This window comes from Akebia trifoliata, chromosome 5 (assembly GCF_017979445.1).
Source record: "Akebia trifoliata isolate Shusen 1 chromosome 5, ASM1797944v1, whole genome shotgun sequence".
NCBI lineage: Eukaryota > Viridiplantae > Streptophyta > Magnoliopsida > Ranunculales > Lardizabalaceae > Akebia > Akebia trifoliata.
The window spans coordinates 30,433,161-30,549,355 of record NC_141379.1 but is presented as its reverse complement, the minus strand read 5'-3'; the positions used below and the strand labels follow the sequence as shown (position 1 = coordinate 30,549,355).

Below are 116,195 nucleotides of genomic sequence, written 5' to 3'. Positions count from 1 at the left end.
CTCTCACAATTAGTCCATCTCCTACACCTAATCTAAAATGTAAATTCTCTTGTGGATTATTTATTTACTTATTATTATGTATAATCAAGTTCTTTTGAACTCAATTTTGTTTATTTATTATTATGTATAATCAAACACATCCTTACTTGAAAATCTATATTCTTAAGACGCCATTATTTTTTCATGATATTATTAGCAATCATTTGCAACCCGTATTTATGTTGGAAATCAAAGTGTTAGTTGGAAATATGTCACAAGCACTTTGATCATGCAACCTAGTAAATCATTTTCTACCCTTTGTTCAAGTACCTTTTCTTTGCAAATTTATCCAAGACAGAGGCTTACGTTTTATTCAATCCAATCATAGATGTTGGAACCATTCATACGTGTGCTTTTTTTTTTCCTCTCTTAACCATGATTTGGCAAATAATTGTAAGTTTCCAATGAAATCTTTCAATAATATCTTATGAGCACTTTGATCATGCAACATGGTAGAACGCTTTGACCATATTGATACTACCTACAATGCTATAAATTTATTTTATAAATATATGAATTTTTGAAAAAAATAAAAAATAGCCAAATGGTCTAGTCCTCGAGAATCCCTTCAAAGTTCCTATTTTCCACAAATTATCGTAACCTTAGGGCACTTTGACCATATAGATACTACCTGCAATACAATGAATTTATTTTATAAATAAATTAATTTTCTTTATTATTATTATTATTATTATTATTAAATAGATATATGGTCTAATTCAATGTTACAGGATTCATGGGTTTGTTCAGTTTGAATTTAGATTCATGATTCGTGGTTCGCCAATCAAGAATGAATTCAATTCTTAGGGGTAGACTGAAATAAGGATATTTGAAGGTTGAAGTGAGAAATGGAGTACAAAAAAGTTGAAGATGTCGAATTTTGGAAAGAAAAATAAAATGTTTTTCTATTTGCAAGTTGAAAAAGAGAGTATTTAGTCAATTTTCACCAATTTATTCATAAAGAACAAGGTCAAAAGGGCTTACTATTAATTAGAAAATTAAGAGGAATATCTCAATTTTATCAACATGCGAAGGGTGTGTAAAACAATTAAGGTAAAATGATGCAAAATTCGTTTGGCTCACTACACTTCACCACAAAGCAAACCATACTACAAATTAATTCGGTTAGAATCGATTCATGGTTTGGTACCTTAATAACTAATTAAGTGAGTCTGACTTTGCTGCGAGCAATCCGTTTCAAAATTTTGGTAGAACCCTTTTCGTAACTTGAAACGTGATTTTTTTTGTATTTATTTCACATCCATACCTTTTTTTATCAATATCTAGAATGGTTCTTTAGATATGCCACGTGTAATCCAAAAGAGAAGGTTCTATCGAAATTTAATTTTGAAGAGACGGTCTCCTTCAAAGTTTTTTTTTTTTTGAATTTAAGTAACCTAGGTCTAGTCTTTGAGACTCGAGAGTCACTTCAAACTTCCTATTTTTTTCTTGAATTATATCGGTTTGTGGTATCCTCACATTTTGGGGAAAAGAATTTTTGCTAACGTGAGCCAAGGGCAAAGTGACCTAATTGAAACGGAAGATGCCCTGCCCCTACGTGTAATGATCAACGTTGTTGGACGATATTACGTCAAACGAGTAATGATATTGTGACACATGGTAGGGAGAGGTGATGCGAGCTTCACGTCATGGAATCGATAGGAAAGTTCTAGAAGAATTGAACTTCGTCTTTCTTTCTTTATTAGGGTTGGATACTTTTTGTGAGTCCAATGGACGCACGAGAGTATTGTAACGTGCAGTCACGTGGCCAGTCTCCACGCAATCTTCAATCCACTTTTTCAACTTTTTATTTTATTTTTATTATATGAGCAATGATTACGTGCATCTGCACCTTGAGAGTAAATCATACGAACGACCTAAAGTCAAAGAATCAAATCAAACCTTGACTGATTGATTGGATTGATGAACTGCTGACTGAAGATATATATGATTGATTGCAGAAAACGTTAGGATTTTCATACCTTGACCAACAAATCATTTGCGTCAGCAAATATTTTCTTTTCCTGGTGGAGAAATTGTTTTTTTGTGAAAAAACGATAATATAGGAAAATATGTCTAAAAAAACCAAAAAAAGATAAAAAATTTGGTCAAAAATATTTTTCAAACTACCTAGGTTGAAAACAAGTGCATTGGTTGTAACTAAAAAAAGTTTCCAAAAGAAATTTGATTTTTAATATAATTTGAAATTTTAACTCAAATGATAGAAATAACAATTTTAATTAAATTAAAATTTATTTTTTTAAATAATAAAATTAAACACTTCGTCGCAGTAAACATTATTTATATTTGATATTATATAGAGGTTAGTGTGGTTAATATTACTTAACTAAATGGGTAAATTTTCAAATAATTATAAAAATTTTTGATATATCAAAAATGTTGTTAATGTCGACAAAATCATCATATAATGTTGATAATTTAATAATATTTTGTCAACATTACGTAGTAGTTGTGTCAATACATGTAATACATTCGGTATTTTTGAAAATTTCAATTATTATTTAAGAATGTACCCTAACTAAATTAGTATGACTATTTTTTTTATATAATAATATTGTTGTTGCATCTTATCTTCTAAGAGCCCGTTTGGATACAAAATAAAAAGTAATTAGGAAGAAAATAACTTTTAGAAAATAGAAATATATATATATATATATATATGGGAAATGTTCAGCAACAAACATTTTAACAAACATTTTTGAAAATATGGGTTACAGGTTTTGGAATGGGCTGATTTTTGGTGAGGATGATCTCTACAGGGAATAGATCATCATCACCAAAAATCAGCCCATTCCAAAACTTCTAACCCATCAAAAATGGTTTACAAAAAATGGACGGTTCACAATTTTTCAACCTGTTAACATGGGGCTAGAAGTTTTGGAATGGGCTGATTTTTGATGAGGATGATCTCCTCACCGTAGAGATCATCCTCACCAAAAATCAGCCCATTCCAAAACCTATAACCCATGTTTTGAAAAATATTTTGCCAAAATATTTGTCAAAATGTTTGTTGCTGAAAGGGACCCTATATATATATATATATGGGAAATGTTTAGCACCCTAAGTTTTACCACACACTTTAACAAACGTTTTTTGTCCTACATGGGTTAGAAGTTTTGGAATGAGCTGATTTTTGGTGAGGATGATCTCTATGATTAGAAGATCATCCTCCCCAAAAATCAGCCCATTTCGAAATGTTTAGCCCCATGTTTACACGTTGAAAAATCGTGGATCGTCCATTTTTTGTAAATCAATTTTGATGGGGTTAGAAGTTTTGGAATGAGCTGATTTTTGGTGAGGATGATCTCCTCACCATAGAGATCATCCTCACCAAAAATCAGCTCATTCCGAAACTTCTAACCCATGTAAGACAAAACGTGTTTGTTAAAGTGTGTGGTAAAACTTAGGGTGCCGAACGGGACCCTATATATATATATATATATTCAAATAGACTATAAATGTGAAGTTAAAGGTACATCTATTTCAATTTACTAATTTTAACTTTTATTTTCATTCAATCCACTCTTTTCTCATCGACAATTACGATTATTATTGTAAATTTAACAAATCATTGGGTTGACAACAAGCTAATAAAATTCACACGAATTTTCTTAGTAAAAATTACATAAATGATAAAATGACACTAATGTTACGTCATGGATCTTATTGTTAAATAATATTAAATTTCACCGGTTCATTAAACAGATAATTGAAAGTAGTTTATCTAAGAACCATTTCCAATGAAAAAACTCTCCCTTTCACGTGACGTGTGATCATTTATGTTTTGTTAAATATTTGAGATACTCATATTTTCAAACTGGTAACAGGCCTCTTAACCTCAGAAAATGACTCAAAACCCTTGATTTTCGTTCAAAAACCCGTCGTCTTCAATTTTTTGAATAAGATGATGAGGATTGAAGTCATTCTTTTTGATTAATTTACAAGAGAAGACTGAAATCAAGGGGTATGTCATAAATTTGAAAACATGGTGTTGTAGCTTTTGAACAATCGGTTCATCCACAATTTTGAGGCGAAAGCGATAAGTATCCTAATGTAGGGAATTTGCCAACACCATCAAAACCTTATGAAGTTGAGGTACATCCACATAATAGCTATTTGAGAGTCCAAGACCACATGAAAAGTGGGCCACAAATGTGGTGTTTATTGTTCACTTATGTAGGACAGTTGAAAAGTGGGTTAAAATATCTCAGGATTGACTAATACATCCAATAATAAATCAAAAGTGGGAACATTTAATTGACATTAAATTTCCAGCTAATAGTAACTGATTTTTTTTAACCTCCTCAATAAAGGCAGTTAAATGGAAAACCGCATAGACAACGGTTTGACATGTTAAGAACCAACTTTGAGGTCGTGGGTTCAAGTCCGGCTTGACTTTCAAAAATCAAAATAAAATAGAAGGGGGCATGCGGGTTTTTGTGCCCCTAGAAACCATGTAAGTTTAAAACTCAATGGTTCCACTTTGATTCAAATTACTTAGAGCTAGGGGTGCACATGGTTCGGATTGGTTTGGATTTTGGCAAAATTAGAATCGAACCAAATATGATCGGTTCTACAAATTCAATTATCCTATGGAACCGAATCAATCCAAACCAACCTTGGCACAGATCGATTCTCAGTTCTCATACTTTCAAAATAGAAAAATTAATTTTTTTTTTTTTTTTAAGAGAAACCCTTTGGATTGGATCATAAATAATACCTATTTTTAAAATGAAAATAATTTTATGATTAAATTTTGACTGAAATCTATATAACTTAAAATTAAAGGAAGTTCAATGAGACTAAAAAAAATTACAATTTTAAAATTGGTATTTTGGATGGATTGGTGAGGAAACTAATCCATAATGGTAGATTAATGAATCCAAGTCTAAGTTCGTATAGTATATTTCATCTAACAAACACGACATAAAGGTTCTCATAAAAAAAATAAGGAATCAAACTCTTTGAGAAAGTTTTTCCATAAATAAGTTAATCCATTTGAGAGTTGAGAGAGATTTGTATACAATTTTTTATGAATTTTTTTTTTTTTTTTTTTAAAATAGAGGAGATGAAGTTGAAAACTTCGATGAGTTACCTCTTTATAACATATTAACACAATTGAGAGAGAGACGGGTTACCACTTCATTTTTCGACGAGGTGGCGAGGTGAGGAAGATGAATTACGGTTAGATTTTCTTCAAACTTGAAGAAGAGAAATAGATAATAGAAGAACGAAACTAAGAAAGGATTTTATTTATATATATTATAATAGATACTTCAGATTAGTTCGGTTCTCAGATTTGTTCAATTTTATTATACCCTAATCAGGAACCGAACCAAAGCAATTGGATTTTTTTTTTACAACTCCCACCCGAACCAAACCATGCTCAATTCGAACCAATCCAATCCAAAAGACTTCGGATTAATTCAATTCTCAAATTAACCCAATCCAATGTGCACCCCTACTCAGAACCCATGATTTTAATTACCAAAATCATTCATCTTCAACATCTTTAGATAAGATGAAGAGGATAATGGACAACTGACATAGCAGAAGCTTGTGAATTAATACAGATAGTTGATAAACAAGCAATAACTTGAAAAAGATAAAATAAAGAACTAGAAATTAACTAAATGAGAATTGAATTGATATGAATTGTGTTTTTGAAACTCATATAAATAATTTCCTTGTAACAACTTAGAATCCTCTTAAAATATTAAAAAATAATTTTCCTAATTTATTTATACCATAATAACTTTTTAAATCTATTATAAACTCAATTTAGTCACTTCTAAGAACTTCTAGTTATAACCTAAAGAATAAAAATAAATTTACAAAAAAAAATAACTAACAAAGAATAGTACTCCTAAAGTAACTATGAAATAAAAATCCTATGAGAACTAGAAAATATAAATAAATTTTACTAAAATATAAGTTATTTAAGACTATCTAACAAGAATTGTAGATGTCCTACATCAACAAGGATGCTATTATTTTGTGGTGAAAGAGCTCTTGGAGGAACCACTTTCTCCATTTGCTGAGGGCGATTTGAAGATGTTTACTTTTGAAAATGATTCAGCCAGTGTGGCGCTCTCAACCATAGGCTTTGGCTGCATGTTGGAGGGCAGATTTCTGGTGGGACCATCTCGAGAGAATGATTCTTCAGCTTCCTTCATTGGTTGGAGAGTTCTTTGAACATCAATTAGCTTCCTTTGTAATGTAACGGTTTCTTTCTCCTGATTCAAGGAATAGTCCAAAATGTCGGAATGAGAATGCCAAGATACGTTTGAGATATGTCAGATATGTATCATATTAACCCTTATAGAACCCAAAAACAAAACACCATAAAAACTTGACCTGTGAACAGTGAGACAATGATTTTAAAAGGAAAATTAAGATGAAATAAAGAAAAAGACGATAATAATAGTTTCACCTTCTCAACCAAAGGCTGCTCAAGCCATTGTATTCGATCCATCAAGAAGAGAACATCAGCTTCTGATTCAGGTCCAGCCGCTCTATAAACTCGAGAATCATCACGTAGATGCCCTACATCACTAACTGGCTCATATTCTTGATTATCCATGTCAAGAGCCCAATCAGTCTGATCATGTCTCTCTTCAATTTGTCCATTCTTTCCTCTACAAAATTAATGTTTAAGCTTAAATACATACCAACTGTTCCCACCAAGTAGCATAAAATTAAAATAAGGCTCAATATCATTACCTGCTCGATAATGTTTGGTTTTGGTAGATAGGCGAAGAAACCCCTTTGTAGGGGTCATTCGTTACAACTGACAGGACCGAATCTATAGAACATGTTGAAGAGCTGTCATCCATTACAGACATGTTCTTCTCTGCCCCGCTTGCATCTTTGTGTTCCAAACCAAGATGAAACCTTTCAACAATGTTATCTCCCGTAAATGACCCATCCGACACATATTCCGGAGCATCAGGCTTATCAAGCACGTAAAGTGCCTTATTCATTGCGGAGTCCTCCATGGTCCTCTCATCAGGAGTGCTCTCATGTTGTTGCTTGTTTTGTACAGCCACATCAAACTTCTCCTCACTTCTCTTATCTTTTCTTAAGCAGTTATTCCACCACTTCTTATTCTGGAGAAGAATTTAGCAAAAGTTATGGGGAGTAAGAGTTCAAAAGAAAGGTGAACTGAAGATCTCTTGTTTAACAATGAAGCTAAAGAATATTTAGCTCATTTCCCGGATAAAAAAAATTTATAGTCGGCTATAGATCAGCAAACAAGCAAAACACATGAACACAAACAAAATAGAAATAATATTGTATTAATATGTGATGGTCAAGATGACCATCAAAAAGTACATGAAATTAGTTCCCCAAGTTAGAAGCTACGCCCCATTGGAAAAGGTCTTCAAAGAAGGCACCCTTACACACTTCGAACATATTATGCCAAATATATAACATATAAAAAAAATCCAAATATGCTAATGATAATCTCTCGGCCTGATTGCTCCTTCCCTACGAGTTTTTCTATTTCCAATTCCAAAAGCCTCAATGTACGGCAAAAGGTAGTAAATGCCATAGATTCTTTGGTCTATTTGGGAAGGCCTGGCCACATGCCAACTGTCTAACATTGACAAGATCTAGGGTTTAGATCCACATCTCAGTTGGTTTGACAAATTGCAAAATAACTTTGAGGTTGTGGGTTCAAGTCCAGCTTATCCATAAAAAATAAAAAACATTGAGAAGATCTATAATAAAAAACATCTCAAAATTTGGAATAATGACATGAAATGGGATCATACAATATATGCAATGGACTAGAATGTGATCAAATGACTCACTAGAAGATTTGCACATAGAACAAGAACTAACCGAAATAAAGTCCAGACACATAACAATATCAAATTTTAAGATTTATTCTGAACTGCAGCCCAAATAAAAAAAATAAACTTTTGATGGGATTTTTTTTACTCCAAATAGCAGCTACTGGGAATTTTGGATGATCTGACACTTGAACTAAGGACTCGTAAAAAGATTTGCCCGAAAATACCTTATCCCTAATGTACAAAGTGTCAAGCACAAAGATCACGCCTGCAAGTCGATATGCTGAAATGTCATCATCATCATCATTTTTGTCAAAGCCTTAACCCCACAATTAGGGGTTGCAGCACAAATCCTGTTACTCCACTCAATTATACCTAAAGACATGTCTTGTACTATTGCAAGTGTGTCCATCCTCTCTCACTGCCTCAAATTCACCATCTTTGGAATCTTCTCATCAATCTGTTAGAACCATTAATTTACATGTTCTTTTGAACTGGGGTTGTAACCGCCCTTGTTACACATAACCAAACCATCTCAATCGACTTCCTCTTAATTTATCGCCTATTAAGGTTACTCCTATATTTTCACAAATGTGATCATTTCTAATTTTGTCTTTTTTAGTCTTTCCAATCATCCATCTCAGCATGAACATCTTTGCCATGCTCAATCTATTAACAGGTTGTTTCTTGATTGCCCAACATTCAGCTCAAAGCATGGTGAGTCCTATTGCGATCATATAAAAGTTTGTTTTAGTTATGATAGGGAGACATCGATCACATAGCCCTCCAGAAGCACACCTCCATTTTAACCATCCAACACTAATTCTATAAGCATGTCCTCCTCAATCTCCAATTCCTCGGATATAATAAAACCGAGATTACAATAATGGCCATCTCTGAGTATATTCCTTGACCATTATTTTTTACAGACCATTCCTCTCCATGGGCACCATCACTAAAGTTGCACTCTACACTGTCTTAGTTATATTTATTTTAAATCCCTTGGACTCTAAAATGGTTCTCCAAAGTTCCATTATTTTGTAGACTACCTCTCTAGTATCATCACTAATCCAGCATAGAATATGAAAACAATAAAGGATCCACAAAAGACAGAACTAATAGGCACAATTAATTAAAATATTAAACCTGCTTTTTCTTAGTTCGTTTTAACTTTTCAGTTGTTCCCAGTCTTGTTTTTTGCTCACTTTCAGCTTGCTTTGCTGCCTCTTCTTCCCATATGAACTCTTCTTGCAAATTCAAACAGTACGCAACTTCAATCTTATGGCTACCACATGAAAGTGACAAGTTAGAGTAGTTAGAAAAAAGAACATGAAAAAACAACCTAAGAAAATATATTGAGAATCACCTTCTTATATATTAAATAGAAGACTGAAATACTACAAATGATACAATTATCACATAATTTCACTAAAAACCTATCCAATTATAAAAGGATTCATGATTGTTTTATCCTTTTAATTTCAATGAGATGAATAAAATTGTAAGTAACATGCAATGTTTACGATGACGAACAATCAAATTCAAAGGTAAAAATAAAAATAATTGCCCCATAATTCAGGGTTGTAAAGTGCCTCCTTGTAGTCAGAGCTTGATGCAGGACAAATGATAACTCTGAGATCTGGCTAAATTACCAAGAATAAGGAAAACCATAAAATAAGCTAATTTCACCTTAAATTTAAGAGAAAATCTAATAAATGACTAAGAAAGGGTTCTATGCTAAGTACGGTCCTACAAGGCTAACCCCTAAAATACAAAATTAAGAGTTGAAAGAATATTTTGTAATTCTACTAGCCTAGGGTTTCAGTTCAATGGCCAATTTGGATTTTATAGATCCCTTCAAGGATTTCAGAGAATAATTAGGCTCAAAGGTGTTTTTTTATTATTGGTATTGTGAATGATTCAACAATCCCAATTGGCTATATGTTGAAAGGTAAAATGCAAAGTTTTGAAATTAGGGATAAATTGTGAACATTCAACCAAAGAAAATGACTCAGCAGTAATAAATGTGATTATTCATAAGGGGAATTGGTTGGCTTAGTGTGAAGGATTTAGGATATCATATACATGCATAAATGCACACATATAGGAAATTTGACAGATCTAATTCTCAATGCCTGGAAAGGCAAGTCATGTTGTTTCACATCACATTGCCTCTAAGCAATTAGATCAAGAAGGTTTTGTCTGTTAGAACACAATTCCTTTTCTTGAGTATGGTGCCCTCCATGGGTAGGAGACAAAGCAATCATCGTAATCACTTCTATCCTGCCAACATCTCCAGGACGTGAAAATCACCAACACAGGTAGAAAATTTTCGACAAATGTGATCATACTAATATATTCCATACCCAAAAATTTACAGAATTTGTACTCATCAATTTTTTTTATAGAATTTGCAGTTCCACAAGCAAGTAACAATATTTAGTTTAGGAGGTAGAAACACATCCGACAAGTCAATTACCTAAAAATATGAGCAAGGGAAAAAATTTATAGAGTCCTACAACCCAACTCTGTAAGCCATCTCTCATCGTGTTCGGTGGAATCCATGTTGAAGTCTTCTCCAGAACTTCTATCCTATATTTGAAAAGAAGAAGTTGTAGAACCACACAAGGAGGATAAGGTGATATATTTTAAAATATAAAATCTAAAGGAAACTTGTATTGTAGAGTCAACAAAAGTATATATACGAAAAACCTTAGTTATCGGAAAAAACAGCATAAGCATTTTGTTTTACAATCAACAACACGTGAATGCGCACAATGCATGGAAGCTCCATAAAAGCTTCATAGTAAGAAAAAAATGAAAGAAAGGAGAAAAAAGAGTGTAATAACCTTCATCTACATCAACATAGTAATTCATTGGGACTTGCACAAAATAGGCAAGTAATAGGAATTGCCTCAGCTTACAGAAGTTTGACAATTTATAATAGAATATAAATATTTACAATTTAGCTATTAAGCTAATATAAGCATATTATAAACAAATTGCAAAGGGCATCCATAAAAACTATCCAATTCCATTCTAAAGTAAGAAAAACTATAGAATCATCAAACAAAAGTAACAACATTTTCTTTTCTAAAAAAGAACCCGGAGATCTTAAGATGAGAAATAGAAACAAATACTGAGCAACCAATAACAAAAATATATATAACGGAAGTGTCACGTGTTCAAAATTTTCAGAGGTTACTGTGCTGACACTTTGGCTTTTAATTCATGTCACTTATCCAAGTAATATTGCAGCTCCCATAAGTCCTAACTTAGGACCAAAAAAAAGGTACTCAGGATCCAATACGGTGTCCCATTCTTATAAAACAGGAATGGTGTCTGTGTGGAACGGATTACTTATCCAAGTAATCAAGCTGTGCGCAGCCCAATCTATTTTTTCACCAATCTAAATGTGCCACGTTTGTTCCTATGTATAGGAACGAGACACTGTACTGGATCGTGACTCAAAAAAAGAAGCAAGGATGCAGTCCTAGCGCAGGATAGAAAATCACCCTTATGCACACCCAGCAATCATTCAGAAAATAGTAGCTCAATATAGGATACAATTTAAAGTAGGAATATATTTATTCACGTACACAAGAATGCAGAAACATAAGATGGATGAAAACTACTCAACCATCAAATAGATATCATACATGACATAACCAACACTAACTAGGATAAAGTAGCAATATAGAAGACAGACTGCTGTAGGATCACCTAGGAGCTCATACTAGCCAGATTGGTCCATATCTTCAATACACATAAGGACAAGTATAACAATCAGAAGGTCTTGAATATCTCTTACAATGGTACTGGTGCTTACCTTTGTACTACTCTGAGGACCCTTCTCACCCTTTGGAGGAAATGGTTCGAGAGAAGCCCTCTCAACAAGTAGTAAACAATCTTCAACCAATACAAACATGCCATTCTCAACACAAACAATAGGAGTCGAGGTTTCCTCAGTGTCCAATAGTTTTGCTCTCCCTTTCTCGCTTTTACTCTGGCATTCAATAGCCTTCAGACCACTGCACAAAGACTCCATTATAAAAGTAGATGTGACCTCCTTCTCTATAAAAAGTTGTTTCATAACTGTTTTCAAGATCACATCTGTTCTCTCCCTGGACATGCAATGCCTAGCTGGTTGGTCAACTCTTGACCAAAAAGCACAGAAGCTGCAACCATGATAAGTAACAATTAGTTATAAAATATAAAAAAAATTACTGACCAACGAGAAAAAAATAAGTTGGATTGGGTAACTAGTGGTATTATCAAACAATAAGCAATAACATAAAGATGTACTATTTGGTAGGTCAGAAGCTATCAAGTTAAACAATCTACAAAGATACTCGGACCCATCAAAACCCCACATCTAAGCGAATCCATTTCCAAGAATTCTCCACATATGACAACATGTCATATGGAGGTGTCAGATACAAGCCGACTTAATGTTTCCATATATCTTGTTTATAATTATTACTTGTTTATCATTTAAATGATTTCAATGTACATCAGCATATTTAAATAATTAGTTCAATGTTATATACTCAACATGAACAAAAGTATATTTAAGTGACATGTGATAAACTTATCGGACATGTCAATGCATCGGGTGGGTGGGATCAATATGTCTGACACTCCGTGCCAGTGTCATACATAAACAAGCATGCTTGTGTCTTTGCTACAAAGCTCCATCAATTAGCACCATATATTGGCATGGCATAACAGAGGTATATGTAGGGGATCCATGTAACAAAGGACAAGCACTACAAGAATTTTTTTTATAATTAAATTTATAAGAATATTTTATATTGATGCAATATTTAAAAGAAGTTAGCAGTAAACAAAGGCAAAAAAATAATTTTTTAGAAGGAAAGAAAATAATGTGATACAGTGCAAAAAAATTATAAATATAGCCATGACCTAGAGCCTAAGATATAGGCTTGAGCAATACTTGGGCTCATATGATGACTAACACTCGTACCCATAATCAGATAACTTAAATGACTTGTCAGTTCCCAAATATAGATCCCACAATCCCTGTGTCAATATCATGTTGATAGAGATGCTCTTTGTTATTGTTCAAGTTAACATTGTGCAAACGATGAGGAATAAGTGACCCATAACCATGAAACCGTATGTTGCAAGAACACTTAATCTGGAAGCTACAAGAGGACTTCCATAAATACCATAAAATCTGGTCGGATTAGAAATTTATATATTATAATAATGTACAAGGTGAAACAGACTACCTTGACCACCTAACTTTGTCCTCAATCAACTTCCCAAGCTCGGCTCTTCTCTCATCAACAAAACGCTGGAAAATGTGTTCTACATTTGTTAAATATACACGAACTAGTTCTGTCTTATACTGGCAATCAAAGCAACGAAAAGGATGGTGCAATTTCTCTCTTAAATACTGGAAAAAAAAAAAAAAAAAAGAGTAGTTAATGACAAATTTCCTAAGAAAAACCAAACAGGAAAATAGTAACAGTAAATCTACTGAATCATAGAATTAGAATTGACAGTCCAAGTATTCTCAATCATGCTAGCAATTTGCATATGTGAATCAGCAATCAAGATGGAGCTAATGTAAGATTGAAGTCAATATATTCTATATAACCCCAATCAGAAATTCTCTAATCAGTGGCCAAAAGAATAAGTCTATATAACTGGATCAACACAAAATCCAATTTATCAGCCTGAAAATTATAATGGAATGTATACTATTAAAAACAAATGAAAACCTACCAGTACGTACGATAGTTTCTTTCTAAAAGAAAGGTTATTTGAGACCTCCCATTTGCTGACTGTTGGGGGTTATTAAAAGAAAGAAATGGTCTTCGATGGGAAAGAAGAGTTATGCAAGCTATAGTTTTATGAATAGAGGCTCTTTTATTCAAATGTTCCTTTAGTTTTAGAAACTCTAGGTGTGGAAGATTTCTGTATTATTTTGACCACCATGCAGTGTACATTTAATGCAGGACGCGGATCAAGCCAATAGCAACAGGTTCCAACAGAAAATTTTTATCCCTTTTTATTTTATTGGGATTAGTGTTAGATTAGATTATATTTTGAAATCATTCAATTATTTTTAGAAAGAAATGGTCTTCCTTTCCTTGTTTGGTATAGCAGGTTGTTTTCCTCATACAGTTTGGTCGTTGTTTGGATCGTGGCTTTACTGGAGCATTTTTTTGGCCAAGCAAAGCGGATTTTGTAGAGTTTAACCTCATTTGTAATATGTTGGGGCATCTGGAAAGAACGTAACAGACGTATTTTTGAAGAGAAGGAGCTGCTCTTTTCAGACATTGTGATTTCTATTCTTAATTTTTTGTTCTATTGAGATAACTTGTTCAAGGTGTTTAGGGGGGGTCTTTTTATGAAAGAATTTTTTGGATAATTCCGCACCTTAGCTTTTGACGCAATTGAAGACGGGATAAAAAGGAGATAGAGGAATGCAGCATTGCTTGCTAATATTCTCGCTTACTTACTTGCAACAATCCAACAAATAATTGAAAGAATTACCAAGTTCTAAATTACATCCTCAAATAAAACATCAGAAGTTTAGAATAATAGAAATAACATAAGATCAAAGCGAATTCTTAGAGAGTAATATTAAACTTTTGAGGCCAAAAAATGAGGTAAGATAAGTAGCAGAAAAACATCGACAATGAAAATGAAGAAACACCTGATTACTTGAACTTGAACCCTTATGACAAGAGTATCAGCAACAATAAACCCATCTTGCACGTCTAATAGATTAATAAGTTTTTTCCACCCCCAATCATGCTCTTTATTCCAGAACCGATGCAATGCATCTGCAATACTTCCAGACCACAGTACAATCAAAGGATTGAAGAGAAAGAAAAGAACTCCAAAAAACCTCAATAGGGTGGTACCACCCCCCACCCCCTCCCTTTCACACTAAACATTTGGAAAAAAAACAACCCTCCATAAGAGCACCTAAAACTAGATGTAACAAACTAACCAAAATATTTAGATTTCTTTGGATCTTTATTCACCAAAGCCATTGTAAACTGAGCAAGATGGTTCCATCCTGTGAATGTTTGGAAACAAAAGTAAAATTAATGATGTTAATTATACTAAAAAATAAATAGATGTTAATCATGGATAACCAAGAACATTGATCACATTGAGCGATTGAATATCATTAAATTTATAAAACCTGGAAGAAGTTCGTCATGATTAGCAATGCAGAGAAACAAAGATAAGTGGTTGTCGAAATCACATCCTTCGGGGTAGAGTAAAATGCACCTGAAAATCCATTTCAATAAGATTTTAACTAAAGGTAACATGATCGTCAGTTACAATATACACACACACACACACACTAGAGTTCACCTGTGCATCCTCTCTCAGGTTAAGGGCTAAAAGCGAAAAAAATAAAATTGGAATAGGTGGTGGCAATTTGAATACAACTCGAAAACGCCACAAAATTAGTGGGTTTGGGATATTATTGAAAAAATTAAGGTTAAAGGAGGAATAGATGAAAAACAGTAAAGTGAGTTAAAGAGATAAAAGATAAAATATAGTAAAATTACAGGAGGTGAAGTGTAAAAGAAATAAAGTGTTTCCCACAAAACTATAACTTGATGGGAGTGCTAAAGACATAAATGTGAAAAAAAAAAAAGGTTGGAAGGATTTTATTAAAGAATTAGTGGGTCCCACCCAAAGGTTTGTGTATTACAAATGTAACAACTCAATTGTGTTTTATTTTATATATATATTAGGGGGATATTCCTAGAAATTCCAAATAAAAATGAATCATTAAAACATCTATATTGATATATATTTTTTTTAATTTAAAATGATAATTATGCCCTTCATCAAACGAACTGCTAAGAAAGGAGGATACTCATAGAAATTCCTAATAAAAACAAATCTTTCTAAAATCAATACTATCCTCTACGAAATATGTGTATTTCCTCTCATCTCAGTCATAAATGCGATGGAAAGCCTCAAAAAGAAAAATGTTAGCCTCAAACAACAATTGTGGCTCTCTATTAAACAAATGACTTAGATAGAAGAATACTTTAAGGGATTTTCAAGAAAATTAGTATTGACCTCTAAGAAATCAGTACTAATTTCAAGGAAACCTGTGTGTTTCCTCTTGAGGGAGGTGTCGTACTCGTACTCATACCGGTATTTCTCCATTTTCTTCTTCCTCTTCCACTCTTCTAATGCTTTGAGGTTTAAGCCTTGAGGCATGGTGGTTGTGTCTTGAGTTGAGGTGTAAGCCTCACACCTCAAGGCTTAGGCCATTTAATACATTACTTGTACCAATATTTCTTCTTCTTCTAATGCCCTTACCCAACGTTTTGGTGAATATTCGATGGCCCCTTCTCAAATATTTTGGACATATCCCTCCATGTTTAGTGAATATTTGACAAACCCACTATGTTTTAAAACTAATGACATGCCCACTTGATCATGGTCTTCTATGAGAGTGAATCAATAATTACTGAACTACCCCTTTTTAAATTTTGCTTAAACAGGTAACGCCTAGCCATCTGGATGCCCTAAGAGAAGCCTAGGCGCAGCCTTTGCACGTACTATTTTTACGTTGCACATACAACCCCTCTCCTAGAAATAGAAGAGTGAGGACCGGTTTTTTATTGCACATAATTCAACTTATCTTAAAATAAAAGAAGATAAAATACCTAGCACTATAAAATGTGAAATGAGGTAAATAGGTTGAAAATAACCATTGAAGCTATTTATAATTCATCTTATATAGGTTTAACTTGTGTGTAGAAGATACATTATGGTTAAGTTGCACGCAACACCTAGGACAACTCTTTAACGCCTAGCACTTAGCAGCCATCCAGAGGTTAGGCCTAGGCACTTGAGGACCAGACTAGGTGTGGTGACCTCTAAGGCAATGATGCATAGTTAATATTTTAGCTACACATACATGTATACAAGCAATAGGTTAGGCAATGATAGGTGAAACTTTAACTACACTTATTTATAAAAACACAAGCATGCACATACACATATAATACGTACATATTATAATAATAATAATAATAATAATAATAATAATAATAATAATAATAATAATAATAATACCAAGTTGAAGAAGCAAAGGAGATGCATTATAAACTAGATATAGACAGTCCCATACCATTCGCACCCGCCAACCTCAAATACATGGCTTCGAAGTTCTCTTTTGCTAATTTGTGAAAAGTTCTCAATCTTCCATGTATACTTTCCATATAGCCAAGAAGGTTTTGGCCCTGAGTAAAAGAGAAATTAATTTATATAAATAAATAAATAAAAAAAACATTTCAACACAATAGCTTTGATAATTTGATCAAACAACAAGCAAAAAGTCTTTAACCTAGAAGAGTTGAAGACATAGCTCGTAAATGTTTAAGAAGCTTAGTATTTTTTAGTAGCATATTCATTATTAGTTTTGAACGTGCTCCCAGCCAGATTATTTACAAAGTATTACTAAACCCCTTTTTTATGAATAAAGTAAAATTTCATTAATACCCCCAAAAAAATTTAAATAGATGGAGGCAAGTTCAATAGAGGTTGAGATTACCAACCACTGAACAAAGCCCACAAACAACACACACACAAAAAGACTGTCCCCATAGGTGAATGCAAGATGATTACAATGACATAAGCAACCTATTATAAATCCTTCAAAACACCTTAATTCGTCGTGAGCCTTGGACCAAAGAAACGACCTTTGATATCCCAAATTAGAACATAAGTCTCCTTTTCTTTCCCTTAAAAAACTTTGACATTTCTCTCTTTCCAAATGTCCCTACAAATTGGGAATGCCAAGATGCTCCATAAAATTCTACTTTAGCATTAAGAGCATAACATACCAGCTATGACAAAGACCTTCGAACTTCAGTTCGGAACGTGACTACACTAAATGAAACTGTGACGGTACGGAACTAGATATTCAGAACTCATTTCTTTTAGTTGCCCGAAGATGCAGGCATAGTCCAATATATAGAGAAAAACGAGAAAACAAGTGAGTATTTTCGCTTATGGAATGAGAGGAATTGGAGAATCTTTGAGGGCTAGGAACACTTGTTTAATGATGTAATTTGTGCTTTTGTTGGTTTTTCATTTTTGTGGTGCAAACTGTTTAGAGAGTTTAGAGGCCTCTTCTTTGAGGATTTTCCCTTTAGATTATGAGCAGAAATTCTTGTGGGCCAAGTTAACGAGATAATTTTCAGAATGTAATTTTCAAAAGACTACTTAGACCCATATTTGAATCACTTTTTTCTTCATTTGTCTTTCCTTAATTTGTTTTGTTGTATATGTCAAACAAGATAAAACTACAAGCAATAATTTTTTTTAACAATAGTGATAATAATACGTAAAGTGAGAGCATAGATTACCACAATCATCGCGGTCATCATCTTCGGTGTCCCAGAAAGGCTGAGAAGTTGAATGGGTACCATTTGAAATCCCCTTCAACGACCTTCCATACCCATAATCCTCACTCACACTCCAAGCCATTTTCTTCTCCTTCTCCAATTTTCCCTCACCCACTCTTTCACCTGAATACAAACAAGTGTTTCAAAAATCCACGAAGTCCATCAATAAAATCAAACCTAGTAAATTTCTCAAATAAAATCTTCTTAAACTAAATAAAGAGATATAGAGAGAGAGAATTATCAAAACATGCACTGAAAATTGAAAAATTACCAAAATTGTACACTATTTATTTTAATTCCCAAAACAGTAAAATTACTATTTTTACCAAAATGGTAAATTTTTTAAATGAATAGTGAAAAATATTGATAGCTGCTATTAGCACTTAAAATTTACTTATTACATCCCAATTTCTTAAATTATTTATCACACCCCCAATTAAAGATTAAGATGCAATATTCAAACATTTTTATTTTATTTTTTATTTTGATAAAAAAGGGTATCCTAGCCAGGTTGCAGGTATCCTGACTAGTCCCTACGCCCTGCACCTAGGCTATAACTGGTGCTTGCTTGGTCCAAGCTTATCACACCCCCAATTAAGGAATTAAGACGCAATATTCAAATTATATATATATATATATATATATATATTTTATAATAAAAGGTATCTGGGGCGTATAATTGGTGCCTACTTGGTCCAAGCCAGTGCGTGACCACCACAAGAATATAGTTGATGGGATTTGAACTTTAGACCAACTAGAGAGCAAACCTAATGATAGCCAAGTCTACCACTCAACCATCCCACTAAACATTACAAAGGTTTGGCTCAAATTATAATCTTTACATTACAAAACATTATAACACTCATTCAAACAATTTTAGTAGTTGTTTATAATTATGATTAGGGTCATATAAAATCCCAATCCCAATCCCAAAATATGATAGAAATCTTGCAAGAAAAAATGAGAGTTTCTATTGGCACCCCACCTTTTACTTATTCACAATCATTCACTTATTTTATTTATTTTTAATTGGGGTGCGATAACTAAAATTTGGGTTGCCAATAGCAACTCTCAAAAAAAAATCTTATTCGATTGTAAATACTTCCCATATTTTAGTTTTAGTTAGGGGTGTCAATGTATAGCCGAAATTCGAATTCGAAAAATCGGATATTATCCGAAATTTTCGGATATCGGATTCGGATTCGGATGTCAGTTTAACAATCAAATGAGTTTCGGATACTGCGAAATCCGATTCGATAATATCCGCTCCGATAAGAATATATATATATATATATATTTATTGTACTTATGTTTTACAATAAAACTTTTATATATGTATATATATCGTCTTATATATTCGTGTTATACAACCAAATTTTTTTTAAAAGCTTTATCTTCTTCAAACCTTCATACGTGAAGAACCAGACGACCGAATGGTGGTTTCGATTGTCGTAACCACCGTCTTCTCTACCGGCGACCATCTCTCTCTCTCTCTCTCTCTCTCTCTCTCTCTATATATATATATATATATATCTCTCTCTCTCCGATCTGAACCAATAGGAGTGATTTTTGGAAGAAAATGTCGGTATCGACTGTGCGAACTCCGACACGTCTTCTCCGGCCGGCCGGCAAGCATCCAAGTACATTCTCTCTCTCTCTCTCTCTCTCTCTCTCTCTCTCCGATCTGAACCAGTCGTGAAATTTGGGTTTCAATTGTGCAAACTCCAACGGATTGAGGAAGACGGACTTTTATTCAATTTTTTTATCGAATCAGATATTATCGGATATCCGATATATTTTTCGGATTCGAATTCGAATTCGAATTCGGATAGTATTCTTCTTTTTCGGATTCAAATTTGGATATAGCTATATCCAATCAGATATCTATCCGTTGACAGCCCTAGTTTCAGTAAAACAATTTTAAAAAAATCCTATTTAATAACACTTAAAAAAATTTCCTCACATTGACGAAAATATTTTAATTCTGAAAGCAGGTAAATTACTGATTTTAGAATTAAAATGAACAATGTACCATTTGGGTAATTTTTCAATTTTGACTGCATGTTTTGGTAATCACCCAAAAAGAAAAATACTATTTTTGCATAAAAATGAAAATCCAACACTAGTCACGATAAAAAAAACAAATATTTTCAAAGGGAGGTAGAAGAAAACCCACTTGAAAAATACAATTTTCCATGAAACCCACATCGAGTAAGTCTTAAAAATTCGTCAAATCGCATAAATAACTCCATAAACACTAACAAAGACCAATTGAAACGAATTAATAAACAAATAAATAAAAACTAATAAATTAAGATAAAAAAGTAAAGAAGGAGAAGGAGAAGAAGAGAAATGTGGGTGGAGAGTGAGATCAAATGGAGATACCGGTGAAGATGAAAAAAGCTGATTTCGTTCCCTAATAATGGCGAATTGACACTGTTTTCTTCCTCCATTCAAAAGGCACAAAAGACAATATAAGGAGAGTCCAAAAATAAGAATATTAAAATACAATGAGGCATGAAAAAAAATTCAGAACATCACTATTCATGGACTTTTATATCTCTTTCTTTGTAAAAACAAAACAAAATGGTTAAAACCCCTAAAAAATATAGGAGGGAAAATAATAATAATAATTATAATAAAAAGAATCATGATAAATGACTCGTAAGGTGGCATACTCAATCGACTCATTAATGTGGACAAGTTTGGAAATCGTAGATCTTTCCGCCTCAAGATACATGGCTCCCTCAAGAGAGACTTTTTTATGGGAAAGTACAATTGTGTATATTGAGACGTACAGATCTATGATTCCAAACTTGTTACGTCAATGAGTCAATTGAGTATGCCACCTAACGAGTCATTTTATCACAACTCAAAAAAGAATTTGGACATATATATACTGCTAAATTTATTGAGTTGTGATAATATGACTTGCCAATCGCCAGATAGCATACTTAATCAACTCCCTGACATGACAAGTTTGGAATCGTAGATTTGTACGTCTCAGAATACACGATTACACTTTCCCATTAAAAAAATGTATCCTGAGGCATACAGATCTACAGTTCCCAAACTTGTTCACGTTAGGGAGTTGATTGAGTATGCTACCTGACGAGTCAAATTATCAGGACTCAAATTTATTTAGAGAGATTATATTTCTGGGTCAGGTTCCCTCGACTCTTAAGAATGCCTCATAAAAAAAACATATGATCCCAACCCTTTAATTGTAAAATCCAATGGTTAAGATTTATCCTCGGTATAAGTATCTTTGAGATTTGTGTTATTAAGATACTCATAAATCTCAACCATTGGATTTTGTATATAAAGAGTTAGGATCACATGTTTTTTTCAATAGTCATTCTCAGGAGTTGGTGGATCCCAACTCTATATTATTGCTTACTCCAACTTTTGCTCACCCCAATTCATATGTAAATTAGCACACATTTTGGGTGGCCTTAGAAAAGGTAGGTGTGGCAATTGAATTTAAAATTAAAATTCAATGGTGAAAAATAATTTTTTTAAAAAAAATTCAAAGTTCATAAAATTTTATCATCTACAACCTTAAAATATCTGATCATATTTTTGAATGTCGCATGGTGTGCCCAAGGACCTTTAGTAAGAGTGAAATCTTAGTAACTTAGTAAGGTTAGTTGGACTCGTAAAGCCATATGGACACTCTTTTGGGTCTACGTATTGATAAACTTTTGGGATACCTTTGGAGGACGGCATTTGATTTGAGCACTTTTATCAAGGGTTTGAAATCCTAATTATTTTTACTAATTATCTGATTTAGAATGAAAATGATTCAAATTCAACTATTGAAAATTACGAATCAGATTGATTTTTGAATCTCTGGCTGTTCGACAACCAAAAAGATTTGAGTGATATTTTGAAAATCTAAGTGGAATAAGTAAAACTTGGTCAAGTCAACCAAAATCTTTTTATTAAAATATATATTTTTAAATGAAAATACGATACCAATAAGATAAACTGACATGGTGATGATGCGATTGACGTGGCAAGTGCAGAGAACAGCGTTAGTTTATCATTAGTCATCTTCTAATTCACTTTATTTATAAAGAAAATTATAATTATTTAAATTTATATTTATATTAAAAAATAGTTGTAAATCTAGTTTGGAGATTTATTTCATGAAACGAACTGACTTACTAGTCAACTCCTCGTGAGGAGGGGAGATGAGAAACCATATTTTAAAATCATGATTGATGTAGAAAGTTGGGTCAAAAGTTTATGGGCCATATTTGATTCTACACGCTCATGAGAGAATATTAAGAAGAGTTGTGATAACCTGACTAGCCCACATGGCACACTCAGTTGACTCTCCTGGTGTGATAAGTTCGAGAACCGTAGATCTGTATGCCTCCAGATACACTTTTTTACAGGGAAGTGCAGTTGTGTATCCCAAGGCATACATCTCTATGGCTTCGGAACTTATCGCATCAGGAGAGTCGATTGAGTGTGCCACATGGGATAGTTAGATTATTGCGATTCTACTAAGAATCGCTAAGGGGCATTGAGCCCACATGGATAATTACAATGGAATCCAACGCCACAGCATTCTAGATTTTATTGAAAAATTCATATTACAAAAAAAAAAAAAAAAAAAATCTCTTTTGAACTTAATCAAGATGTTGAGATAGAGATTACAAAACTCCCAAATTTAAAATTAAAATTAAACAAAGAAATATATCTTTTTAATTATTTATTTTAAGTTCTTAGAATTTTGTCCTTTACAACTGGCATCAGTCAAATCATGTTTTTGGATGCCACAAGTAGATGCCTTCACGAAACTAGAGTATTGTTTACTCACATAATCTTCTGTGCATGCCGCGTCAAACCTCAAAGGGTAATTCTGTAAATTAAAGATGCTATTAGGTACACGCGTGCTCATGTGATTGGTGGATCTTAGATTTCTTTGAGCATTGTGAAAAAACAAATTCGCTTTCCTTACTTAGTAGGAAAGTGTTTTTGGATCATTAAATGGCCCTCAGTGACACATACCCAAGACATACTGTCATCATGCCATTTTAACACATGGAGAAGCAAAATTAGAATTAGAATCCACAAAATGTTAGTTTTTGGTCTCACATTTTAGAGAAAATAAAGGAACCAATTTCATGATTCTTTTGTAATATCTTTTTCATTTAGTAAAAATATATCTATAAATACAACACCCCTTCTTCTCAGTTATGTCTGACGTGGTGTCATTGAAACTTAACTCCAATTATCTTACGTCGAAAAATTGATTTAGTAATCTAACAATGTCAGAACCTTTTAGATTATGTTCTTGATTCCCTTTTAGCCCATTTTCACAATATCACTACGAATGGTATTAGTTGAAATCAACAGAGTTACAAAATTAGAAAGTTATCGACAAATTTGTATTAAGTTTGATCTGCTATGACAAGGTCATGGTGGTCATCAAAATATTGTGGCATGGTTATTATCCAAGAAAATGCCAACAATCGGAATATATATATATATGAGGGGTTAGTAATCAAAATTTCACTCAGAGAAATTATTCTAACTCTTTTATTTAATCCCCATCTTAACCCACTCGATAAACAATCTTGGATCAAGTGTGGAAACATTAACCCATGACAATAATACAATACACGAGGATATTTGGGATATTTTCATATACTAGAAAAAAAAAACTTTAGACATCATTTTTTAATGACGTCTATAAGAAAAGGTGATGTCTATTCTTTAGATGAAAAAGTGTGTTTTCCAAAAAGGATGTTTGTTTATAGATCAAATATAAATTGATGTCTTAAGTTTCACACTTTTTTGCATGATCCCTCCAACTGTGAAAAATGCACTTTCGATTTAAAATTTGATGTTTTTTTTTAAAGTGATGTCTAAAGTCTTTTCTCTAGTCACGATTCACTATTCAGGATCACAATTTCTAATGTCAAGCATCTTTGATTACACTGGTTTATTTATTTATTATTATCTTTTCTAGAGATTCTTTTAGAAATTATCATTAAAAGTTCTTATAATTAATCCATAATGGTTGGGATCACCGATTTACAAGATCCAGTAATATTTTAAATAAGAAATATTTGAATATCAATCTCATAATATTTTTTTATTGATCTTTGGCAAAATACAAGGTCTAGAAACAACAAGCTTTTGAGTGATCATTAATTTGACTCATAGGCTAGCAGAATACAGCAAGTAGGGAAATCAAGACAGCCACAGAGAAGATCAAAGCCTGCAAACAAAGATTCAATAACACCATTGGTTCATACCCAATCAATATTTATTAGCATAATTTATTTAGATTTTAAAAATAATTGATATTTTCATTATAATCTCAATTAATATACCGTATAATCATAAATCTCACTTTCATTGCATATCGAAAAAAATATTTAAATTCGTAAACATCCTCTAAAATCTAAATTGGAAACCCTAATTCAAACAATTTGATTTTTTTTACTTACGGCAATGGCAGATGCGGCGAGTCCACCTCGTTCTCTAGGGTCCTTGAGGTAGTAATTCCCGAAGTAGAGAAATGTAGCATAGTACCATAGAAAAGGAAAAACGAACCCCATGATGAATCTGTTAACAATATTGAAGCTTCTCTAAATTGTGATGATTGTCAATTAATCAATCAATCAATAAATCAAAAGTAATGTAGCATAGAGGACTCACGAGAACCATCCGATCCCACACCCAAAGCACGAAAGAGGCTTATCGTAAAGCCCATCAAACCTTGGTATTAGTAGAGAACACTTCCTTTCATTTGGTTGGTGTTGCATCACCACTCCCTCTTTATTTTGCTCATTTCCACCTGCAACCACACCACCTAGGACAGAACCATAGCCTCAATATAATATTTTTTTTCTGACGATGATTCGTAGGAAGATAGAACAAGACCTATTTGTCTTTCAAGCATTATAAATTTGGGGGTCCAACTCAAAACCAATTGGTAAAGAGTGGAGAGGCCACCATGTTGACAAACCATTTATCCTAAAAGACCAATCTGGTGGGGAAAGCACAACTATGAATATAAGAAGGTCACGAGTCAAATTGGGGCACGATACGTGAGCATATTGCACCTGAGAACTCAACACTATCCCTCACCCATAAGGATGGAAGATTCTCCCGAGGAGATTCGAACCCGTGAGTGCTCTGATATACCATGTAGAAGCCCATGAGCGAACCTAACTCATCTTCACAAAATCGGCTTGTAAGGTGAGAATCATCCTAGGTTTATATATATAGCCCAAGGTAGTGATACCCAGGCAATGTGTGACTACCGCTCACACTCCCCCTTGTGAGTAACGTGTCTTCTACATTCTTGTGATTACCTGCTATGATATTATGATAAATTTGGGGTTCTAACTCAAAACCAATTGACAATAAGTGGGAGGCTCAGGAGTTTAAGAAGAGAGACAAGGCAATTTGTGTCCGATGTGGGACTAAACTCAAGAAAGCATAATTTTTTTTTTTTTCTTTTGGCAATATGCCCATGATTCATACCACATCGTCTTGGGTTCGAATCCATTATTGCCTCAACTAACCGAAAAAGAGGACATTTTCTTTACCAAGGGCGATCTATCGATCTGAAATATGATCCATTCCAACCCATAATTCCCAGGTTGGAGCGAGCATTTGGGTTTGATAAGGACCCAATTTGATAATGAGCTATTTTATAACCTACTAAATCAGTTTTTTATCAATCATTTCTTGATCAAATAATATATGAGAAAAATATATATATTTTACTATATATTTTGTTAGTTATACAACATGTATCCATATTTTATATATCAATTTGGGTTTGATACAATTTCCATTGGATTGATTTTGGATCCAAAGAGTTGAGATCATGATCAAGATTTCTTACAGAATCTGGTCCAATCTGATCAGACCACTGGTTCAGTCCGGTTTTTAACACCATCCACTTGTGCAGACTCCTAATTTTTAAAATTTTTTTTTTTCTGGGATAATTTTATAGTGAATTGGGTTCTATTCAAATATCCAAGGCAGGGATAAATCTCGACTAGATTAACTAGTTTATCCTTGTACCATATAACTTAAAATTTGTAGCCAAACACCACCTTTAAAAAAAAAAAAATTGGAATTTAATTAGGATATAATTACCTTGGTCCATCAAGGGAACTCCTGTGATGTGGTTGTCAAGTTGGAGTTCCATTCCTGCTTCACTGTCACACATTTTTTTCTTTCACATATAAGAAAATCCAATAAATAAAAATTATATGATGTTGTGTTGGAAGTACATTTGTCACAGAGACTAGTGAGGATTCTCTTACCAGAGTTAGCAGAAAAGAAAAGAGAAAGAGAGAGAGAGAGGGGAGAGGGAGAGATTTTTCTCTTCCTTTTCATCTTCAAACTGTTCCCTCCTCTTTATAACTGACATAACTGTCACCAGGTGGCATTAGTTGATTGGTTTTAACAAATAAACAGCCGTTATGGTTTTGATGCGTCACCATGAAATGAAATAAAGATTCCATTTTGTTTTTAAAGTTGGGAATTTGACTTTGATTTACACTATTCGAGTTGACTCGGACGAGTCAATTGGATATTGAACGGGGACAAGAAAGTACCCATTCCCTGTATTTGTATAGTTCACATTTCACACAGAGTCACAGTATATGTGCCAAATCTTGTGTCGTTCATCCTATTTCTGTTGCATAAACTTGTGTTTGTTGTAGGTTGTCAATGATGGGGATATGTAATTTATGGGGGGAAATAGGTATAAGTTCATGGCCTACATTTGCTATTGTTCGTTGGTCCCCCCAATGAGAAGCTCTTGGCACAAATAGCAGTAGAAGGTCATCGAAGACCGACTCACCTCTTTATGTATGTTTTTCTCATAGGGTCTGGCATACAACCCAAAGAAAAATCTGCTATATGTCGCGGACACCGAAAATCATGCCCTGAGGTATGTTGAAAGTTATGCCTTGATGGTATACCTCACTTTTATCCTAAAACTATGTCTAGTGTTTGTTAGGATGAAACGTGGCAGAATTATATGGTCCACCAAGTTCAGTTCAATTGGAACCCAACTCCCATTCTCCTTTGAAAACGAACCTCAAAAAAGTCAAATTTCATCTGGATCACTCATTTTAAGCCTTTGGCTTTGTGCATTTCCATATGATTGGTTTAGAATGATCTAACGGTCCTGAGAAAATAGAGTGCGAATTTGGCAACCCCAACCAAGTCAATCCACCGCAAACGAGTTGATCGTGGTGACTCAGTCAACCGACTTGACTCAACCCATCGAGTTGGCTCAGTCCACCTAGGTGTGCAGGTAGAAATATCAGGAATTACAACAAAACACAAGCATTTCGTCAAGCACCTCCTCCTCTGCTTTGTGAAATTGCCCAGCAGAGACAATCCCATCTAACACCCCTTAAGTGTAACAAACAACATTAGGTTTGATTCCACTCATCTTCATGTGGTTTAATATATCCAAAGCGTCTATTCTAACCATCTCCCTACCTTAACCAGAAAACAATCACATTGCTATAATCAAAAACCCATTTGAGGAGAGCCCAGCCTTCCGGATCTCTTCCAAGAAAGAGAAACCCAGAAGAACTTCAACCGAAAAAAGATCCCAGTGACAAAAGATCTCAATTGCGTAACTGAACTTGTTGAACATCTTGCAAAGAACAGTGATTAATATCCGAAAGCTGGCTTCTTGAAGCCTACCAATAATGTTCATTGCTTGATGAGACTTCAATAAGACTTCGATGAAGACCTCCTTTTTTCTTACAGAGAACAGATAGAATTGCATGGAGGGAGGGCGAAGAAGGGGTACAACTGAATTTGGGGATTATGAAGAAGATTTCAATGGCATTGCATTTTAGATAGTTTATTTTCAAAAAAAATTTATACTGCTCTTATTTAATTTAACTTTCTCATATTTCTTTAGGGAGATTGATTTTGTTAACGAGTCAGTGCAAACTCTAGCTGGAAATGGAACCAAAGGTTCAGACTATGCAGGAGGGAAAAGATCCACTCAGGCAAGTTTAGAAGAACATATAATATGACACTCACTTCACAAATTAAAGGATGGTGTTGATTCTCATATGTGACTAATATTTAAGGTTTCCCTCGAGTCTTGCATCTATCGTACTCATGTATGCTGCAATACAAACCTGAGAAGTACCCCACTAAATCACCAAAGATGAAAATATAAAGCAAATCTGTTTTCTTTGCACCATTTCACGGATTTCAAACTTAGCTGGAACCTCAAGAATCAATTTTAGGAAAATTTTATTTTCATAAGGGCAGACAACGTACGCAAATGACAGAATATGATGCTAAAGTTATACATATAAATATTGGTAGTAACGACAATAACTCGTCAGGAATAACATAGGTTCAAGATGGCAAGTATTTAATCCATCCACTTACTTGTCAAATGGAAAGCACAAGTTACATCAGATTTGATCCTTGGACGTAAATCCAAAAGCATCTCACCGCCCCAACCATGTCAAGAACAAGTGAAGCAGCATCAACTGCCCAAAAACAAAAAGAAAAAAAAAGAAAAAAAAGTTTAAGCGTCGGTGTCCTGTACAGGTTTTATGCTCCAAAATGGCTTGTACATCTACTTCTCTCACACGAGAGCCCTTTGTGAATCAGGTCGTCCTCCATCAAGGATACAAGTTAATTTGAACTTTCAAAAGTGCAATTTTAGTCTCTAATCCTGTAGATGTTCATCGTCTCCATCTTCGGAAGATTGGCATGCCCCATGATCGATTCTTCCTGCAAATTAAATTCATGAGAAGGTTTATGGATATGGGTCGACATTCAAGAAGATAAAAAGTAGAGATTCTATTAGCAAACCAATCCTTTTGAAATCATATTGGCATTTACATATATATTGGTGTTATAAGTAAAAGTTAGTGTGTTAATAGAAGCTCTCTAAAAGTAACATGATCACAACCATCAGAAGAAGAAGCACACCTGTCAAATCCGGGCCACCACCCCTCCAATCAGTTGACTGTGAAGGCATGAAAGGCATTCCTCGAGATTGCAGAAAGAAACTACTTCCACCGATACTTTGATGATCATCATTTCCCCTGAATGAGGTCCTTCCGGAAGAGTCAGGGGTGGATCGGTAGCTAACAGTAGAAACTGTTGCCCCAACCACTTGTGGTGGCAATCTGCTGGCAGAAGCCTCGATTTTGGGATCAGCACTTCCTTCCTTCTTGGTGTCAATCACAAATGAACCAACAATTACCTATGGAGAGATTGCTGAAATTAGTTTAACGTTGTAGATGGACGGCAGAGATCACATCACAGATAATAATACCTTTACTGGGCCTGCGGCCTTGAGGGGACCACCAACTCCACCTCCAATGATGCGGCCATCAGTACCAGACAAACACACACTGAGCCCACCAGTTCTTGAGGATGCTCCTTCTATCTCAGTGTGTAAGAAAGAACCCGACAGTGAAAGGATTTCAAACCGTCCCTGCAATCAGAGAAATCGCTAAACACTGATGGCTTGACAGTCAATCAAACACGTGACATGGAAATACCTTGCAGTACCTAGGATCTGAACAGCTACAACAAGCAATCTTACAAACAAGTAACAAACTACCTAATTAACAGAATTCACTTTTATCGCTAGGATATTTTAGATATTAATTGACTGGAGGAACAGGTTTTGTTCAGTTGACCCCAAATTTTGGGATAAGGGATTGATGATTATGACAATGAAGACATTTTTAGGCTTTAAATGACTTTCATTAAAAAAAAAAATTATATCTGTGATCATTTACTTCAGTTCAAAACAACAAATTGATGTAAGAATCTATTTTTATCATTGTAACAATGACACGGTCACACGGATATGCCATAAGCATGTCGGCGTCTGACACAAGAACCAATTGTCTGACACAGCACCTTCAATGGTCCAAGACATTGACATGTCTGCAAATCTATATAATATATTATTTATCTATACTTATAGTATTAAACTTGGTATTTCCATGAAATAGACTGACATTTCCATTTCCACAAGCTTATTGAAGACTTCAAAGGAGTTTTTTTTTAATGATTTCCAGTTTAAATAGGATCTTATGTGTTTGGACTTTGGACAGGATAGAAAATGTCTCTATGCTTTGTAATTGGGTAGGTCGCCTCAGCCTCCTCATTGTTCAATAAAATTGTACTTTCAAACAAAAGGAACCGGAAATTTTACCTGACAATAGTTGGAATGTGGTCAAGATAGACTCTGAAGGATTTAGTAAAATTCTAACCAGGGGAAAAACATCTCTAGCTGCAAAGATCAAGCCTAAAAAAAAAAAAAAAAAGATTGTTTCCTATCCTGGATGACTATATAGCCATGTGTTTATTAGTAGGGGTATTATGGTCTTTTTATTAAATAAGTAGTGTGAGTCGTAAGTTATGTGAATAAGGTATAGCTACATAGGGTAATGTAGATTTCTGGAGTTTTTCTAAAGAACGTTGTTTTCTACCTCTAGAAGAGTTTAAACCTGCTGAAATCCGTTGGTCCCACACAAGACACGGGTTTTTTTTTTTTTTTTTTTTTTTGGGGGGGGGGGGGGGGGGACACCACCGCCCAAGAGACCCTGACACAAAAACTACCTTGCCTCAAGACTACACACACTATCCCATCTTACAAGAAATCTTCGAAGAAAATGCCCCTAAATTCCTTGAAAGGTTTGCACTAAAAAAAATAACAAAGCCAATGAAAAAACAATAAAATCTTGTAAAGCCAACTCCTTTCCTTTCCTTTCCTTCAAAAACATGGCCATTTCTCTTCATCCAAATGCTCCAACAAATGATGAAAAGCATAGCCCATAACATCCATTTAGATTTGGAGAACAAGTACCCCAAGAAAGCCAGGACCCAGAGATATCACGAACGGGGGCCAGAAAGCACCCTTCCACACCAAATAATGCAACCATATCTGACGGGCAAACTTGCAATGGATGAGCAAACGATTTGCCAGACTCCCAACTTTATTTACAAGACAAAGCTTCTCCCATCTTGATTCATTATGTTTACAAAAAATGCCATTCTATAAATATCAAAATTCCCTTATTTTTTGTACTAAAAGACAAAACAATAAGGGCATTTTTGAAACTCCAAGTTGTGGAGGATGTTACTATCCCCATGAGGTCTTGGATAGTAGCATACCCCTTGCAAGGTCCACCAGCAATTATATAACCAACCAAGCTTAGGATAAGAGAAGTATTGAGGGGTTCTCCAAACCTTTTCTACATCTCCACTTATGTAATTATCAGAGAACCTCCTAAATACTTCTCTCATCCTAAGCTTGGTTGGTTATATCATTGCCGGTGGACTTTGAAAGAGAGGCCCAACAAAACTGAGTTGGCAGGCCATGGAGCTAGGTAGGGTCAAACTTAATTTTAAGGGTTGCACTTTTGCTCAAGGAAGACTAGTAAAGGGGGATTTTTAGGGAATGATTGAAATGTTGTTCTAAATGTAACTTAAGGCCCAAGCAGAATCAAAGAGTTAAATGAAGTCCTATTTACAAACTTTGAACATGTTACAAGAATCTTCATAGACATAGGTTGTCTTTGAAGGTGGATTGGATTTCTTTATCTTATTTTTGTGTGAGGGGTGGGGAATAACACAGAATCTGCTAAACCAAGCATGCAAGGTAGAAATAATTTCATGATCATATAAACAAGGATAAGTTATAAGCAGTGATCAGCTTTCACCAAATATAAAAGAAAACCTAACTCAAACCCACACTCTAGAACATTGGGTGATAAGTGATAATTAATTCAGATCTATTAATGTAAATATTGTTCCATATCAAAATCTGGAAGCACTGCAAAAGAAGAAACCAAAGGAAAGCATTCGCAAATTGTCTACCTCATATGTCACAGTACCCCCCAATGTGGCCGGCTGGCGGAGTGATGCATTAGAGATCGAACCAGATGCTGAGAGTATACATACTGCACGCTTGCGTTGTTGTGTGAACGACATGATTTTCTGGGCAACATCCTATTGAACAAATCCAGTGTTAGGGAGATATGTACCCTTGGGACTATGATTTAGTGAGATAATCGAGGTAACTCAATAGTGAGGATTCTTCTATATACGACTTATATCTTAGAATCTACAATATAGTTAAAGACTTGTGCGAGTGACATCAAGATTGGACCTCATATCGCACACATCTTGACGTGAAAGTGGATAGGAACCATAGATGCCTTTTCACTTGTATCTCAAGGAAAGAATCTATGGTTCCCATACACTTTCACGTCAGGATGTGAGTTGTGAGGTCCAATCTTGAGGTCACTTCAGCATTATTTATAGTTAAATCCTCAGAACAGAAATATATGGAACTTCTTGTAAGGTGATGACCTGAAAACAGTTGATACAGCTGTATTTTCAATGGTTATGTGAAGGAGACGGGGACTAATGTTTTTTGGCATTCATCTTAACCTGTCTAGTTGGTCAAATGCATCTCATCATTGTGAGATCTGGGTGCCCAAAAGCTCAACTATCACTGCTTTCTACATTTAGCTTAGAATTATTGATTTCCTGAACATGTATGAGATAATAGTCTCTGTTTTTCAGTGAGACAATTTCTTGTCAAATACTAATACTAAAGCCTAGAAAAACTTGTTGGGGGAAGGGGTGGGGGAATCTCACTCAACACTAGAAATATAAAAGTGAAACAAGAAAAGCAAGCACATGATAAGATCAACAGAGAGCAAACTCCTCCAACAAAAGATGAAACCACCAAAGCAAGTGCCACTGAACTCTTGTAAGATGTAGGTCGACAAATAAAGAAAGGCCTTGGCTTCCATTGTCACCACATCATGATGATCCTCCTTACCATCAAAGATACACTCTTTCCATTCCTCTACAATATAGCAGAACAAGATGACGCACCTCAAGATCTAGATCTTATGTGGAAGGACCAACTTTAGAACATTATTGTCATGATAGACAATGTCACACGTCACCAAAGCCTTCATTTGAACTATATAAAAACCTAAGAGCAACTTTGTCTAGTTTACCTACGAAAAATAGGGGGAGGGAGGGGCAAATTTAATTTTCAAAAAATTTAGAAAGAAATAAATATATACATATATTTTTACACTTAATGTCTGCTAGAAGTGTTTTTGGTATACTCTTCTCAAGCTATTCAAACTTTATAAAAACTACAACATATTTCATTCTTATGTAATTCACAAAAAGAAATATCCAAAAACCAAAGAAATGCAAGGATGATGTGGACCACACAGGTCAAAGTCTCCATGAAAATCATTAGACAAGAAGAATATACTTAGTTACAGAAGGGGCTCAACTAACAAAGAGATTGATATCACGCATGACTAGAAATGATCATGTATCCACATGGTCTAAACTATCATTTCAAAGAATCGTGAGATCCCAAAACCTTGAGCAAATTTCAAGATTTGGAACCAATTGCATAATTATCAATTGATACCAAATAAAGTAGATGTACATTATACCATACAGTATGCAAACATGTAAAGATGATCATCATATGTAACCATACGATAAGCATATATGTAAAGAATATCATGTATACATATAACCATCCAGTAAGCATGTGTGTAAAGAAGAAAAAGTGCATACTTCTCCAGCAGCCACGCTAAGGACATGCGGTGTAAAACCTTGCCCTGCGTTCCCTGCATCAAATAGCTAAAATATGAACGACACATTTACATTTAACTATATGCATTAATAGAAGATATAATTGTGGATAGAGTTGAATAATGAAAATAGATTTGTGTTGCCGACCGCAATATTTTGGATAAAGAGTAGATGATGACCTTGAACTCATGCAAAGCTCAAAGAATTTCAAAAATCATTAAAATCGAAATAACAACAAAGCATAAGGAAATCATAATGACATTTTTTGCTGGGCAAGCAAGATTAGTGGTCAGTAATCAGTAGGTGACAATACTCAGAGACTTTAACAAACAGCAAGTCAGCACCCCCTGAAATTTTAATGACATACGACAGCAAACCATTGCAAAATGGAAAAAATGGATGTAAAGTTTATCGTCCTCAATCCACCAATAAAATGAATAGAATTTCATGCCAAAAAATATGGAAATGAATCCTCCATATGATATTAACCATATGATATTAACCAATGTTGCTGCAAAGTACCAAACCTTAGGCTCCAAATTCCTCTTAAACTCCATTTTAAACCCCTCCTTCACAAACACACAACATCACCACCTGACATAGGGCAGATTCCTACAAGCATGTAAGCCAACTATCACAGTAAAAGAGGTAAAAATACATTAGAAAAAAATATGCATGAGAAAGGGAAGTTTGCACAACAAATAATCCCTGATAGAAAATTGGGCAAGTCCAAGCCTTGGTGAACATGCCAGTCAATAGATAAACTAAACACTAGGGGAAATCCCCAAAAGCTAAAACTCAATTCACTATTAATCAAGAAGTTCTCAGTTTATTACTTCTATTGAGTGATCACCGCTTGTAGGGAGGTGAAGGAAGATAATAGACAGGCAGCTTATTCCATCCAAAGTAGCATTTTTCATGTGGAAGCTTCTTTAGTGTGCATCACTAGGATTGATAATTTTAAGGGATATGGGGATGTCCACTCCTAACAAGTGTATTCTATGAAAAGAAATGTAAGAACATGTAGCTCACCTTCTCATCCATTTCCCTTTAGCGTCAAAGAGCTTAGAAGACCTTCCACCAATCCTTTAGGGTGCAGCGGGTTTTACCAAGGGGAGCTATTGATCTTGTGGAGGGGTAGTGGCATTATGATGTTTTCACATCAACTTGTGGTAGTCTTCATTGGAAGCTAGCCAAGTATACTATCTGTCGGTATTATCTGAAAGGAAGAAATTATCTCATCTTTCAAATCAAAGAATCTGACAAACGAAAGTATAATTTTGGAAGTTTAAGGATATTTTGAGATTTGAAAATCTATTGGAGTAGGTGATGAGGGAAATTTGCTTCAAAAAACTGTTCTTCAAATGGAGGGAGATTGTATCCTAATGATCTCTTCTATTTCTGCTGGTTTGAGGTTTTCTTCTTATCCCTTGTGAGAAATACTCTCACTCATGTACTAGCTTGCTTTCTTGCTGCAATTTTAATAAACTGACTTTCACTAATTGGGGAAAAAAACAAGAACTCCAGTTACATATCATATGCTGACTTGCCCCACCTCTATAGCTATAGACTCTCATTTCTATCCTAGCTAAACCATTGTGCTCAAAGCTTTGCCTCACCTAGTTGAGAGAGGGACGCTCTCCTCCCTCCCTCCCCAAGGCATCACCCCTCTTGACGACCTCCTATTTCCTAAGCATCCCCTAATGCTTTTGACCACATTGATTAAAACTAGGATTACCAAATAAATACTTAGACTAGGAAAACTTTGGCCTTGTTCGCGTAAAAATGACCCCTGGTTTACATCGATGTTGTAGCAGTAGGCATGGTTCAAAATATCGAAATGCATCAGCTAAGACCAATATGAAACCTTGACCTCCTCGGAACATTGAATATCAATTAATTGGTTTTTCTCTTGATTGAAACATTGCCTCAAAACGAGATTTTTGAAGAAATCTGATTTTATTGGGAATTCTTAGATGATTAGTACATGAACCGAAACATTGCCTCGAAACGAGATTTTTGAAGAAATCTGATTTTATTGGGAATTCTTGGATGATTAATACATGAACCCTAATAGGGTATTTATAGAGATTACATCAACCAATATATGGTAATAATCTAATATAAATATTCTAATTTATTAATACTTCCTAATGTAGAATATTCTAATTGATATTGCTACATGTATTATTTTCCATCATTACATTCCTTTTGTGATGACTGGTGAGATACGTTGATAATGATATAATGTATCTCATGCATCATATTTTTCTTACAATTTTAAACCTTGTTAGTAGGTACCACCACTGACCGCACTAGCAACTTCCCCAAGAGTATGAAGTTCCAACCATCTTCACTAAAAACAGTCACCAACTCATTGCAACAAAACCAAATGGTACATGAATGTATAATTAAACAAAAAAAATTAGACCATTTTGGTCTGTTTGGCTCATAATTTTCACATTCCCTTCGCTTCAAAATAAGATCAATAATTTATCCCACCAAAATTAGACCATTTACAAGCATATTTCTTTCACGAAATCAAGAAAAACTTCAACAAAAAGCACACAATTTTAAAACTTGACAGCTAAATTAAGCGGAAATAAACCCAAGAACCAACCCAATAATCTAATTAATGTCTTCAAGTGCATGAGATAACGCTATTCAAGTCCATAACAAGCAATAAAGCTAATATGGGTACCCTGTAACACACAAAAATTCAACATTTTTACCAAACTATAATACTAAATAAGAACACCTCAACAACTACAACCCCACAAAAAAGAAATGGTGCAAAAAAATAATTAAAAATCAACAAAACTAAGAGGAGACAAATAAGGGTTTGAGAAACTCACCAAGGGCAAATAACTGAGCTTTCTTCGAAGAAGAAGGAGAAGAAAGTGAAGAAGACTCCTTCTTATTAGGTGAAGAAGGCAGAGGAACTGAAGGAGTAGAAGCAGAAGCAGAGACCTTCTTTGCTGCAGAAGCAGAACCAGTTGTTGGCGCTTCGGGTGTACCGTACTTCCTAGGTCTACCTCTCTTCCTTCTTACAGTCTCTGTTGGTGCTGAAGCAGAGAGAGGAAGGGCTCTTCCGGTAACCGAATGTGGAGAGAAAACGAGAGGAGTGGCTTCAGAGGTGCTGTAGTGACCGGAAGAACCGGTGTGATGGTGGTTGTGTGGGTTGGAGAAGATCCCATTAGTGGTGGTGGTGGGGGTGTGGTGGTGCTGGTGGTGCTGATGGTGCTGGTGCTGATGGTGCTGGTGCTGGTGGAAGTAAGAGCTCAGACCACTTTCATTCCCCTCCATGAGAGAGAGATAGAAAGAGTGAGAGGGATTTGAGAAAAATTGGGATTTTTTTTGGGTTTTTGATAGAAAACTTTTATTGACACACCCCAATTTTTACTTACTACATTTCAATTAATTTTAAAAAATAAAAAATTAATAGAGTTAGAATATCATTCCCCCACTTTTGAAAAAAACCCATTAGGTCTCGATATTTTCTTTTATTTGATGAAGACACGTTGAAGAGTGAAGAGCACAAGATCAACGGCAAAAGTTTAGAGTAGACAATTGTCATTGATGTCAACTTATTCTTTCTTACGGGTTATTGTTGATGTTGACAATTCATTTACTTTTTTATTGGGTTGGGATCTGTAGACTCATGAAAATGAACTCATATGTTCACACATAATCTCGATCAAATAATTGTGAGATTCAACGATTTAAATATATCTTAGAGATCTATAATATATTCTCAGGATACATCTTTTATCTCAATTATTGGATCTCACATATAAACGGTCAGAATTGTGTGTGAATGTATGAATACACATTTTCATAAATCCGCAGATCTAACCTTTTTTATTTTGCTTAAGTATTATAAAGTTAATTTTGGTGTGAAATAATTATCATGTAATAAGTAAAAGTTGGGGGTGGCAATAGAATTTCTCTTTTGATATGTTGGAATGGACGTGGAGTACGTAATCCCGGTTCTATTCTAGGGTTCAAATCTTGACCGTCCATTACTTATCATGATAATTGATTTTCAAATAAGTGGGTCCCACTTGTGGAGATGTTTGTTCCTAATAACGAAACATGATTGAACCCATCAGCATTACCTTTTACCACGTCAGCATCTTACGATGGTTTAATTTTAAACTAAATTGAAATCCACCGCAAGCCCGAAAGATTTTTTTATTTTTTAGATATATATATATATTTTAAATAAATTAATACAATTCGTACGATCAAGTACTGAATAAATCCAAAGGTCACATCAACCGTATGAAAAGTGAAAATTTAACGTACTATTTGTAATTTTAAAATTATAATTAAGGTAACTTAACATTTATAATTTATAATTTATAATATATATTTTTTATATCTAAAATTTATTGATTACGATATGTGCCAACATGAATGGATTGATCACTTTAATATAAAAATTATATATAAAATTATTCAATTTTTTTATGCTCTATTGTCCAAATATGATTGGGATCAAAGGAGGTATTACATAGGTAAATATAATATTAAAAAAATATATATAACATAAAATTATTATTATTGTTTTAGGAGTTGATGTTACTTCTTTTGAACTAATAGTAAAATAATTCAAATGTTGTGTTAAATTTTTACATCCATAATATAATAAATATGAGTAGAGTTTTTTAAAATACATTTTAACATTATTTTGTTATTTGTCGGGTCGTGTTGTTGAAAAAGTAATATAAACTAGTTGAAATAGATTGTTAAAATGGGAATTGCTTAAAAGACTCTCGTAGAAGGGTTTCTTTTTAAATAGTTCTTAAGTTTTGCATGATAGTTTGATAGGACATTTAGTAAACCTTTTCTTTTTTAATGGTCCCTTGTTATTAGTGAACTCACCATTTTATTTATTTATTGTCGAGTTCACCACTTTTTATTATTGTTGAACTCGACGTTTTTTTATTTAATGTTGAGTTCACAATTTTCATTGTTGAACTCACTATTATTTATTGTCGAATTCACTACTTTTTATTTACTATCAAACTCAATGTTTTTTATTTATTGTCGAGTTTACCACTTTTAAAATAAAAAGTGATGAACTTGACTCTAGTAAAACCCACCCATTTACAATTTTTGATTTTTTTCAACTAAAATATATGGAAAGATCAACTAAAAACTTGAGATAATGACTTGTTTAGAAGATTTCAACCCAAAAGAATCACTTCTTGATCGATTTCCATCAAAAAACTAATAAAAAGGGGAGGGGGGAACCTAGTTTTCTACATATATTTTCAAAATATTTGAAAAAACTCTTGAAAATGACTTTCTCTTCTTTCTTAAATCATTTACGACGAAGTGGAGTCTTAGAAACTCAATTGAGATATCAAAAATCCATTTTTTAGATGAAAAAGATAAATTTGAACAGTTAGAGCATTCAAACGTGAGAAATGTGGAAGTTGAGATTCATAGACCATTTAGAACAATTTATTAAATGTCCTGCCAAGCTACCGTTGAAAACTTAGGGACTGTTTAGAAAGAAACCCTTTTGCAAGAGTCCTTTTAAGTAATTTTTTCTTGTTAAAATAATAATAAGAAAAATAATATAAAACTCTAGAAAACTATAAGAATGAGAAGGTTGTCTAGAATCATGACAAGATGTTATTTTACCATTGGTATGTGCTTTGATGTCAGTTGGCAATGGACCATAGCATATTGATAATAACTCATATTATGAGTGTCCAAATAATGTGAAGAAACCTATTCTATATCATTTTTTATTTGATTGTTTTCTAAAATTGAAACCAACAATACAACAACATATATGGTTATATTGTTTAAAACTCCATGGTCTTATAATGTTGGACATAACAATAGGAATCACATTTACATGCTTTTAATTGTTAGTTTATATTACATTATGTATCTCTAAAAATGTGTTTTATCGTTTTCTCAAGTTATTTTGCATTCTCATTAAAATGGTTAGAGTTACTAGCCTAATAAATGTTTCTAAACTTTTTTTTTTTTTTTGGCTTATTGTGGGTATCCCTACCCTTCGGGTGAGATTAATTCTCATGGTCACACGTGTCGCCCCCTCAAAAAATCCTAAGTGCAACTAGTTGAGTCGAGGCTCAACTAGACTCTGGAGAGCGGACCCAAGGAATTCATTACTTTGTGAGATTTCAAACACTTGACCTACTCTTCTTGAGGAGCTTATCAAGGCTCACCTTGCCACTAAACCAACCCCTTAGGGTTTCTAAACCTAATTACTTGTTGAGAATAACATGGAATGAATATGATAACAGGAATGAGATAGGTTTTCAAACATGGCGTCGAAATTTTCTTAACTTGATACTTCCAAATTTATTTATTTTTGGTTGCCAATGTATCTATGTTTTCATCAAGAACAATATGAGCATTTAAAAGCTACATGTGTTACTAAATTAACCAATTGAAAGTATTTGTTAACGATGTTAGCAAGATAATATGCATCTCGCCATCTTAATAAATCTATGAGTAAAAGAATAGGCAAATTTCACTTTGACCCCTTATATTTTGGTGTAATACCATGTTGATCCCCTAACATTTGACAATTGAACTTACCTCCCTTCTCACCCATTGTATTAAATTTTTGATGTTATTTTACCATTTGACCCTTTTTTTTTTAATACAAAAAAAAAAAAGCATAAAAATATTTTTGTATGAGCATCTACCCTCAATGGGTGAACCCATTTATTCACAAGGACATTTTTGTTTGTAAAAAAATAACATTTCAAAAAAGGTAAAATTATATTCACCAAGAGCAAAAAATCACTCGCTAATTGTATGATTGACGACAACTAGATAAAAGAGAGGTAAGTGGACTCGTTAGATAAACTAAGGGGAGCTAAGTGCAATTGTCAAAGCGTTACGGGGGTCGACTTAGAATTATACCAAACCATAGGGGATGAAAGTGTAATTTACCCTAAAAGAATTTCAATTGTATATCTTTTTTTATTTTTACTTGAAAACCTTTAAATAAGCTAGAATAATGATTTTCTAACACCACCCTTTGACATACACCCCCATCACAGAATCGTAGATCATTTGCCTTGGGATATGCAAAATCATAAATATTTTCTTGTGTATCCCAAGGCAAATGATCTACTATTCTATGATGGGAGCGTAGGGGGTGTATGTCAGAGAGGTGGGTCAAATTATCACGACTCAAGAAGTTATGTCATACTTCTACCCATAAAAGAAACAACTTTCAATACACCTAATTCTATTAAAAAAAGTACCTGAAGTACCAACTATTCAACTAGTGTACTTCCATATTGAAGTACATCTTTGGCATGGCTTGTCATAACTCCAATGATTACTAAAATAAAATATTTTGGAAAAAGTTGTAAATCCATCTGTCAATATAGTAATTATTAACTTTTATTATCAATTAAAAAATATTATTACTTATTAATGTATAGTAAACAAAAAAATCCATGTGTAATTTATTTATTGCATTAATTTCATACTAGTATGTCTTGTATAAGAAAAATATTCAAAAAATAATTGAAAAGATTAGTACATACATCATCCACTTTAATTCAATGATAGGGTTTTGATCCATTTATCCTCTCCCCTACTCTCTCCCTTTTTCTCCCTCTCCATTAACGTCAATCTCGTTTCTCCTTCTCATTGTAAGTTGCTCACATATTTTCCACTTTCTTTGAGATAGCTTTGTCAAAAGTTTAATTCCTTTCTAAATCTTTTTTTTTTCTGATATGTTTTTCGAGCTTATAAGAAATCATTGATGTTATCATGCTCATTTTGTGCAATGAATTGTTTTTCCTTCTCATACTAGACAACAATCAAGGTTTCTCTCTTTCTCTCTCTAAATGTTTAATTTTCTTGGTTACCCACTATTTTTTCCATATATTATCCTCATACATTATTCTTAAATGCAATTCACCGTAAAATTTATATTTTATTTATATTTGCAATTTTTCCTCTCAAATTTTCTAAGATAAGGTTTGATGACCATGATTTCAAGTTTTGTCTATGGGTATCTCATGCATGTTTGTTTATTCATGCTTCTATATTAATAAGGTTACACTTCTTATTTTTAATCTCAAGTTATGAAATAAGTCAGGTGTTATAGTTTATGTTTTTTCTCACATAGGTGCTCATTTTTTTATATGTTTGAGTCAAAATTTATATTAAGTTTGTGACTTGGTGCAAAATTAAATAAAAAAAATATTGGAAAGCCATTTATAATTTTATAATGTTTTGGTCATGAATGGGCTTTTTTTGTTCAATTATGTAGTTTTGAATGAAAATTATTCTAACTTGAAGGGGGGTTTTACGTTTTTCTTAGTATTTATATTAAAACTTATAATTGGTTGGTGTGACGTTGATCCAAAAGGGTAATGTTGTAGAGCACGTATATCCCCAAGAGATTATTGATGATTGCAGAACCACCCTTAATGGTTTGTCCTCCCCCTCCCCCTCCCCCTCCCCCTCTTTCTTCTTTGCCTCCTTTTATGGCTAATAAATTAAATAATTTTCTTTGTTACCATTTTTTTTTCTTGGTATTGATTTGGTATTAGTGATTTTTGAATATTTTTTTTATTTATAAAAATGAGTGTTTTATATGTTCTTCTTCTTATTCTATAATTAAGATATTTGAGTTTATGTGTTATATTTATTTAGGTTGTTAATGAATATATTTTCTTCTCGTAAAATTGGGCTACTTTTGAAATAGATTAATGAGAGAGTTTCATGAATGTACTTGAAGATTCATACTTTTTAGGGATAGGATTGAAAGTTTTCTAAATTTTAAATATTTTTACTAAAGATTAAAAGTACATTTTTTATTTAACCTCACTTTTTGATGAAGGTATTCTTGGATTTTCTCAAGAGAATTGATTTTCTAATTAAGTTGGAGCATTGGCCCACCAATGAGGATTATTCTTGGATGTTGAAGCTGATGAGAGACCATCATGTGTCCTTTATGAGAGAGGTGTAAGACCATGAACTTAAAATGAACTTGATATGAGTTTGGACTTGGGTTATGGTTTAAGATGATTTAAACTTAGGTATGGGCTTATGATGTTTTAGATTTGAATATTTGGACTAGGCTTGAAAGTAGATTTGGTATTGATTTATGGTATGAATGATAAATTAGTTAATGGAGAGTGGGTTTGGACTAGAGAGTGGACATGAAATTGGATTGGTTCATGAATTCAAAAAGTGGGTATGGATGAGGTTATATAGATAGGCTAGGGACAAGGTTTGGATATGCAAAACAATATGAAATGATGCATGTGCACATGTATGCATGAAGAAGTGTGTTAAATGACAATTATTATGTAACGTGGGTCCGTTAAAGGACTTTAAGTTCTTAATTGAAATCAACTTGGATTTTTGAAATTTTAAACTATTTTTAACAGATTTGTACAAATTGGCATGTCTACATTATTTTTTAATTTGTTAATATAATTACTTTGATAGTTTGTTTTTTCTTAAAAAAAAAAACCATGAAATAAACAAAAGGTTTTCACCATTTCATTTGCACATTTTTTGTGTTCGTATGGTTGTAGCTTGTTTGGATTATAAAGGTTGAATTAAAGAATCAAATTGTTTAACAATAGTGTAGAATCAACGAGATCATTTTTTTTTTTTTCTACAATTGTATATCTTTCAAAAATATGTTTTTTTTCTTGAGTCGTAGAAAGTTGAATTGTTGTTCTCCTCAAGGCATCTAGATCGATGCATTTGCGTGGTGTGAGTAGGGCAAATGGGATGGAGCAACCAATCCAAGGCAACTTATTTGGAGAAATTGATGCTAGTTGGTGCAAAAATTAACAATCTGGGGTGCAATAAATCAATTACCTATATTATTCTCATTCAAGGTCTACTTGTTGATGGTGTGAACATATAAATTAAACTTTATACTTTACGTAGTTTGTTTCTTCTTATCTACCGATAAAGAAAATGGTGTGAACATATAAATTATACTTTATACTTTAAGTAGTTTGTTTCGTCTTCAACCGATAAAGAAAATTGTTTCTTTTTGCCTTGTTTTCTTGTTTTCAATTGGACCCATTATACATTTCAATGGAATTGTATCTATTTTATTACTAAAAATACCAAATAGAGTATAAATGATTTTATTTCATAGGTGCAAGTCATTCCTGAAACATATTTTATTTATGTTTTAATGTATTTGTTTGATGGCACATAAATGTTAAAAGATTTGTGCTTAGGACACTTTTCTTTGTAGGTTATAGAAAATTGCAACAGACATGAATCCAACTCAAATATCATGATCAATTGAGAAGTCTACAAAAGCCTTTTAATATTTCAAAATTTTATTATTTTTTTTTTTTTTTGTATTATTTCATTAATAGAATTCATAAACTGAATTCTAGCATGTATTATTCATTTTGAGAAGCCCAAAAAAATTATACGTTATTTGATAATGCTTCAATTCTTACATTAAAGCATTTTGGTCAATCTAACACAATCTATATTGCAGAAGTTGATTTTACCATACGATAAAACCATATTAACACTCCAAAATGCACATAAATTAAAGGCCCGAGCATGTGCAAACTTAACACAAATGAAAAATAAAGGAAAAATAGGTTCTTAAATTTAAATTATATTTATAAATAATAAATCATTATAATTAAATATATTCTAACTATGAGAAGAATAAAATAATTAGAACCGCCATCATTGTTGTATTGAATTACCTTCACATATTTTCATAAAAAAACACCAAAATGGTTGTTCACAAACGTACTCGTCACACTTGTCAAAATTGTCCATAAGCTCATGATATTACCGATTACAAAGTTCTTGTTTTCATATTGGATGTACATCCACTTATTTTATACAAATGTTCCAAAATGATCGTGTCCCATTCATACTTGCCACCGTGATTTTAAGAACTTATTTTAAGGCATTGTATCGATCAAGGAAAAAAATTGACATCGTCTCGGTAGATAAATTATGACACTACCCACCCTATTGGAGTGTGGAGTGAATGCATGATTATTGAGTAGCTCGATCAAAGCCACCATTCATGATTTTTGTATCTATCAGCTATAAAAGGAAATATAAATAAGATAGTCAATTGAAATAGTTGTTGGATTATGGTCCCATCACCTTAAAAGATTGTATGGCCTTGATTGACTCGGTGGGTTTGGGATCTTGATTTGAGACTTGAAATTCACAAGAATACATTATCCAAACAACGGAAAAATAGAGGAAATAGGAAAAATGTATCCATAATGTAAAGTATAATACATTAAACATTTATTCTAAGTTCACAATATATTTTTTAGCGAAAAAATATTATTGAATATCCATTTATGATCACATGTTTCTACACATAATATACATTGAGTCGTGATAATCTAACGCCCCCATCACAAAATCGTAGATTATTTGCCTAGGGATGCACAAGAAAAAGATTTATGATTCTATGTATCCCGATACAGATGATCTACAATTCTATGATGGAGACGTATAGAGGGAGGTGTCCGAAATCATTATTCTTATACATTTTATGATGATTAAAAGAAAATCTAACCATCAATGCATATTTTGAGCAAAATAACACATTATTAAAAAATAAATAAATGATAACATCAAGCATTATCATCAAATACTACATTAAACAATGAGTCAAAGTATAAACAACCATCAGATCATAAAAATTAACCATATACCTACACAATTTTTGTTTTTATTTTATTTAAAGAAAACATGTTTAAAACATAAAAGTTTGTTTAAAGCATTAAAATATATTCATAATCATTGACTTGCATTGGATGCAATTTATTTGATCTGATGGCATGCATCACCAATCAGATTTTGATTTTAGCATGTAGGTCCACTGAAAAATAGGAAAAACGTTAATGGATGTTCGCCACGTGACCTTATTCGAGGGTGGTGTAATGAATTTTGGTCCACTGTAGATGTAGTGAACTTTTTTCTCCCACCAATACGCACGTGATGATCTTTCTCCCAACACAATAAACTGCGCCCGAGACGATAAGTTCCAAGGCAGATATAGTGAGGAAATAGAGAGCGAAAAATTAGAGATAAGATCGCGTATGCCCGATGTTAAATAACGATATCCAACTTGATCTCTTTGTAACCACGTGGAATTTTTTTAGTGGGAAAATTTGGCCCACACAAAAATCATCCTGATTGGTCAACTCTCAACAAGTGTCCATATCATGGGCTTTGGAGCCCACACGTTTTCTTACTTAAAAGCCAATCGTCCTCACAAATGCCATCTGGCAAAATATGATAGGTGGGAGTTAGTTAACGTTGTCTATAGTAGGTGTAGGAGAACAGCCCCATTAAATATCTGTTTCTTCCATGATTAGCGGTTCGAGGACGTTAGCGGAAGTTATGTTCCAAGTGCGTCTAGGTTCTCTTCATGTTGGATGAGAATCAAAGTCATATCTATCCCTGACTTTTCCGGTTCAATTCAAAAACCGGTTTTTGGACGAATTCTTAGTCACGAGTCCGGTTTAACCCCACAAGAACCGATCGAACTCAGCCTGGTCAAACGCTCCCAAATCTGTTGGTGCTACTCACAAATTTATCATTGAATAATGATTTTCTGACGCCCCCACCTGGACATACGCTCTCATTCGCCCCATGACATGGCATGTGCTAGAACCACATATTTTTCTCGGGATACACAACTGCATATATTTACAGGATGTGTAATTATGTTTCTCAAGGAAAAAGATATATGGTTCTAGTACATGCCACGTCGGGGAGCTTATGGGGGCGTACGTCAGAAGGGGTATAAAAAATTATGATTCTTTATCGTTTCATATAAATATAAAGAGTTGTAATAAACTGACATACTAAAACTGATGCAGTTGATGTGGCAGTGCACAGAATCATATATATTTTTCTTCGGGATATACAAGGAAAAAGATATGTGATTCTATGCATATGCCTTGTCAACTGTGCCATCACTGCATTAGTTTTAACGAGTAAGTTTATCATTAATCAAATATAAAACATTTAAACTTCTCAATATAGTTTGTAAATACTGGTATGAACATACCAACAAAGTTGATTAATCCAAGAAAGTTTTGTAAAAAAATTTAGAAAATTTGAAGAATATATAAATAATTCTTTTAAAGTTTTTACCAATACCCATCATCCTCAACCTCCCTAAAAACATTATCTTGTACTTGACATTTGAATGTTGATATGTTAATGTCACAGAGTATCCCACACTCTTTGTGATGAGATTAGTTACTAATAGGGACTCCGTATAGTTGCACACCTCAACCCTACATAAGTTTTCCAACGTTCAATAAAATAAGTTAAGATGCCACTAAGTTTCGAACACAAAACCAATTTTACCTTTAAAAAGTTTAAGTGGATAATAAGTTTATATCACAATTTATATCCTTGTGCTATAAAAGTATTTTTGTATTTAAACATTAATTAGGGTGATTTTGAATTTTCATCAAACCCTTATATCATTATAATATTGAAGATTTAAAGGTATTTTATAATTTCAACAAATTAGCTTTACAAGAGACCCTTAACTCATTATAATATTGAAAAGATATTTTTGTTATTTTGACAAATTAAGTTACTCGGTAAAAAAGAGAGAGCCACAATAACTGTGAATCGAGGTAAATCGAATCAATTCAAGGTTCAATTCGTAGAGGGTTTGTCAGAAACAAAGAATTTGATGAACGCCCTTGTTTTGGTGAATTTTAAGATGCACCCACACTTTGGTCAATACTAGAGACAACCCTTATTTTGGAAATCCCAAGATTTTGTCATTATTAAAGATACCCATTTGCTTGTAAACTAATGATATACCCCCTTAACCCGAGTCTTCTTTTGTGAGATCAACGTAAATGATTTGAATGTCGTCTACAAACTACCTCGTGTGCATTAGGTTCATTCAAGAGTAGCAAATCACGACCCATGAATTCAAATTCGAACCAAGCAACCAACCAGGTAACAATAAGATAGGTTCAAATTAGTTGGTTGGTGCTTTAAGAAATGTGATTAAGGAAGTGCTCTTAGTTGACGGTGGGTGCAAATAGAATGACCTTTTCAAAACTGGCCAAATCAAAGGCACACACCCCCCCCCCCACGCAAAAGCATTGGCGACTCGCTTGAGACCTCCGAGTCCGTTTCCATCACCCGTTTCAACTAGTACTCGCCCGAGTTTAAAACCATTATTCAGTTCTTTTCTCGTTCTCAGGTCTGTCCGTCTGAATGTCTGACTTGAAGTCTCACCCAAGGTTTCTTCCCATAAATTAATTTAAAAAAAAAAAAAACAAAAGGAAGAGATTTCCAACGACCGTTCCCCTTTTCCTCTGCTATTATAAGATTTATTAACAGAAACCCAGAAGTCAAAATCGCTTCTTCATTCTCATTCAGTAGCGATTTTCACTCAGAAAGATAGTCGTTTTTTGAGGTTTCATGGTTATGGGTTTCAGTCCAACGATGGGAGGATTGTTGTCGTTGTTTTAATGGAAGGTCTGTGGTTTTTACGTCTTTAATGTCGGTTTTGCAGTTCTGCAAGTTGAAGAAGAACAGATAAGGAGACTATGAAATTTCTAAGATTTTCAAAATCATTAATTATTACCCGATTCGACTCAAGAACAAGGCACTTGAAGAAGGAAAGATAAGATCTGAAGCTGGTTTTGGTGGAGATGCGATCTTTTTTGGGCTTCTGAAGGTGTGTTTTTAGTTACTTCTTTATCTTCCCTTGCAATTATGATTTCTGGTTTTTATATTTCGTTCAATAGATCTACTGTTCTTAAAAACACACAAAACACAGTAATATTAAATATAGAAAGAATTGACTTAGAAAGAAACATGAGGGGTGAGAGAGGTGATTTGGAGGTTTGCAGTTGATGGGTATGTTAGATCTTGAAATCTTGCGAATGGGTTTCTTTGATTTTTATAGAGAGATTTGACTTTGAAAAAACAGGAGGGGAGGTTGGAGGGTGGAGGGATTTGGAGGTTTGCAGTTGATGGGTATGTTAGATTTTGAAATCTTGCAAATGGGTTTCTTTGTTTTTTGATTGGTTTTTGGTTTTATTGGACATTTTGGATCTTGAAACTTGGCTTATAGGGGTTTAGTTAAAGTGGGGTTTCTTTCTTTGTTTTGCAGAATTAGGGTTTTGAAGGATTCAATCTTTTAAATGGACTGAAAGAAGCGGCTATTGGATGCAATGTTAAAAGCAATAGCTTTTGAGCTGTTTATTTTTTCTCTAATTTTGTTGGTCTCCTCTGACGAAAATGGATTTTCCCGCTGTAATTGCGACGATGATGGCCTTTGGAGTATTGAAAGCATTATGGAATGCCAGAGAGTGAGCGATTTCCTAATTGCGATAGCTTACTTCTCAATCCCTATTGAGCTCGTTTACTTCATTAGTTGCTCTAATTTGCCATTCAAATGGGTCCTAGCTCAGTTCATCGCCTTCATAGTTCTTTGTGGAATGACTCATTTGCTCAATGGGTGGACTTACTCCGAACATCCTTTCCAACTGATGCTAGCTCTCACAATCTTCAAATTTCTCACTGCTCTGGTCTCATGTGCAACTGCAATAACACTCATAACGCTCATCCCTCTGCTTCTCAAAGTAAAGGTGAGAGAGCTCTTCTTGGAGAAGAAGACATGGGAGCTTGGCCAAGAGGTTGGGATGATGAAGAAACAAAAGGAAGCAAGTTGGCATGTTCGGATGCTGACACATGAGATTAGAAAGTCTCTTGATAGACATACTATCTTGTACACCACTTTGATCGAGCTATCCAAAACGTTGGACTTGCAAAACTGTGCAGTTTGGATGCCCAATGAGGATAAGACACAGATGAACTTGACCCATGAATTAAACGGGAGGAGTTCGTCGAACCCGTACAATTCTTCAATCCTAATTGATGACCTAGATGTTTCGGAGATCAAGAAGAGTGAGGGAGTGAAGATTTTGAGGTCAGACTCAGCTCTTGGAGTTGCGAGTAGCAGCGGTGCTGGCGAGCCAGGTGCGGTGGCTGCAATTCGAATGCCAATGCTGAGGGTGTCGAACTTCAAAGGAGGGACACCGGAGCTTATCCAAGCATGTTATGCGATTCTTGTTTTGGTTCTTCCGAGTGGAAATGCTAGAGTTTGGAGTTCCCAAGAACTCGAGATTGTCAAGGTGGTTGCTGATCAAGTGGCCGTTGCTCTCTCCCACGCCGCCGTTCTCGAAGAGTCTCAACTTATGAGAGAGAAACTCGTGGAGCAGAACCGGGCATTGCAGCAAGCTCGGAAAAACGCAATGATGGCAAGCCAAGCTAAGAATTTGTTTCAGAAGGTGATGAGTAAGGGAATGAGAAGGCCAATGCACTCGATCTCGGGATTTCTTTCGGTGATACAACAAGAGAATATGGGCAGCGAACAGAAGATCATTATTGACACAATGGTGAAGACGAGTTGTGTCGTCTCAACATTGATCAATGACGCAATGGAGATTTCAACAACGGATAAAGCGCGGTTTTTGTTAGAGATGAGATCTTTCCGGCTTCATTCCATGATAAAGGAAGCAGCTTGCCTTGCCAAGTGTTTGTGTGTGTATAAGGGCTTTAGATTCAGTACTGAAGTAGAGAACTCATTGCCTGATTGGGTCATGGGCGATGAGAGAAGAATTTTTCAGGTAATACTGCATATGGTTGGGAATCTGTTGAATGGGTGGGATGGAGGAGGGTCCGTTACTTTCCGGGCTTCTGCGGTGAGTGAAAGTGAGGGCCGAAATGGGCAAAGATGGGGAGTGTGGAGACCAAGCTCGTCTGATGGGTTCGCATATGTGAAGTTTGAAACTGGGGTGAACAATGGTGGTTTCCAATCCACGGGTTTAATATCTTCAGTGAACCTTGCTTCTAAAACACAGCAGCGAAGGAATTGATGGTGGCCTGAGCTTCAGTGTGTGCAAAAAGCTTGTGGAGGTAAGAATTTTGAATCGCTTGCATGGTGAAAAAAATCTGCGATTTTTTAATAATATTATCAATTAAATCGCTATTTTTTTTCAAAAAATCGTCAAATTTTTGATAAACAAATAAACAGATTAGTTATTTGTTTTTAGCATTTTAAGTTTATTTTTATCTTTAGTATACGAACTACATAATTTTATTTATTTATTTATTTATTTACATTTTTATACTTAAAAATATTATTTTATTTCCTGACTTTAGCGACTTTTTCCGAACTTTTCTCTTACTGAATTATTCCTGAATCCCCTGACTTTGTCACCATGACCACTTGTAAGCACTAAATTTGCTTCAAAAACATTAAAAAGGTGACAATTCCCTTTCTTGTTTGTGTAAATTATCTGTTACTAGTCTAGATCGGATGCAATATGGCAAAGAATTCCTTCTTTTCTGCGCATCAATGGAGTTTTAGTTGCTATAAGTTGTAATTTATGTAGCATTAACAATCGCTTTTTCTCAATATTTGTGTTTCATGTAATCCGATTGATCTCCAGATGATGCTAGGGAACATATGGGTGGTTCCAAACTCCCGTGGTCTTGTACAAAGCATGACACTCATCCTAAGGTTTCAACTCCAACCATATATAAATGGTGGCTTCTTCGAACACGGAGGATCCTTGGAGCATTCATCTTCATATTCTCTGTTCAAAGGCCTTAAAGTTATATTAGCCGATGATGACGGTGTTAACAGGCTTGTGACACGTAAACTACTTGAAAAACTTGGTTGCGATGTCTCTGCTGTTTCATCTGGGTTTGAATGCCTTAGCGCTCTTGGTGCAGCTGAAACTTCTTACCAAATTGTTCTTTTGGACCTTCACATGCCCGGAATGGATGGGTTTGAAGTTGCAACAAGAATCCGAAAGTTCCGTAGCCGAAGGTGCCCATTGATCATAGCCTTGACTGCTAGTGCTGACGAAAATGTCTGGGAAAAATGCATGCAAGTGGGAATGAATAGTGTCATTCGGAAACCGGTTCTTTTACAAGGAATGGCGGATGAGCTCCGTAGAGTCCTACAAAAGGCGAGCAATGTTGTCTGAAGTCGTAAGTTCGGTACAAGCACCGTGTAGGCAAATATTCTTTCTGACGTATTGTGGGGGTCTCTCGATTGGGATGGTACATACTACGTTCGATCTCCAAATGGTATAAAAAATTTAGCTTTTTTTTTTTTTTGCTTTCTCTATTTCAGCTTTGAATGTAATCTTGTAGGCAGATCAAGATTTTTATTCTTGAGGTTATGCAAAATGATCGATGAGCCCATTTAATAGAAGGCACACGTGATAGAAATTGTATCATTTTAATTGCAGATTTACAATTATTTTTAGCAGAGATGCAAATGTGCAATTGAATTTTCACCAAATCGTGTCAAAACTATAACATAAACTTTCTGAAAAAGCTAAGATTAATCCATTATTTTTCTGGATGTTATGAAGTATGGGTATGTTGCAATATGATTAAAATAACAAATTTTTTGTGGTTAATATTAGAGGATGGCATGCTTGATAGAAAGCTAAAATGCTGTTAAATTTGACCATAACTCTGTTTACAATATTAAAGGCCAGAAATGTTTACAAAATTAGACAATGGCCCGACTTGATTGCAAAATTAGAGGGAAGCCTGACGTTGGTTCTAAGAAGAATGCTGTAAAAGTTTTTTGATTTTTTTTCTTCGAAGTTATTAGAATTTCGTCATATAAAATTCTGTGGTATGGGATCATGGTTTTGGGTGCCAAGACGACAGATCACAACCCTTAGTAAGATTTGGAATCTTACTTACTTAGTTAGACTAACTCAATAAAAGAAAAAAAAAAAAAAAAAATCTTAATGAGAGTGAGGAACATTGCTGTTTCGAATTTTATGTGTTAAGCTGATGGCTCTTTCTATTTTATTTTATTTTATTTTAAAGGGAGTGAACCATGAACATGAAGCCAAGGGTATTTCGGTCATTTGCATTTTAATACATGAGTATGCGTTTGACTCTCTGACTTGTTCTGGATTTTACTTTGACGATGCTAATGTTTAAAAGAGATGCTTCGATTCTCACTATCGATCATCAAAAGTTCATTCCATTATCTTCTCTTATGTTCTTTCGTTCCAAAACTACAAACCAACAACAACAACCACACCCAACAATTCCCTCTCATTTCATTAAGTTTGTAAGAGATAGATGTAAATCAGGAGCACTTGGGTTTGATGAAGCATTGGGTTTGTTCAATCGTTTGATTCAAATGCGACCCATTCCCTCCAATAATTTTCATTTAAATCAAATGTTTGGAGTCATCACCAAGATCAAACAATATTCTACTGTTCTTTCTCTTTTTAAAAGAACAATGGATTCTTCTCCTGCACAAGGAAATAGAATCCAACCAGATTTATGCATGTTCAACATCTTGATTAATTGCTACTGCAACTTGGGTCGTGTTGATTTCGGTTTTTCTGTTTTGGGAATGATTCTGAAACATGGGTTTGATCCAAATCCCTCAACTTTGAACACTCTGCTTAAGGGACTCTTTAAGGAGGATAAAGTAGGGCAGGCCATGGTGTTATTTAAAGAAATAGTGGTGAATGGGTATCCACACATGGTGAGTCATGGAATCTCGCCTAATGTAAGAACTTTCAACATTATGGTAGATGGCCTTTGTAAAGATGGGAGGACTAATGAAGCACATGATGTATTTGAATTAATGTCTCAAAGAGGTGTTCAGCCCGATGTTTGCACGTATAACTCTTTGATTCATGGACCATGCATTTCGAGTCAATGGAAAGAAGCCAAAAGGTTATTCGATGAAATGGTAGATCACAACCTTGCTCCTAATATAATCACATTTAATATACTAGTGCATGCTATTTGCAAAGAAGGGATGGTCAGAGAAGCACATCAACTATTTGAATTGATGATTCAAAGAGGTGAAGAGCCTGAAATTGTCACATACAACTCATTGATAGATGGATACTGTTTGCAAGGCCGAATGAAAGAGGCATTAAAGGTTTTTGATTCAATGATGGGTATTGGTCGTGAACCTAATGTTTGTAGTTATAACATGTTGATAGATGGCTATTGTAAGGCTAGAGCATTGGATGAAGCCATGCAACTGTTTGAAAATATGCGTCACAAGGGATTAACTCCCAACACAATTACGTACAACACACTTGTGGGTGGGTTATGCAAGGTTGGGAGATTAGTGGATGCATAACAACTTTTCATCGAGGTGCTAACTCATGGCCAAATTCTAGATATCTTCACGTATGGCATATTGGTGGATGGTTTATACACAAACAATTATTTTTCTGAAGCAAGGAAATTGTTTCATGTGATGGAAAGTAATGGGTTAAAAGCAGATATTGTAATTTGCACCATCATCATTGACAATATGTGCAAAGTTGGGAATGTGAAGGAGGCAAAGGAATTGTTTTGCGACCTTTCTACCAAAAGGTTGCAACTCGATAGTAAAACATATACCATAATGATCAGTGGCTTTCTCAAGGAAGGAATGCTAATAGAGGCAGAAGATTTGTTCGTGGAAATGGAAGAGAAGGGTTGTACTCCAAATGATGTCACATTTAACATCATGGTCCAAGGATACCTTCAAAATACTGCTACCCTTAAGGCAATGCAACTTCTCGATGAAATGGTTGAGAAGGGTTTCTCAGTGAATGCAAAGACCACATCTATGGTGGTGAATTTGTTTGTGAAGGATGGATCAGATCATGAACATATTGAGATGCTTTGTAAGTTCTTGCCAGAGAGCTAAGGAAAAGGTAACATACTCAATGTTTTCCCTTGAACTTTTGTTTAAAGAAGTAAATGTCTTCATATAATATTGCTATTGATAGTAGCTGTTGTTGTGCTGTTATTTTATTTTATTTTATTTTTTATATTATAAAATAAAGATTAGTAAATTACTAATTGAAACAGTAGTGTTATTAGACTCTTATTAACTTCAAAGGTTAACTAAGATCTTATCCATACGTTAAACATAGTGTTAAATTTGTTTGAACATCTAAGTGGGCATTGTTGGATATAAAAGATGTTATTAAACAGAGTCAAATTATTTCCATGAGATATGGTTGTTATTTTTAAATCATAAAAGAGAATATTTTATTATTTGGTTAGGTTTTATTATCTCATGAATGATTCAAGGAATGGGACATACTAGTTGCACTAAAAAAAAAATTATTTTCTCTTTCTTCAATCAAGCCCACAAAAATTATTGGTCGTATATCAAGCATGTTTACAATTTATAGAGTTGAGAAGATGAAACCATGAGAAGGTGAATAAGTCCTAAATCCTAGGTTTTAACGTAATGAAATGCAATTAATAGGTTAAAATGGGGATTATAAAAAAATTAATTTTAAAGGTTTATGTGCAACCAATAACTAGTGGTGTGCAACTAGTTGGTCCCTTCAAGAAAACACGCACTAACCAGATTGGCGAAAGCTAAAATTCAACCGTTAAAATTTTATGCGTATCCCGATAAATATATCTCATTTACACTTATCTGGAGGATAAGTCACACACACCCTCTCTCTCTCTCTTCACACACACCATTCAAATTGCTCAGTCTTCTCCAAATCCATGGCTTTTGGAAAATTTTCGACTCCCGAGACAGAAGTTCCTTTGCGATCGATTACTTGATCCAAACCAACCGATCTTGGAGTGTTTTGGTGCTCTCTTCGCACTTCGAAATCTCCGTGGTTCTGGTCCGCTCGAAGTGCTCCTTCTCGCTGGTTTTTTTTCTCCCCGAAAAATCTCTTTTATGTTTCCATCAATTTATCCATTTTCGTGTTTGATTGATTATCTGTCTTGGTTGCAGATTAGATTTTGCTAATTCATGTAGGTTTCTTTGAAGACCTGGACTTAAACGCCTAAGTCTAAATGGTGCTTTTTGTGGAAATTTTTTGTTAGAAAATTCTGTAAGTGTTATTTGAATCACTAAAGTTGAGTTTTTTTTTTTTTTTTTTTCTGGGTGTGCTGGTTAATAGATTTTTGACAACATATTTATAAATTTCTCCCTTTTTTGTTCCAAGAGAATGGATTGAATTACCCCTGTTATTTAGTTAATACTCGGTAAAAAAAGGTTAAAAGTTTTGAAATTTAGAAAAAAATTTGTTTTGTTTTTTTTTTCTTTCAATAATAAGCGTCACCAAATAGTAAAAAGGCTGTTTTATTAAAACATGCCCTGAAAATTTAAAAAATTCCCAAAACAGTAGACCATTCATTTTTAATACGGAAAACGGTAAATCGCCATTTTTGGAATTAAAACATTTTTACTGTTTAAAACTGAATTTTTTTTAAACTGTTTTCTTGAAACTAAAATAGAGAAAGTATTTACTGTTTTATAACATTAGAAAATCTTTTGAAAACAGTAATGTACCGTTTTCGGAATTAAAGTGAATAGTCTACTGTTTTGGGAAATTTTCAATTTTTGTTATACCCTTTTGGGAATTTCCCCTACTAATATATATATTTCTGAAAAAGAACTTAGTTGCATAAGCAACATGTATACATTAGACTCTGTTTTAATTGTTTGATATCTATTGGTCACTTTTAATTAATCTTAGATTAGACTTATTTGAAACATGTTGATGTGGATCACTGCCTCTCCATTTCAAAATTGTTTCTTTAGTCATAAGTATTGCTTCTTCATGATTAAACTGTTGTGTCATTCTGTTTATTTGTGAAATGTAGCCATCAAATTCCATCCATTTTCAATCCTATTGTTTCTTAATCGGAGTTCTCATCATCACCTTCTAGATAAACAAAGTATAGCTCTTCTTGAGGAGTTTGTAAGAGATCCCGAACCTATCGTTTCACAAAGCTGTGAAGTCGCGCTTGGCATGCTAGAGTTTGAAAGATATGGAAGGTCCTTTGAGGCATGTGTTTCTTGAATGGGGAACGAGAAGCTTGTAGTCTAAATCTGCTCCACCTTTTTAGGAAAAAATGTTTTAATACAGTTATAGCGGACACGTTACACTATGAATTAATTTATAAGCTTGGCGACGGAATAAAATGTGGCCTTGATGTATCTGATGTCTTCTAATGACACCTTCATAGAGGAACATAATTTTTCATTTTGAATTGTTTTTAGATTGATAGATTATCCTAAATTAATCAGTTTGATTTTTCTTAATAGTTTTGATTTTTTTTTCCTCGTTTCCTTATCACGTGGCACTGCAAAATTTATATGGAAGCGTCGAACGCTTAAATATTTGGAGTTAGCTTTACCAGAGACCCTTATAGATAATTCGGGAACCCAATCCAAATTCTGTTTCCTTGAGCAAAGGGATGGGATATCAAATGGTATGATAAAATAGAAGACCTGCGTCTTTGAGATCAGTTATGCTCCAAATATACTTAAGAGTAAGGTTTAAAATGTCATTTCGAGGAGATGTTTTGGTCTGGAGAAAATCAAAATGATCTTGATTGACTGAAATATTTTTAAACATATGTAACATTTCTGAAGCATGCAAATATATCTTGTTGATCTTAGCTGAAATTGGAATGTTTCACTGAAATATTCTAAAATGGCATGAAATTTTGAACAATGCTAGGAGAGTATATATATATATATATATATATATATATATATATATATATATATATGAGGCGGTTCATGGGACATATGTAAAAATAATGGTTTTGGATTGAGTTGGTTTTTTGCGAGGATGGTCACTATAATGAGAAGATCATCCTCACAAAAAATCAGCTCAATCTGAAACTTCTAAATCCATCAAAAGTGATTTACAAATTATTAGTAAAAATTGGTAAAAAAAATCAACGGTCCACATTCTAAATCACTTTTAATGGGTTTAGAGCTTTAAGATTAGACTGATTGTTTTTTTGATGATCTTCCCATCATAGAGATCATTCTCATGCAAAACAGCTCAATCCAAAACTTCTAACCCATATTTTGAAAATTTATTAATGTTACATTGTTTTTACATATGTTTTTTCATATGTCCCTTAATCCGTTCCCTATATATATAGGGAATGGAAGAACACGCGATGGTGACTGTTAAAACACCAACTTCAATGATTATGATTCACGTATCCTGATTATGTATATCTCGATTATATGTACCGCTATGATAAAGCTTGATCATTGGATTTTGTATTTTTATGGTTCGGATCATATGGTTTTATTTTTAATTTCTCCACTTAAACAAGTTCATTTGCATAGTTTTATACTCTAAAAAAAAAGTTAAGATTACATGTTGAATTTTTTTATTTTAACTCCTGACGGGCTTGAAAGTATCACAAGTAGCTTGCCTTGGAAGATGACTCAGTTTGGACCATTCAAAAATTGGGTTGGATTGGGCCTCTATAGAACATTAAACCTAGGACGGATTCGATCATAATTGGGCCAAAATATGTTATTGGGCTAGGCCAAACCTTATCTTTTACACTCTGAGACAGAGAGACAGAGAGAGTAAATGGGAGAGGTGGCCTACAATTAAAAACCGTTAATCTTCAAAAAAAAAAAACCGTTAATGCTTCGTATAGGTGGGAAATCCATTCCCGCCATTTCACTGCAAAACCCTGCTAAAACCTTGTCTCCTCTCTTCAACCTCACAAAATCTCTTCCCCTCATCAAAAAACTACACGCACAGATCATCTTAAATGGACTTCACGAATCAGTTCTTTTTGGTTCCAAGCTCTCCAACACCTATATCGAATTGGGTTCTCTCGAAACAGCTTTCCAAGCTTTTAATCAGATTCCTTCCAAGAACCCACACTCATGGAACACAATTATCTCTGGGTTTTCAAAGAGCAAAAGATTTTCTGATGTTTTACAGCTTTATAAACTGTTACGGAGCGAGAATTCTCCTTTAGATAGTTTCAATTTGGTGTTCGCAATCAAAGCTTGTGTTGGTCTTTCTCTTCTAAAAATGGGAAAATCTGTTCATTCCGATGCCATCAAATCGGGTCTGGATACCGATTCTTATGTTGCACCAGCACTTATGAACGTGTATCTTGAATTGGGTGGTTCTTTAGAAGAGACCCACAAAGTTTTCGAGAGAATTTCCAAGAGAAATTCGGTTATTTGCGGCACTATGATGAAAGGCTATTTGAAATTCTCTAAGGAATTTGAAGTTTTTGAGTTGTTTCATCAGATGAGAAAGTCTGGGTATGAGTTGGATCCGTTTTCGGTGGATGGTTTGATTCGAGCTTGTGGAAATGTTTGTGCCGGTAAATATGGAAATTCACTTCATGGGTATTGTGTAAAACGGAATTTCGTTGAATCTAACATTTGTTTACAAACATCCATTGTGGATATGTACATGAAGTGTGGGTTAATTGAAATTGCGATCAAATTGTTTGACGAAATACTTGAGAAGGATGTTGTTCTATGGAGTACTATGGTTGCTGGGTTCGCCAAAAATGGCAGAGCTTGTGAGGCTATTTCATTTTTCGTAAATATGTTGGAAGAGTCGATAATGCTGAATGCTATAACATTGGCTAGTGTTCTTCTAGCTTGCTCGCACTTGGGAGCTCTACAACAAGGGAAAAGTGTTCACGGGTTTGCAATTAGAAACAGAGTTGAATTAGACATGGTAAATTATACTTCATTGATCGATATGTATGCCAAATGTGGTTCGATTGAAGTTGCTAGTAGAGTCTTTAATAAGATGCCTGAGAGGAATGTATTTTCATGGAGCGTGATGATTAATGGATTTGGAATACATGGAATGTATCCTGAAGCATTTGATTTGTTTACTCGAATGAGGTCCGAAAACCAAGTACCAAATTCAATAACATTTGTTTCGATCCTATCGGCTTGTAGTCATTCCGGTAAGGTCGAAGAAGGATGGGTTTACTTTGATTCGATGAGTAGAGACTATGGGATTACTCCAATAGAGGAACATTATGCTTGTATGGTTGATTTATTAGGTAGGGCTGGGAAAATCGATGAAGCAGAATCGTTCATTGAGAAGATACCAATGGAGCCAAGTGCTAGTGTTTGGGGAGCTTTATTGGGTGCTTGTAGAATTCATAAACATGTTGAATTGGCAGAACGTGTGGTGAATAAGCTCCTTGCTTTAGAACCCAACCAGCCAGGCTCGTATATATTGCTTTCTAATATTTATGCAGCGGCGGGAATGTGGGAGATGGTGAAAAAGATGAGGGTGGTGATGAATGTGAAGGGACTAAACAAAACCATTGGATTTAGCTCAATTGAAGTCGAGAAGAAGGTTTATGTATTTGGAGCTAAGGATAGGCAGGCATATAGGAACACTGGAATTGAACGTGTTTGGAGTGTTTTACTTGAGCAAATGAGATCACTTGGTTATGTGCCTGATATAAGCTTTGTTCTTCATGATGTGGATGATGAGGTGAAGGAGGAGATGCTTTGTGGTCACAGCGAGAAGTTAGCAATCGCATTTGGGCTTCTGAAGACTGGAGTAGGGGTGCCAATTAGAATCACGAAGAATTTGAGAGTCTGCGGTGATTGTCACACTGCTAGTAAATTTGTTTCATTGATCACTAGGAGGGAGATAATAATGAGGGATATTAAGAGATTCCACCATTTCAAAGATGGAGTTTGCTCTTGTGAGGATTATTGGTAACAAAGATCTATACTACATCATTAACACCATATAAAATTGTGAAATATAACTTCGTACTGTTTTGAGTTCCACCATTACTGGGGCAGAGAGTCCATCGCTCTTCAGCTGTGCTACTAGAGGCTCTGGGAATGGCGGTATAGAAGATCACTCATTTTCAAGTTCAAGTGAGAATTCTTGACATTGGTATTGTTAGTGAACAAGATTTGTATTAGTTTTATAAGTTATGGAACTTTCGTCATATCTCCTTTCTTGAATAAAAATGAAATTTGAACAGAGCACTTTTCCTCAAATAATCCCTACTTTTCAGAGATAACTCAGGTTCACCGGCGTGCTTTTATTACAATGTTCCTTTTCGAAGACAAGTTATTTTCACCCTTATATTCAAGCTCAAGATTCTCTATCCTTCAACATTCAATCAATCAAACTTCAAGAATACGATAGGATTTTTGGGAAGGTCAAAACTGCTGAATTTTTTTTTTCCATGTTGAAAAATCATGGGTTTTTGAGCAATAGATTGAAGACAAGGTTGAATAGCTTAAAATCGGTTCACTTTGTTCAACGGTTGAACCATTTCATATAACGGACGATTCTTTCATATTATCTGGATTCTCTTTGAACAGAGCCAACTTTCTTACAGAATCCGGTTGGATGTGGACCTATTATCAGTTGTACCGCCTATTTTCTGGCTTAATCATACAAATCCTTGGTATAATTTGATAAACGTAATCTAAATCAATTCCAATTAGTAATTCGTCTACTTCCTCCCCCTGCCCATCATTAAATGCATCCATTTTTCAGTTACTAATTATATTTTAGAACATCCTTATAGTAGTTCCTCCATTTTTTATATTTCTTGAATAAGTATAAGTATAAGATGCTCAATTTGACCACTAGAAAACAAAATTTTATAATTTATCACCATAGTATATAAATAAATAAATAAAATTATATTTATAAGAATCTCATAACCAAAATATGGTAACTTTTGGAGTCTTTGATTCATCGTCATTCCTCTAATTGAGTTTTCAATTGCTATTCCAAGTTTAATGTTTTATTTTCAAGATATGGTGGGGTTCCAATTTTCATGTTTTTAAACAAGATGGGATGGGGCTAGTAATAACATTGATTGAAGTAATTAAGTCCACTTATGTGGGGTCAAGAGAGATAAGATAGAAGCTCTAATTAATTGTATGAGAAGGAAACACATCCTTGACTCATTATATGACCTACTTGCCTAAAAGAAAGTATTGTTTACCTAACATAACACAACAATTACTAATCTATAGCCAAAATGTTCCCTTGATTGAAAGCACATGACAACATCAAGGTTACTTACATATGGAAAACCATGGTTAGAATTTTAGTTTATTAAAATTGGACAAGTCACCTTGAAACTTGGCCAAGTTGACTCCATGGAATTTCAAGGTGACTCTGTAGTCAAACTTGAAAATACATGATACATCTAATCGACTAGAGAACTCGACCAAGTCCGCATTGTAAGAGCTTAGATAACTAAAAGAATTGCATATGTATGATGAGTTCGATAATATCGAATTATATATGCACCTTGAAGGTAGTAACAGTCTTTCTTAAGAATTTCAGAATACAAATGACACTATGTTGATGGTGGTGGACACTTTTTTTGGTCTCACAACTTATAATTTGGCCCATTGTAAGGTTGGTGCATAAGGCTCAGGTTGAGCCTACCCCTCAATACACCTACACTCAAAAAAGTAGCTTAATTAGTTATTTTTTACCATTGGATTTGAGCATTTTCATTATAGGCCCCATGAGGCAGTTCATGAGTCCATGGTGGAAAAGATGCTCAAATCCAACAAGAAAGCACCAACCATGTTTTTTGGTATCTTTTAGAACTTTTTAAACATAACTCTAGATGGGCCATACATTCATGTACGGGGTAACTAGCCCGAGCGTTTGCTAGATTGTGTGGAGCGGCAACTCTAGGCCTAATAAATAGGTCTTGGGTTAATGAATGGGCTACATTAGTCTAACGAAATATACAGGTGTAAGGAAAATATTATAACACTAATGCTGGGGTGACATTGGATTTACTCTGATACTCACATTTATGACGTGGAGGTGCACACATAATAGTAGATGCTTTTTTCTCATATCTCGAGGAACCACATCTATGGTTATGTGATCACCTCACATCAGAAATGTGAGAATTCGAAGTAAATTTCAATGCCACCCTAGCATGACTCATATTATAATGAATCCGTACTCTACATGTGTCACCTTCAGATACAAATTGATGAAGGATCCTAACCAAGGAGTCGATCATTGGCCAAGGATTTTAACCAAAAGTAGGATCAATCCCCAAAATCTTGCCACTAGCTTTGTCTGATGAGGAGGGATGTGAATCCTATCATTGAAGACAAGACGTGATCTTAGATATTTCACTTATTCGAGAAAGATACTAGAAACTCCATACAAACACTTAGCAAGGATAACTAATACATGAAATCTATTGTTTGGTGTAGATTATCAATAAAAATAAGAACAAAATAATAAAACCTTAGCAAACAAGGGTCGATCCACAAAGATAGCGTTGATTTATAGTTTATGACTTAAAACAATTACAGTTCAAAATAACTGATTTAAAACTAATAAAGAAGGAATTTTAAACTAAACTAAAAATAATAAAAGAATAAGAAATAAGATCACAACGTAAAGATTAGATCAATCAAATCCTCCAAAACATATCGTCTTATTAATTTACTTCTTTACTTATTATCTCGATCCAATTAATAAAACTAATGTTATTGGATCGCAAAATGAAATATGTTAATTCAAATATTGATCCTAATTTCTTTGATAAGATTTAATAAGATAAAATCAAAATGTCAAATATCAAATCTTTAACAAAGTATAGTTTAACTTGAACTTATCTAAGATTAAACTATCAAAATCATAAGAATAAGTCTTATATCTAATGATCATTACATAATAAATTAGTATCACAATAGAGCATTGAAGCATGATTAGAAACAAATAAAATTATTTAAGATAATCTTGCTTAGGTTTCATCGACCTCTCTAACGGAGGTCTAGCCACAGATAATAGCAAGAATAATAAAAGCAAAAATAAAAAAAGAAGAGAATAAGAAAAAAAAAGTGATGCTCCTTTATTAATCTTGGCTTGAAACTGGCAGAGTACTCCTTCTATTTATAAAACTTGAACAAAAAGTAAATTAAAAACCTAAAAATTGAAAAATAAAAAAGAACTAGAGAAGATGATCTCAGAGGAGATGAGATGATTTTTGGCTCTGGTTTTTATAAAGACCAAATTAAAGTTTCTTTAGGATTTGGAACACTTTCGTGTTTTACATGGACTCTGAATCCTAACTTGCTACGTTATAAATCATATCCCCTCAACATTATATGAATCTCGAGACAAAGTGCGTTGAGATCACCGCACCACAGTGCTTGTAGGCCTGTTGACTTTGGTCTTCGGTTCGGGGTCTTATCTTAGGTCTTGAATTGTAATGTATGTCTTTAATTATCTACTTCATCCTTTTGAATCTCGCGACTTTGACTTATCATATATAAATAACCATAATTAGTTCAAAAATTCATAATTTGTTCAAAAATAATACTAAACATGGATTATCAATGCATAATGTCTATTTAAGGGATTTTATGTATTATTCAACCTTAAAGTCTCTGTAAATAAAATCCTAGAAACAACTTTTTAGGCCCTGATCATATATAAATATAAGAAGAGAAGAACGAAACACTTATTTAATCCTTTTGGAATATAATTGAGGTTGCCCATTCTTTATTTGACGTGAACATTGGAGTATCTTTGGTTGATACTATCTTTCATAGGAGTGGATTTTGAGTAGTAGTGGTATATTACATGAATTTGAGGGTTTATAAATGGAATCGGAATTCTTACATCTTGGCACGATGTCAAGTAGAATAGCTAAGAGAGGAGTGAAGAAACGGAAAGGGAATGTCTTGGAAGGCTAGAGGAGATTGCTTAGAAAAATGAGTGAATCCGCAACAATTTGAACAAGATGGATGGAACCCGACTTGTGAAGCACACCAATCACATAGAGGAATTTGTTAGCCACCCCCAAAGTCTTTTTTATTTTTGATATATAGCAAAAGTAGTTGTTAATAATTAGCAGGTGAAGGTGGGTTTTGAACAAAAGTCATGGTATCAACACGATGGGACTTTAACCAACTTAGCAAGTTGGCACCTTCAGCTGCTTTCTAATTCTACAAGTAAGGCCTAAATCATCATTTCCCACTCGGCAATTGAAGGCTAATTCAAGAAGTTCCTAACACCTAGGTTATTCCCATTCAATAGAATAAAAAGACCACATGAAACGTTTGTTGCATTACGTCGAACCGTAGCGCTTTGGGAGGGGAATGATGTCTTGATGTGCCCTTTTTTTCCCAAGTCCTTGAGGAGCACCTGACATAATTTCACTGCATATCCCATTATCTATAATTATCGTTTATATCATTATCATAATCATCGTCATCGTAATTATCATCTACTATAGCTTATACCAAAATTAGAGTCGAAGACGAAATCGTATTTCTTCCTTAACTCTTTCTTGAGCCACTATATAAACAAAATTGATCATTGAAATCAAGGTGAAAGAGAAAACCGTCATGAGTTAAAATGTTGAGACTCCCCTCTTCTACCTTTGAATCCAAAGTAATCTATAAAGAGGTTGTTTAGTATTGTATTACAAAACAATGGCTCAAATAAATATGCTTTCAAGAATATACTAATAAATGATGTCCCATAGAAGTTAGGTTGTTGGGTAAGGAGGTGACCAGTAGCATTATCTTATTTTGTTCTTTCTTTCTTTCTTTTATTTTTTGTCGCCCCTTCATTAATGTTTGATCAACTTTTAGCCATGATTCGAATAGAAAGTGCAGAATTTTTCGAAAACAGAAGCTTATGCTGCCTTAGTGGTACCACACTTTAATGTCTTGTAGTGCTACCTGATGATCATTAGAAATCTTCTAAACTGACTCAAAAAAAAAAAAAAAAAAAAAAATCTGTCATTGAAACTACTTATAGTATGAGTTATGATGCACTGTAATTAGGTATAATTAATGTGATATGCCATATCATATTCTCGTGAAGTTTAGGATGGATTTGCTTAGATTAGATAATATTTTCTTAGGTAGATATCTCTATTCAAATCTTATTAGGTGGTTCATTGCAATATAATCCCATTATCAATGAACACTTATCTTCGTCACGGACTATCATATATGAGATCTATATTTTATTCGTCAGTTAATAGAGTATGGGTTTGCCCTAAAGGTGTGGATACCATGCTTTCATTATAATAACAAGAACCAACACTAACAATACACCTTAATTAAGAACCTACTTAGTTGACTCTTTTTATAATGTGAAGCATGTCAACAAAGTTAACTTTCTCAATGACATTTCTGTTATGTGCTGGCCCTTTTTGCTATTTCAGAGTAAAAATTTGGAACAAATGCTTCATCAAACTTAATCAAATTAAGAACAATCTTGAAATATTAGGCTAGTACTTTGTTCGATGCTTCGTTACGTTAGATGTCCAAACTTGATGAATCTACTTTTGCACTGAAGAATTACATAAAATGGTTTCAGATTGGAACCTCTTGAAGTGATGCTTGTGATACTTCAATGTTAATTATAAAATTTAGTACAACCCCTTTTGTAACGAATATTATAAATTTTTTTGTATGATCTTGTTTGCATCTCTAGTAATAACCCAAAAGTCTGGGGTTTGCCTATTGAATTATGTTCTTCCATTGAATTCTATCTAAATTCATAGAAATTAAGATGATCTTCTTAAGATCAAATTGACAAAAGGATGTACTAATATCTTTTGAAAGCCTCTTCAGCTATAGAATTCCATTTTTCATGAATGCAGCTCTTAGAAAATCAACAAAACTATCCGAAGACTAAGAATACAGGTTTTCCCTTAGACAAGAAGGTTAAATGGTGAATGTGAGTGCTTAAAATTTTTCTTGGTTTGTATATTTATGTGAAAGAACTAAGAACAAGTTAGGTTTGCTAACCACGAATGCAACTCCATCAAAGGTTGTGTGGAAAACAACAACAAATTCTATGTCTGAACAATGCCATGGATCTTAATTTGGGTTATTTGAAATCTTTTACATACAAAATATGCACTGAAAGCTAATAAAATTCAAGATAACCTCGACGACATACTAATACTTCCGTTATCGAAGTCTTTAATCAAGTAACTTTGAACCAATAAATTTTGATCCTCACAGATCATCTTTCACACCATTTCTAGAAAGAAAATGGAGTATGATGAATATTCATATTTTCAGTCCCAAACAATGGGTGATTCTTCCATTTAAGAAATTAATTTTCCATTTTTCACTATCAAGCGGTTAGTAGCTGCGAGTCAGGAAGATCATTTGGCAGAGATGGTCTGTTCCAAAGAGGTCGATGAAAGGGATGTCGCATCAGAATCAGATAAAATCTATGGAGTAGTAGGAGGAAGGTCCCTGGGCCTTCAAATCTAGACTAGAATTGAGAAAATGAGTTTAAACAGGGTGTAAATTTTGATCTAAGCATTCATTTGGCTATTATTATATACGTTTTTGGAGTTGCTCAAGAAAATCTAGCCATCCAAAACAACGTTGCATTTCTATGATTATTATTTTTGAGCTTCAGTGTCACTTTAGTAGATTTTGAGGTTAATTTCAAATTTTTAGATAATTTATTTTTCGCATTGTTCAATTTAGCTTCAAGTCTATATTTTGGAGTTCATTTTCTTTCCTTTGAATCCCAATTTTTTTTTATTGTAGGGGGTATGCCCCTGAATATCTGTGCATCACTTTTTTATTTTTATTTAATATCCTTTGGAAAAAAAGATCAAGTGGTTGTCAATTATTTCTCAATAGGTTGCCTAGTAGACTTTTTCCATGCTCATTAATGTGGAGCATAATACTTTCAAATGTGTGAAATATGTTGGATTTCAAAGAATAAATAGATGAGGTTTAGTATGGGAAGCATCAATGTTAGTAAACTAGGTAACTAACTATAGGTCTTCAATAGTTGAAAAAAAAAATATAGATCTTTATATGGTCCATATATATCAAGCAAATTTGAGCACTGTGGATTTTTTCCAATTTCAGTAAAGATTACATTATTATTCTATCAATTCGAAGGTTACAGAAGAACTAATAAAGCATTCATAGAGTGAATTATAGGTCGGCTAATTGTATAGGTGCCTAGCTTATCGACAAAACAAAAGCGCGTTTTTGAGGACTTATATGGTAGCATTTCAAAATTGATGAAGACATCTAAACCAATCATATATATCATCTTCCCCCGAGGCTCCATCGTCTCATGAATGCTGAAGATAGGCAAATTCCATTGATTGAAGGTCCATGGTATGTTGGAAAGCCCATTTCATGGTACTTGTCTGCATGTCGAGAGATGCCATGACATGAGAAGGGTCTTCAAAACTAGGACATTGGACATTTTCTTCGGGCATGACGGAACAATGATAATAAGTCGTGGGGTTTGGATCTGTGAGCCCATTGTCAGAGTATGACATGGTTTCGATGTTATTGGTTTGATTTTGATGGAATTGCTCTGCCATCTTCGCCTCATCTAAATGAAACAAACCTTGGAAATCTTGGGGGTTGTCAGGAAATTTGTTGTATAACTTGTCATCTTGGGTTCTTGAAGTAGTAGACACATTGATAAAGCCTTGGGATGTTTGTGCCTTTAGAGATGATAATTGTGCTTGTAGATTGACAACCTGAAAAATTCATAAAAGAATGTTAAATTTCACCTACAATGCATTACATTTAACAAATTCTACGGCTAATCACCGATGAATGTACCTGCTGTTGGAGTGCGAAGATGTGAGAGACACAACCGTATATCGGGTCTTGAAGTCTGGCTTGAGCTTCATATGAGATTGTAACCGCTGCTTCACAACGATCTTTCATTGGAAGGTTTGTGAGTAGCTTCGAGACGTTACTTGCACCGAAGACCTTATGAATTGCGGCGAAATTTGTTACTCCTTGTTCATGGCAGAAATATGGAGCAAAAACACAACCCCTCACACATTTCCTCCTCAAGAACTTGCAAGCTCCACAAGGAGATCCAAAACCTGCCATCTTGAGATATTGAGTTTGTTGTTTTGATGAATTTGTTTGCAAACCAAAGCAAGAACTATCACCATGTTTATAGACACTAGATAGAGAGGGGATGGATTATATTTTACTGAATAATTAATTATTTTTGGTCTCCTTAATGGGTTACAGATTTCATTAATTTTTTATACAAATAGGCATTCTTTCATTCATCTTCAAATTTTATACCCAAATTAGAGATTCCATTCAAACATCCTTAAACGACAAAAGAGATAACGTTAACCAAACCCATTTATGTTTGCTTGATCCATAAAGTTACTTTACTCATTTTCTTTTATGAACTTCTCATTATAAGTGATCAATGAGAGTACATTTTGTCATGGAATTATATTTAATTCAGCATAATTTCCAAGGTGGTGTATGATTGCAGAGAAACACTTTTCTTGGGAAAATCAATTTCTTTTAAAAATGATCTAAAAAAAAATGAATTTACTTGAAAAATGTTTGATGGAAGCTAGAAAATGTTCATATAGAAACTTGTATTTTAGTTTTGGGGTAAGGACAATCATGATAGAATAATTTAAGATTTTCCAATCCTGCCAAGAAGATCATTTTCCTGACAGACTATTTAGGAAAATATTTTCATTTAAAGACCGAAAAAAGAATTTTTCATAATCATTACTTGTAAATTGCATTTTCCTGACTTTTTGCACAACCAAACAAACCCTCGAGGGAAAATTAAATCTCGAGTATTATATGCCATATTACCATTGGTCTTTGTTATATAAACTTGAATCATCGACTTCCCTTCACTTTTTTCTATAATATTTTGTGAAAAAACGAACTAGCAAAGATAACACAACCACACAAGGATTTATGTGGTTCTACAGTGTGCCTACGTCCATGGAACAGAACAAGAACGATCACTATTTTCTCATACATTTTACATCCCCACAGTTCTGCGTAACACAACAGAATACAAGACATTTACACAACACATTTCATAAAGGAGGGATACATATATATGAATTTCTTGTCGAGGGTATTCCTACATTTTTACGAATGCATCTATTTTTTTAATTTGTCTTTCCCAATCTTATCATGCATCCATCTTAATCAAGATTTTATACACAAAGGCCCAATAATCATAATCAATTAATCTATCAAATCTTCTGATGAGTGGGAATAAAAGTATAGATAAAACAGCTAGAGAAAGCAAGTATATATCATCCCATGTACATGACCGGGCACTTATACACACTAGTGGTTATGAAAATCTGTAGTGCTGAAAATACAGATCATATAAATATCAAATAGAGATAGAAGCATACTTCAAAAATGGATGAAACAAAAGATAGTGACACTGCAATGGAACACTTCACCAAAGAGAAGTAGAGAGAGAGAGAGAGACAGAGAGATTCTCTTTTTCAAATTTTCATTTGTTTTAGTGTTTCTGGTCACAACTTGTCGAGCAATATAGAAAAATTACAATTAACTAATATCTCAAGTACAATCATTAATCACTTTCAAATCAGCTTCTTGTGTCACATAGAGGCATCAACATGTAGACCTTGTGCACTTAGGCCCACCTCCATACTTAAATAATAGTTATAAATTTATAATTAATCACACTCAACCACCCAACATAACCTTTTTAACACTCCAATATGACCAAATTAAGAGTCTAGAGGGGATTAAAACTTCAACCAATGAAAGAGACATTTTATAGCTTAGGTTAATTAATTATTCATCTAATCTATGGATTGCACCGAAAAACAAAGTTGATCGAACATATTGACCTTAGTAGAATCTGGAATTCCATTCTAGCTTCTGCTTCCTTCAAAAAGAAAATAGATTATTAATTGGGTATATAACTAAGGTAGTGTTTATTGCTGCTCTATGGAGAAAATTTCTTCTTGTGGACCCTCGAAAGAGTATGTTTTCCGGGGTCAAGTCATCATTTGGTATTGATTCAGCTATTGAGTTCCTCATGGAACTCATAATCTAAAAGCAGATTAGAAGTCGAAGCTCCCCCTAAACAGCTTTTAATTTGGAATGAAATTTTTGTCTTAGGATTTTCAATTAGTGACCCAAATGTCCCCAATAGGCCTATCTCTCAACTCAGATAATGATTCCAAGAGAATAAATTCTAAAAAAAAAATTAAATATGGGAAAAAAAACTTTTTAGAAAGTAGAAATTCATTTCTTTTTACTCTTTAAAAGGTTTAGATTTTTTTAAAAAAAATTAATTTAAATAACCTGTTTAACTTTAAAAAAAAAAAAAAAAAACATTTCTAACGTATTTAAACGGACTCTAAAAGCACTTCTAAAAGTAGAGCTGCTCCAATGGCAACCTAAGGTGACCTCCCTGGCAACCATGATTCCACCTTTGGAATGGCTTTCAGTCATATCAAATATGTACTTGTTGGCCACTTCAAACGTATGAATTGGGATGAGAGATCTAATTTGAAGCTAAGATATTAAGAAAGATGATTAGTGGAATGATTAAAATAATCACATAGAACAATAATGTGGAGGGTTCAACTAATCTTGAGAGAGCACACCCAAAACCAACCCAAATAGACTTGTTTAAGATATTAACTTCCATTCCCAAGAATCTTACTAAGCCCTGAGTAACCTTTTTATCCCTTCTAAAGTGACTTTTATTGGATCTTTTAACCTAACTAAACACAACTACCCCATATCAACTATGCAGCTTTTTATGACTTATAACTATAATTTATTTAAGGTGTTTCTTTCTTCTAATTAACAATAATGGTACTAGCAGTATTCATTTTGTTGATGCTGACTACCATGTCGATGATTATAAAAAGGGTCCTTAAGTATTCCACACAAATACAAGTTCTTCATGTTAAATTAATATTGCCAATGTTGAGTTTAGTCCCACATTAGACACAAATTGCCTTGTCTCTCTACTTATAAATTCTTGGGCTTCTCCGCTTATTGACAATTGGTTATGAGTTGGATCCCCAAACTTATCATGGTGTCAGAGTAGGCCTTTCTCTCCTCCTCGTCACTCAGTTCGTATCCCCACGTGCTTTGGCTCACTCCGACCCATGCATGTGAGGGAGTGTTGAGTTTAATCTCATATCAGACACAAATAACCTTGTCTCTCTCCTTATAAGTTCTTAGGCCTCTCCACTTGTTGCCAATTGATTTTGAGTAAGACCCCCAAATTTATCAGCCGCACAACATACTTTATAGGTCTACTGATTGCAAGAATTTTTGGTTCAACTCTTGGTTGAAATTCACATCAAAATCAGCTTGATTTATAATTTAGAGATAATGCATATGAGATTTTTTGTTGTTTTTTTGTTGAACCAAAGCCCATGGTAAACAAGTTTAAGCGTTGAAGCTCATGTCGGTAATATGTTCAAATCCTTTGGGCACAAACCACCCATCAAGCTGATTTTTGTTGTGGTGGTCCACAAAGGTTGGACTGAAATTTCATGGGCTCAATGGTTCAAAAGAGTGTGCCACGCGACCATTTGGCATCATGACCAACATCGAGGATAAGAATTTCTGTCAACACCTCTGATTGTCCCTAATAATAATAATAATACATGCATTTCGAAGCATTAGTATTTGTTGCAGAATTAACATTTCCAGTGTTCATTTTGTTTCAAAGTATTATGAGATAAAATTGGCAGCAGTGAATGAAACAAAATGGGTAGGGTGATCCACTAGGGGTTAGTTGAGATGGTAAGGCACGACTGGGTTTACTTCTCAAGTTGTAACTTGAGTCTCTATATGCCCCTCCACATATAATGACTATTTACATTTTGTAACACATGACAGGGTGGGATGGTGCGTGCGGCTCGAGGTAGACTAGTCTCACTTGAGGTGGGGATACTCCCTGACCTATCCAAAAAAAAAAAAAATGGGTAGGGTTTTAATGCATGAGATCTATGATAAAAAAAAAAATAATACTATTATTTCAAGTCCTATCAATTCTGCTTATCTTTGACTAATATAATGAGAGAAGGCGCACTACAAGTGATTTGACACCAAACTTTGAATGGGCAAAACTTGCTCTACCTATCAAGTTAAATTTTAGTGAAAATTACTTAAAAGACCATCATGTAGGGTTTTTTTTTTTAAATAGTCCCTAAAATTTTAACTGTAGCTTGGCAGGACAATTAATAAACTTTGAAATATCCAAACTACCATTTTCTCATCTTCTTCACATGTTTAGATAATTTTCAATGATCTTTACTTATGAGTGACGAATGGAGAATGATATTCTCTTAATTTCTGACATCTAGATGTATTTATTTATTTATTTCGATGATTTATAATATATAAAAAAAATTTGAAGAACGAAGTTGAGATTCAATTTTTTTTTTATGATTTGCAATAATAATTTATGCATTTTTTGATATTTCAAGTAGATTAACTAAGGATGGAAATTGGAAAAAAAGAAAAAATAATGAAAAATCCGATTTGCATTCCAACATCAATGAACTTACTACTCATTGTAAAAATGGTGAACTCGATGCTATAATGTAAACCATTATAGTTGCAAATCAAAAAGTTATGATGTAATCATTAAAAAAAATGAATATCAATTTTGATCTTCAATTTTTTTTTTTTAAATCATAAAAAAAAAAAAAAAGTCTGGATGTTCAAAACTAAGAGAATATCATTCTTCATTCATCATTTATGATCAAAGATCATCGGAAATGATTGCAATCATCGTTGGAAAACCTAACTATACGAAGAAGATGAGAAAAGTACAGTTTGGATATTTCAAATACCTTATATAGGTGAGACGAGATCTAGGGATTGTTAAGAAAGGAAAAGTTTACTAAATGGAGTATTAAGATGTCACCCAAAACTTAGGGGCTATTTAGAAAGAAGTCCCTTCGTGAGGGCACTTTAAGTAATTTTCTCTAAATATTACACTATCAATATCATTTTTGTAAAAAAAAATAATAGAATTACAATCCTACAACTTTAAGATCATGTTTGTTTTTAAAATTACAAAAACATTCTTTTTTATGGTATTTTCTAAATCCCTCCGATTAATAGTCGTGCCATATTACCTTCATTGGACATTGAGTTCAACACTGTGCTAATGTGGCAATCTATAGATAATCATAGATTTCTTTCATCGAGATAGAACTTAAAAAATCAACGATTCTCTATGCACCAACTTATCAAGGCAGTGTTGAACACGACGTCCAATGTAGGTAATCCAGTATTTTTTTATTTTTAATTATTAAAAAAAAAAAAAACCTTATAATTCATATGGATATATCAAAAAGAAATTCATCATCCTTATAACAACGATAATCAGCCAATCAAACATTTTTTTGTTAATATAGAACTTAGCTATGGTGGGCCAAACATTCGATCATTGATGGTGAAGTATTTTTGTGAAAATATGTGGAGTTAATTACTTATCTAACTTTCAGATGCACGAGGTTTGGGAGTTGGGACTATTTTCATCGACACTAATTTAATGTCAATTTAAAATAAAAGCTGAGTCATTCACACCGTTATCTTCCGTTACTTCCCTCGAACTAAACTGCTGTGCACGTGCGCAGTAGGAATCCACGCCAATGACGTCAGCTTGTATTCCAGCTAGAAAAGAAAAGAAAATTGGGATTCGCCGCACGAGGGCACTATTTTGTAAGGAGTGGGTCCCACACCACGTCAGCACACGCACTAAAGGATTCTAGAAAGAAAATGAATAGTGTAATAAAACGTTAAAATAAGGGTCTTTGGATTATTGAAGAAAACACTGTTAAGAAACTCACAAGAGTTATTAGGTAAAGAGGGTTCTTCTATGGTCCACCGCCGTTGGTCGCTTTAAGTTCAACAAACAAGAAAAAAAAAATATTATCTAATATTTTAAGTGAATATTTATTGGCACATCAACTTTTACCTGTAAGTCATTAACCTTCTCAAATTATAATTTGCCAAGGAGTTATGATAATCTGACACACGCCCTCTTCATAGAATCGCAGATCATTTGCCTTGGGATACATAAGAAAAAGATTTGTGATTCAACATATCTCAAGGCAAATGTCTACGATTAGGGTGTATGCCAGAGGGGGTGTCAAAAAGTCATTAGTCTTTGCCAAGATGTTGATAGCCACTTTAGTTGGAAAGTATTCAAGTAATGGTTCAATTTAGTAGGATTTTTAAAATTATAATTTCAAAAAAATTGTAGCTTAACTTGTTCTATTGTTTAACCAAATTGTTGATTCTTCAAAGAATCCATCTTACTCGATGTTGAATTTATTATCAAATTGATCAGAACAATCATATAATTGGTTTTGATTATTCAATATTAAGCATTTTTGGATACACATGGTTCAAATTTATTGGTCGTTGGACATTTTAATGACCGACAACATCGAAAAATATGATTTTGGTTAAGATAGAATGCTCACATGTTAAAATTTGGATTATTATCTTAAAGAAGTATTAAAATTTTGGATTATTTTTTCCCAACAAAGGAGGAGAATATGCTTCTTATGTTTCACCATAGAATTCTAATGTGTTTGTTAGCTAGGTTTGAAGTGGGGTCAAATTTGGCTCTATGATATATATAAATCATAGACAATGATGCTGACATGTGGCCCTCATCGGCTAGTCAAGCCGACATCAAGGTCACATCTGGACCCACTGCACGTGTATGGATGATTGCCAGATATCTAGGATTTCTTAAGATCGATTAACATTAATAAACTAGAATTATTAGTATTAAAATCGAAAATTTTAACTTACTTTCAATTGTCTTAATGAGTTAAGCACATTGTTTTTAAGTCCTATTGGGCTCCATATGCCTCTATCATTTGACCATCACAGTGCCCTTGAATAACCCAATTCTATAGGGCTGTCAATGGGTCGGATACAGATTGGATTGGATTTGATTTGGAATCGATCCAATAAAGTCTAGAATTATATTATGTATTTTTTTTACATATCATCGGCTCAAGACATGGTCGATTGAAAATCAATCCAATAAGTTATTTAAGAAACCCAACCCTACAATTCAAGTTCTAAGTAAGACAAAAGTCGACGAGAAATTGGCCTCAAAGCTACTTATTTTACATTTAAAGTCATTGTCTGATGATCTACGTAAAATCCAGTAGGCGTGCTTAATTAGATATGTGTTTTGATCGATGTAGATGACACATAAGGGACATAATTCGGATCCTTCATTATCAAGCTCCAGTTGTCGTTTATAGATTTTTTTTTTTTTAATTTTTTGATTAAATTATGTGTTGTTTGAATAGGGGGCAGGTTTTCTAAGTCTTACAACATGAGAAAGAGTAATCTACACTTAATAAGTAAGAAATACCAGACAATGAGAGGGCCATTTTAAGAGGCTCAAGGGAAGATTAATTAAGACAATATGTTTTTATTGTAAGAATCCAAGAAAAGGTTCAATGGGGTCGTCAATAAGTTGGTCTTGTTAAAGCCAAGGCTTCCCATATCATATGGAGACAAGTTAAAGAAAAGGCTAATACTTACTTGAAACAATGAAGAAGTTAAGAAAATAGAAGAAGCTAAGACTAATAGACTAGAGTTGTCATTGGATCTCATATGAATCGATAGATTTGGAACCAGCCCAAATAAGAGTCAGAATAGATCCAATTTTATTGGATTGGATCTTTACATTTAGATCTAAATTCGATCGGATGCAATTTGATTCAATTAACTATAATTCAATAAAAAGTATATAGTATAGTTGGATCACATTATATGTCTAGACTGTTGATCAATCTGATGGGGAAGGTGCAACTATGAATATAAGAGGGTCACAGATCGAACTGAGACACGACATGTGTGACACTTTGGGAGCGGAGACGGATAACACAACACTCAATACTCCTACTCACCCATAAAGGTGGAAAATTCCTTTGAGGAGATTGGAACTTGTAACCTATACGAACCTAACGCTCTAATAACATGTTGACAAACCATTTATCACAAAAGACCAATCTGATGGGAAAGACACCACTATGAATATAAGAGGGTCACAGGTCGAATTGGGACACGATACGTGAGCATGTGACATGCAGGAGCGGAGGCGGATAACATAACCCAATATACAAGGATCCTTAAAAGATCAATCCTCAATCTACACCGTACTCTGTGAATTGGACCAGATTTAGGGTGTGATCTGCCAATCCATTGACAGCCCAAGCTAAGAATTGCTTGAAATTTTTATGAGAACGAATTAAATATATTTAAAACTAATGGGAGAAGACTACAAACCAGGGTCTTCTGATAGGAGTGCCACTGGAATGGGGCCCAATGGGCCCATCTAATCTTGGGGCAGGCTCTCTTCTTTCAAACCTTAGGTTGGGCTTGGATTTCCAAACCCAATCTAAAGCTGGGTTGGACTGAGACTGTTCATATAATTTTGCATGATTTTGTGATTTTGATATAATTGGTCAACCAATTGATTGAAAGATCATTGGTTATTGAGTTATGGTGACTTCTTAAGGGCCATTTGTAACTTTACCAAATAGAATACTTCAGGACTGCCAATGGATCGGATCAGACTTGAAATCTGATCCTTCCAATCCGATATCTTTGGATCTGGATCGAGGATTTAAATTCCGATAAAGATCTGATCCAATATCTTATTGGACCATTCTGCATTAACCATGTCCCAATCTGATAAGGACCTGGTCCAATAAATGAGAGGAAGTGTATAAATTGTATTATATATTTTGTTCAAATATCAAAGATTATTTAGATTTGTATATCAAATCAGGTCTGATCATTCGGATCCGGTCTGATTGTTATTGAATTGGGGTTGAATACTAAAATTGAGATCCAACAAAAGACCCAATCCAGTAAGAATCCAATCCAAAACTCCTAAGAATAACTCCTGACCAAAACACATGATCCCAGCCCTTTAAATGCAAAATTCAATGGTTGACATTTATTCTTGGGATAAATATTTTCGAGATTTATGTTATTAAGATACTCATAAATCTCAACCATTGGATTTTGTGTTTAAAGGGTTAGGATCATATGTTTTTTCCATGAGTCATTCTTAGGAGTTAAATGATCCCAATTCATATTTAAATTACTTTTACAATCTAATTTTTCAACATCAAATAAATGTTATATAAAGCGTATAAAAATAAATTCAAGTAAATATGTTAATATCTAGGGACTGGCTAGTTACACACCAACCACTACCAATTGCACTTCATCACGTAAAAATTTGCATTTTGCACTTCATTTTGGATGATTGCACTCCAAAAAATCAATAACAAATTACACTTTGCCCCTTGTAATTTGGCATAATTTCTTGTTGACACCTTAACATTTTGATAATTGCACTTACCTCCCTTTCACTTACGATGTTAAATTCAGATGTTATTTTTCTATTTTACCCTTTCATTTATTTAGTTTTATTACAAAGAAAATAACTTTTAAAATGGTACTTAAAATGCCCCCATCTAAGCATTGATGCTCTCACGTGTGAACCCATTTTTTATAGGGATAACTTTGTTTATTAAGAAGAATAATATTTTAAAAAGGGTAAAATGGTCTTTATAAAAATTAAAATCATTTTTTAATTATTTGATCGACAGCAATAGATGGAATGGAGTATGAGTCCCTTATATAACTATAAGGGAGGTAAATGTAATCATCAAAATATTAAGAGTCAACATAAAATTATACCAAACTACAAAGGTTCAAAGTGTAATTTAACCTTCTTCTTTATTTCCTTCTTCAACTGTACCCCAAAATTTGAAGCCACAAGGTGAATAAGCCCTAAAACTTAAGGTTAGCAAAATGAGAGTTGTTACATTTACAATTTTACTTTTTTTTTTTAGGTCTAGATCCAAAATTATTATGGACTGTATTTAAAATTTAGTCATTTTTATTTGTAATTGTATACAGGATTCAGGAACAATTTGTCTTGATTCAACTTTTGAATCTTTAAGGGAAAGTGTCATGAAATTTTTATTAAAGTAATTTTTATTTTTTTATTTATCACGAATTAAAATAATTTGAATATATTTAACCAAGATCCATTATAATTTTAGTTTAAAAAAAATATTTAAGTTGAAAATTCTAGAAGAGAGAGAAATATCTAAATAAATGTGAGTGGAGATGATGAGAGTAGATGTGAATTAGGTCTATCCACAAATCCAAATCCAAATCCAAAAATATTTATCAGATTGAAAATTGAAATATCCAAATCCAAATCTGAAAATGAATACCTTGAATTAGTATTTGAATTCAATTATCTTATTGGATATCCAATAATATTCCATTTGAATCTATTATACAATACTCTTTTTTTTTTTTTTTTCAAAAATAACCTTAATTTTATTCTCTTTCTTTTTCCACCTTTGTTTTTTAGTCCTCCAACTTTATTGTCTTTACGCTTCTTCCCCATTTTTTAATAATACCTTCTAAACTGTAATATTTTTCCTCTTTGAATCCTTTTACCCCTATTAACCTTAACCCCAGATGTCACGGGCAAACTCTAGTATTATATAATGGGTCAAGATCAAAGGGCATATGAAAAAATATATGTAAAACCAATGTAACATTAATAAAATTTTCAAATATGGGTTAGAAGTTTTGAATTGAGCTGATTTTTTGTAAGGATGATCTCTATGATGGGAAGATCATTTGGAAAAAAAAAAAAATAGTCCAATCTGAAACTTCTAACCCCGTTAAAAGTGATTTAGAATGTGGACCATCAATTTTTTGTTAATAATTTGTAAATCACTTTTGATAGATTTAGAAGTTTCAATTGAGCTGATTTTTTGTGAGGATGATCTTCTTATCATAGTGACCATCATTGAAAAAAAATCAACTCAATTCCAAACCTCTAACTCATATTTTGAAAAACCATTGTTTTTACATATCTTTTTACATAAATCCCTTGAACCGCCCCTTATATAATTAGTTATATCTATTAAGATATTATTGGATATTTTGATATTCTAACCCATGTGTTGTAAGAATTTGAATATAAATTTTTTATCTGACTTCGAATCTGATATCCGAAAACTTGAATAATACTTATTATTCAAATATGAATTTGAATCAAATTTCGATAATCGACTATCTAACTGAATATCCTTTCAATAATTGATGTGATTCTGGCAAATATGAGATTATGAAGAGGATTATGATGATCCAAGTAATTGTAAAAATGTAAGTTTTTTTTTTTTAAGTCAAACCATGTCACTATCACCACAAATAAGCAAAACAAGTCCGTGACTTAACATGTGATCATAATTGGATAAACCAAATAAATACAGTATAAGATGTCACCTCTCGTGACTCTACTTTTTTGGCTATTTTATTTTCTTTGAAAGAGACCTTAAAACCTCAAGCTATCATTCACAAGTGATAATTTTTTTTTTTTTTTTACACAAATGATCGACTAACATGTAGTATATATGGAGTACATTATTACAAATATTGCATTGGTGACCAGTTAAAATAAAAGAATTAAAACTAAGATTTGGCCTTTAATGCATGCCATGTGTTCAAACACCCAAATTCATGGCTGGTCATGATCACTTTTCAGCAATAATAATTGGATTATTTTAGGGTTGTTTTGTTATTTACGTTGGTTCTTATTAAATTAATAATAATATTATTTTAATATAAAATTCAAGATTAGTTTAATTTTTTTTTTAAATATTATTATGTTGTTAGTCCAAAATCGCAATTCCAATACCATTATTTTATGCCCGTAAAAAAATGTTTCGATGACTTGTCGACTTAGCTAACTCTTATTATATATTAATTTCACTCTTTGTCAGTTAATTATTCAATATTATAACATTATCTAATTTAACATTTGTCTTATAGAGCTGCCACCGATAAAAGGATTGAAGTGCATCATATTAGTTTTTTTTTTTCTAGGGTCAAAGCTTGTGCTTTGACCTATGATTATTGGGCTTAGGACTGCTAATTGGGCCCACTAACTATTAACCCGACAAAATTTGGTTAAAAAAACTAGGGTTATGAACTCGAACTCAAGTGAACAGATGGGTCATTAAATTCGGACGGAACAAGGTCTAAAATGCACAATCCTTTAACTCACTTATTGTATCTATATAATAAAACGCAATGATGAGGCCTACTTGTGAAAGATAGACATCTCACCTAACTACAGTGACACCACTATTGTTTTTCTCCCCGTTCAACTTTATTTTATTTACTCTCCTCCTACCCATCCCCTTCCTTTAAAAAAATACATGTCTAACTTTATTATCTTTCCACTTTTACCCTCATTGACCTCAAAGATTTTTTAATAATACCTCTATAATTTTATTACTTTTTCTCTTTTACACTCTTAACTCCTAGAGGAGATGTTTGTTTCTTAAGCCCGAATGAATTCAAGTATACATATATTATATAAAGTTAAATGTATGATTTTCTTTTAACAAGAAAAAAAATTATAACAAGTTTACTCTCATCTAAACCATCTTTCAATTAGGGTCGTGCTAAATTGACTATAAAAAATAATAATAATAATAAGATACTCAATTGACATGGATTGTGCATAAAACCATAGTTTCCTCGAGATACACAAGGAAAAACCTATGGTTTTATGCGCATTTCATGTCATTTGAGTGTGTCTAAGAATCCTTTTTTTTTTTTTTTCTTTTTCTTTGAGTCAATATAATATTATTTTTTCAAATAAGATGGAGATTAGAATCCCATTTAAGTAACAAGTAATATCACCCGACTTTGAAAGGTGCATCAATATAATTTTTTTTATAAAATCAAAAAAATCAACCTGAGACCGTTAATATTGGGCGTGGCCTTAGCCAACCTAAGTCGGATAGGAAGCATATAGAATTGGTCTAAGGTGCAAGCCAACTCTTTAAGACCAATTTATGACTCAACAAGCTCGACCCAAACCTACCCATTGAGAATCTAATTGAGTTGAAGCACATTAGATTGTTTAGATTCTACAACTTCCATTGTAGGGTTTAAAATTTGTATTACTTGTTTAAAGCTTAGATAAAAAAAGTATGATTATTTTAAATTATTTCAAGTCTAGAAAAAAAAAAAAAAGGTGTCACCGAACTCACTTAGTATAATATTGTCATAGTGACGACAAAATAAAGTTCAAACAATGACAAAACATCGCACGATGTGTTATAGATTGGTTCACCCACATGTGGTCCATAAAAACAATACCTAAACAATTACTCAATCTTTATATTCACATATTATGAAATCCAAATTTTTTTGTGATTTGAACTTTGAGATAATTGATCATCAAAATTAACGGAGACAAAATCCCCATTAAATCATCGTCACAATCATGGCAACATTAAAAAATTAGAGATCGATTGAACAAAAATTCTTGCATTTTTTTCTTAAAAATTTAGCAGTTAGTCGGTGAGAATAATTTAGATTGATTTAGGAATATGTGGTTCTAAAAGTTACCATTAAATTGAGAAAAAGATGGTCAAATAAATAATAATATATAGAATTAAACATAGGGTCTTTATGTGAAGGTCTAGAAGAAAAGATGCTTTTCATATCCAGATATTAGGGCAGAAATGGTACTAGACGTAACTAATTTACAGGCTGTGGTGGGTTCCCTCCAGTCCAGACCCAACTAGCAAACCTAAAAAAGTAAGAAATCTTTATAGAATTGGCCACCTAACTTACAACACTTTTCGTTAAAGTCATATCTATCAAACGTACGGCTCAGATTGTTTAGGCGGAAAAACATAGCTTTCATAGGGATCAGTACTAAGTACTGACGATGAAACATGATTTAGGATTAAACAAATTGAATTTCTCAGGAAATTATCAACAAAATGTACGAAAAGACGGTGTCAGCTTTAACAGCTAAATAATAGTTAAAAAAAGGAATAAAAAAAATAATAATTATAATAATAAAAGCTCTGAAAAGATATGTATGATTCTTGACCAATCGATTTCTCACCTAAAATTAGATATATTTTTGTTGTATTAAATTAAAATATTTAAAAAATAAGAAAAAAGGATCGAGAAAAGAAAAGTCCATGATCATCTTAAATTGAAAGTTAACATCTTAACACTATTATATAATAGTCAATCGTAGTTGTTTTGATTTCTACCAATAGACTTTGAATCAACTTTAATTATTTATATTTATTTTGATTCTAAAGGTGTGTATGATTGGAGGGTACATTTTCTTAAAAAAATAAATATTTTGAAAAAAATCACCAGGAGAAACATAAGTCATTAGTCTCGAGATATGTATAATCATAAATATTTTTTTTTTTCTCACATCCTGAAGAGAATATCATTTTCTTGGGAAATAAGATGGGAGAGGATTTTCCCTTCCAAGGGAGTAAATCATTTTTCGAGTAAATTAATTTCTTTTACAAACTTTCGCAATCTTACATTAAAATTTTAAAAATATATTATGCTTTCAAAGTAGTGAAATAAAAGTTCTGTTTGATGTATATGGTTATTTGGGAACTGTATTTCAAAAATCAAAATTATTTTTCAAACTTGAATTTAGTTATTTGGGATCTAAGTTCTTTTCTTTTGATTTTATTTTTATATAACTTTCAAATAAAAGAAAATCAATTGAATTGGTTCCAACATTTGTAGATTTGGACATATAATAATGCTTATTGACCTTATGATAACAAATTAAAAATAAAAATACAAGACATTAATTTCAAGATATGGTATATGAAATGCAACATCACCAATGAAAATGAAAAAAGGGGTCATTGGATGGTTGCACGATAATAATGTGTGTACAAATACCAAATCATTTCTCAATTTCATCAACAACCGTTGAAACATACATCTCATCTACGATCTAAGCTATTTATCTACACTTTGGTACAAAAGAGGGCACGAACGTAACTGGCTCGTAATGAAATGGAGATCCGGGATGTTGCCACGTGTTAAAACTTGGCTTCTCGATCGGACGGTCACGCCGTGTTTCCTCCCTAGATGAAGATGACGATGACGAAGACGAAGACGATGAAAATGATAATGATGGCTCTTCAACCGTCCGATCTCCAAACTTTGGAGGTGATACTGGTGATAAAACCAACGGTGATAGAAGAGGAATCGCAACCTTCCAATCAGACGCGAAACTCGAGGCAGGTTTCACCTGTATCGACGCTGGTGCTCGCTTCTGGAGTCTGCTTGGAGATTTACGGTGGTTTCCAGTGGTGGGGTTTCTTTCCTGTACATCGGCCATGACTAAGATCTGTAGATCAATGGATCTGATTGAAGTTGAAGGATGATGGAGAAGATAATATTTTGAGAGGAACGAGAATCAATAAGTATTTGAGATGAGGATTGTGTGAATGTGAGTGGTTGGAATGGTTGGCGTTTTTATAGAGGTTTTCTGTGCGTGTGGTGCACACGTTCTAGGGTTTCAGATTGTGTGATTTTCTAGGGTTTCAGATTCAGTCAAAACTCAAAAAGGAAATAGTGGTCAAAGTCATATGGCCTGGCTTCGGTCTTAAATAATGGGTGATTTAGACACCCCTCCAAAATTTGGTTGATATTATAGATACACCCTATGTTTACAAACTGATAGCATACCCTTTGACCCAGGTTTTCTCTTAGAGACTAATATAAATGGCTTAAATGTACCTATTAAAAAAAAAAAAAAAATCAAGAAAAAAAAAATGCGTAAAAGTCTTTGTCTTCAATCTCTAGTTGATTCCCCCCCCAAAGCCTGTCATCTTTAACCACACATTACAAAGTAGATGTCTGGAGTTCATCGTTTTTAAACTTGTTTGAGATCGAAACGTATCGCCCAAGTTAATTTGGTATCAGAGTTGAACGAGATTAACTTACAAATCATTTTTTGATTGAGATTTATGACTCACGTATATTTTTTTTTATTTGACTTACGAGAAATCTCAAACATATCGAAAAACTCGTTCGAGACGACTTGATATTGTGGTTGGACGAAACAAAATGCGAAATCGAGTTTAAAAATCATGCTTGAGTTTGGATCCCCCATTAAGCACCACCCTCACAAATTTGTCCCAAAAATGACTTGGTGCGTGGGGGGAGAGGAATGATTAGTCAAATGTACTCGTAACCTCGATTTCAAAAGATAAATAAGATTTTGTTATTTGGAATTCTCCTAATTATTCTAGATAATAAGTTTAACAAGGAGATTGTTTTTCTCATTAAATTTATGATTTTTAATATATATTAGGATTGTTTTACACTATATAAATATGTAATTGAATTTAAGAAGCCTAAGTAAATTCAAGGATGTCTACAAGATTGAAAACAATCAAGATATTGCCAATGAAGTCTATCTTAACGGCAGTAACGACGGCAAAACCTGGTCCGCACTCGGATGCAATACCAGCAGCAATACCGCTGGTATTTGACCGAAGATCGCACTGCATCAATCAATCGACGTTAGTCTTAGTTAAACGTAACTCTTAATGACGATGACGGCCACTCGTTATCTATTTTCTTTCTTTCAACCGCCAAGTGCTACGTGTTTGATTCATGTTGTCTTATCTTTTGTCGTGTTTTTGACTCTTTTGTACCTATGTAAGACATTCGCAGAGGGTACAATTGTCAATTAAAAAAAAAAAAAAAATTAAACTCCTCAACTTTTTGGTGAATATTTGAGATACCCCTGTTTTTCATATACCCTTGACCTTAGTCTTGTTTGATCAACTAATAAAAATGACATAAATGCTCTCATCTTCAACCTTTAGTAAAAAATTCCTTGACCTTTTTTTTTTTTTTTTTTCCTGCAAAACTGGTTATGTTAAACCTGTTGGGCATTTTACCCTCCTCTTCAACCTCATGAATAGGATATGATCTTTGGAGAAGTTGAATAAAATATTTTTAGATAGAAATATCAATAATTTTTCATAAGAAATTCATTTCTAACACCCCTTTTAAGTTTAGTGTCACGTGCAACACTCATTTCCTTATCTTTCTCCTTAGAAACTCCCGGGCCTCTTTACTCATGGTCAATTGGTTTTGAGTTGGACCCCCAAATTTATCACCCCCAAGGTTTGCCTGAAAAGTGTTGTAAATTGTTTTTTTTTTTTTTTTAATCACTGAGTAAGAGATCAATAAATTGATAAATAAAATGATGATTAATTGACTAGACATTGAAAAACGTAAATACTTTTACCCTTCAACCTCAGCATCTTATGTTCTTCAACCTTCAAATCTCACCAATAACATTGGAGTCTTAGGAAAGTTGAAAATGTGTTTTAAGGAAGAAATCCAAAAACATCATTTGAATAAGGACTTCACCATAACAAATAAAAGTTACAAAGGGATTCCCTTTTCGTCTCTTCCTTATTTCGGATTTGTTATCAAAATGAAAAAAAAAAAAAAAAAAAAAAACCTAGGTCGAAGTTATGTACTTATGTTTTAATCTTATTACACAAATAATCCCCGTTGTGAAATTCATGACCACAATAATCTACATGTTAGGATCAAAATCAAAACGGAATAGAAGAAACCTATGTACAACTAACAAAGTTAAATATAGCCTGATTCTTCCTTACCATGGTGAGTCTTTTTTTTTTTTTAAGAGTAATCTAAGGGTTGAGGTGAACCGCTAGACCAAAATATATAGAAAAGATATATAAAAAAAGAATTACAATTTCACATAGGGGATCCCATTGGCATCCTCCTCAATACTTAATTATCTTACAACTCAAATTTGACTCATGAACCTCCTTCATTGATGAAAATTGACTTGGTTGATGACTTTTATCCATTGTATTAAAGTACATTTCACCTAATTGAATTTATGATATGTTTGATTGCATGGAAAGTGACTTTCTATGGAATTTGAAACCCATGAAAAAATAGTGGTGGAAAATAAGTAGGGTTGGAAAATCAAATTCTATTGTTTGATTGTACTTCAATAAAATCATAGAAAAATTATATGAGGAAAAAAAAGAAGAAGAAGAAGGAGAGGAGGAGGAGGGGGAGAGGAAGAAGAAGAGGAGGAGGAAAAGGGAGGGGGGAGGATGTGGTGGTGGCGGTGGCAGTAGCGACGGAGGTAAGTGAAGAAGAAGATGATGAGGAAGATGAGGGGAAAATGTGGTGGCGGCGACGACGGAGGAGATGGGGGATGGAGAAGGAGAAAAAGAAGAAAAAGAAGAAGAAGAAGAAGATGAGAGAGAGAGAGAATGTGGCCGAAGATGGTGATGACGGCGATTGCGAAGTTAGTGTGATGGTGGTGATAGGGAAGAAGAAGATATGAGTGAGGAAGAATTGGATATGGAAAAATTGGGTGGATTTCACTTTCCCACCCATATGAGTGGGAAAGTGAAATCCATGTTTTGGTGGACTTTTTGATTGAGGTGGAAAATGAATTTTCATTTTCATGTGCAATCAAACATTTGAAAAATGTCATTTTCCACTATATTTTCCATGTGCAATCAAACATACCGTTAATGAATTTTTTTTTACCTATTGTTCTGGTTTGTGAGGGAAAATGCAAAGATCCAATCGATTAGAAAACATCAAATGTTTGCAACGAGTCAATAGCTCTACGAATGAATGGATTGGATCGAATTGAAAAATGGAAAGATTTGTACAAGTTATATATTTCTTCACCACTTTGTGAAAAATTGTTAGGTATGAATATATTAGATATTTGTAACTTGATACCAAGACGATGATTAATAATTGGTCCGAGAGGATGATCAGCCGCACTAGGACTGAGACACAACCCATACTCATACAAGAGAGGCAGCAATGGGCCAAAACTTGATGGAGCAATGTCAAGTTGAGGTAGAAGGGTCATTGGTCGTAAACTTCTTTTCCCAGAGAAGATTAAGTTTTTTTTCATTGCATAATGGTAGAAAAGGTATATGCCACCAAACATTGTTTTGATCAAGTCAAGTTCTTAAAAAAGCCAAATTTTCAAATGCTCCAACGAATCAACTCGATATTTGAGCGAGTGATGCTTTATGAGTCATTTAGGCAAATAATTCATAGTGGAAAATAGTGCCACTACATGGATAGGTTGGAGGGTGGACGGGTTGGAGGGATCAAGGTTCAACGCAAGTAGCACAGCCCTTAACCCGGGCTCAACTAAATCAGAGTTTGAGCTTCTAAACTCGGGTGAGCTTGAGTTAGGAAGTTTTAAGCAGGTTGGACTCATTGATCAAACCTAATTTTGTTTTGATTAACAATCAAATTTATATCTTAAATAATAAATAATTTAAATTAATTTAATACAAGATAACTAATATAAAAATATTTATAATTATTTTATAATCTTGGGTTCAAGTTGAGACGAGTTTCCTGATCCCTCAACTCGAGCTCTATGAAAAAATAAATTAGCAAAATAAAAGAGAAATCACACAACAACAAGGATTTGTGTGTTGTTTGTGTGGTTCAACAGTGCGTTAATGTCCATGGATTGGATCCCTTTTTTTAATCCATTAGTGATTTCTATTAAAATCGAGAACAAAATAAAATTTTTCCTTGCCCAAAATCAACAATCCTAGGCAGCATTGTCCAAAAGAATACATATATACCCTGAAAAATCGTCTCGCGGGTGTTGTCTCAAACCCCAGCATGGACCCAGTTGAGAAGCCCTGGCTCAAGCTGAGCCCACTCTGAATCCGCTTCCAAGGAGGACTCTTTTGATTCTACTTCTTGGAGCCCAAATAAGAATACAAAACATCCTACGTAACAAGCTCAGCCCAAAAATAAGGTCAGATTGAGTTATTTTAACCCAAGCTCAACTCATGTTGTACATAACTCACCCTAAGTTGGCCCATCAATCGGATTGTGCTCGGGTTGGGCCTAAATCGGAAAACTTGTTCATTCACAACCCCGAGTCCGTTCCAACTCTCCCGAGCCGATCGGACTCGTCCTAATTTTTAAACCACAGATTTTTCTGTGCCGAAAATTGTAATTGGGTCTGTCGAGGATAAAACCCTAACTTAAACCCTAGCTCTCAAACAGACACATCTGCGCCTATAAATTCGTCGCCCCCTTAAAACCCTAATCGTTTCCATTCATCTCAAAGAATTAACCTCAACTACAGGTAATGGAATTATCTCCTCCTTTCTGAATATTTTTAAATCCATTATTGATTCCAATTTGTGGATAAGAAAATCTTGTTTTTATGATATTTATTTTATTTTTTATATATAGCACATTCGAAGGCTTACAGGTGACATTTTAATCCAAGCCTGTTGAGCTCAAAAGCTGTGCGAAATCATAACTAGTATTTCTCTTAATGTCCTCAAGTTGGTTTTTTCAAACTCTTACTGCTGAGGATCTCCTAGAGAAAGACTGACATTTCTAATTTCTCTTATAGCATTCTTTATGGATTTCAAATACTTATGGGTAACCTTTAGTGAATCAGATCGAACTATTAGGAAAAAATGAGAAGTAATTAGAGAGAATTTGCATTTTGAAATGCTCTTTTATACTAAATCCGGTATTTTCTTTTAAATTAATTTGTAGTGAATAAATTGCCAACAATAATTAAAAACTTTAACAAAACCCATTTGCTTAAATCATAAATTGTTTGGTTGTAATTTTGGTATTCTACACTGGAATGGGAAAATCGCAAACATTCTGTCATTTTAACCAAAACCAGTTCACCAAGATCTGAGCTTTGGTTATAATTATTATGTTTTATATTGGGATGCAGAAGTTTGTCATTCTTCTACATTAACAGAACCTACCATTTGTGGAGGTCTGAGTTGATTGTAATTTTATTAGTTCTGATTTGGCATGAAGAAAACCCTAAGATTCTTACATTATAAAAAATCTCCAAAACCCTTGTTTGTGTTGGAATTTTACTGATTCTTTATTTGGATGAAAAGGTTCGAATCATTCTTCCATTTTATCAGTATCCATTTGCAGAAGCCCGAGTTTGTCTATAAAGGTTGTTCCTTTATAGCTCAATTTTTGGCTAATTTTCTACCATAATAAATTCCATTTTCCCAAATCTGAGTTTTGAAAAAGGTCTAATTTTACTAGTTCTAATTTATAAATAAAGTTTCTATCATTATTGCATTTGGCTGAACCCATTTGCTGGAACCGAAGGTTTTTTTTTTTTTTTTTCTTTCTATATTAATGAAACCACTTTTTACCTATCAAACAAATAAAGATAAATGAAAAAAAGCTTTTGGTTGCATTCTTGCTACTTCTAAATTAGTATTTTTTTTTTATTCTTACAAGTTCTAAATTTAGAGGAAGAAGTTGGTTTGAGATCTTCCATTTTAACAGAAACTCATTTTCCAAAACCTGGGTTTCCTTTTGGTGGAATCCAAGTTTTGGATGTAATCGTACAAGTTCTTTTATTTTTATCAAGTATTTTTTAAAAACTTATTCTAAATTCAAATAAGAATTTTCTAAAGTTCTCCCATTTTAACATAAAACCATATTCTCAAACCACAGTTTGATTTGTTGAAACCGAAGTTCTGATTGTAATCTGACTAGTCTTTTTATTTATTTATTTATTACTTTTGATTATTTAAATATAAGATAAATGCATACGGAAAAAAAATGTAGGAGTAGCTCCAATAGGTGATAAACTAAGAGAAAGTTGCCGAAGTTCTTCCAATTTGCGGAAGCCTAAAACCTGAGTTTTGGTTGTAATTTATCTTGTTCTATGTTAGAAAGAAGAGATTGCAATCATTCTGTCATTTATAACCATAAGCCTATTTGTGGAAAAAGAGTTTTGGTTTTAAATTTAGAAGTTCTATGTTGGGGTGAGAAAAGTACTAATTATCTTTGTTGTATTTTGGGCCCTTTTGCTGAAACCCAAATTTTGATTGGATTAGACTTAGACAAGAGTGAAGAGCATGTCGAACCCAAAGGTCTTCTTTGACATAGTTATTGGAAAGATGAAAGCTGGCCGAATTGTAATGGAACTGTTCAAGGATGTCACCCCCAAAACTGCAGAGAACTTCAGGTGTCTCTGCACAGGCGAGAAAGGAATTGGAAGATCTGGGAAGCCCTTGCACTATAAGGGCTCTTCATTCCACCGCATTATCCCAAACTTCATGTGTCAAGGTGGGGATTTCACAAAAGGTAATGGAACAGGTGGGGAGTCGATCTATGGGATGAAATTCGAGGATGAGAACTTCAAGATGAAGCACACAGGTCCCGGTATACTGTCCATGGCAAATGCTGGACCCAACACAAATGGCTCACAATTTTTTATATGCACTCAGAAGACATCATGGCTTGACGGGAAACATGTGGTGTTTGGTAAGGTTGTGGATGGTGAGAATGTGGTTAAGGCGATGGAGAATGTGGGTTCAGATGGCGGGACAACTTCATCTACGGTTGTGATAGAAGATTGCGGTCAGATAACAGAGAACTGAGCAAGTACTAGCCAACATTTTGGTAAGTTTATGAGAACAATATTATGTGTTCAACTGAGTACAATTTGGATTCAGTTTAATAAGTACAATATTAAGTGTTCAAATGAGTAAAATTGTGGATCCTTGTAACTAGTTTTCAAGTGAAACTGAGCTCCAAAAGGCATGGACCATTTTCTTGATTTTACTTGAATGGATGTTACACGTTGAAAGTTGAGATGACCTAATCTTGTTCATGTGCTAGTGATAGATTCGATGCGAGCTACTTGAGGTGTCTAAACACAAAAGGTTTACCTCACTACTTGTCTCTTCCTTTGAACACTCCTAATCAAGAATAACCAATTTTGGTGAAATTAAAGTAAAATTTCTCGCTCTCACACCATTGATCAGTGCAAAGGCTATGTTTACTTGCTTTAAGGGAGCATAACGAAGTGTCAAATTGTAGTTCAGAGCAGACTTGTGGTAAACTTGGTTTGTTATAATGAAATAGCTGACAGTAATCATAGTATTGTAATTTAGGTTAAGTTTTTGGATAGTGCCTATCATAAATTACTAAAGTATCCTGAATAATGCACCTATATTTGATAATAATTTAGGGGGCAATTTAGGAAAAGTGGCCAAAACTATAAAATCACAAAGAGTAGATAGAAGATATGATTTGGGCAAAGTTGATGGTGGAACAAGTTTTGCTTTACAACCCCACTACATCTTATCTTAAAAGTTTTAGCCCTCATAATTAAGGAAATTTCTATTAGTAAAAAAGAAAAAAGAAGTATTGGTATAGTTTTTCACACTAAGGTTTTGTGCAGAATTAAGATTTGAACTACATTAGATTCACAATAAATCATTGTCTTCTCCTCCTCATCATGGTGCAAGAACCCAGGTCTTGAGAAACTTCTTTTTAAAGTCCAAATCTAAAATCAATTTTAAACCTTAGTAAAAAAAAATTATTATTATTTATGCAACACATGCATCACAACTTTGTAAATAAAATTCAACCGAAAAGATTTCTCTTTGTTTGATGATGATTCAATTGCTTGTTTTGGGAACAAGAAGCGCCCAAGCAAGCAGGTAGCAGGGCAATGTGTCAATAGATAAAATCAATTTACGAAGAGAGATTGAAGGGTTGATGAAGCAAACCTATCTGCCATAAAGTTGTACAGATTATGTTTTTATAGCCATAAAACACTCACCATTAGACTGCAATCGAGAAAATTTTTCCTTGGTTGGAGCTCTTTCCATGACCTTTTCCTTTCTTCTGGAATTAAACATTGAACTAATTTTGTTATCATAAATGATTCTTTTTACACACAGACTGCGAAATGATGTGCTGAGATTCATACTTTCTTTAGGTATCATTTACATTCAGTAGTCCTGAAGGTCCACGATGTCAATAAAGAGAAAAGAACGGTGAAAAAAGGGCACGATTGAAGTAGTGCGACCACACTAATTCATTGAAGATATGCTTTTGGAAGTTTTACTATCTGTTGTAACTATTTAACACCAAGCGATCACGGATTTAAGGAAATGAGAAAAAGGAGCAGTCCCATACAGAAGTAACATAAGTTGAAGATTCTAAAATGTGTTACAACGGTATCTTACTCCATTCTTGTCAATGGGAGTCCGGCCGGTTTTTTTAGAGGGTCGAGAGGTTTGAGGCAAGGAGATCCTTTATCTCCATTTTTGTTTTTGATTGTAGCTGAAGTCTTGGGGAGATTGTTTAGAAGAGCGGTTGACTTAGGTAAGCTTTCGGGTTTTAGGGTTAATGACGGCCCTTTGATTTCTCACCTTCAATTTGCGGATGACACCTTAACTTTTTTGGAGGATTCAAGGGATCAAGTGAGGGTGCTCCGAGTGTTATTGTGTTGCTTCGAGGCTATGTCAGGTTTACATACTAACCTGCAAAAAAGCAAACTTTTTAGGGTAGGAGAAGTTAATGATATTCATTTGATGGCTTCAACTCTGGGTTGTGGGTATGATACTTTGCTCACTTCCTATTTGGGCCTACCGCTGGGAGCACCTTACAATAGTATCAAAATTTGGGATGGTATGATTGAAAGATTGGAAAAAAGGTTGAGTACATGGAAGGCTAATTATCTTTCGAAAGGAGGGAAAGTGACTTTGATCAAAAATACCTTAATGAGCATTCCGGTCTACTTTCTCTCTCTTTTCACGCTTCCGAGGTCCGTTGAAATTAGATTGGAAAGGCTTATGAAGAACTTTTTGTGGAATGACAAGAGTGGTAGGAATAAGTATAATTTGGTTAGATGGAAGGTGATTTGCATGCCTAAGACGAATGGAGGACCAGGCATTAGAGGTCTTAGATTAGCCAATAGAGCACTTTTAGGAAAGTGAATTTAGAGGTTTGGCGAGGAAAGGGGTAGTTTGTGGAGGAAGGTTATTATGGCTAAATATGGGGAGAGGAGTCTGGGTTGGTATAACGGTGTGTCTAAAACCTCGTATGGGTGTAGCCTATGGAAAGGAATTCTAAAAGTTAGCAAGGATTTTGAGCAAGGGATTAGATTCAAAGCGGGTATGGGGGACATAATTAGATTTTGGGAAGATTGTTGGTGCGGACCTTTGTCGCTAGCGTCTCAATTTCCATCATTATACGTCTGTTCTGTTAAGAAGAATCATTCAATCCAGCAATGTTTGATTCACAACGAGTCCTATCCTACTTGGGATTTGGGATTCAGGAGAAATTTTAATGATTGGGAGCTAACCGAGGTTACATCTTTCCTCGATCTCTTGCATACGCTTCATCGCAATGAAAGTGAACAGGATAGGTGGGAATGGATTAGAGCGAAGGACTCGAGATTCTCTGTTAAATCCTTCCATAAATGGCTCACTCCTAGTGCTGAGCGTACCATCTCGACTTCCATCATTTGGTTCAGGTTAGTGCCTTCTAAAATCTCTTTCTTTGTCTGGTTGGCTTCCCTTGGTAGGATTCTTACAATGGATAACTTGATTGCTCGGGGTTGGATCACTCCTAACTGTTGTCCCCTTTGCTTGATGGAAGGGGAATCTGTTGATCATATTTTAATTCATTGCCCTTTTTCCTATAATATATGGTCAAGTTTCCTTGGTTTATTCCGTATGACTTGGGTTTTCCCTCATAAGTTTTCATCGTTGTTGAAAGAGTGGACCAGTAATGTCTTTCACACCAGAAAACGTTACCTGTGGGCTATGCTACCTTCGGCTATTGCTTGGAGGATTTGGAATGAAAGGAATAATAGGGTGTTTAATGGTAAGATTAGAAGCTCTTATACAAGTTTCTTAGAGATTTTGGGCTTCTTATACCTTTGGTTCAAACAATATATAGAGTTCGTGGGAACTTTGTTTGATGATTTTGTTTTTAGATGGAACTCTTTATGTAACCATTGATGTTGTTTGCTCTTCTTCTTTGTTGCTTTCTATGAGGTTTTCTCGGCCTCCTTGTATTCCGTTTTTCTTTCTCCTTGAAATATATTATACTTTTCAAAAAAAAGATTCTAAAAATGTGACTAGAGGACCAAAGAGGATGTTGTTGAGGTTGTGAGAGAATACATGATTTTTTTTTTTTTGATAAGTGAGCATACATGAAATTATTGTTTTTTGATAAGTATAAATTTAATGCCAATAAAAAATAAAAATAAATTTAATAAGAAAGAAAGAAGGGAAGAAGGCTTAGATATGACACCAACAAGAGAAAACAAAACTCCAAAAAAGAAGAGGAAAATTACTTAAAGGACCCTCAAAAAGGGATTTCTTTCTAAATAGTCCCTAAGTTTTGTGCGGTCTCTAAGTAATTCATTTAGTAAACTTTTCTTTTCTTAACATTCCCTGGATCTCATCTCCCCCATTTCTCATGATTGAATGTCCTAACTGCTCAAACTCATTATTTTCACTATAAATAAAAAAAAAATTAGATTTTTGACATTTCAATCGAGTTTCGGAGACTCCATTTTGTCTGAAAGGATTTAAGAAGGAAGAAGAAACCATTTTCAATGATTTTTTTTCACATTTTGAAGATGTATATAAAAAACTAAGGTCATTTTCACTTTTTTTTTCCTTAGTTTCTGAACAAAAATCGATCAAGAATGGTTTTAGTCGATCTTTCAATTTTTTTTTATTCGAAAAAACTCAAAAAAATTTAAATGGGTGGATTTTACTAGTGTTGAGTTCGACAGTAAATAAAATCTGGTGAACTCGAGAGTAAAAATTGAGAACTTAACAGTAAATAAAAAAACGGTGAGTTCGCCAATAATGAGGGACCATTTAGAAAATTAAAGTTTACTAATGTCCTACAAAGCTACCATACAAAATTTATGGGCTATTTAAAAAGAAGTTATTCCGCTAGGGTCCTTTAAGTAATTTTTCCAAAAAAAAGAAAGAAGGAAATCCCCCCATAGAAGTCTCGACAATCCCACCTTCACTATACATTATAGAACGAGTCTCACTTGAACACAATATCCTCAAAAAAAATCCCTTCAAAGTCCTTCTAGCGCTTGCTCCACAAAAACAGAAAACCCGAGATATCCAAAATCACTGCCTTCAAATCTCTTTCCTCTCCCTGAAGCATCATTTTGTTTCTCTTTCCACAAACCCCAACACACAACAAAAGGAAGATTTCCAGTTGGATAAAATGTTTAGAGACCACCCTAAGAAAAGACCCAATCCCGGATTTTAGATAGAATTGAAGAGAGGTTAAACCATATAAGATATAAACACTGACTACATCACACACCACACTAAAAGCCCTTCTGCACATTTGTGAGAGCACGACAATTGTTATCGCACTTGCATTCCAAAATCAAGTAGCCCAAGAGCATGGTCATTTACAAATGTTCGATGGGGTTTCTCTTCTTATGGGACAAGGATATGCCTACGCTGCTGCTACCCCTACTAATATTATCTTCAATACCTCTTCAGAGGGAGCAATGAGCCAGATACAAACAGCTCTACTAGGGCATTTAATTCTGTCCTGTTTTAACAGAATAGTGGATTGGCATTTGAAGGGACACGGGCAAATGCCGCTGATATTTCTTGCAGTAGCAGCAGCACTATGGAGGTGCAATCTGTCTTCTTGTCATCTCAAAAGAAACAAAGCTGCGTTTTATCAAACATCCTGAAGCACTTCTAGTTCCAAACTAAATCGAAATGGGAGATTTCATTTTAAGTACACATACACAAATTAAAAGTAACTCACATTCCCTAAAATCATGGCCATCCAAACATATTATATTAGAATATGCTCGTAAATCCATGCCATGCGGCACCCACACACACACAAAGAAGTTCGACTTAACTTTGTATCCTTAGCCTCGGTTCATCTTGTCATTACATCAGTTTCCAACTTATGGAAAGAGTTATGTCAAAAAGAGAGTTTGAGATTGGCTTAGAAGAAGAAAAAGATTGGTTTTGAGTCTTGATTATGTGTTATATAAAACCAAGATCAACATCATCGAAGCTTTGTCCTAAAAAGCTAGGGTTCTTCCATTAAATTCTTTCTAAAGCCAATTCATATAAGAAAACCTCAAACAGCAAAATGTTGATAGATTGAGTGTGTAGTGGAGATGGTGAAATAGAGAGGTATGAGTGGAAAGACTATAAAAGATAAAATTAGAAATGAATGTGGAAATGTAGGAGTAATTTTCAATACGTGCTAAATTAAAAGAAAATCTGTTCAGATGGTTTGATCATGTGCAACAAAGACTTATTACAACTCCAAATAGTAAAAGACAACAACAAAAATCTTTTATGCATTGTTAGCTTACACTTAAAAATAATTGAAGAGGAATTAGTATGATAAATATCCTCCAATCCAGAGACTCCATACCTCATTTTCTTCAAAAATTTTGTGTTTCAATCTCCAACCAACTTAGCTAACCTCTTAACTTCCCAACATACTCCCTCATCAAAGGTAGTCTTCCAAGACTCTTCATGACCCCTCTCCCTCACTCCCAATCATCGTCTGCCAACTGATCTTCAATGTCCTCCTTAGGAGGCCTAACCACCAAAACAACAGTACCCAAACACTCCTTTACTCCCAATTCCTTCAACCTTGATCCTCTCTCCACCTTAAACCCACTCTCACCCTGTTTGGATGATAAGATAAGATAAAACCCATCTTCAGCTACCACTTCCTTCTTCCCTCTATCAGCCACCACCAATATAGATTCCTCTTTATACCATCTATTAACCTTCCAAGGCAAAGCCCTAGCATCTCCAAATGCCACCACAACTCCTCTATCTAACCCCACCACTGGCCCCCACCCCGGCAACACGACCCATCTCCTCCACGCCTTCTCCGCTACCACCACCCCAAATTCCCCTTTACTCTTACACTCCCCGGGTGCCTCAACCACTGCCTTCTCCCCTTCCTTTGCCTCACAAACGGGCAAAACCACCACGGATGTGGACTCTGCCACCTCACCAATCTTCATCCTCACTACTGGAACCTTAACCGCACTCCCAATTTCCCCTTCTTTAACTGCCCCATTATCCGGATTCATGTTCAATTCATCCAAAATCCTCTTTTTCGCCTTCTCCGTCTCTGCCAACTCTAATGCCCGCTCCAATGCCAATGTCCTCTGTTCCGATGGATTCCTATGCTCTTTACTCTGCCTAAAGTACATGAATGAAAGGCAATCGCCCGGAATTGTGTACGAAAAGCTCTCCCACCCATAGTCACCTTGTCGACGTGGAAAATCCTTCATTGCCCGGGCGAGTTCTTGGGCTGCCCGGGCATCGAAATTGTTTTTAACAATGTAATTGGCAGTGGAGGCTCGTTGGCTGGCGTTAAGAAGTCGAATTTCGTATAGAATTTCGGCGCCACCAGAGTCAAAGAAGGCAAGGGTGTCTGGGTCGATTTGAGATTGAATTAGGGTGTCTCGAACTTGGGCTGCGACGACAAGGCGATTTTGTTCAACACCGGAGATGCCGGTGGCTTCTTCGATGGAAGGAGGGGGGAAGCCTTGTTGGATGAGGGAAGGTATTAGTGGGGCGTATTCGAACCAGGCGCCGAGACGGTCACGAAGGACTTCGAGGCGTTGTTGTGGGTCTAGAGAGCGAAATTGGGTGGGCAGAGGAGAGGGGGGAGGACGGAAGGGTTGGTAGACTTGTGGATTTGAAGATGGGGAAGAAGGTGGGGTTGAAGGGGTGATGGTGGCTGAGATGGGTTTAAAGAAGGGTTTTGGGGTGCGTAGGTTAAGCAGGAGGGATGGGTGGAGGTTAAGGAAAGGGGAGGTGGTGTTGTGAGGGAAGAGAGAGAGGGGTTTGGGGGAGTTTAGTGAGAGCATGGTGTGTGTGGGAGAGAGAGAGAGAGGAGTTCCTGAAACTGTGTGTTTGAGAGAATGGAACCTTATCTAGAGCATCAGCGGATGAAGCAAGTTTGCCATCCCACCCAAAATGTGCTTTAGCTGGGTGCACTGAGCACAAATAGTGGGTGCAACTAGGGAAGACCTTTGGTAAATCAGTCTTGGAGAAAGGACTTCTTAACAACTGCATATCAAAGCTTGCACTACCTGGACATTAGCATAGTTTTTTTTTTTTTTTTTAAATAAAAAATTCATAAGTGGCTTTGAAAATTATATAATATATTATTTTTAATGTAAGATTTTTTTTTTTTTTTGATATTTATGTATAAATATTGACAAGAACATCTTTATTTTTTTCACTAAAAAATAATATGTACTTTTTTATTAAAGATATTTATGAAAAATCCAGGGTCATGGAACTTTCTAGAATCTAGCGTACCATAAGATCTTGGACGTTGAAATTTTCTCTTATGTTCTGATGATGACGATAAAGATTGTCCTCATAAAAAATCAGCCAATTCCAAAACTTCTAACCCATCAAAATTAATTTGCAAGTTAACAACAAAAATGACGGTCCATGATTCTTCCAATTTTAAATAATTTTAATGGGATTAGAAATTTCAGAATGTGCTAATATTTTATGAGGATGATCTATTCATCATATATATCATTCTTATAAAAAAAATCAATCCATTTTAAAACTTCTAATCTATATAAGACAAAGGTCGTCGTGGGTTATCAAATTTTGGTTGTCCCTTGATTCTGACCAATATATATATACCAAATCTACTCAACTCAATTATATTTTAATCAGGGTATAGAGTTTTAGTATCACAGATCTATTAAAAAATTGTCGTTTAAAAATTGATATATCAACAGTTTTCATTCACTCAGATCAGTTTTTCATGAACAGCAGATGTTTGAGGAAGTATGAAGTCTTCAAATGCGGGACAACATACACTCATAACTAGGGCTGTCAATTGGGCCCTTGGACCACCTAATCTAGCTTGACTCACCCCCCAAAAAATAAGGATTAGGGCTTTAATCTTGAGCCCATGAGGGTAGGGCCAAGCTTTTTTATTTTTATTTATTTTTTAAATCAATTAAATCTGGGCAAAACTAGGGACTAACAAAACCCAGCCCACTTTGTTTTTTCAACTAGGATGAATATTGGACCATATTTTGATGAAAGGCAATATCCAACGGTTACAAATAACTTTTAAAAATACATGAATTTCATTTTTTTTTCTTTATATATATATATATATATAAAATCTGAAGATCAATTTAAGTCCAACGTTTGTGTCTTTAGAGCAGGACTTGAACTTAGTCGACTTAAGCCCAATAGGGTTTTAGGTGTAGTCTAAGTACACTACCCCTCTTTAGGACCAGATTGGGACAAAAATCATGTTAGACCCGTTGAAAAACACTTAACCTAAGGAAAAAGGGTACTAAGTTGATGAGCCAATGGCATGATGCCATGTGTATTGCAAAAAATTAAAAAATATTGGTCAGGCAAAGAGAAAATTGTGGAGAAATGTGATTTAACCATTTAAGAGGTAAAGATTAAGAATCGGATCCTCTGTAGCACACGGTTCCTGTGACATGTTTTAAATGGTTGGAAAAGTATCACATCAACAATGAAATTAGATCTCACACTTAAAATCTGGGGAGTTCAGTAGCCCTTCATTTTTAAAGACATGGATCAGCATCAATAAAATTATTTATTTTTGTAATTTTTTAATTAGATATAAGTCATGATCATAAGAGGTTGAGATGTTAATTTAAAAAAAAAAAATACATCTCTCTTATCCTTTGAAAGTGTGCTACATGGTTGCTACAGGAATCATATGCTACAGAGGATCCGCTCGGTTCTTGTAGCAACCCTGTATCACATTTTAAATGGTTAGAAAAGCACCATAAATAACAATGATGAAATTAGATCCACACTTAAAATTTGGGGAGTTCAATAGCCGTTCATTTTTAAAGACATGGATCTACATAAAAAAAATTGCTTTTTGAATTTTATTTAAATTAGATCTGAATCATGATCATAAGAGGTTGAGATGTTATTTATTTTTACTTTTTTTTAAATACCTCTTTCATCCTTTGAAAGTGTGCTACAAGAATCATGTGGTATAAAGGATCTGCTTTCTTAACAGCTTAGCATATATATATATATATATATTTACAACAAATTCGTACTTAGTGTAAGTTGGTGATAATTCTTGCTTTGATGTTGAGTTGACTCGAAATTTGGGCGAATCAGTCCTAAAACTCAAAAAATCAACTCGATGAGTCAACTCAAAACTTATCAGAGTCAAGTCAGAATTTGGCCAAGTCGTATGCACGTATTGAACCAATAGTGAAACTGCACTTTCCAAACCCCTATTTTTCTCCCAAAATTTAATCTTAAAACCCTTCTTTCTCTCATATCCACGGTCTTAAGCTCTTTAATCTCATCTTCAAAGTTCAAACCATCGATTTCAACCTCTCAAAGAAAACTCTTTTAATTTTTCTACTCAAACTTCCATTATCTTCAAGCTTTTATTTGTTAAACTTTGTCGTCAATCCATGAACATCACTCAATCTCAATCTCTACTATAAAACCCTAAATTACTCTAATTAAAAATCCATCATCTTCAAGTTGTTCAACTCATTTAACTTCATCTTCATCTACTACAACCTTAAATAAAAAACCCTTTTTGGCACTAGAAATGGATGGTCCACAATTCTTCAACTTGTAAACATAGGACTAGAAGTTTTGGAATGGGTTGATTTTTTTGGAAGGATGATCTCTTCATCATAGAGATCATCCTTACAAAAAATCAACCCATTCTGAACCTTTTTGCCCATATAAGACAAAACACGTTGTAGTTTTGTGAGTAGCGTTATATATATATATATATATATGAGAACGTTTGATTGACAATCTTCGGATGACAACGTTGGTGGACAAAATTTGTCCTAGGTTGATTTTTTTGTGAGGATGATCTCTACAGCGAGGAGATCATCCTCACCAAAAATCAGCCCAATCTGAAATTTCTAAGTCCATCAAAAGTGATTTACAAATTTTCAATAAAAAATCGACGGTTCACAATTAAAATAATTTTGATAGGGTCAGAAGTTTCAGATTGGACTGATTTTTTGTGAAGATGATCTCCTCACCATAGAGATTATCTTCATAAAAAATTAACTCAGTCCAAAAATTTCTAATCCACATAGGACAAAAGTTTTGGCTTCATTTATATAAGAGAGTGTTCGATTGACAATCTTAGGACTACAACGTTGGTTGACAACATTTGTCCTATATAGCTTAAAAGTTTTAAATTGTGCTATGAAGATGATCTCTATGATGAGGAGATTTTCCTCACAAAAAATCATCCAAATCACTTTTAATGAGGTAAGAAATTTTAGATTGGGCTGATTTTTTTATGAGGACAATCTCCTCACTATAAAGAACATCATCGCCAAAAATTAGTCTAATCTAAAACTTTTAAGTCATATAGGATAAATTTTGTCAATCAACATTGTCATATATATATAGAAAATGTTCAGTACCTTACCATCTGCCCAACGTGTTTTACCCTACATGGGTTAAAAGTTTTGGAATGGACTGATTTTTAGTGAGGAGATCATCCTCACCAAAAATCAGCCAATTCTGAAACTTCCAACCTTGTCAAAAATGATTTACAAAAAATAAACGGTCTATGATTCTTCAATTTGAAAACATTGGGTTAGAAGTTTCCTTTTTATTTTTTTTTCCTTTGCAAGTTTATATATATATTAAAATATTTAAAAAAGATATACCACCAAGATTTATATTAAATCCGGCTGTCAACGTAATATATGTGAAGGGATGGAAGCAACCTGTGGACATGCATGGAGAACGGTAAATGGTTTTTATTCGTATCGCGAGGAAATACATCTATGGTTATACCACGTCAGACTTGTGAGAATCACACAGCAAATATTTTCTGTCATTTCAGCACTTTCCATAAAAAAATAATCATAAAATATTGAGTTGGCGCCGAATTTACTAATAACTCAAATACAACGTACTTGGTAACAACGTATATCCAAAAAAGAGGCGATTCAGAACGATGTTAGTTTCCTATAACAACATACTCTACGTGTCATATTTTTATTTGATATTAAATACATTGGGATGCGTGCATATAGAAAATGATCTGATTTGTTTTAAACTCCAACCAAAATGTGGCACATAGACACCAATCCTAAGCTATAGGTACGGGACACTTTACCTGATCCTCACTCATCGAGGAGAGATAGACTCTTAAGCATGCCAACAATCTTTTTTACGCACATCATTAAATTCGATATTATCGAAATGGTTCACCAACTTTCACTCTTAAAACTTTCCTTTATAATATAAAACCACCAATTTTTTCTGATTTATAACAAATAATATTCTATATTTGAACATTTAAGAGGGGTGTGTGAGGGTCTATAAAACCCAAAACATAGTTCAGTTTGTCTCACTTGGTCTTGAAATCTTAGAGAAAGAGAGGTTTCAATGGAGCTTGGGCAGGCGTTGTGGTTGCTATTATTCACATTGTTCATGGGCGGTTTTGTTGCTCTGTTTGAATTGGCTAAAAGGGCAAATGAGTGGTTTTATGAAACCAAGTTGGGTGAGAAGAGGTTTTCTCTTCCTCCAGGTGATATGGGTTGGCCTTTGATTGGTACCATGTGGTCTTTCTTAAGGGCTTTCAAGTCTTCTAATCCTGATTCCTTCCTTTCAAGCTTTGTCAAGAGGTTACTCTCTCTCTCTCTCTCTCTCTCTCTCTCTATATATATATATCTATATATATATATATATATATATATATATATATATATATGATGTACTAGGTACACCTATCATATCTATTGAAATTAAGATAAAAATTAGATTGATTTAATTGAGATTTATTTTGAATAAAATTTATCTCTAAATATGATTTAATTTCTATAAAACCCTATTAGGGTTACTGTCATTATTATCAAAGAGAATCAATCTAATATCCAATCTTCTATATGATATCAGAACATATCTCTTTTGAGAGATCGATCTAGCGAATCTACCTTCTATTGCTGACGAAGGCAATACTGTCGACAGGTTGTCATTCATTAGATTTTTTTTTTTTTTCATGAATAAAATCTCCAATTCCAATTCTACCATTTCCATTTCCTTGATAGTCTTTATTTTTCGTCATTTATAATCTCAATCAAAATATAATTATTAAGTCATGTTATCCAATCAAATACTTTTGGAAGAGATCATATGATCTGATTTAGTGACCACCGACTCCAACTAATACCATGATAAATTTGGGGGTTCAACTCAAAACCAATTGACATTGAGTTGGACACCTAAATTTATCATGATATTAGAACAAGTGTTTCTCTTTTCTACGTCACCCAATTCATATCTTCACATACTTTTGCCCAGTCCAACTCACATGTACGGGGGCATGTTGAGTTTAATCACACATCGGACACTCATTGGCTTGTCTATCTCCTTATAAGCTTCTGGGTCTCTCCACTCATTGCCAATTGGTTTTGAGTTTGACCATCAAATTTATCACTTTTTTATTTTTATTTTTATGCTATCATGTCTTAGTGGTAAATTAATTTAATACTACGAGGAATGAAAAGACTTGTATTTTATTAAGACTTGGGCTATGGAAGAACTTGATATATTTGGAAAGAATAATGATGAATTCATGCCGTCCTGGTACACAGCTGAAGTGGCAAGGTAATAAAACCACACATCTTTTCATGTGGAAAGAATAATACTACAGCAAAAAGATCTGCGATTATGTGCCCTTGCAACGTTAGCCACATACCCAACCATGTACCAAGACCCATGCATTCATCATTATTCTTTGGAAAATGTTTTCTTTCAGACCCACAGATCAAAGGGTCTTATGAAAAAGATTAACATATAGAGTAATGATTTTCTAACTCCCCATGAGAGTCATTACAATGTAAAACCAATTTCAAAATTATTCCAAGTGCCCATTCACACCTATTTCCAAAAAAGAATGGTGACGACTCCAAATAACGTAGCATTGGGGTTCCATGACGAACATCTCATACCTACAAGCCCCATCACAAAATCGTAGATCATTTGTTTCAGCTTATGCAAAACCATAAAATAAAATTAAAAAATAAAAATCTTGTGTATCCCAAGACAAATGATCTACTAAGGTCGTAAGTTAGTGGGGGTATCAGACTATAAATAAATTAAGATTAGAACTATAAATGGGTCGGACCAAATCCACTCAGATCAAAACTTCAGATTGGAATTGAGGAAACGATTCCGATGATCTGATTTCATAAACTATGGATATTGGTTATGGATAAATCATGTCCCTATCCAATAAAATGATAAAATGATAAAAATATAATTTATTTTTTATCTTGTAATCAAATTACATTAGATCCAACTGGTAGTTATTGGATTCTAAAATTGAGATCAAAGAAAACGGTTGGACAAGGATTTGATTGCATCCTATCCAATACTTACCACATTGACCCAGCTAGACCCTGATCCAATTTGGACCCAATCCTTGACATTAATACAAGATTGTCTATGGATTGGATCAGACCCTAAATCCAATCCGTTCCAATCGGATAACTTGGTGTATGAATCGAGGTTTTGGGTTTCGATAAGGATCAGATTATAACCCTCAAACCAGATCCAACCCATTTCTTTATTATTCGTCTTATATCCATCCAAGGTTCAATCTGTGTCGGATCATGAGAACATTGTTGCTCATGTAAGGAAATAAGGTTGGATCCTTGTCATGTACAACCCGAATGTGATTCGGATCCCAGTACCAAGATCCATGTTCAATACAAATTAATCCAGGTTTTGGGTTTGGATATGCTAAATAGTCAGTGTACCAAAATGCGCCTCTCAACTTTCAACTTCCAACAAATTTTTTCTGTAGCAAAAGCTGACAGCATTACCAAATAAGACCTAAATCATGTAACTTATGCTAATGTAACAAATATTTGTTTCTGATGTAGATTCGGTCGGATTGGACTATACAAGACATACATGTTTGGAAGCCCAACGATCATGGTTACAATTCCGGAAACATGCAGGCAAGTCCTGATGGACGACGAACACTTTGAACCTGGTTGGCCAAAATCAACGTGTGAACTAATAGGAATGAAGTCATTTGTAGGCCTTTCTCACGAAGAACACAGGCGACTTCGTAAGCTAACATCAGCGCCTGTCAATGGTCATGAAGCACTATCCATATACATACCTTACATCGAAGACATCGTAGTGTCTACATTGGAGAAATGGGTTGATATGGGCGAAATAGAGTTCTTAACTCAGCTTAGGAAGCTTACATTTCGGATAATTACCTACATTTTTATAAGTTCCGAGGGAAACCCAGTGATTGAGGCTCTAGAGAAGGAATATACAGCTTTGAATTATGGTGTAAGAGCCATGGCTATCAATCTCCCCGGTTTCACCTTCTATAAAGCACTCAAGGTATGTACTTTGATTCTCTCCTTTTCTTTCAATAGATGTTAGCATGGTAACAGAGTTCGGATTTAGTAACTATTAATTTGGTGGATCTTTTATTCGATTAATTCATATAAATTCGTGAAAGTTTTGTTAAAAATGGGAAAATTTTCAGGGATTAAACAAATGATGTTTTTATGTTTCTTACCAAAACCCATCATCTTCAATCCCTCTCAAGTTCTACCGTGTTCTTGAGATGTTGAATGTTAAAGAAAATAAAAATTTCAATGGTAATCAATAAATCATTGATAAATTCATCAATTCGTTGATTTAATTCTAGTCCCTTGTTCGGAGAATTTTGTAACTATAGATGTTAGAAGATTTCATTAAAGAATAAAGAAATATATACAAATTTAGAGGTATAGAAGACCTACAAAAGCAACAAGAATTCTCAAACACACCAATCGAAAACTTTCAACATTATATATCTATAATTGTATCGCACTATCTCCATTGTTTATTCGATCTCGTTTTTGTTCTATGACATGAGATGGGTTTTCTTCATTTTCAGGCTCGAAAGAAGCTGGTTGCGATTCTTCAATCTGTTTTGGATGAAAGAAGGAAGAGAAGTGAAGTTTCAGCAAGGAAAGACATGATGGATGCTCTATTGGATGTCAAAGATGAGAATGGTAGAAACTTAACTGATGAAGAGATCATTGATGTTCTAATAATGTACTTGAATGCTGGCCACGAATCTTCTGGTCACATTACAATGTGGGCCACTGTGTTCCTTCAACAAAACCCTGAAGTCTTCCAAATGGCCAAGGTGACACTAAATTCCATAACTACTTTAATTCCCTAGATTTTAAAATTTTGGTTATATGAAGCTCTATTGAAGATCTTGAATCTTGTCAAAGAAACTTGTTGAGTGTGTATATTTTCCTCCACTCTCGGGTGTGTCATACTCCAGTTAAGCCCGTGAACCTCTTATATTCATAGTTCTCCCTCTCTCCAAAAGATTGGTCTTTTGGAGTTGTTGGTTGGTTAACATGGTATCAGAGCATTAGGTTTGTATAGGTCAGGGGTTCGGCTCTTTCCAAACTTATGGGTGAGGGGGAGTGTTGAGTGTATCTTTTCCTTCACTCGCGGGTGTGTCATAACACTCCATGGCCCTTTAATATTCATAGTTCTCCCCCTCTCCAACATATTGGTTTTTTTGTTGTTTATTGGTTAACAAAACTTGCCTAGTTAAGATACTTGTTTGGAAATTTTTCTAAAGAAATTGAGCAAGTTTTCGATTTTACACCGTTAGATCTAGCCTTTCGACTAACTCATTTAACTTATGATTTAAGTTCTAAATCGTTACTAATATATATATATATATATATATATATATATAAATTAATTCAATTACATGTACAACGGGATTTAAATGAAATGAGAACTTTGCTAATATCTGCTGTTCTTTCAAAACAGTTTAAATCTTACGATTAACTTTGATTTCACTAGTGTTATTGTCTGAGTTTCTGAATATTTCATTCTAATTGAATTGGACAATGATTTTTAGGCAGAGCAAGAGGAGATCGTGAAGAACAGACCACCGATGCAGAAGGGATTGACACTCAAGGAAACTAGACAAATGGAATATCTTTCCAAGGTGAACTATTACTTCAATGTTGCTACCTACCATAAACATTTAGTACTTTAAACATTATTGTAAGAGGCTTAGTTTTGATTTTGAAGGTTATCGACGAAACTCTGCGAGTCGTTAATATCTCTTTGGTGGTTTTCCGCAAGGCACGGTCTGATTTCAAAATGAATGGTCAGTTTCTATAATAGATTTCCTGGGTTTTTTTTTTTTTTTTTTAATATATATATGATTTCATCTAATGGAGATTAAAAAAATGGTTTGTTTTCACTAGGTTTTATCTTACCAAAGGGATGGAAAGTTCAAGTCTGGCTCAGAAACGTTCATATGGATTCCGAAAATTACGCTGATCCAAAGGCATTCAATCCATCTAGATGGGATGTGAGTGAAATGTTGTATTTGTTTTTATGATGCATCTATATTTATGTAAATATGCATATAGAGTGGCGTCAAAGGATCAATTTTGATTCCAAGCATGCAACCTTTGGAATCAGAGCGATCCTACAAATACCTGTTGTCCTTCGAATACCCATCAAGTGTCGATAAGGTAGAAAATTTATTTTTGAATGAAAGAATAAACTTGGCATATAATTCCTCAATTGACACCAAATAATGAGTTCTGTGAGCAAACCAAGCTTTTATAAAGGAAATCTTGAAAAATTAGGATGATTAGAGTCTTTGTTTGTAGTTGAAACTGAGAAGGAATAAAAAAATGTGGGTGTTTATATAGAGAGTAAAAAAACTGAAAAAAGAAGATACGTTCTCTATTCTAATTTCAGCTTAAGTACATTTAAGAATAATGCTGAAGTGACCTCAAGATTGGACCTCACATCACACACCATGACGTGAAAGTGTTTTTGAACCATAGATACTTTCCTCAAGATATGAGTGAAAAACCATCTATGGTTCCTATCCACTTTCATGTCAAGATGTGCGATATGAGGTCCAATCTTGAGATCAGTAACATGGCTATCTAAAATCGAACAATAAACAGTCAAGTCCACGGTGGTATACCCAAAATCAACTAATTAGTTTCAGATACATCAGGTAATTGGGTGCCTATTGACACCCGTATGTATGCATTCCATCTCATATGTTAAATAAATATATTTGTGTCCAGGGATTTACACCGAAAGCAGGAGCCTTCCTTCCCTTTGGAGCAGGAAGCAGATTGTGCCCTGGAAATGACCTTGCAAAACTGGAGATTTCTATTTTCCTACACCATTTTCTCCTCAATTATCGGTGACTTCCTTCGCTTCTCTTTCTTTTCTTTTTTCATTTAAATTTCTTTTTGAATAATCTAAAAAAACAATTACAATTCCAATGCATTCTTTACGTGATTATGGAATTTTCCATAATCTTACCCACAAAGGCATTGTTGCATGCTCTTGATTTCCAAAATATATGTAAAAATAGTTGTATTCGTATTAAGAATTTATTCTAATGTTCAATGTGCAGGCTTGAACGGCTCAATCCGAAGTCCCCATTGCAGTACCTGCCCCATACAAGGCCCAAAGACAATTGCCTAGCAAGAATCAGAAAAAATTCAGCACCATCTATGTAAAACTGGGAAACAAAGATGTCGATGGTGCAGCTTTATGCTTAGTAATAAACATGAGGTTTCTTCCGCCTCATTCAAACATTTACAATAAAATGTAATAAGTCGTATTTGAAGTATTCAGACTTCTACTTCCTAGCTATGAAATCATCCGAGATACATAAATGGGTACTACAAATGGGAACCAAAGTATTTATTTTGATCAATTAGTAGGTATACATGTATGGGAAATGTCAGCAACAAACATTTTGGCAAAACATTTTTCAAAAGATGGGTTAGAAGTTTTAGAATGGGCTGATTTTTGGTGAGGATGCCCCTTCCAAAACTTCTAATGGAGATCATCCTCACCAAAAACCCGCCCATTCTAAAACTTCTAACCCATGTAAGACAAAAATGGTTGGCTAAAATGTTGACCCCAATGTTTGGTGCTGAATGGGACCCTACATGTATATACGTGTACAACCACCTATGGGCCCTGATTTTTGGGCACCTGTTGGCTGCCGAACAAGACCCATATATATATATATATATATATATGGGTCACGTTCCTAAGACTCATATTGAGACTCACATTGCGACACACCGTTTTGTCTTATATGGGAAAAAATGTTTGGAATGAGCTGATTTTTTGTGAGGATGATCTCTGTGATGAGGGGATCATCCTGACAAAAAATCATCCAATTCCAAAACTTCTAACCCCATCAAAATTGATTTACAAAAATTGGACGGTCTATAATTTTTCAACAAAAATTGGACGGTCTAGAAGTTTCTTAATGAGCTGATTTTTGGCTAGGATGATCTCCTCACCATAGAGATCATCCTCACAAAAAATCAGCCCATTCCAAATATTTTTGCCCATATAAGACAAAACGGTGTGTCGCAATGTGAGTCCCAATATGAGTCTTAGGAACGCTGTTCTATATATATATATATATATAGATAGAGACACTTCAACCCAAAATGGCGAAATACGAAAAACAATCTGAAATTAACTGAAGAACATGTTTTAAACCCGGACAAAGTTTTAAAAATGCAGTATCTGTTTAAATGTAAGAAACATTCTTCTCAAAAACTTTTGAAACCACTCCCTCCCCCATAATCACTATTTTTCATTTAAGCCGTTTATGTTTTGGGAGCATTCTTCTTGCAAGTCCATGGAAATGTGCCCTTCGACCCATAATATATGAAGAACCAATACTGCGAGTAAAATACAAATCCAATCAGTTATAGAGACAATTGCCAATTTTCCACCTCTCAAGCAATATATATATAGACGTGGGAATGCTAATGTCGGGAACCTCATGGGGAAGTTAATATCGTCCGCAAGTTCGGTTTTTCAAAGATGCCATTGAAATTATTATTGTCTTTTTTTTGTGCAAAAATAAACCTATTTTGGTCATTGTACAAATATTTGCTTTTATAAAATTGCCCTTAGGACAAATACAATAGTGTCATATTATGAAATGACCAAAACAAACTGAGCCGTGCTGGAGTGACCTCAAGCTAGAACCTCATATCACACTTCTTGATGTGAAAGTGGATAGGAACCATAGATGTTTTTCATTCGAGATTCCAGCCTGAGGTCACTTCAGCATTATTCAAACAAACTTACTTTTTACACTAAAAGATAAAGAGTCGTGCTGGAGAGTAACATTAAAATTGACATTGATTCTCACATTGCTGATGTGGAGGTGCACACATAACCATAGATACTTTTCACTCGTACATACATCCACATCAGCAATGTGAGAATCGACGTCAATTTTAATGTTACTTCAGCATTTTCCAAAGATAAATGTATTTCAAATATATTTTAAAAAAACTAAACTTTTTGAGATGATAGCGTCCACATGAAGTCTCAAATACATTTCCTAATTTGGTATGATATTTAATATCACCAATTGGTGAGTTATAATCAAAATTTGATGTGCCAAATAAGCTCTCTAGAAAAGTGTACCTCGGCAAATTTCATGACATAACGAAAAAACAGAGGATTCACGATATTGTATTCAGACACTCCGGGGATGAGTGCAAAAGAGAGAAGCTGCATAAATAATGAGAATTATATTCAATATAGAGAATACTTAAAGAAACATAGAATAAGTTTAATAAAGCAGTAAATCGACTTAGAATGGTAAAAATAAAAACAAACAAAATTACAGAATTGAGAGGGCCATAGCAAAGCAGTAGATAAGTTCCAACAGTGTGACGGAAGGGAACCAGAGTGCCTCCAAACGCCTTTAGGGAGACAGCAACCGCAAGTAAGTGTTTAATATCGCCGAAAGTCACTTACAAATTCATATTCACATAACAATGGTTCTGAGAAAATAGGTTTTGTGAGAAATTGTTTGTTGGTGTTTGATTGCACCAAGGAAAATGTATTAATCTTTACTATTAAAGTGAGAGAAGGTGGGGTCGAAGTGAGAGAAGGTGGAGTCGAAGTGGTTCGACCCCACCTTTACTTTTAAAGTTAATATAATCCAGATCACTTTGGTCAAAAATCAAGAAAATTGTAATCCCACCATCCTATATGCAAGTTGGTTAGTTTTTAAAATTACAAAAAAAAATAACCTTTTTACCATGTAATCTTCAAGAACCCTTTAATCATTTTTTTAAGTTACAAATAATAAGCCTTTCTATCTATGATACATATGCATTTGCACATGCCACCTTCAAGTAATAAATAATAAAAAGAAAGAGTTATTTTTAAGTTTTTGAGGTGGAGATAGGGTTAATCATGAGAGAATAAAATTAAGATTTTCCAACCATAAAATAAAATCAAGTTCCGGGTGGGGTATAAGAAGTCACATGCTTGGTAAAAGCATTCGATATGTGTTTGTAGGGTTCCATACAAGATCCACAATTAACCGCAAGTTCCGTGAACCAGGGCACTCATATGGCATATCAACAACTCAGACAACTTGCCATTTAAAAAGCAATACAATTTCAATTGATGATGAATATGGTTTGTTCAGATAACGAAAACAACAAAAATTGCATAGTAAAATAAACTTCTTTCAAGTTTGATTAATTTCTTATTAAAAATTATAAAGATCAATTAATTTTAAAACTGTCAGATAAAATTAAACTTAATAAAGAAAATCACAGTTTTAAAAATCAAGCAATTGAAGGTTTTCAAAATGCGTTGTGAAACAGTATCATAACAATATCAGGCAATAAAATGAATGATACTTGGTGCATGTTTAGATAAAAGCATTAAAACTGGGAGTTTATCGTCACCAGATAATATAATATATTTTTGCTCCCCCTTATCCATTTTTAGCTATCATGGACATTAAAAAGTTAAAATAGCCCTATGAACCAAAAGAAGACCTTAATCCATCGCCTAACTTGTAGTGCTTAGGAGTTAGACGGAAAATATTTTTAATATTCAAACAGTATTATAGAGATTATCCTCACAAAATATCAGTCCAATTCAAAACTTTTAAATCACATAAGACAACTTTTGTAAGTCTTCTGTGAACCTAAGATTGTGAAAGGAACACCACCCTATATATAATGATTTTATGTTTAAAATGTCATAACATATAGATTGAATAAATATACTTTGAAAATTGAATTTTGCACCATAAATGCCCTTTAAAAAATTACTTATTATCGAAATACCCTCAGATTCCAAATTTTCAAAGTGTATTTATTGCACTTTAAAGTGTGCCCTAAGAACACACGTGAATAAAATCAGAAAAAAAAAAGCTACATAAGAAAAGGAAGTATTCCTCTGCTAATTAAGTGAATGATCCTTGGTGCATGTTTAAACAAAAGCGTTAAAACTTAGACTGGCATTGTAGAATCCGGATAATATAATCTAGGGTTTGATTTTTATTTTATTTTTTCCTTTTTTGATAGGTAATCTAGGATTGGAAATTAGCCCTAAAAACAGAGTTATTCAAATAATAAGAAGAATAGTGCAAGTAGAGCTTCGAAAAGTAAAACGAGCAAATTTTGTTCAAGATCTGTTGCCTAGAAACGATTCACAACCCCCTTTACAATATACTTTCAGATCTCTCTCCCTTTCTCTGCTCCCAACTCCATTTCTTTCACATACTCTCTGCTCTCTTTCCATTCGGACATTTTTATAGGAGTCCGTGTTATTTATAAATAAATAAATATGTTACATTTATATTAAATGGCATTATAGTAATTATATTATATTATTTGTGTTATTTACTTAACCTGAAAAGTAGGTGATGTGTAATAGAACAATTGTATTGGTTATTGCACTTTCACATGCATTAGAAACTTTACCCATTGAGAAACATTATTTTGACTCTGCTTTCAAATATTTAAAAAAAAAAAAATTTGGAGGGAATTTGAAAATTATAGATAGAAGTCTATTCTCCCATTGCTTTTTCACTCCAATATTTTTGTATATAATATAAAAGGAAGGAGAGAGAGAGAGAGAGAGAGAGAGAGAGAGAGAAATGAAAATAGGAGTCCATACAATTTCGAAAGGATGTCGAAATAGGGCCACGCAGCGTCCAACGAGTTTTCAGATCCAAATAGGTGCTTGTTGATATCAATCGGTGCCAATTGGATTTGACCATGAAGGTACCTTCCAATGAGGTTTTTCATTTCTAATAGATTTTGTACCCTAGTTAACTCTTTTATCTATATCTATTTAGAGATTATTTCTCTATTTAAATATTTAAATTTGCTATTTGAATATTCCTAATTTCATTTAAATCGATAAATCAATTTTATATCTTCAAGAGCAAAATACAACATAAAAAACTAAACCATTGTTAAATAAAATCACATACAACCTTCTAATACATCATTAAAAGAATATTTAGACAAAACATACTTAATCAAAATCCACATAATAATATCCAATTCTCCACAAGCCATAATTATAAGATGAAATCAAAAAATTAAACAAATTGAGGTCGGGTTGAGATATTTTAACACAGGTTCAACTCATTTTTCACATAACTCAGCTCATGCTTGCCCATCAACCAGGTTAAGCCCAGGTTAGGTTCGGGCCATCCCACCCAAGTTGTAACCATGCTTTGAAGTTGTCAGCCACAATCTTGATTTTTCTTTTAAGGAGTTGCTAATGGCAACCCAACAAATTATAAATTCGACATTAGAAAAGCTTATAACACTCGGCTCAAACAATTTCAGTATTTGTTTATGATTATGATAAGGCTCATAAAATCTTAAACCCAAAATATTGAAATCTAACCAAAAAAAACACTAGAGAGTTTCTATTGACACTCCAACTTTTACATATTCTCAACAATCCGTTTATTTTCTTTATTTTTTTATTGGGGTGGAATAAGTAAAAGTTTGGTGTCAAGAGCAACTCTCTACTTTGAGAGAGCCAAACCTTTGTAATGTTTGAAGAGATTTTCCCCAAAACATGTGCAACTTTTGCAAAAATTTCAATTTTGGTGCATTGTTCATTATAATTCCCAAAACACATTTTCGAGTTAGTTCGATTGTAAGTATTCTAATTTAAAGTGATGATCTCGCTGATAAAAAGTAACAAACTCATTGGTAAATTCATAGAACAAATATCGTTGATTTTAAAGTAACGATCTCATTGATAAATTTAAAGACAACTATCCTTATTTTTTAATGGCAAGATCACTGGTAGTTATCAACGAATTGATCACTTTATTGGCGAGATCGTCACTTTAAACTAGAATACCAACTAGCAAACTTGCTCGATAACATATTTTTGGAATTAAAATGAAAAGTGTACCAGACTCGAAATTTTGTCCTACTCAACACACAAAATGATAATTTGCCGAATGGTGTGTTTTAATCCTTGATCTGATAAATAATATAAGAGATTGATGTGTAATAAGTAACAGTTGGAGGGCCAATAATAATTCTTTTTAATATTTTGGATGGGTTAGCTGGACTTGAGTACCCACGCTCTCAAAGTTGCTTTGCAATGCGTGAAGCCAACTAAACTACGGTCTAAGCTTTTTTAAATTATTTATTTTTCCTTTTTGTCTTTTCAAGTAAGTTAGTGAATACAGTCATCATGACTTCATGGATGAGTCTATGCTGCGTACATCACAATATTGAAATCCGTTTGATATCAATGTCCCATATTTACAATAGGTGATAAAATCCAATGTTACTTTAATTAAAGAGTCATGATAATCTGACTACCTCAACGTGGCACACTCAATTGATTCTCTTGACGTGAAAAGTTCAAGAGCCATAGATTTGTACACTTCGGATACCCAATTCTCTCAAGATACACTTTTTTATGGGGAAGTGTATCCCGAGACATATAGATCTATAGCTCCAGTACTTATCACGTCAAGAGAGTTGATTGAGTGTGCCACTTGGGGTAGTCAGATAATAACGATTCTTAATTAAATTAGGTGAACATTAGAATGTAGTATAAGGATAAGATGCAAATGTACTTTTGGAGTTATTTACGAGATAGAATTCAAATCCAAATACTATTTACAAAATCTCACCTAGAGTTGAAACACCCCGTCCCCGCATCCCCACTTTATTTTATTAATCCAATAACAATTGTTATTTTTTTGAATGTTGAGCCAGTAACAATAATCTTCCCTCTCGAATATTGGAATCCCATTAATTATACTTATCTCGAAGTGACATATATACGATAGAAAATAAAATTAAGTAGATTAAACTAGAGTTTGAACTAATATTCAAGAAAACTAACAACAATCTATATAATAAAATACAATGATAGATCACAATCTCTTTATCTCAAAATTTATACATTATAAAGTATTTCAATCAAATCTTTTACCTTTATTATCTTTTCTTTTTCTCCCATTTTCAAAAATACCTCTTACTTCATTATATTTTCTCTTCTACCTCTTATTAAGGATATCCTTCAATTTTAAACATTTCTTTCCTTTTATCTATTTTTTCAATAACAGCCCCTTAAAATTTGTTATTTTGTTTCTTCTCCTCCCCTTTTCAATGACATCCCTCTAATTTATTATCTTTTCTTTTTCACCCATTAACTTTAAAGAGAAAGAATAGAAGGGAGAAAAAATATTTGAAAAAGTATATCATGTGCTTGAATTGTGATGTATAAGAAAATAAATCAAACAACAAATATCATATTTTATTTCCCGCATTCACTTTAATTATCACTTTCAAAAAGGTGAGAGATTATTGTCTTATTCATTTTCTAATGCCAAATATATGGTTTTGTAGTTGCATTGCAACACAAAGCTTCCTTAAGAGCAACTCCAACGCAAATAGGCATAATTACTGGACATTTTATT

General features: G+C 33.9%; 8 protein-coding genes and 3 pseudogenes across 11 annotated transcripts; 5 read left to right on the top strand and 6 right to left on the bottom strand.

Annotated features, from left to right (window-relative positions):
- Positions 1-5,782: 5,782 nt before the first annotated feature.
- LOC147402135 (TNF receptor-associated factor homolog 1a-like) lies at positions 5,783-18,537 on the bottom strand (annotated as a pseudogene). Its single transcript, XR_015178810.1, has 12 exons — positions 18,251-18,537; positions 17,011-17,122; positions 15,049-15,137; positions 14,851-14,919; positions 14,551-14,680; positions 13,115-13,273; positions 11,689-12,037; positions 10,339-10,451; positions 9,006-9,144; positions 6,784-7,169; positions 6,494-6,698; positions 5,783-6,296 (listed from the first exon to the last, which is right to left on the bottom strand). The product of XR_015178810.1 is annotated as a TNF receptor-associated factor homolog 1a-like (transcript).
- Positions 18,538-24,374: 5,837 nt separating this feature from the next.
- On the bottom strand, positions 24,375-26,561 carry LOC147402134 (large ribosomal subunit protein eL20z-like). Its single transcript, XM_086441617.1, has 4 exons — positions 26,426-26,561; positions 24,971-25,124; positions 24,760-24,877; positions 24,375-24,527 (listed from the first exon to the last, which is right to left on the bottom strand). The coding sequence occupies exons 1-4, from the start codon at positions 26,496-26,498 to the stop codon at positions 24,474-24,476; spliced, it is 399 nt and encodes a 132-aa protein (XP_086297743.1). The 5' UTR covers positions 26,499-26,561; the 3' UTR covers positions 24,375-24,473.
- Positions 26,562-28,606: 2,045 nt separating this feature from the next.
- LOC147402133 (AT-hook motif nuclear-localized protein 14-like) lies at positions 28,607-37,270 on the bottom strand. The gene is made up of 6 exons (XM_086443640.1): positions 36,784-37,270; positions 33,911-33,963; positions 32,168-32,299; positions 29,607-29,768; positions 29,258-29,534; positions 28,607-29,056 (listed from the first exon to the last, which is right to left on the bottom strand). The coding sequence occupies exons 1-6, from the start codon at positions 37,232-37,234 to the stop codon at positions 28,992-28,994; spliced, it is 1,140 nt and encodes a 379-aa protein (XP_086299766.1). The 5' UTR covers positions 37,235-37,270; the 3' UTR covers positions 28,607-28,991.
- Positions 37,271-48,158: 10,888 nt separating this feature from the next.
- On the top strand, positions 48,159-52,221 carry LOC147402132 (protein EIN4-like; annotated as a pseudogene). Its single transcript, XR_015178808.1, has 3 exons — positions 48,159-48,641; positions 49,080-50,887; positions 51,424-52,221. The product of XR_015178808.1 is annotated as a protein EIN4-like (transcript).
- Positions 52,222-52,663: 442 nt separating this feature from the next.
- On the top strand, positions 52,664-57,074 carry LOC147402131 (uncharacterized; annotated as a pseudogene). Its single transcript, XR_015178809.1, has 2 exons — positions 52,664-54,684; positions 56,615-57,074. The product of XR_015178809.1 is annotated as an uncharacterized LOC147402131 (transcript).
- Positions 57,075-58,350: 1,276 nt separating this feature from the next.
- MEF3 (Pentatricopeptide repeat (PPR) superfamily protein) lies at positions 58,351-61,405 on the top strand. The gene has a single exon (XM_086443639.1). It carries the CDS (start codon positions 58,417-58,419, stop codon positions 60,493-60,495), a length of 2,079 nt encoding a protein of 692 aa, XP_086299765.1. The 5' UTR covers positions 58,351-58,416; the 3' UTR covers positions 60,496-61,405.
- A 6,241-nt stretch (positions 61,406-67,646) lies between these two features.
- On the bottom strand, positions 67,647-68,681 carry LOC147402129 (LOB domain-containing protein 29-like). Its single transcript, XM_086441615.1, has 2 exons — positions 68,373-68,681; positions 67,647-68,287 (listed from the first exon to the last, which is right to left on the bottom strand). The coding sequence occupies exons 1-2, from the start codon at positions 68,649-68,651 to the stop codon at positions 67,868-67,870; spliced, it is 699 nt and encodes a 232-aa protein (XP_086297741.1). The 5' UTR covers positions 68,652-68,681; the 3' UTR covers positions 67,647-67,867.
- A 14,773-nt stretch (positions 68,682-83,454) lies between these two features.
- Positions 83,455-83,835, bottom strand: LOC147402128 (uncharacterized protein At4g14450, chloroplastic-like). Its single transcript, XM_086444477.1, has one exon. It carries the CDS (start codon positions 83,833-83,835, stop codon positions 83,455-83,457), a length of 381 nt encoding a protein of 126 aa, XP_086300603.1.
- Positions 83,836-88,493: 4,658 nt separating this feature from the next.
- Positions 88,494-91,133, top strand: LOC147402127 (peptidyl-prolyl cis-trans isomerase CYP19-3-like). Its single transcript, XM_086443637.1, has 2 exons — positions 88,494-88,650; positions 90,404-91,133. Exon 2 carries the CDS (start codon positions 90,425-90,427, stop codon positions 90,947-90,949), a length of 525 nt encoding a protein of 174 aa, XP_086299763.1. The 5' UTR covers positions 88,494-88,650; positions 90,404-90,424; the 3' UTR covers positions 90,950-91,133.
- A 5,427-nt stretch (positions 91,134-96,560) lies between these two features.
- Positions 96,561-98,353, bottom strand: LOC147402126 (rubisco accumulation factor 1.1, chloroplastic-like). The gene has a single exon (XM_086443636.1). It carries the CDS (start codon positions 98,224-98,226, stop codon positions 96,883-96,885), a length of 1,344 nt encoding a protein of 447 aa, XP_086299762.1. The 5' UTR covers positions 98,227-98,353; the 3' UTR covers positions 96,561-96,882.
- A 4,362-nt stretch (positions 98,354-102,715) lies between these two features.
- LOC147402125 (ent-kaurenoic acid oxidase 1-like) lies at positions 102,716-109,110 on the top strand. The gene is made up of 8 exons (XM_086441614.1): positions 102,716-103,020; positions 105,283-105,760; positions 106,305-106,559; positions 107,301-107,390; positions 107,477-107,555; positions 107,656-107,762; positions 108,502-108,623; positions 108,840-109,110. The coding sequence occupies exons 1-8, from the start codon at positions 102,782-102,784 to the stop codon at positions 108,943-108,945; spliced, it is 1,476 nt and encodes a 491-aa protein (XP_086297740.1). The 5' UTR covers positions 102,716-102,781; the 3' UTR covers positions 108,946-109,110.
- The last annotated feature ends 7,085 nt before the right edge of the window (positions 109,111-116,195 follow it).

What these genes read in the sequence shown, in the direction of transcription:
- LOC147402134 (XM_086441617.1), bottom strand. Translation starts at nt 26,498, where the DNA reads ATGTGTGACAGTGAAGCAGGAATGGAACTCCAACTTGACAACCACATC. An exon ending in TGTGGGATCGGATGGTTCTC is followed by an intron (nt 24,878 to 24,970) that starts GTGAGTCCTCTA and finishes TATTGTTAACAG; the next exon opens with ATTCATCATGGGGTTCGTTT. An exon ending in TCGCCGCATCTGCCATTGCC is followed by an intron (nt 24,528 to 24,759) that starts GTAAGTAAAAAA and finishes CTTTGTTTGCAG; the next exon opens with GCTTTGATCTTCTCTGTGGC.
- LOC147402133 (XM_086443640.1), bottom strand. Translation starts at nt 37,234, where the DNA reads ATGGAGGGGAATGAAAGTGGTCTGAGCTCTTACTTCCACCAGCACCAG. An exon ending in AGGCCGCAGGCCCAGTAAAG is followed by an intron (nt 29,535 to 29,606) that starts GTATTATTATCT and finishes ATCTCTCCATAG; the next exon opens with GTAATTGTTGGTTCATTTGT. An exon ending in TGGTGGCCCGGATTTGACAG is followed by an intron (nt 29,057 to 29,257) that starts GTGTGCTTCTTC and finishes TTTAATTTGCAG; the next exon opens with GAAGAATCGATCATGGGGCA.
- MEF3 (XM_086443639.1), top strand. Translation starts at nt 58,417, where the DNA reads ATGCTTCGTATAGGTGGGAAATCCATTCCCGCCATTTCACTGCAAAAC.
- LOC147402129 (XM_086441615.1), bottom strand. Translation starts at nt 68,651, where the DNA reads ATGGCAGGTTTTGGATCTCCTTGTGGAGCTTGCAAGTTCTTGAGGAGG. An exon ending in TCTTCGCACTCCAACAGCAG is followed by an intron (nt 68,288 to 68,372) that starts GTACATTCATCG and finishes TGAATTTTTCAG; the next exon opens with GTTGTCAATCTACAAGCACA.
- LOC147402128 (XM_086444477.1), bottom strand. Translation starts at nt 83,835, where the DNA reads ATGGCCGATGTACAGGAAAGAAACCCCACCACTGGAAACCACCGTAAA.
- LOC147402127 (XM_086443637.1), top strand. Translation starts at nt 90,425, where the DNA reads ATGTCGAACCCAAAGGTCTTCTTTGACATAGTTATTGGAAAGATGAAA.
- LOC147402126 (XM_086443636.1), bottom strand. Translation starts at nt 98,226, where the DNA reads ATGCTCTCACTAAACTCCCCCAAACCCCTCTCTCTCTTCCCTCACAAC.
- LOC147402125 (XM_086441614.1), top strand. Translation starts at nt 102,782, where the DNA reads ATGGAGCTTGGGCAGGCGTTGTGGTTGCTATTATTCACATTGTTCATG. An exon ending in CCTTCTATAAAGCACTCAAG is followed by an intron (nt 105,761 to 106,304) that starts GTATGTACTTTG and finishes CTTCATTTTCAG; the next exon opens with GCTCGAAAGAAGCTGGTTGC. An exon ending in CATTTTCTCCTCAATTATCG is followed by an intron (nt 108,624 to 108,839) that starts GTGACTTCCTTC and finishes TTCAATGTGCAG; the next exon opens with GCTTGAACGGCTCAATCCGA.